At 46.6% G+C, this 141430-nt stretch overlaps 7 protein-coding genes, 1 non-coding gene and 4 pseudogenes across 11 annotated transcripts; 5 read left to right on the forward strand and 7 right to left on the reverse strand.

Moving 5' to 3' along the window:
• The first annotated feature begins 28640 nt into the window (after window positions 1-28640).
• Window positions 28641-31027, forward strand: LOC120703286 (annotated as a pseudogene).
• Window positions 31028-32758: 1731 nt separating this feature from the next.
• On the reverse strand, window positions 32759-42099 carry LOC120703287 (mannan endo-1,4-beta-mannosidase 6-like). 2 transcript variants are annotated; one of them, XR_005686860.1, is made up of 6 exons: window positions 41608-42099; window positions 40378-40575; window positions 34104-34226; window positions 33807-34018; window positions 33052-33732; window positions 32759-32832 (listed from the first exon to the last, which is right to left on the reverse strand). XR_005686860.1 is itself a non-coding variant. In XM_039987312.1 (5 exons), exons 1-5 carry the CDS (start codon window positions 42004-42006, stop codon window positions 33366-33368), a joined length of 1299 nt encoding a protein of 432 aa, XP_039843246.1. In that variant the 5' UTR covers window positions 42007-42099; the 3' UTR covers window positions 32834-33365. The 2 variants fall into 2 exon arrangements, 1 of the variants encoding a protein (XP_039843246.1); XM_039987312.1 differs by lacking the exon at window positions 32759-32832 and having other exon boundaries at window positions 32834-33732.
• A 1356-nt stretch (window positions 42100-43455) lies between these two features.
• Window positions 43456-47179, forward strand: LOC120703289 (putative BPI/LBP family protein At1g04970). The gene is made up of 6 exons (XM_039987313.1): window positions 43456-43881; window positions 44835-44974; window positions 45587-45935; window positions 46045-46293; window positions 46390-46515; window positions 46679-47179. Exons 1-6 carry the CDS (start codon window positions 43465-43467, stop codon window positions 46874-46876), a joined length of 1479 nt encoding a protein of 492 aa, XP_039843247.1. The 5' UTR covers window positions 43456-43464; the 3' UTR covers window positions 46877-47179.
• Window positions 47180-48328: 1149 nt separating this feature from the next.
• Window positions 48329-55179, forward strand: LOC120701939 (annotated as a pseudogene).
• Window positions 55180-65893: 10714 nt separating this feature from the next.
• On the reverse strand, window positions 65894-70556 carry LOC120703292 (protein HOMOLOG OF MAMMALIAN LYST-INTERACTING PROTEIN 5-like). The gene is made up of 7 exons (XM_039987317.1): window positions 70188-70556; window positions 69995-70095; window positions 68614-68723; window positions 68444-68519; window positions 68033-68170; window positions 67250-67321; window positions 65894-67141 (listed from the first exon to the last, which is right to left on the reverse strand). Exons 1-7 carry the CDS (start codon window positions 70279-70281, stop codon window positions 66305-66307), a joined length of 1428 nt encoding a protein of 475 aa, XP_039843251.1. The 5' UTR covers window positions 70282-70556; the 3' UTR covers window positions 65894-66304.
• On the reverse strand, window positions 68293-100609 carry LOC120703291 (trigger factor-like protein TIG, Chloroplastic). 2 transcript variants are annotated; one of them, XR_005686861.1, is made up of 14 exons: window positions 100229-100609; window positions 99967-100050; window positions 99383-99511; window positions 98908-98996; window positions 98572-98755; window positions 97867-97957; window positions 90724-90878; window positions 90499-90591; window positions 90221-90313; window positions 89986-90066; window positions 89762-89911; window positions 89552-89647; window positions 89089-89266; window positions 68293-68336 (listed from the first exon to the last, which is right to left on the reverse strand). XR_005686861.1 is itself a non-coding variant. In XM_039987316.1 (13 exons), the coding sequence occupies exons 1-13, from the start codon at window positions 100508-100510 to the stop codon at window positions 89189-89191; spliced, it is 1605 nt and encodes a 534-aa protein (XP_039843250.1). In that variant the 5' UTR covers window positions 100511-100609; the 3' UTR covers window positions 88866-89188. The 2 variants fall into 2 exon arrangements, 1 of the variants encoding a protein (XP_039843250.1); XM_039987316.1 differs by lacking the exon at window positions 68293-68336 and having other exon boundaries at window positions 88866-89266.
• Window positions 75268-79919, forward strand: LOC120703290 (65-kDa microtubule-associated protein 1-like). Its single transcript, XM_039987314.1, has 10 exons — window positions 75268-75482; window positions 76331-76391; window positions 76499-76702; window positions 77038-77295; window positions 77419-77634; window positions 77733-77888; window positions 77982-78293; window positions 78422-78509; window positions 78680-78828; window positions 79253-79919. The coding sequence occupies exons 2-10, from the start codon at window positions 76347-76349 to the stop codon at window positions 79598-79600; spliced, it is 1776 nt and encodes a 591-aa protein (XP_039843248.1). The 5' UTR covers window positions 75268-75482; window positions 76331-76346; the 3' UTR covers window positions 79601-79919.
• LOC120703293 (protein-tyrosine-phosphatase IBR5-like) lies at window positions 84460-88441 on the forward strand. 2 transcript variants are annotated; one of them, XR_005686862.1, is made up of 6 exons: window positions 84460-84983; window positions 86262-86337; window positions 86715-86814; window positions 86929-86986; window positions 87078-87184; window positions 87745-88441. XR_005686862.1 is itself a non-coding variant. In XM_039987318.1 (5 exons), exons 1-5 carry the CDS (start codon window positions 84741-84743, stop codon window positions 88056-88058), a joined length of 822 nt encoding a protein of 273 aa, XP_039843252.1. In that variant the 5' UTR covers window positions 84470-84740; the 3' UTR covers window positions 88059-88441. The 2 variants fall into 2 exon arrangements, 1 of the variants encoding a protein (XP_039843252.1); XM_039987318.1 differs by lacking the exon at window positions 86262-86337 and having other exon boundaries at window positions 84470-84983.
• A 14569-nt stretch (window positions 100610-115178) lies between the features above and the next one.
• Window positions 115179-116640, reverse strand: LOC120705085 (annotated as a pseudogene).
• A 1449-nt stretch (window positions 116641-118089) lies between these two features.
• Window positions 118090-121919, reverse strand: LOC120703294 (annotated as a pseudogene).
• Window positions 121920-131237: 9318 nt separating this feature from the next.
• On the reverse strand, window positions 131238-131310 carry TRNAK-CUU. Its single transcript has one exon. It is a non-coding gene; the product is annotated as a tRNA-Lys (tRNA).
• A 2197-nt stretch (window positions 131311-133507) lies between these two features.
• LOC120701940 (MAP7 domain-containing protein 2-like) lies at window positions 133508-139849 on the reverse strand. The gene is made up of 7 exons (XM_039985733.1): window positions 139522-139849; window positions 135205-135319; window positions 135002-135139; window positions 134704-134885; window positions 134483-134634; window positions 134160-134409; window positions 133508-134014 (listed from the first exon to the last, which is right to left on the reverse strand). The coding sequence occupies exons 1-7, from the start codon at window positions 139847-139849 to the stop codon at window positions 133968-133970; spliced, it is 1212 nt and encodes a 403-aa protein (XP_039841667.1). The 3' UTR covers window positions 133508-133967.
• Between the last annotated feature and the right edge of the window lie 1581 nt (window positions 139850-141430).

Genomic DNA, 141430 nt, shown 5'->3' on the forward strand with positions numbered 1-141430 from the left:
TGGCCATACAACCTGCTCAAGGGCATTTTGCACTGGATCAGGGGATTATCAGATACAAGGGCAAAATCTGGTTGGGACATGATGATCAGTTGCAACAAAATGTAATGAAAGCACTTCACTCCAGTCCCATTGGAGGTCATTCAGTCTCCCTGGTTACATACTACAGAATTAAAAAGCTGTTTAGTTGGCCTAGAATGCAACAAAACATTTAGTCCTTTGTAGCAGCTTGCTCCATCTGTCAACAGGCAAAAACTGAAAAGGTACCCTATCTTGGACTCCTTCAACCACTTGATGTTCCAGATCATGCTTGGCAAGTTGTTACGCTGGTTTTCATTGAAGGCCTGCCTGTTTCATCCTCTTATAACTGTATACTGGTGGTGGTGGATAAATTCTCAAAGTATTCCCATTTCATCAAGTTGGCTCACCCTTTTTCTGCCCTCAAGGTAGCCAAGCTGTACATGGATAACATTTATAAATTACATGGTTTGCCTCAAGCAATTGTCTCAGATCGAGATAGGATCTTTACTAGCATGCTGTGACAAGAATTATTCAATCTCACAGGAACTGAATTAGAATGAGCTCAGCATATCACCCTCAGAGTGATGGCCAAACAGAGAGGGTTAATCAGTGCGTTGAAGCTTATCTGCGCTGTTTTATTCAAGCTTGTCCTTCTAAGTGGTCTCAGTGGCTTGCTTTAGCTGAGTTTTGGTACAACACCAATTATCATTCTGCACTTAACAAATCCCCGTTTGTGGTGCTCTACGGCCATGAACCTCGGCATTTTGGCATTGAAGGAGTGGAGTCCTGTGTTATTCCAGATTTGGAGTCTTGGCTCAAGGAGAGAAAGCATGTTACACAGCTACTCCAGTGGCAGCTCGCTCGCGCTCAAAATAGGATGAAGCAACAAGCAGATAAGAAGAGGACAGAGAGATCCTTTATGGTGGGAGAAAAGGTCTGGCTTAAGTTACAACCCTATGTGCAGACATCTGTTACACCCAGAGCCAACCACAAGTTATCTTTTCGCTATTTCGGGCCTTATGAAGTGGAAAGCAAAATAGATGCTGTTGCCTATAAATTGAAGCTCCCTCCAACAAGTGCTGTGCATCCGGTTTTCCACGTCTCTCTACTCAAGAAGGTTGTTGGTATTCCTCCTCCAAATGTCTGTACTTTACCACCAGATAACTCCACAATGCAGGAGCCAGAATGTGTTTTGGATACCAGGTTCAAGACCAAAGGGCGCCGTGCGATATCTCAAGTGCTGGTCAAATGGAAGGGCTGGCACCACAACTAGCTACCTGGGAGGATGAAGATCGAGTTCCCCAACTGCGACCTGCGGCAGCGACTCACGGACAAGTCGCTTTTCAAGGAAGGAGGAATGTCATGAACAAGAAGATAGCTGTTGATGAGGAAGGAGCCACTACGCCAAGCTCTGGAAGGCCGGCTCGAGTCAAGAAGCCAAACGTTCGTGTTAGTGGGCTGGAGTGGGTTACCAAGTGAGTCTCAGCCCATGTAACGGGCAGCCGCACGGCATAGTGCCCGGCCTGTACTATATATTTCCTTCCGTGCCTTGGAGAACAAACCAATTAGGAACTCCCGGCTCTGACGGCGGCGAGCAGTAGCTCGAGAACTCCCGGCGAGAACCTTGTCCACCTATCTAAACGTGATCTCATTGATCGCGATATCCAGATACCTAAATCGAGTGTGACAGACTGCACCTCCCCACCCATCCTCGGTGTCATCCAATTGTGGAACGTCGTCACCCAGATCACCGCCGACGTCGCAAGCCTCGTTTCCGGCCGAGCCCATAGTCCTCGCCGCGCGCCGGTGAGCCCTCAAACAACCTCTCTTTTTATTTTTTTTCCACCTCGCCCTAATCTCACGTGCCCTTGAACGCCGGTCAGGAAAGCCCCCACGAGTATCAGAAGCCCACGTCCAGCACGTCACCGTGGAGAACAACAGTCCACACCGCCGCCCAACCCTGCCCGCCATCGCCCCTGCAGCCGCGCCTCCTCCCCTGCGCAAGCCCCCACTGTTGACAGCCAAAATTGGCACCTGCCGAGGCTGACCGGGCCGACCGGTCGGGCCGACCAGTCAGACCGGTCTGGTCTGTACAGTCCGAGTAGAATTAGGGTTTTTTAATGAGTCCTTATGTAATCCTACTTGTGAAGGGGTTCCCTGGCCTATAAATATAAAGGGTAAGGCCAATTGAGGTTATTCCCAATCGAATCAATACGAAAATCATATTACTTTTTATCTCTCAAACCCTAGTCTTTTCCAACCCTAGATTAGTTTCTTCCTTCGTCTCGACGGCGTTTGAAGACGTTTTGAGTGGCCTAGCGACCTCAGGACAACCCTACGTTCACGAGCTCCGATGGGGTCCCTCCCGAGCTCGCTGAACTAGGTCTTCGTGAAGCCCTGCCTGCACCGATCAGACCGGTCGGCGACACCGGTCAGACCGGTCCACCCAGAGCTTCGCTGTGTTGATCGTTTTGATGATCGTTCGTGCGTTCTAGCACAATCGAGTGTGTTTGGCGCGATTCTGTGTCAACATATTTTTTGGCAACTCCACTGGGGAACATATTAATCTGGTTTTAAAAATGATCTAATCTAGTTTCTCCAACAAAATGGGCTCCTCTGAAATCAGTGGAGCTAACATCATCAAGGCGACCATGGTGGAGCTCACCGAAGACGAGCGCTAGGCCTACCTCATCGCTGAAGAGCATTTGAAGGAGAACTTCCTTCAAGGATTCAAGAAGGAGCCAGGAGGCCTATTCAAGAGGGTTGGGGAGTTCGTGATGTCGTCCTTCAAGCTGAACAAAGATAAGATCGAGATACTCCCTAGTGACCCTTCTGACTTAGTTAAGCAATTCTCTCTCATGGTAGATTCGAAAATATCTGCTACACAAGTAGCCGCGGGAGAGACTTTTGCTGGGCTCAATGATGAGATTGCGGCGCTAAAAAAGGGCAAAAGTGTTGAGGGTGGCACTTATTTTCCAGAAGCGAATTCGGCTGGCACATCTGCTACCTAGGATCAGTTCTATGGGATGCCGCCGAACTCGTTCCCAGGGCAAACACCGCCGCCATCTACTGTCCACGCGCCATCTGTCCAACCGGTCTCGTCGACCGGTCAGACCGGTCCTATGACTGGTCAGACCGGTCTGACTGAGCAGTATTCGTCGCCCCCGGTACCGCACACTTCTATCCCTGGTTCGGCCGCCGCTAGCCGAACTGGTGAGATGGTGTTGCATATATGACCTCATGGTACCACAAAGCAGGGATCTGGACCTCGCCGAGGACCGATTCCTAATACTAACATGGCTTACACCGGTCCTAGCACACAACATGTTTCATCTTCTTTGCATCCATCGGCCGGTGGTACTTACCAGGCCGATTTCAAGAGGTTTAAAGAGGATTTGGCCTGTGTGCTCAAGTCTAAACTCGGGATTGATATGGGAGCTTCACGTTTATATCAAAAGCTGTATCCTCCTGAGTTCGATTTTTTTCGTATCCTGCTGGTTGGCGTATTCCCGAGTTCGTCAAATTTAATGGTGATGATTCTCGTACAACTTGGGAGCATGTTAGCCAATATATCTTGCAATTAGGAGAAGCGGGTCTTAATGATGCTTTGCGGGTTCGCTTGTTTTCTTTATCTTTGACCGGGACCGCTTTCTCTTGGTTTTCCTCGTTTGCGCCGGGTTCGATTTTGAATTGGAATCAATTAGAGCGCAAATTTCATGATCACTTCTTTTGTGGGGAAGCCGAAGTTAGATTGCTAGACTTGACATCGGTTAAACAAAACCGAGATGAATAGGTTTTAGATTATTTCCAAAGATTCAAAGCTTTGAAAAACCGATGCTTTAATTCATCTCTTTCAGAAAAATATTTGGCAGATTTGGCATTTAATGGCTTGCGTTCTTACTTGAAAGAAAAACTTGAAGGTTTTGATTTCATTACGGTTAATCATTTGCAAATGCGAGCTATTGGTATTGAATTTAAGTATAAAAATTGTAAAGATTCTTTTAAGCCTCATCGTTCTAACACGCATGTTGTTGAGAATGATTTCGACTGTTCGGACGATGAGGAAAAGGGAGTGTATGCCGCTGAATTTGTTTGGCCATCAAAGGACAAACCTTCTACATGTCCTTCGCTTAAGCCGATTCAAAAGAATCGGCAAAATGAGATGAAATTTACTTTCGATGTTTCCAAGTGTAATAGAATTTTTGATGAATTGCTTAAACATGGAAACATTCGTTTATCTCATGCTATACCGTCGCCGAAAGAATTAAAGAGGCATGCATATTGTAAGTGGCATAATTATTTCTCGCATGCTACTAATGATTGTAATATTTTCCGTCGACAGATCCAATCGGCTGTAGGTGAAAGACGATTGGTACTTTCTGAGATGTAAGTGGACAAGACTCCCTTCCCTGTTCATACTTTGGAACTGCACAATCCAAAGGTCCTCCTTCGGCCGAAGCAAGCCGAAGGGGCTCAAGGGAAGAATGTTGTGATTGGAGATCCGAGGCTGATGAATGCAAATGATAAAATTCCAGCCAGAGAAGTCGTTGCTGAGAAGACCTCTGATGGAAAGCCAACTTTGAGGATTTTTGTTAATGCTCCTAAGCACGGGGGGCAAGCAAGTTTATCCAGTCAGCCTGCTGTCCAGGCGCGACCGGTCAGAGCGGCGGCATCAACCGGTCAGATCGTGTCCAATGACCGGTCAGACTGGCCCAGGGAGCAGCCTCGAACCTTCAAGCCAAAGCGTCCGGAAGAGGGTACTTGGAAAACAAATGTGTCGAAGTTGCAGGGGAAGTGTACAAATCAGGGGTCTACGTTCGGACAGTTGCTGAACAAGTACACTAAGGCCGTTCAACAAGATCAGCCATTAAAAAAGAGACCTCACGCACCACCGCGTCGGGGCAATGCTTCGCCTCCACGGAGAGAATTCATCAGGTGCAGGGGTGATCATCTGCAGTTCCCTCCGCAAAAGGTATATGCTACTATGCCTTGGTCTCCATAGGCGTCAAATGCAGTTAATCCGGTGTGGGAACATGAGGGGATTTGGCTCCAGTGCTTTCCAATGCCATATCCACCACCATATCAGAGGGAAGAATGTCCTAGGATGCCAGTACACGACCGATTGGGGCCACACCAATCTGATCCAACTTAGCAGGCGCCACCAGTCAAACCGGTCCCATATGACCGGTCAGGCCGGTCTCAGTAGAGTCCAGCGCCTTCGCAACAAGGAGAAGAGGGAGCAGGAGGCAGAGAAGGTGAGGGATGAATATTTTAACAAGTACAGATCCATGATCCCTCAAGGCAAGGTGTGGCAGGTCAAGGCAGTTGACCAGCCAACAGAAGGACCAGTCAGACCGACCCCCGCGACCGGTCAGACCGGTATTCCCGACCGGTCAGAGTACCCTGAGCCACCGGTCAGACCGGTTGATCCCAGTGCAGAAAGCACAGCCGAATCAGCGGTGTCTGTTTTGGTTTCTCGTGTTGATGAAGTGGAACCAGCTCCTCTAGCAAAGAAAGATGAAGAACTGGTGGATTACGAGGCATCTTTGGAGCGCAACAATTTGGAAATTAATGTTGTGCATATGTCTTTGGATTACCTCATAATTCCCGAAGAGGAGGTAGCTTATCTTCAGTTTAGGCCTCGTGATGTTGTGTTCTAGAAGCCCATGGAATCGGATAACCACTTGAAGGCCCTCTATATGAGGGGACATGTTAATGGAAAGCTGATTTCTCGCATGTTAGTGGATGGTGGGGCCATTGTAAATCTTATGCCCTACTCATTGTACAACAAGCTTGGCGGGAAGGACGAGGAGCTGATCAAGACCAACATGACGGTTAGCGGCGTGGGTGGAGGTGATCCTATTAGTGCCAAAGGGGTTGCGTCCATGGAGTTGACCATTGGAAGCAAGACGTTCGCCACAGCCTTCTTCGTCTTGGAGGTGCAAGGTAACTTCAGTTTAATACTTGGGCGTGATTAGATTCATGCCAATCAATGTGTTCCGTCTACCTTGCATCAATTTCTTATTCAGTGGATCGGCGATGAGGTCGAGATAGTACCAGGTGATACTTCTTCCTTCATTGCTACCGCCGATTCCAACTTCATTGGCGTCAATGACAACATCAAGTGCTTATCGGGCTTGGATCTGTTCGATTATGAGCTTATCAGTTGCATCAAGGAGGGTTTCATTCCTGCTACTCTAAAGCTGATGAAAAATCGGCTAAATCATTTAATGCTGTAAAGATGAGTCCAGCAGATGACTCGGGTGCAACCGATCAGACCGGGTCCCACGACCGGTCAGACCGGTCCTCTTCGGATCGGCCACCAGAGCCGACCGGTCAGACTGGTCTAACGCAGAGTGGCTCCTGCAACGCATTGAGCACGGGCGCGTACGAACGATAAGTGTGACACTATTAAACAGTCAGAGGACATGCACAAGCTGGGCCAAGGTTTTACGTCGGCTGATCCTTTAGAAAAGATAGATCTAGGTGATGGTACTATTCCTAGGCCGACTTTTGTAAACAAAAATTTATCGGCTGAGTTTAAAGCCGATTTAATAAAGTTATTGAAAGAATATATCGATTGTTTTGCTTGGGAGTATTCTGAAATGCCGCGATTGAGTCGTGATCTTGTTGAGCATCGTTTACCAATCAAAGCCGATTTTAAGCCTTATAAGCTACCGGCTAGATGTTTCAATCCTAGTATTTATGACCGAATTAAAGAGGAGATTAATCAATTATTAGATGCTGGTTTTATTCGGTCTTGTCTTTATGCGGATTGGATCTCTAATATTGTGCCCGTTGAATAGAAAGATTCATGCAAGATTTGTGTTTGCTTTGATTTTAGAGATCTCAATAAAGCTACTCCCAAGGATGAATATCCTATGCCTATAGCTGATATGCTAATTAATGAAGCATCGGGACACCGTGTTATTAGTTTTCTTGATGGTAATGTGGGGTAAAATCAAATATTTATGGCCGAGGAAGATACGTCTAAAACGGCATTTGTATGTCCCGGATTTGTTGGTTTGTTTGAGTGAGTGGTTATGACTTTTGGTTTGAAGAATGCTAGTGCAACTTATCAAAGAGCTATGAATTTAATCTTCCATGATTTGCTTGGTGTCATCTTGGAAGTGTACATTGATGATATTGTTATTAAATCGGCCGGTTTGGATCATCATTTAGCCGATTTAAGACTTGCTCTTGAAAGGATGCGTCGGTATGGTTTGAAGATGAATCCACTCAAATGTGCTTTTGGAGTATCAGCTGGAAAGTTCCTTGGTTTCATTATTCATGAGAAGGGCATAGAGATTGATCCTAAAAGAATTGAGGCCATGAGGAAAGTTAAGGCTCCTACTTGCAAGGACTTGCAAAAGTTTCTGGGCAAGGTAAATTACTTGAGAAGATTTATTTTTAATTTGTCCAGAAAGATTGATGCTTTTACTCCTATTCTTCGGTTAAAGAATGAAACCGAATTTTCTTGGGGGCAAAACAGCAAGAGGCATTTGAGAAAATTAAATATTACTTGTCTTCGCTGCCGGTTCTTAAAGCACCTAGGAGAGGTGTTCCTTTTAAACTTTATATAGCAGCCGAAGATAAAGTTATTGGAGCTGTTTTGACTCAAGAGACCGAAGGAAAGGAGTATGTTGTTACCTACATAGGCCGATGACTTATTGATGCGAAAACAATGAATACTTTTATTGAAAAGTTATGCTTATCTTTATATCATGCTTGTACTAAATTGCGACATTATCTACTATCTAGTACTTGCATAGTATGTCAAACCGATGTGATAAAACATATGTTGCAAAAGACGATTTTGAATGGAAGAATCGGCAAGTGGGCATATGCTTTGATAGAGTATGATTTGGCTTGTGACCCTTTGAAATCTATGAAAGGCCAAACTGTAGCGGATTTTATTATTGAGCATCGGATTAATGATGAGCATGATTTAGAAATCGGCCATATTTTTTGCACACCATGAAAGCTTTATTTTGATGGATCGGTTTATGATGATGGGAGAGGAATTGGTGCTGTCCTTATATCTCCAAGTGGTGTTGTTTTTTTAGTTCTCAAACCGATTAGAAGAATATTGCACAAATAACCAAGTTGAGTATAAGGCATTACTATTTGGCTTGGATATTTTACAATCTATGGGCGTGAAGCATGTTGAGGTTTTCGGTGATTCGCTTCTCATTGTGCAGAAAGTATCTAAGGTATGCCAATGTTATAATGGTTCATTAAATGCATATCTTGATAAATACCTCGACATTATTTTTTCTTTTGATGAATTTGTTATAAGACATTTGCCAAGAGAAGAAAATGGACAGGCTAACGCTCTGGCTCAGCAAGCATCTGGTAATAGTGTTGGAAGATGAAAATTCAATATTAGAAAATCGATGCGGATCAAAGCCGAGCTACAAGTTCTGGACGAACTGGTTCGACCAGTTGACGCGACTGGTCTGACCGCCCAGACCGGTCTGACCGCTCCAGAGACCGGTCTGACCGCCTAGTCTACAGAAAATACCATTCGGTCGTAAAGCGGGCCGAAGATTAGGATTGGAGAGTTCCTATAATCTCCTATCTTAAAGATTCTAGTCGTGGTGCAGAGAGAAATATTCGACGTGAAGCATTCAAATATATTTTAATTGATGATGAGTTTTATCATCGAACCGCCGAAGATTTGCTTCTTAAATGTTTGGACTCGGATCAGGCCAAGGTTGCTATGGGAGAAGTTTATGAATGCATCTGTGGTACTCATCAATCGGCTCCTAAAATGAAGTTGTTGCTTAGAAGAGCCGGTTTTTATTGGCCTTCCATGATTTCGGATTGCTTTAAGTAGTATAAAGGGTGCGAAGAGTGTCAACGGTTTGGAGATTTACAATTGGTACCCGCTGCATCATTGCATCCTATCATTAAACCATGGCCGTTCCGAGGTTGGGGGTTCGATTTTATTGGACAAATTAATCGTACATCTTCAAAGGGGCATCGTTTCAAGTTGATTGCTACGGATTATTTTACTAAGTGGACCGAAGCAGTTCCTTTGAAAAATATGACACATAGAGAGGTGATTGAGTTTATAACTGAGCATATTATTCATAGATTCGGTATTCCTCAAACTTTGACCACGGATCAAGGTTCTTCATTCATATCGAAGGAGGTACGCGTATTTATCGAATCTTACAAGATCAAGTTGCTCAATTCATCTCCATATTATGCTCAGGCCAATGGGCAGGCCGAGTCAAGTAATAAGATTTTGATCAAGCTTATTAAGAAAAAAATAGAAGAAAATCCTAAGAGGTGGCATGAAGTGTTATCCGAAGTATTGTGGGCTCATCGTATATCTCGTCATGGTGCTACTAAGGTTACTCCTTTTGAGCTTGTGTATGGTCAAGAGGTCATTTTACCCGTTGAGGTAAATCTGGACGCTTATAGATTGGCTAAGCAAAATGATATTTCTGCCGTTGATTATTATAATTCAATGATGGATAATATTGATGAGGTGACCGACAAGCAGATGAAGGCTTTAAAAGAGATTGAAACGGACAAGCTTCGGGTTGCTAGAGCTAACAATAAGAAGGTAAAAGATAAATCTTTTTAGGTTGGAGACCTAGTTTGGAAGACAATATTACCTCTTGGGATGAAAAGCAATAAGTTTGGTAAGTGGTCGCCAAGTTGAGAAGGTCCATATAGAGTTGTTAAAGTTATCTTCGAGAATTCTTACATGATGGAGACGCTGCAAGGAGATCGACTACCTAGAGCTATCCATGGGAAGTATTTGAAGAAATTCTACCCCAGATGTGGCAAGATGCGTGAAGAAAAGATGGCTGATTCATGAAAATCGTCCTCAATAGTATTTTTTAGGCCATAGTATTGCATAGAATACTTTTGTTTTTGTATATTAGCTTGTAAACTCACTAAAAAGTAGGGGCATATGTTGACAGCCAAAATTGGCACCTGCCGAGGCCGACCGATCTGACCGGTCAGACTGGTCTGGTCTGTACAGTCTGAGTAGAATTAGGATTTTTGTAATGAGTCCTTATGTAATCCTGCTCATGAAGGGGTACGTCTTCCCCGGCCTATAAATATAAAGGCTAAGGCCGATTGAGGTTATTCCTAATTGAATCAGTACAAAAATTGCATTACTGTTTATCTCTCAAACCCTAGCCTTTTCCAACCCTAGATTGCTTTCTTCCTTCGTCTCGATGGCGTTTGAAGATGTTCTGAGTGGCCTGCCGACCTCAGAACAACGGTCAGACGGGTCCCTCCCGACCTTGCTGATCTAGGTCTTCGTGAAGCCCTGCCTGCACCGATCAGACTGGTCGGCGACACCGGTCAGACCGGTCCGCCCAGAGCTTCGCTGTGTTGATCGTTTTGATGATCGTTCATGCGTTCTAGCACAATCGAGTGTGTTTGGCGCGATTTTGTATCAACACCCATGATGCCCAGCACCGCCGCTCATGAATCTCCTCGGAACAGAACCGCCGCCTCTCCTTTCCAGCTTCGATTCTCGACGCCACGATCCATCTCCACCATAGGGAGAAAATCGCAAAAATGGGACTCGAAACAATGTGTTTCGCAAATTTGTCAATCCAAACACCGACTTCGTAAAAACGGGACTCCAAACGTGAGACGCTTGATTATACTGCCATTTGGGGTACTTTCCCTCTTTTCTTTTTTCTTTTCATGTATTTGGGAGGGTAAAATGACCTTGTTACCCTTCCTCACTTGTGCATGGATTTAGAAAGCCGAGCTTTCAGGGGCAGTCGCCGCCACCGCCGTCGCCGGGGCAAGCACTGCCGACGCCCCTGCCTAGCAGGATTGCTACCGCCCTGGTTGGCCCGCCGCCGCCCCTGGCAGGCAGACAGGCAGGCGGCTGCTGCTGCCGTGGGCGTGCAGCAGGCCGCCGGGATGAGCACCGCCGACCCTGGCTGGCAGGCAGGCTGCTGCCGCTGCCGTGGGATGCGCAAATGGGCTGCAGAAGTATACTAGCGTAAACACTTGCCCCAAATAAAATAATAATTGATTTTCTTAGCATTGTCCTCATGCGGATCGAGTCCCTCCTCGCAGGCTGTTCGGCAGCCATGGCGTGGACGCCGGATGGGCATGGTTGACCAGCGATTAGCATGGGCCAGGAGAAGTAGACGTGGGTACTTGACATGGGTACCTTCAGACACCTGGAGAAGGACATCAGCGGAGATGCGCTCCAGGGGCAACAACTCTGGCAGCCCTGTCGACCTCGCAAGTGTGGACTTCTCATGCGCGGCCAGGGAGCCGGCGCCTTTGGCCATTGCGGGCGTGGGCAGAGCAGCGCCGCCCTCGGCCATGACGGGCGTGGAGTCGTGGACAGCCCTCGGCCATGACGGGCGTGGAGTCGTGGACAGTATGCCGGCGCCTTCGGCCACGGAGAGCGCGGGCAAGGCAGCACCGCCCTCGGCAATGGCGGGCGCGTTCACTCTGCCACCGCCCTCGGCCACGGTGGGCGCAGGCAGGGCAGCGCCGCCCTCGGCCATGGCTAGAAGAGCGGTGTCCGGCGTGGCTAGGAGAGCGGCGTCCGGCGGCGGGGCCCTAGGTTAGGACTCACGAGCGCAGCAAAGAGGAAACGGGATCGGAATGATGGGAGTAGGATGGATCAGAATAGATATGTAATCCATGCATGAGGGCAAAAGAGACATTTCATATTCCAAATACATGGAAAAGAAAAAGACAAATGATGAAAAATATCTCAAATGGCAGTATAATCAAGTGTCTCACGTTTGGAGTCACGTTTTTACGAAGTCGATGTTTGAAATAGCAAATTTGCGAAGTGCAGTGTTTCGAGTCCCATTTTTGCAATTTTCTCCACCATGGGTAATAGGTAAAACGGAACTCCCTCATCGTCCTCTTTTTTTCCCCCAAAATTTCAAATTCTCTCATGCTCTAAATCACCGGCAATTTGATCCGCAGCGAACTTGAATCCGGCAGCCATGGTGGGAGCTCGAGTTTTACAATCTGATCCCTGAAATCTTCAGTTAATCACAAGTAGGTCCCAACAGCCTTGTTCCTTCCATAGCTTTACGGTTTTAACTCCGTTTTCAGCGTTTCTTGCATTTTCGTGACCGTAGCTTCGAGCCCTATCCTTTAGTGTGTTCTTGTAATGCTTTTCTTCTGTTTAGTGCTATGTTCTTAGTAGTGCTTGTTTGCTTGTTTTCTTGTATGTTTGTGCCCGATACTTGTTGCGAGTAGAAAGTAACACAGTTCGAGAGCTGTGAAGACGAAGAGATGCAAGAACAAGAGTTGAAGACTCTGAACAGTTATTATCTGGATTTAAGGCAAGTATATTTCTTAATCATTCTTGATCCCAATAACATTTAATTAAGCTTGCATGCATTAATATTGTGGGGGACTCCCTATATGACCATGTTGCTTATCCTTATCCTTGATTAGCCGGGTTTTCTTTATAAAAGTCTTTTGGGTAGTATGCTTAGCCGCTGAACAATGGTTATGGGTGGGTTCTACAATACTTTTGAGACATGAGACTTCTATATACATAATCTTGGAAACGATATCATATTTTGGTCACTTGATTAAAATCAACCATGGAGAACCACCCGGGAAAACAGCGCAACCACAAGAACTACATGGCTCTGGTCTTGGCTGATTAATTAGATTTCTCCAGCTTGATAGTAGCTGACCGAAAGGCGCAAGGGGGACTAGGTTTAAGAGGGGTACCCGGCCTGCCAAAGGGGTTGGTACGCCTATGGGGTACGCTCGCTTTGGGAGAGGGTGCACTCGCCTAGCGGCTGAAACCTCAGCGGGCTACTACTGGTTAGAGAGTCTTTGTAAAGGCCTCGTAGTGAATCCCTGTAACTCACCAAAGGAAGTGTTCAAGAGCCTTGCAAACCCGGGCACAAAGGGAAACACGACTTGTGGGTAAAGTGTGCAACCTCTGCAGAGTGAAAGCTGAAATATCAGCCGTGCTCACGGTCAAGAGCGGCTCGGACCCTCACATGTCTACTTAATTGGAATCTATACTTAAATTGAGATATTTAATGTTCCAAGCTTGATTTATTACTCAGTTATACTTCTTTTTATAAATGTGGGATGGTTTCATATATTATTTAGTAAATAGGATGTTAATGCTCAACTGATATTTAAAATGCTTACCGCTTTATTCGGCCAACCTTTATCCTTGTATAAGTCTTGCATGTTATTTATTTTACTAATATACTTGCTGAGTACGATATGTGGTCACCCTTGCTATAACCACACTGCTCAGAGAAGAGAAAGTTGCAATGAAGTTGAAGATGTTGCTGAGTTCTAGGCGTACGCAACCCCCGGTCGATTGCTTGTGAAGTGTGGAGCCATCGTTTCCAAGATAAACTATGTATCTCTGATAGGCTTTTATTCGTTGTAACTCTCTTTTATGTGACATTGTTTCTCATTATTCCATTATGACGTCACTATATGTATGAAACTTGATCCTGTCATACATATAGTTATGCATTCGGTTTTTTTTTAAAAACCGGGTGTGACATCTAACTAGCCCGTGTGGAGCACGGGTTAATATAGACTAGTTATGCAAATAATGGTTATAAGGTTGAAAGGGAATTACACATTTGGCTCACTCCTCCTGAAACCCTAATCAGACTCCCTAAAAAATTGTGAACAACGCTCCATCCCTTCTAGATAGCTTCGGCTCATGGCTCTTCTTCCGCCTTCCGGTGATCCCGACTCTCAAGTGCTGCTTCCACCGTGCTTTGCAGGAACTACGCACTTAAATGAGGCCTCCTACTGTTGACATGAAAATGTGTATGAGTTGTGACATGAAAAGACATTTAACTGAAAATTCAAGCTCTCGGCAAGATTCATATCTTCATAGTTGACAACATTTCCATTTGAAGTTATTTAGGTTCCTAAATAATCATCAAAAATTTCAGAAATAAAATTTAGATTAGATGGAATGATAAGGAAGCATCGTATTGTGGGGGAGGTTATGCGTTTAAATCCTATAAAATGTGCGCATGCATATTTGTACGAGAAAACGTGACTTGTGATGCATGATCCATGCATAAATTCCTAGACAGATAATGATTTTTTAGTCATTTTGGCTAAATGTATATGAACGAAAATGGCCTCATCATTTCGTTCAAGAAAAAAATAAAATCGCCTCATCATCTTCAACAAAAAAAATTCTCACGGGTGTGAAACTGTCATGGACCATGAAGAACTAAATGCAGATGATTCTACCGTTGGCACGTTGCATTGTGATTGTGACACGGTTTGCTTTCATGGGTATGACAGCTGGTGCAGGACGAGGAAGGAGACAAGAAATCGAGGTCGACCCCATGGGAAAAAAAGACCCTCATTTTAGAGGCATCCTTCTTTGCATTGTAGCTTGCATAGGACTATAGCAACAACTGAAAACAACCCATTGGCGCGCGAATGAAACCAACAACTTCAAGATGGTATATCCTTATAACAACTCTATTGTATATAGCACTGTAGAGATGCAATCCAAAAGTGCAGAAAATAATGATTTTTTTTAGATTACAGAGCACAACTCAGACACCCATAATATACGCACACTCACACCCCTATGAACGTATGTACGCAAACTCTACTCTTATGAGTATCTTCATAGATTGAACCGGCAAATCCTCGAGATTGATGAAGTCACCACTGGCGCCTCGCTATTGACAGAACGTTGCCTACCACTGAAAGCATAACGTCGTTAATTAAATTCAAGAATATTCACTCCCACGGGGAGTCGAACCCAGGACCTGAGATACTACCGAGGCTCTTATAACCACTAGACTACAGGTCCTTTCGCTTGCAGAAAACAATGTTATATGTACAAAATATAGGTATATAAGAAGGAACACATCGTTTTCACAAGGAAAAGTATCCGAGCATTGCTTTTCACAAGGAAAACAAAGTTAGGACCTAGAGCACTGATTCACATATAGGCATGCAAAACATTTCCCAGTTGTGCAGATCTGCTCAATTCATACTAGGACGCGTTGATCTTAGACAGGTTGTACAGTAACAGTACTACAGAATGTTCATACAGGAAGGTCAAGATACCTTTCGTTGGTCCCTTCATGCTAATGAGTCTTTTTCCATGCGCTCCTTGTATAAACATTTGATTAACAATAGGATAAGAATCACAAAGAAGATCTGGCGTGCCAAGTTACCTTTAAGGATTAATGTCTTTATGTGGTATTTGAGAAAGGGGTAGTGCTTACAAAGGATAATTTAGCTAGAAGAAATTGGAAGGGTAGCAAAACATGTAGTTTTTGTCACTCTGTAGAGACTATCCAACATCTTTCTTTCCGAATGTGCTTATATGCTAGATTCATGTGGCGAGCAGTACGCATGCATTGTTTTTGGAATTGCACCACCTCTCAACTTTGAGAACTTGTTTTATCAATGGTTAGGAGAGCAAATTCCAAACTTATACTTATTGACAGGGGCAGCGGCTTTTTACTGGGAAATTTGGCTCGCAAGGAATGAAGTTGTTTTTTATGAATGCCAACCAAAAACTTTTATGCAGGTTCTTTTCGGGGGAACGTATTGGCTTCGGCAATAGGTGCAATTACAGCTTAACGATGTTATTGAGAAGATGATGATCCAGGCATGTAAGTCACTGGAGATATCGGCTCTTTTTTTTTCCTCCCATGGTTGGCCATTTAGTTTACGGATCGGTTTGTGATACTTTACTTATTTTTTTTCAACCTGGTTCATTAGTAGTGTTGATCTACTGCTTGTAAGAATGTTTGGACTGATTTCCTCTTGGCAAGGTGATGAAGCCAGAACTCTTTTCGTTATTAAAAAAAAAGAACCGGTAAAGATGCACCTTGCACTGCTGCATGATGGTCCTTCTTATAATTAAACCTACATGATGGATTGCTGCTCTTATTGCCTTTAATTCTTAAGTGGTCAATTTCATCTAGTGCAAAATGAGAAAAATAATCATAGTAATAGAAAAGAAACGTAGAAGCAAAATAGAGGAGTGGAAAACACATGGATTATATTTTTAGGTGTATAAATTATGGAAGTAGATAATAATCAAATTCCACTATTGTAATCACGGACTAAGTTTTTCATCATTTAAGCGGTCAGAGATGCAAGGAATGTGCTTTGAATATCCCCTCCCCATCTCTTTCTCATCCATTCATCTTCTAGCTCTCTCTAATCACAACGAGGATGCTCTTCCTAAGCTCTGCTGAATCCTCGGTCCTCAAAACAGGGGGCGAAGCTAGGCGACAAGATGACTAGGGTCACTCTCCTTGTATTACACTATGCGTCACTCTCTCCTGTGGGACCGAAGCCGGCGACCAGAGGGGGGGTGAATGGGAGCCGATCAAAATTTCTTCGAAATTCGAATCGTCGGCCTATGTCCCAACATCGCCCAAGCCCTCAAGCGTTCTGACCAAAGTTTGGAGTAGCTATTGAAAAGCTAAACCAACACAACAGCCCTCGAACGAGCGAGTGAAAACCCAAAGCAATTCGGAAGCGATTCGAGAATATCAGCCAACCTGATCAGCCTGGACCGGTCTGACCGGTCGGGGCTGTGCAAAAGAGAGCAGACCGGTCTGACCGGTCTTGCCTACCGGTCTGACCGGTGGCACCCAGAAAACCCCCGAAAACTTAAATTCAAACGGTGAATCTTGATCAAACGACCACGAAAAGCGGTGAAACTTGGGGGATTGCTTCGCCCCTACCCCGTGATCATATCCCCAAAAGATCTCGGCCTAAATATCAACGAATCTAGAGAATTATGGGGAAGATCAAAAGGGATTGGGGTTTTCTCAAAAACTCGAAAACTTCAATTCTGAAGAGCTCATGATTCCAGAGGGATTGGCACGAAGCTAGAAGCATAGGAATCACTCCAAAGAACCCTACGAACCGTCGCAATCAAGTGCATCAAAACCAAAACGAAAATCCATCACAAAAAGCACAAGAGGGACAGAATTGGATTGATTCAAAAGCCCAGAGGGCACAAGGAGGATGGGGCCTCCTTTCCCAATCACATCCAATACAAAGTCTCACAAATCCATGGACAAATCTACTCTAAAGAGAGAAACAGGGGGAGGAGAACACAGGGGCGGCGGCCTGGAGAAACAGAGAGTCCACGAACAGATTACAAAAGCCGCTATTAACCTAACACAAGTGAAGGGGTATTTATACCCGCGGGACCGGTCAGACCGGTTGGTTAGACCGGTCAGACCGGTGCCAGGGACCGGTCAGACCGGTTGGCCTGCAGCACCCCCTGTACACGATCTCATCCGACGGCCGAGGTTCTTTCTTCGAAACGAAGTCTTCTCCGCGATGCCGCCGTCTTGATGAAGATCCAGTCCGCGGTTTTGGAGGGTCCGCGAAACCCGGGTAGGTGGCCGGTTTTGAGAAAGCCGCCAAAACCTCACGCGCGGGAAGATTCCCGCCTCCACGCCGTGGCCCTAGACGCCGTTCCCGCCTCGGCCTTCTGACAGCCCTAGACGCCATCCGACGCCCGTCACCTCCTCGCCCGCAGCGAGGCCCTAGACGCCGTCGACGCCCGTCGCCTCCGTCAGTCCCGAGACCGACGCCCGTGCCTCCACGACTTGGCGTCTTCAACCGTCGTCCGCCTCCTTGGTTTTGTGGCGCAAATCAAGAAACCCGCCTTCCATCGCCGCTTGCGCCCTCGATCCAGGAGTGGACGCCACAGCTGCCGCCCGGTCCGAGCTCCGGTCCCGGCTGCCCTTCATCGCCGTCCACCGCACGGTCCATCGGCCACAGCACCTCCACGGCAGCTCCCCGTCAACACTCGACGCCCGTGTACCTGCAATCCAAAGACCAAGCGCACGATCACACCGCACGGTTGACAATTCACTCATCACAAGCAGGATAAAGTACTCAACATTCCTCAATCTCCCCCTTGATGAGTGCATTGTCAACACACCACCTGAAACCAGAGAAGTGATAAGAAGAGAAGCAAGAAAGTGAAGAACTCAAGCAAGTGACACAAAGCTCAGAAAGGCAAGAACAGTCACTTAATCAAGCACAGATCGATCCCCTAAGACAAGGGCCACGGCTCAACGCAATCGATCAAAAGCCAAAACATGACTCCTCAAAGACAGAGATAACGCTCGACGCAGTCATGCAAGAAGCAGAGGGAAAACGAGAAAACCAGGAGCCAAAACCAAAGCAAAAACTCCCCAAGCAAATTTTTTCCCTCTCACAAGTGCAACTCTCCCAAAATGATGCACTCACAAAGCTCTGTGCTCAACAAGTTTTTCAAAAATCAAACAAGTCTCCCCCTTGTTCGATCACTTCTCTCAAAATTCTCCCCCTTGTTGGCACATGCACACATGAAGGCTACAAAGACCTAGAGCTCCCCCTGAAGCTGAGACTCCCCCTGAACAGATGCTATGCAATGAATGCAATGCAGGAGGTGTAAGTGAAAGCATTCAGGGATACAAAGATATGAGCAACATCTAGTCTCAAGCATGTGTGCATCCATAAACAAGACCTGCATCTAGCTCAACAGGGTATATCAAATCAGTCTAGAGCTAGGCAAGTTCAGTTTAGGAGAAATAAAAGCATCACCCATGATCTACCACTAACAAGTAGGGAATGGAAAGCAGTGCTAATCATACTCATACAGGTGATCCAAACTCAGCCAAGAACAAGTTGTTAACATTCATTTTTTCAATCAATTTTATAGCAATCAATTCTTAATGCCAGGGGTTGAAAGCTTGTCAAGCTTTACTTAGCAACGAGGCCAAGCCTATGTCAAAGACAATCAGAAGCTTAAAGCACTCATTTCAGTCATGCACAGCCTTGCCCGGGTTCTCACAAGTGCAAAGTGAGCCGTCCCGAAAGCTCGATCAGTGCGACAAGCAATCCCACCTGGATCTTTTCAATCCATTTCATGAGCAGTCCAAGCAATTTTTATCAGATTTAGATCATTTCAAGTATGAATTGCTGAACGAAAAGGCACACTAGTATGAATAAGATAGCAAAGCACATCAACACGCCCTAACATGCTAGTAGCCAAGACAGGGTGATCATGTTTTCAGATTTTCAAATCAAAATAGCTTAACTCAGATGATGTCATATACACAGTGGAGCAAGCTATACATGATCAAATTTAACAACTCACACTAGCAGGCACTAGAAGATCATAGCAATGTATACAAGAATGCTAGTGCAAGTGAGATAATGCAAAATGCAAACATGTACAATGCATATGCACAAGCAACTACCAAACCTAGAAAAACAAAGAGAAGCAAAACAAAGACCTACCAAGCTAACCAAAACAAAAGTCAGCGATCAAAAGGGGTAACAAACCCCAAACTCCCCTCGCAAGCGAGCAAAAGTGTCCTGCTCAAGCGGTTTGGTGAGAATATCTGCGGTTTGCCTATCTGAAGGGACATGGATCAAGTCTATGTGTCCTCTCTCATGATTGTCTCGCAGGAAATGGAATCGGATGTCTATGTGCTTGGTTCTGGAGTGTAGGACAGGGTTCTTTGCAATGCTAATGGCTGATATGTTGTCTACAAAGATGGGAACCCTACCGAAACTCAAGCCATAATCCTGCAAGGTTTGCTTCATCCAAAGTATCTAGGAGCAGCAGCTAGCAGCGGCAACATACTCGGCTTCTGTGCAAGAAAGCGCTACGCTAGCCTGCTTGCGAGAGGACCAAGACACCAAAGATGTACCGAGAAATTGACAAGTGCCGGATGTCGACTTGCGATCCAACCGACACCCACCGAAATCGGCATCGGAAAATCCCACCAAAACCAGAGAAGAATCCGCAGAATACCAAAGACCAAATTCAGGGGTGAATTTCAGATACCTGAAGATGCGTTTCACCACCTGCCTGTGGGAGGTGCGCGGAGAAGCCTGGTAGCGCGCACAAAGACAGACGCCGAACTGGATGTCCGGTCGCGTCGTCGTCAGGTACAGGAGTGAGCCGATCATGCTCCTGTACTCTTTCTGGTCCACCGCCTCGCCGTCCAAGTCCTCATCAAGCGCCGTAGATGTGCTGATCGGAGTCGGCTGAGGAGACAAGTCACTCATGTGGAACTTCCGCAGCAAATCTCTAGTGTACTTGGCTTGATGGACAAAAGTGCCCTGAGGAGTTTGCTTGATCTGCAGCCCGAGGAAGAACTGTAGCTCACCCATCATGCTCATCTCGAACTCCCTGGACATCTGCTCAGAAAACTTGGAGACAAGAGCGTGAGAAGAGCCACCAAAGATAATATCATCCACGTATATCTGAACTAAGAGAAAATCAGTGCCAGATCACATGAGGAACAAAGTTTTATCCACACATCCCATTTTAAAGCCCTGAGCCAGCAAAAAGGTTTTCAATCTATCATACCAAGCTCTAGTCGCATGTTTCAAACCGTAAAGAGCTTTCTGAAGTTTATAAACACGGTTTGGAAACTTGAGATTTTCGAAACTAGGGGGTTGCTTCACATAAACCTCTTCTTCGATAAAACCATTCAAGAAGGCAGATTTCACATCCATTTGGAAAACTTTAAAACCCTTGGAAGCAGCAAATGCAAGAAAGATTCGAATAGCTTCCAAACGAGCAACAGGGGCAAAAGTCTCCTCAAAATCAATACCCTCTTTTTGGCAAAACCCCTGGGCCACAAGACGAGCCTTGTTTCGAACAACCAAACCATCCTCACCCTGCTTGTTTTTGAAAACCCACTTCGTTCCGATGGGATTACAAGCAGGTGGAGGCTCGACTAAAACCCAAACATGGTTTCTTTCAAAATTTTCAAGTTCCTCATGCATGGCATTGACCCAATTAGAATCAGAAAGAGCGTGTCCAATATCTTTGGGCTCAAAAGAGGCAACAAACGCTGAATGAGCAAAGCCAGCGATACTTGTTACCTTGGACCTGGTGACTCGCTCGTTGAGATCACATAGCATCTGTTGAGGTGGATGGCGACGCTGAATGTGTCGCGGTGCTTCCCGTGTCGAAGTCGCCTCCTCCTCAACCAAAGCTGGTGTCTCCTCAGGTGCAGCTGGTGTAGCCTGAGTCACCTCCTCGAACAGCCCCCGGGAAATAGACGTAGTCGGGTCGGGGCCGTCGTCATCGTCCGAGCTCGTAGCAGAGATAGCTGGGTCCACAGCACGCGTGGTAGCCTCAGCCTCGCCATCTGCAGCTTCTTCCTCCTCATCTTCAAAGATGGAGGTGCCGAGCTCATCATCTCCTGCAACTTCAAAGACAAGAATTGCACGGTGCAGTCTCGTCGAAAGTGACTTCACAAGTCTCTCTGACGATGTTAGTATCAATAATCAGCACACGGTATGCTCTAGAGTGAGAAGCATAACCGAGAAAAATCCCGTCAGACGAGCGAGACTCAAACTTATCAAGATTTCCATCTTTCAGCACAAAGCACCGGCAACCGAAAACTCTGAGATGGTCAACACGGGGCTGGCGTCCAAACCACAACTCATAAGAAGTCCTGTGCATGAAAGCACGCAAAAAAATGCGGTTGGACACGTAACAAGCAGTGTTAACCGCCTCAGCCCAGTATTTGCGAGGAGTCCTATGCTCATCGAGCATCGTCCTCGCCATCTCAACCAGCGTCCGATTCTTCCGCTCTACAACTCCATTCTGCTGTGGAGTGTAGGGAGAAGAATACTGGTGTTCAAGCCCTTAATCACTGCAAAAGACATCAAAACGAGCGTTTTAGAATTCTGTGCCATTGTCAGAGCGGATCGCTCGCATGGCCTGGGGTAGCTCATTTTTCAATCTCAAGATCAAGTCTCGAACAAACTCGAAAGCCTCATCCTTGGTTCTCATGAAAAAGACCCAAGAATAGCGAGAAAAGTCGTCCACAATCACAAGCACGTACCACTTCCCACCAACAGACATCACCCTGGAAGGACCAACAGTGTCCATGTGTAGCAACTCTCCAGGATGAGAAGTCATCACCTGATTAACAGGCGGATGAGAAGCGGCAATCATTTTCCCGTGGCGACACGGATGGCAAACAAGATTCTTCTCAAACTTCAATTTGGGCAATCCTCGGATCGGGCCAAGTGAGCTCAGTCTCGACAACAAATCGAAGCTCAAATGTCCTAGTCTCCTATGCCACCTCCACAAATCAGAAGAAGAACCAGCCATCAAGCAATGAGAAGGGCCAAAAGGAGTTCCAGAGAAGTCAACCAAGAAAACTCGATCGCGAGGTGTAATCCGGCAAACCAAATCTCCCCTGGAATCCAAAACACGCGAACAGCCCTCCTTGAAGCGAACCTCAAACCCCTCATCAAGAAGTTGCGAAATAGAGAGCAAATTAAAACCAAGATTCGAAACCAAAGCAACTTCTCTCAGGGTAAAGCGATCAGAAACTCGAACAGCGCCAAGTCCACGTACCTTTCCTCTTCCATTATCCCCGAACACAATGTACTCCTTTGAGCGCATCGGGGTGAGGCTGGAGAACCATTTGTCATTTCCGGTCATGTGGCGCGAACAACCGGAGTCCATGATCCACCTGTTCTCCAAGCCTCCGACCTGCACATCAGTAGTGAGACAAAGGGTGAGCAAATGTCTCAACACTGGGGTTAGCAAAGTGAGAAGCAAACCAGTGTCGAGCCATTTGCTCTACAGAAGGGTTAGCAAAACCAGACAAAGCATATCCCCCGTCCCGTCTACCGCGTGACTGACGAACACCACCGCGAGGAAAGCGTGGAGCCTCAAAACCTCCTCCAAAGCCTCGGTCTCGTGGTCCATAGCCGTACTGAAAACGACCAGGAGCACGGCCGGCAAAGCGACCACCTGCTGGAGCACGGTAACCACCACCGTCTCCCTGACCTCCACCTACACGGCGCGCCCTAGCATCTCGCCTATCACCACGCCGAGAAGGATCATGCACCCGAGCAGAGTACATGTCCGTGTTCGGACTCTCCTGCTCTCTCCTCACAGCCCGTTTCCTCCTGAAGCAAAACTCCTCCAGGTGACCTTCCCTGTCACAGAACTCGCAGTGGTACCTCACCTCAAGTTTGGGAGGAGGAGGCCTAGCCTGCGGACGGGGAGGAGCAGCCCTCTTCTTCTGGGCAACCTGGGCTGTGGCAGCAGGGAGCGTGTCGAGGGAGTTCCTCAGCTCATTGGGCTTTGGAACCCAAACCTGCTTCTGCGGAGGTGCTTTTGGTGGTTCTTTAAGCACACCATCCACGGGGTCAACAAGCGAAGGCTGCGTGCTCGTGCTAGCAGTGTTTCCAGCAGCCTTGCCAATCTTACCGTACAACTTGTCAAAGTCTGACTTTGTGTACGTGTAACCGACCCCAAAGCCATCACCACGCTTGAACTGCTTAATCATCATGCCCAAATGCGGCTCACTGCTAGAGACCCAACTCAGAATCGCCCTAAAATAGGTATTCTCATTCTCTAAGTTGGCTTTCTCTACCGCAAGACTATCTAAATCAGCAATCAAACCAGGGCAAACAGAGCAGTCAATAGGTGGGCTAGACTCTATGACCTTAGTCTTTCCAAAAGACTTGATCAAAGCGTTCTTCTCCTCTAGCTCCGACCTAAGCGTGGGACAAAGCTTACAAGCACCAAGCAAAACTGGCCTAGACTTCATCTCCTCTAGCTCGCACACAACAGTAGCAAACTTAGACTGCAACGAAGCTAGATCAGACTTAAAGATAGGACACTCCTCGCATTCAAGCACATCGCTAACAAAAGGAGCATCCTTAACCAGTTCTAGTTCATGCTTGGCCTTAGCGAGCTCATGAGATACGTCAGCAAGCGAAGTCTTAGCAACATCTAAGTTCGCAACGTTCTCATCATGCTTGGCACGGAGAGCAACAAGATCGTTCATGTGAGATATGCAGCCAGCGCACTCATCCTCACTAGACTTCTCCCTAGCACAAGCCAGCTCAGCCCTAAGCTTTCTACGCTCTCTAGCTGCTTCTTTAAGCAGCCTTTTCTGGTTGTCGAGAGCGGCGTACAACTCCCTAACCTCTGTATCAAGCAGGTCGATCGTGGAGTTTACCTCTGAATCGCTCTCGGATCCAGGAGAAGAGCCGGAGTGCGTTGGTGTAGCATGTCCACCCGAAGACGCACGAGCACCATCGGCTTCGCCCGCCATGGTGCAGAAGCTCTTGCGTCGACCGGCCGCCAAGCAAAGGCCGATGAAGCCGGTGGCTTCCTTGTCCCGCTTCTTCTTCTTCTTGTCATCATCGTCGGAGGTCGGTGAAGAAGAGCGTTCGGTGTCGGAGCTCTTGTCGAGGTCGCTGAGCTGCACCAGGAAGGCCTTCTCCCGCTTCTTGGCCTTGTACTGGAAGCGCTTCTTGAGTGACTCCTTGTCGAAGCGTCCTCCCCGGTCACGACTATGGTGCTTGTGGCGCCGACGCTCCTTGTTGGAGCCTCCCTCGTCGCGGTCGTGGTGGCGGTAGTAGTCGAAGGAGTTGTTCTGGCCACCGCCGGACTTCTTGGGGCAATCGGCGATGAAGTGGTTCAGATCGCCGCAGTTGTAGCACCCGGGGTTCTTCTTCCTCTGCCTGTTGTGGTAGACGCGCTGGAACTTGCTGATGAGAAGGCACAAGTCGTCGTCGCCCAACGTCTCCAGCTGCTCATCTGAAACAGAAGGCAAAGAGGCAAGAGAAAAGCCAAGAGCAGAGTTAGCGTTAGAGCTCGATCCACCTGGGCCAGTCACAAGAGCGACGCTCTTGGAAGGAGGGGCACCATTGAGCTTGGCTCGTGTCTGGTTATCCACCTCCGCGGCCTTGAGCTTGCTGAAAAGCTCGTTCACGGTCAGAGTCTCATAGCCTGCAGACTCAATGATCGTGTTCACCTTGAGATCCCACACAGAGCGGTCAAGTGCGTAGAGCAACTTGAGAGCCTTCTCGTGCTCTGTGTACTCAAGAGCACCAGCAGATCTGTTCGCATTGACCTTGTTCACAATCGACTGAAAACGATTGAACATCAGGTCAATGCTCTCACCCGGCTCCTGTGTGAAGTTCTCGTACTCACGCCGGTGAGTCTCGAACAGTCTGGCCTTCACCTGAGGTGTACCCTCGTGGTAGTTCTCAAGGCACGTCCAAATCTTGTGGGCTTCCTGAAAACCCTGGACGCGTGAGAACTCCGCACGAGAAACGCCAGCGAACAAGGCATTGACGGCCTTGGCGTTAGCCTCGTGCTGGGTCACCTGAAGAGGCGTGGTCCGAACAGCCAGCACCTCGTAAAGCTGGTTCTTGGTAATCTCCCAGACCACGGCTCCTATGCTCTGCAGGAAGGCTCTCATGCGAACCTTCCAGTAGGCATAATCCTCGCCGGAAAACACCGGGATCTTACCAAGACTCGTCATGGTCGCCGAGTGGTTTTCGAACCGGTTAAGGTATTGAAAACCTCAACCGAGCTCTGATACCAATTGTGGGACCGAAGCCGGCGACCAGAGGGGGGGTGAATGGGAGCCGATCAAAATTTCTTCGAAATTCGAATCGTCGGCCTATGTCCCAACATCGCCCAAGCCCTCAAGCGTTCTGACCAAAGTTTGGAGTAGCTATTGAAAAGCTAAACCAACACAACAGCCCTCGAACGAGCGAGTGAAAACCCAAAGCAATTCGGAAGCGATTCGAGAATATCAGCCAACCTGATCAGCCTGACCGGTGCACTGGACCGGTATGACCGGTGCACTGGACCAGTCTGACCGGTCGGGGCTGTGCAAAAGAGAGCAGACCGGTCTGACCGGTCTGACCGGTGGCACCCAGAAAACCCCCGAAAACTTAGATTCAAACGGTGAATCTTGATCAAACGACCACGAAAAGCGGTGAAACTTGGGGGATTGCTTCGCCCCTACCCCGTGATCATATCCCCAAAAGATCTCGGTCTAAATATCAACGAATCTAGAGAATTATGGGGAAGATCAAAAGGGATTGGGGTTTTCTCAAAAACTCGAAAACTTCAATTCTGAAGAGCTCATGATTCCAGAGGGATTGGCACGAAGCTAGAAGCACAGGAATCACTCCAAAGAACCCTACGAACCGTCGCAATCAAGTGCATCAAAACCAAAACGAAAATCCATCACAAAAAGCACAAGAGGGACAGAATTGGATTGATTCAAAAGCCCAGAGGGCACAAGGAGGATGAGGCCTCCTTTCCCAATCACATCCAATACAAAGTCTCACAAATCCATGGACAAATCTACTCTAAAGAGAGAAACAGGGGGAGGAGAACACAGGGGCGGCGGCCTGGAGAAACAGAGAGTCCACGAACAGATTACAAAAGCCGCTATTAACCTAACACAAGTGAAGGGGTATTTATACCCGCGGGACCGGTCAGACCGGTACGCTGGACCGGTCAGACCGGTTGGTTAGACCGGTCAGACCGGTGCCAGGGACCGGTCAGACCGGTTGGCCTGCAGCACCCCCTGTACACGATCTCATCCGACGGCCGAGGGTCTTTCTTCGAAACGAAGTATTCTCCGCGATGCCGCCGTCTTGATGAAGATCCAGTCCGCGGTTTTGGAGGGTCCGCGAAACCCGGGTAGGTGGCCTGTTTTGAGAAAACCGCCAAAACCTCACGCGCGGGAAGATTCCCGCCTCCACGCCGTGGCCCTAGACGCCGTTCCCGCCTCGGCCTTCTGACAGCCCTAGACGCCGTCCGACGCCCGTCACCTCCTCGCCCGCAGCGAGACCCTAGACGCCGTCGACGCCCGTCGCCTCCGTCAGTCCCGAGACCGACGCCCGTTCCTCCACGACTTGGCGTCTTCAACCGCCGTCCGCCTCCTTAGTTTTGTGGCGCAAACCAAGAAATCCGCCTTCCATCGCCGCTTGCGCCCTCGATCCAGGAGTGGACGCCACAGCTGCCGCCCGGTCCGAGCTCCGGTCCCGGCTGCCCTTCACCGCCGTCCACCGCACGGTCCATCGGCCACAGCACCTCCACGGCAGCTCCCCGTCGACACTCAACGCCCGTGTACCTGCAATCCAAAGATCAAGCGCACGATCACACCGCACGGTTGACAATTTACTCATCACAAGCAGGATAGAGTACTCAACATTCCTCATCTCCTTACACGATTGCATCATTAACAGCTATAAATCATTGAAAATACCAAATTTCCATCCTGGCCTCAATAAATTTCCGCACAAAAAATTTCCGCATGATTCTTCTCTTCCAAATGATAAGATAGAAAACCTAATTCTCTCAACACTGCTGTAGGCTGGCAGGCTGCTAGCTACACACCGCGGATTGACACCTTAAAACTGTTTGCAAAAATGAATTGAGACCCACAACACATCGAAAGTGGTGGCTTCTATATATTGGCTTCCCTACATATAGACCTTCCCCTAACTCCCAAGAAAAGCCATTTTGACAAACCTTTTGCACATGTGCTTCATCATCTCAAATCTTTTTGACTGGAGGCGCCATCTTTTTAAAAAAAAATAATGCAAAGACACAGCTGTTTCATTCATTGTTTTTCATAATATTTCCCTGTTTTACTATAAATAAAATAATTGTGGCAACTAAAACTACCCAAAAACTTATTCTAAGAACATCCTATTTCTCCCCCATAGGATATGGGGATCCAATTTAATTTGTGATGAACTTAAAAAGATCTCTCTACCACGTGTGACACGAGTAACATGACATCATGGACGTGCCTCGAGAAAGGGAAGTCGCAGGTCACAATGAATTCCTTCTCGTATGCCAACAGTAGACGACAAAAATTGATGAAAACGTACAATGATCTTTATAGGTGATGCAAGACTATTCTACACCGAGAACCACAGCCCAACAGTACTGAAAAGCGATAGTTCAATTCATTGGAAAACAAAAAATATATATTTGCTGTATTTGTGTAGGCAATTTTATTTCAGCCGTAAAACAAAATATATAGTGGAAGGTTTCTTCTATTTAGAATGTGAGACTTGAATGTATATTATGAATTGCATTTATCATTCAAACTATTCTATGCCACCATATTTGTCTGTATCAAATGAACGAAATAGTAGTCTTAGTACATGAATTTAAGATTATTTAATGGAACAAGTCAAAAGTAATATGCTGGAACTCCAGTACGATTAAAAATGTTACTGAATACTCTTTTAACTTTGCAATACTGAGGACCTTTTTACTTCTTGAAGTACAGGAATTACTTAGGACTCCGGCTAATTTAAAACCGAGCATATTCAAATAAAAAATGCAAACTTTATAAAAAAATTATTTAAAAATGAAAGGAGGCAAGGTTGTTTTTTATTAAAAGTATACTATTTATTATCATCCGCCTTAATTAATGGGCTATCTACAATAATGAAACAGTAAATTTTAATGTTCGACTAAGTAAGACTAGTTTCAATGGGAGTTTTGCATGGCACATTTACTTAGATTTGAAAATTAGGTAACTGTGCCATGAGAGTTTTATAGGGATGAAACTCCTCTCATATATGATGAAACTCTTCCTTATTTCTCCTCATAAATACCTTGTCAAATCAGCAAAAAATGGTGATATGGCATAGATAATGCTTGTAAAATTCTCCATAAAACTTTCACTGAGACTGCTCTAAGTTCTAACTCTGATATAGTGGTAAGAAAATAACAAAACGATAATGCATGAGGTGGTTGAGTAGAATCTAACTTGGACTGTAGTAACAAGACGGGGACGGGGTAGCAAGTACAAGATGTCATCTATCGCGCCATTTCCGTCGTCCCAATGCAAGTCTGTGGCGACGCCATGCGCATTGCGGCGATGGATGGCACCGTGCTGTGCGCCGCCAACCACGTGCCCCTGACGCCCATCAGCTTCCTTGAGCGCGCCGCTCTCGTCTACCCCGACCGCCCGGCCATCGTCGCAGCATCCGGTCGTCTCTCCGGCGCGCCGCCGCGCACTTGGCGCGAAACTCGGGCGCGCTGCACCCGCCTCGCCGGAGCTCTCGCCGGACTCGGCGTCGCGCGCCACGACGTGGTAATTTAGAGACAGTAAACTGGTTTTCTTATCATCCACGAGCAGCTAGTAGCTGTAGTTCTGTAATAGTCAGTAATCTTTTTTTTTTGAAAGAATAGTCAGTAATCTTAGCCATTTCTTGCTCTCTTAGAAGGGTGACTTAGTAAGATTTTTTTTTCCCGTAGTAATATGCGTTATGCAGAGGCTGCTGCGTCAAGAATCAAACTTGGCATCAAGACTAAGAAATTTAGTGATTCAGATTTGGAGCATCTGTCACGTTTGGTAAGGTACTAGCATCATAAGCCGGCTATGGACAACTTCCTTTTGTTTTGCAGGTCGCCGTGTTGGCGCAAAATATTCCTGCGATGTACGAGCTCCACTTCGGCATCCCCATGGCCGGCGCCGTCATCTGCGCGCTCAACTCGCGCCTTGACGCCACCATGGCGTCGGTCCTGCTGCAGCACTCGGAGCCCAAGGTCATCTTCGTCGACTACGCTCTGCTCGACGTCGCAAAAGAAGCTCTCAGCCTCGTGAGTAAGGCCGCCGGAGCTCGGCCGCCCCATGTGGTGCTTATCAAAGAGCTTCTCGACAAATCGCCGTCACCTAACGATCCCCAAGCGAACGAGAGAACATCGGTTTAAGCCTATCATCACTACGACGAGTATGAGGCGCTCATCAGCAATGGCGGGTCGCCGGACTTCAGAATCCGGCGGCCGGCCGACGAGAACGAGCCGATAGCCCTCAACTACACGTCAGGGCGCTTACCTGAACAGCGTCGCGACCGTGCTCATGAACGAGATGGTGGGCGCGCCGGTCTACCTGTGGACCGTGCCGATGTTCCACTGCAACGGCTGGTGCCTCGTGTGGGGCGTCGCGGCCAAGGCCGGAACCAACGTCTGCCTCCGCAAGGTCACCGCCGCCGCCATCTTCGACAGCATCGCACGGCATGGAGTGACGCACATGGGCGGCGCGCCGACGGTGCTGAGCATGATCGTTAACGCCGCCGCGGAGGAGCGGAAGCCGCTGCCCAGCGGGAGGCCGCCGGTCACGGTCAAGGCCGGCGGGGCGCCGCCGCTGCCACAGGTGCTGCTGCGGATGGAGGCGCTTGGGTTCCTCGTCATCCACGGGTACGGCCTGACGGAGACGTACGGCCCGGCCACGGTCTGCGCGTGGAAGCCCGAGTGGGACGCGCTGCCGCCGGAGCAGCGGGCGAGCGTCAGGTCCCGGCAGGGGCTCCACCACCTGGGGCTGGTGGTGGACGTGAAGGACCCCGCGACGATGCGGAGCGTGCCGGCGGACGGGCGCGCCGTGGGGGAGGTGATGCTCCGCGGCAACACGGTGATGAGCGGGTACTACAAGGACGCGGCGGCGACGGCGGAGGCCCTGGCCGGCGGGTGGCTCCGGTCGGGCGACCTGGCGGTCCGGCACGGCGACGGGTACGTGAAGATCGTGGACCGGTGCAAGGACACCATCATCTCCGGCGGGGAGAACATCAGCACGATCGAGGTGGCGGCGGCGCTGTTCGCGCACCCCGCCGTGGCAGAGGCGGCGGTGGTCGGGCGGCCGGATGAGTACTGGGGCGAGACGCCGTGCGCGTTCGTGAAGCTCCGGGACGGCGGCGGCGCCGGGGGGAGCGTGGGTGCGGAGGAGGTGATCGCCTTCTGCCGGGCGCGGCTGCCACGCTACATGGCGCCGCGAACGGTGGTGTTCGTCGCGGAGCTGCCCAAGACGGCGACGGGGAAGGTGCAGAAGGTCGCGCTGCGGGAGAGGGCCAGGGCCATGGGCAGCATCTCCGGCTCCATTTCCAGGCAACAGCTAGGAGCTGGATCAGAATCAGAGTCAGGAAGAGGAACAAGGAGCCAGCTCTGATTGTAGGAATCACTGATGCTTTCCCAGTAACGAATTCAACTAAGACTCTGGGTGCATTTTTATGTGCGTTGAATGAACTTGTCAATGATATGCTTTGACATGCATGTGTTGGGATCGTGGCGTCGTAAGTGGCGAAAGGATTGTTAATTAGTATTACTACTCAGCGCTCCAAAATCAACACATGACAAACCTGTAATAATTTCATCCAGAACTTTTGTAGTTTGTCTAGTGTGTTTATTTCTAGACTACTATTAAAAGTACAATTGAAAGGATGCCGTGCAAATCAATTGACTAATATACCTGGTCGCTTGCATGATCAATTTTGCAATCAGCAAACAATTCAAGATCCCTGCACGAGGAGTTGTTTTGGACATGTGCAGCAAGGTAGTGACAAGCACAAAATTAATATAATTCACTGAACAGTTAATTAATTACATGCATGTGCTTTGAGATTGCTGCAACTAGTTCTCAAAAGATCAGGTTTGCTTGAATATGCGTGCTTACTTGCTGGCTCTCGTACGTTGACCTAATTAAACACGCCTCCCCAGCTGTCGGTGTCCCGACCCGGGGGCCCGAATCCCAACTAGTAAATGCTGCGTGTTTCCTCGTCCCAGATGGTGATGCAAGAGGCAATCACAGTAACGCACGGTTTTATCCTGGTTCCGGCCGCGGTGCCGTACGTCCAGCAAATGGGGTGTGCGAGGGCACTGTATTATCTTGCACCCGGGGTGCTTGTAGTAGGGGTTACAAGCGAGGCGAGAGAGGGAGAGAAGCTCCCAAGTCTCTGCTAGAAGTGGAGTCGGTTGGGATGAGTGCTCAGTAGTGCTGAGAGTTCTCTGAGGAGAAATCAGAGAACTCGATTCCAACCCGGCCTAAGGAAGCCCACCTCCTCCTTTTATAGTCACAAGGAAGGGCGGTGCACATGAGTGGGGGTATGGAAGTCGTCGTTTTCCCTTAAATCGCGGGGTACAGTGGTCGAACACTGTAGGAAGTGTACTGTGGGAAGGCGGCGCGCGTCGCTGTCGTCCTGGATTTCGTCCTTGGTCCCGCGGAGATGGCGCCGGTCGTCCTGCAGTATCCCGGCGGTAGTAATGGCGTGGGACGGTCCCGGACCCCCTGGTCGGAGTGCGGGCGCGCACACTAGAAGGTCCGGGAGCGCGTGGAAGTCCCGGACCCCACAAGGGGGAAGTCCGGGGTCTCGCCCGTGCGTGCTGAGTGCCCCTCTCGGAAGGACACGTGACATCGTCGGACCCCTTCCCCAGCGGGAGATGGGTCCGGATGGTGGGTGTCGGCAGAACAGTAACGGGGGCGGCGCCAACTTGTCTTGTGCCGCGTTGAATGCCCCACAGTGTTGCTACAGCGACCGGGGTGGCTGAGCGGTGACCGGGGTCAGCGAATGGGGCGCCGGTCACATCCGCTGCGGGTGTGGCAGTCTGACGCCGCCCGTCCTTTGAGCCGTGGTGGAGTGGCTGGCCTTTAATGCCTTCGTACGGCGATCGGCTGGGCGGCGGGGCCGTTTGTCCCTTGTGCCGAGAGATGGCCTCGAGCGAGGCGGAGATTGGCCACCCGCTCGAGGGTATATCCGCTACCCTCGAGCGAGGCGGAGATTGGCCGCCCGCTCGAGGGTAGATCCGCTACCCTCGAGCGAGGCGGAGATTGCCCAGCGGGTCTGAGAGGGACCCTCGAGCGAGGCGGAGGTCGTCCCGCGGGTTTGAGGGGGATGCGAATGGGCCGCATGCTGGGCTTCTTTGAGTCCTTCCCTTTCCTCTGAAGGAGAAGTAGGCCGTGGGCCTTCGTGGGCTCAGTCGTCTTATCAGGAGTTTGTGTTTTTAAAAGTGATCTTAGTACCCCAATTAGGGTGTCCCTAATTGTGGCACCCGACACCAGCACTAACATGCAAACACGTGAATACATTGGCTTGTTCCCAGAGTGCAGAAGGCATGAACATGAAGCCACCGAGTCTACTGAAGTAGACATGTCTTGCACATGAAAGGAGGCGATGGAGAAACTATGCCAGGAACTCTAGGCTTCAGGTAGGTTTGCATTTCATTTCAACCCTCTACAGACAGTAAATCTAGTTCGTAAAATAGCAGCATTATAAGATGAGACACAAGTGTTACTTGTAACATCGATAGTTCGATACGGTTTCTAAAACCTAAGTTTGACTACAAGTTTTGCTAGAATATACTTACTAGTATGACTACAAGTTCAGAAACTAATTCCACTACCTGTATAATATAAGTTTGCTATCAAAACTACATAAACACCTAATGAAAAAGTAAAATGTATATACCTCTTTTGGCCATAGCTGACCAACACCAACCATATGCTGGAAAATCAAGAACCTGACTGGGCCACCACAGATCAAAACTTCAGCCACCGGAAAATATGAACATGTTTGCTGTCAAAAGTGGATTCTTCACTAGCAGTCTAGCTCTTAGCTATAATAACAAGATGTTCACTATAAAGATCTCTGTTCACGTTTGCCTCAGCAATGCCATCTTCAAGATTGACTCAAGAAATCCCGCTTGTGTTTGACAAAGTGGGGCGCTTCAATATCGACAGTAGATAAATCCCTAGGGCAGTAATGAACATTTCCAGCCAGGGTCATCCTCTTTTTCCATATAATCTTTGCAGTCGGCATGACTGCTCCTTTATCAACTTATATGTTGAGGGACGATCACGTGCCACCATGGAGAAGCCATCGTTGTACATCTGACTCCCTTCAACCATCAATTGCCAAATAAGAGCACCACCTCCTGCCTGCAGCTTTTTTGCTGAATTGTATATTTTATCATAAACAAGTTTTAGAACAGTGTCTCCATTGACTGTGCTGTTCACTTCTGGATGCTGGAGGTACCCTACTTCTGAAAACAGGACAGGCTTTCTCAAGATGTATTCACTGTCATTCAAGTGCGAATCAACCCAGTTAGAAAGGTACATGACTTTTTCTTCCAAGCTTGCTTTCGGTAGCCTGTAAAATGATGCATCAATAACATGGCAGAATGTGCAATTAGATCCAGTAAGAAAAATGGGAGTGATACAGACCAGCTATCAGGATAAGCATGAACTGAGGCAAAATCAATATCTTTGACAGCTGAGTTCTGTATGAAGTCTGAGCAGAGTGAAGCTGCCCAGTCTCCAGGATTGACACCCAGCCTCTCAGATCTGCCAGGGCCATAAAATCCTTCAATACCAACTGTGACAAGATGCTTCGTGTCCAAACTCTTAACATATGCTGCCATTTCTTCTATCCAAGCCTGCAAATAAACTCCAGAATTAGCCGATAAGGATTTCATCTTTCCACTTTATTTAAAAGGAAGGGTTCTTCAAATAGTATGTTACCTGAATATGAGGACCAGATGAATTAGACACGCACCTAGGCTCATTTATGAGTTCCCAAGCAAATATAGCAGGTTCATCACAGTATTTGATTCCACTATAAGAATTTCTTCTTGTTAATATCACCTGCCAATAACACAATCATATTTGTGTGATGAAATCATGAAAAAAAAATTATATAAATAATGAAATAGCTAAAATATCTCCAAAGGCAGACTGGCAGTTTTCTTGAATAGTGGCAGCAGCAATGAAGTGAAAAGGTATATATTCATTGTAATTTCCCAAATTATATGCACGAGGGTACAGAAAAAGGCTGATTAAAACAAGAGTTAGCCTAAACAGTTATGTTTTTTAGAAAAAATGATCAAACATGTACAGTATGGACGTCTCATAGCACAGGTCTTGGACATTGGACAATCAAGTTGACTCTGATGGCTAGATCTAGATGTGTACGTGAGAGGGAATACAGAAGGTATCATGGCATATTTATTATATTACTGACATACGTTTAGTACCTTACTATTGAGTGAAGTGGACTGAGCAGTGAAATACATTTTCAATATATGCATTATGTAGACGCAAATGGAAGTATATATGTGCACCAACTATATGTGGTTCACTGCAATGATTGTTGCAACTTGCTATAAGCCAAGAACTGCCCATGCAAAAACACTAGTAATGCGGTGGGCTGGTGGTTGGTCAGCAAGTAATGGTACCACTACCAGCCAGTCGAGGTTCAAATCCCAGCTTGCACCCAAAAAAATAAAAAAATCCCCTTGCTGTGCCTCCCAACAAAATAGTAGGAAGGCTCTTGCCTGTGGTAACAGTGTGGTCATACCAGGGAGTAGTGGCAGTGGTGTCCGGCCTAGGTTACAAGGCGGTCCTATAGGGTGAGGATGGGGTTCAGAAGTTTTCCCGGCCGGTTTGGCTGGGTTTCTTCTCAGTGCAAAGCCGTGAAGATAGCCCAACTTAGGTTGGGCTGGGTTTTCACGGCTGGTTTGGTTGGGTTTCTTTAGTGTGGGCCACAACTTAGGTTCCACTAAACCAATGCTGAATGCTGAGAAAATCAGAAGCAGTACTTAATAAGCTTATGAGTTTGAGAATTGGAATATTAAGAAAATATTGTGTATTTTTTTAGCCAGAGCAAGATTACTTCTTATATGAAACACATTATTTGATATTAATTCCGTTGCTGGTTAACTCCGCCTATACTGACTGGAAGACTCTCTCTCCTGAGTCGTCTCAGCATAGCCGGTCCCAAACCCGGGTAAAGGAGGAGGGTTGCGTTAGGTTTTGACAAACCAGCATAAAAAGTAGCCACTAATGGATTTGAAACCCACAAAAAACTCGTTGGGGCGTAACCCTCTTAGCGACGCGCTACATCGAAACCTGGGTGTGGTGATAAATGGGCAAGGGCCGGGTCGCCATCCCCCAAAGGCGCATCGTATCGTGACCTGGGTACGATGATAAGTGAGCAAGGGTCGGGTCGTCACCTGAATGGCGCGCTACATCTACGCCCGGGTGTAGTGAAAAATGAGCAAGGGTCTTCGCACTTCCCTCGACGGGTGCGAAGGGTAAGGAAGCTAGCCGAGCCAACTAGGATTCGTATAGGTAGCTGGAACGTAGGATCCCTAACGGGTAAGTTGCGAGAGCTAGTTGATGCAGCAATTAGGAGGCGTGTAAATATTCTATGCGTTCAGGAGACTAAATGGAAGGGGCAGAAGGCGAAGGAGGTTGAGGATACTAGCTTCAAGCTTTGGTACACGGGAGCAACTCCGGGTAGGAATGGTGTCGGCATCTTGATTGATAAGAGCCTTAAGGATGGAGTCGTAGAGGTTAGAAGGCAAGGTGACCGGATTATCCTAATCCGGTTGATAGTTGGAGATTCGGTTTTGAATGTGATCAGTGCCTATGCCCCTCAGATAGGGCTTAGTGAGAGCACCAAGATGCAGTTCTGGGAAGATCTAGATAGCATGGTTAGTACCGTGCCTACTAGCGAGAAACTCTTCATAGGAGGAGATCTCAACGGTCATATGGTGCGACTAATGTAGGGTTCGAGCGAGTGCACGGAGGTTTTGGGTATGGTAGCAGGAGTCAAGAGGGGGAAGATGTGTTGAAATTCGCGTTAGCCTACGACTTGTTGATAGCGAATACCGTGTTTAAGAAGAGGGAATCACATCTTATGACGTTTCGTACACTCGAGCCAGATCGACTTTATCCTTGCTAGGAGGGAGGATAGACGTGATTGCTTAGATTGTAAGGTGATACCTGGGGAGTGTGTTGTCCCTCAACACAAGCTTGTGGTGGCGGACTTTCGTCTTCGGGTATGTGTCCACCGGGACAAACGTGCCAAGATTGCGAGAACAAAGTGGTGGAAGCTTAGAGGGGAAGCGGCACAAGCGTTTAAGGAAAGGATGCTAGGTGAGAGGCCTTGGGAAGAAGGAGAAGACGCAGATGACATATGGCTAAAGATGGCAACATGTGTTCGGAAGGTGGCCTCAGAGGTGTTTGGCGTGAGTAGGGGAGGCAAACAGGAGGGGAAAGACACCTGGTGGTGGAACGACGAGGTGCAAAGGGCTATTAAGGAGAAAGAGTATTTCAAGCGCCTCCACATTGACAAGAGTGCAGCCAACATCGAGGGCTATAAATTAGCGAAGAGGGTTGCAAAGCGAGCTGTGAGTGTAGCAAAGGGTAAGGCGTATGATGACCTGTATCAGCGGCTAGGCACGAAAGAAGGGGAGAAAACATTTATAGGATGGCTAGGATCCGCGAGCAGAAGACAAGGGACATCAACCAAATCAAATGCATTAAGGATGGGACAGATCGACTGCTAGTGAAGGATGAGGAGATCATGGATAGATGGAGAGAGTATTTCGACAAGTTTAATGGGGGAGAATGAGGGCCGTACCCTTGAGTTAGATGACTCTTTTGACGATACCAACAGACGTTTTGTGAGGAGAATTCAGGAGGTAGAGATCGGGGAGGCTTTGAAGAGGATGAAGGGAGGTAAAGCGATGGGCCCTGATGGTATCCCCATTGAGGTGTGGAGATGCCTAGGAGATAGAGCAATAGTATGGTTAACTAAGCTTTTTAATCTCATTTTTCGGTCAAACAAGATGCCGGAAGAATGGAGGAAAAGTATATTAGTATCTATCTTCAAAAACAAGGGCGATGTTCAAAGTTGTACTAACTACCGTGGGATTAAGCTGATGAGCCATACGATGAAGCTTTGGGAGAGGGTTATCGAGCATCGCCTAAGAAGAGTGACAAGTGTGACCCAAAACCAATTTGGATTATGCCTGGAAGGTTAATCATGGAGGCGATTTTCTTAATACGACAATTCATGGAGAGATATAGGGAGCAGAAGGACTTGCACATGATCTTCATTGACCTTGAGAAGACATATGACAAAGTACCGAGAAATATCATGTGGTGGGCTTTGGAGAAGCACAAAGTCCCAACTAAGTACATTACCCTCATTAAGTATATGTACAAGGATGCGACGACGTTTGTCCGGACATGTGATGGCAACACCACTGACTTTCCTATTAACATAGGCCTACACCAGAGGTCAGCATTGAGCCCTTATTTATTTGCTTTAGTGATGGATGAGGTCACAAGGGATATACAAGGTGAGATCCCTTGGTGTATGCTCTTTGCTGATGATGTGGTGCTAGTTGACGAGAGTAGGCCAGGGGTTAATAGGAAGTTAGAGCTGTAGAGACGCACGTTAGAGTCGAAAGGGTTCAGACTTAGTAGGACCAAGACCGAGTACATGATGTGCGATTTCAGCGCGACTAGGCATGAGGGGGGAGACGTTAGTCTAGATGGGCAAGTGGTGGTCCAGAAGGATACTTTTCGGTATTTAGGATCGGTGCTACAAAAGGATGGCGACATTGATGAAGATGTTAGGCATAAAATTTCAGCTGGCTGGTTGAAATGGCGGCAAGCTTCTGACATCCTTTGTGACAAGAGGGTGCCACAAAAGCTAAAAGACAAATTCTATAGGACAACAATTCGTCCGGCGATGTTATACGGTGCTGAATGTTGGCCTACAAAAAGGCGACATGTCCAGCAACTGAGTGTAGTAGAGATGCGGATGTTGCGGTGGTTTTGCGGGCACACAAGGAGGGATAGAATCCGGAACGAAGTTATTCGGGATAGAGTCGGGGTGGCATCAATTGAGGAGAAACTTACCCAGCATCGGTTGAGATGGTTTGGACATGTCCAACGGAGGCCTCCTGAGGCACCGGTGCGTAATGGGGTTCTTGAGCGGGTCGATAATGTAAAGAGGGGTAGAGGTAGACCTAAACTGACGTGGGATGAGTCGGTTAAGAGAGATCTTAAAAATTGGAATATCTCTAAAGAGATAGCTTTGGATAGGAGCGCTTGGAGACTAGCTATCAATGTGCCTGAACCTTGAACTTATTTCTTTCGGGTTTCATCTCTAGCCTACCCCAACTTGCTTGGGAAAAAAGGCTATGTTGTTGTTGTTATTGTTGTAATTCCGTTGCTGGTTAATATACAGTAGAATCATGACTTGCAGCAAAATCATTATCAAATAATAGTGTCATGTGCAGAAAGTATTGTTCACGACGTGAACAGTAATAGGGTCCAGATATTATGAAAGATTAGATTAGATTGGTTTGTTATTTCCTTAAATTTAGAGATTGGTTTCTTAAGGGTCAAGTCAGCCCATCTCTATATAAGGATGGGATTGTATTTCTTTTGAGGGAGAGAAAAAGCAAGAATTATCAAGAGAGATCCTCATCTAACTCCGGGCCTTGAGATTGGGCGCAGCCGCCGCCGGCATCCCCGATCTCAAGTGTCCGGTTCAGCATCCATTTGTCCCTCACAATTCCCCCAATTTACCTAGTTTTGCACGGTCCCTGATCAGGGACGTGACAATTGGTATCAGCTTGCTTCGGTTTCGATCATGGCTTCTGCTGCCGGTGATCCATCAACATCGGTGGAAGATTTGTGCGCCAACATGCTAGAAGATTGTGCAAAGATCAAAGCCTTGCTCCTGAAGTTGAAGGAGAGCTTGCGGCGAGACAAGGCGGCAACACGGCTTCAAGAAGCAGCACATGGATTCTTGGCCAGGCGACAAGCACGGGCAGCGCTGGCATTGCCACTTTCCGCCGCGGCGGCACAGCAGCAGCTTCAAGACGCCGTCTCCGTGGATCAGCTTGCTTGTCATGAGGCCCTAGTTGTTGCTGATCCAGCCCCTGCTCGAATCCGTAGCCGGTTGAGACCCGCGCTGCCGCAGTTGCCGGTTCGTACCCCACATGGCGTCTCCATGGTTTGTCTCGCTTTTCCCGCAGGGGCAGATCAACTTCAACTCCTCGGCATGCATCTGCATGGCAAGACCAAGAAATCAGGGTCTCCGAGACATGCTGCCACGCCTCAGCGCTGGCCACCGAGGGCATGCATGCGCTTGGAACCGTGGCCTCCACCTGATCATCACAGCTCGAGGGCGAGCTGTCTTCGAAGGAGGGAAGAGATGTCATGTGCATAAAGTACTGTTCACGACGTGAACAGTAATAGGGTCCAGATATTAGGAAAGATTAGATTAGATTGGTTTGTTATTTCCTTAAATTTAGAGATTGGTTTCTTAAAGGTCAAGTCAGCTCATCTCTATATAAGGATGGGATTGTATTTCTTTTGAGGGAGAGAAAAAGCAAGAATTATCAGGAGAGATCCTCATCTAACTCCGGGCCTTGAGATTGGGCGCAACCGCCGTCGGCGTGCCCGATCTCAAGTGTCCAGTTCAGCGTCCATTTGTCCCTCACAATTCCCCCAATTTACCTAGTTTTGCACGGTCCCTGATCAGGGACGTGACAAATAGAAACTACGACTTATTGCAAGAACTGTAAGCCCGAAAAATATCAGCTTAATGATGAAACTTTTTTGCATATGCCCATTAACCAAGCCTCTATCTCTATCTTTTGATTCGTTGGTCCGTCAATTGGAGCCCTAATCGGAATCTGGGTGACCATATGTTAAGGGTCCAAAACCGTTTAGGGTTAGCGTTTGGCGAGTAAAATAGAAAAAGACCGAAGTCCTCATCTAACACGTACTATGTTATTAATATAGTAAGTGTCAGTTGAGGACTTCAGTCTTTTCCTATATATTATATGCTAATCAATATATTTATATGACTTCCCACAGCAAAGCACGGGCATATTTGCTAGTAAATCGAAAAGAATGCAGTGAATATAGAACTAATCATATGTGCCCAACCAAAAAAAATATATATTTCAGACATGATGGTTACCTTTACATACTCCTTGTAGTAACGTCTAATAGTTGGGTGAGAGAAAAAGGAATCTGTAGAATTCATCACATTAGCACCAGCTGCTTGTGCCCACTGAACATATTGAGCCTTCCCTCCAAAGTTATCAAGGTTATTGACAAGGCATAGAATCAATCTAATATGATTTCTTCGGGCCTCATATATCACATAATCCAGCATCTACAATGAACAGAATTACAGTTTAATAATCAAATGAAGATAGCCCAGAAATAGGCTTCTTTGAAGCAGCTTGCTGAGTGGTTCAGAGTGGTTTTTAGAAGTGCATTCCTCCAAAAATAGAAAAGTCTTTAATTCAGAGATACCTAAACCCACTCAAAAAGAACTACAAACATTTGTGAAAGGGCGCACATTAAATCTTCAAAATATAGGTAAGGAATTACAGCTAGCCAGGATGTTAAGAAAAAAAGGATACACTTTAATTAAATCTCTAAAGTTCAGCTCAGTTGTTTTTTTCTTTTTCTTTCCTTTTTTCTTTGGAAATCTAGTTTATATGACTTTAGGCAACGAAATATACTTCAAGATCCTAAATATACGATACTTTACCCCATGATACAAGCATTTGAAACTCTAACTCGTTCTTATTCAAGGAAATATAAACTGGCCGTTTCTTCAAAGTTAATATTGGAAAAATTGCCACTTATTGCAGCATTTCCATCCGTGCAAAAGATGTTAAACTGGCATGTCACACTCACACATATTGGGCACTTTTCTTCAAAGTTGTAGAAGTTCTTCTCATTGCAACGAATGGTACCAATACAACTCATACTGTTTCCGTAAACAAGACAATCCAATGGATTTAACAATTAACTGGTTTGTAAGTTACTGTTCCACAATAGCTGCCCTAGATTGAATTTGAGAGACATGTTCCAAAAATAAAAGGTCATTCCAGTCGGCCTATGTGTCTCCTGATCATGACACCAAAGAATTCCAGCAAGTCACAGCGTTGTCATGCTACCTTAAGCCCATTGAGTGGCAACATCCACATGCTTACGCATGTTTGTTAGCTGCATTTCTAGTCCTACCACACGGCATGCTTTTGGCGCATTGAATCAATCACCACAGGACGTTCGTTAGTTAGATTCAGACAGCGGAATCAATTCTAGTAGAATAGCAGTCAACAGTGAATAGCGCCGTCTCGATAGCCTTTTTTTTAGTGGAGCGAGAAGGAGATGAAGAGAGGGCAATCCGGACCTGGAAGACGGGCTCGCTGAACCGGCCGGGGGAGATCTGGAGCGCGCCGGGCCCGCCGTCGCTGAAGGCCCACGTGCGGCAGACCGTGAGCCCCATGCGCCGGCCGCGGCGCAGCATCTCGGCGGCCAGCGCGGGCGACCGAGCCGAAAGGAGCCAGTAGGAGTTCCAGCCGTTGACGTAGAGCGGCGCGCCGGTGCCGGCGTCGACGAAGTGGGTGCCAACACGGCCCGCGAAGGACATCCGCGGCTGCAGCCACGGCACGGGGAGCTTGAACCCGCTGGGGCCGCCGCCGCCGCCGGGGGGCCCGCGGCCCGCGGGGAGCCAGTTGAAGTACGCGAGGGCCAGGAGGAGGAGGACGCCCAGGAGGCTGTAGAGCCGCGTCCCCCTCCCCCGCCGCATTGCTCCGCCGCCGCGTGGTTTGGGCCTTTGGGGCTTGGCGTTTGCGGCCGTCTCGGGCGCGGCGCCGGCAGCGCAGGTGAGAAAGAAGAAGCGAGTTGTAGCTGAGGACCTGAGGTGTTCGGGGCATCCGAGGCGTCGGTGACGTGGGGCATCCGAGGCTGCAACGGCGTCGTAGCCGTTAGACGGTGCGCGGACGACCCGGATCGATCCGCACGCAGCCTGCAGCTGCAGGGGTCCCGACGCCCCGCCATTCACATTCTGTCCAAGGAAAGAATTCTAAAAATTATTCCATATACTCCCTGAGTCCTAAATTATAAGTTGTTTTAGATTTTCTAGATACATCAATTTTTACTACGCATCTAATGATTCAGATCTATTTTCTATATATTGATTTTGTAGACGCACCTAGACATAATATAGATATATCGATTTTGCTATGCACCTAGACAATATATAGATTTAAATGTATAGCAAAATTGATGCATCTAGAGAAATCAAAACAACTATAATAATTTAGAAAGGAGGGAGTACTAGTCCATTCTGTTTGAGCCCCCATGAGGGTACTTTTGCTAAGCTGGGGATACTCCTATAAAATTTCTGGTTCAGTTTTATTGTGCATTCAATTCAATCATCTTACAAATAAGTTTCTCTGGAAAATTAGAGTCACTTGCAAAATCATTTGGCTAGCTGATTGGACTAAGTCAAAACATAGAGTGGCCTTAGAGTATTGATAAAAAACACGTTTTTTCTGATATTGATGTTAGGTATAAGGTGATAGGTACTTAGCATGACTTAAAACCCTAGTATACCACCACCTGCATGTCAAACTTGAAGCAAGGGACATGTAACTCACTTATCCACTCCTAGCCTCGATATTGGAGTATGTATTCGGGTGGGGGGGGGGGGGGGGAGGCTTGTTGGAGTATTTGGCCTACATATATGATTGGTCAATCTCATGGGAACTTGTTTAGCCTTGCAAGCTTCATTTCCGTCGTCATCTGAAAGCGGAAGAAACGTGCAAGCCTCGCTAAGCACACTTGCAGCTTCTGTATTTGTTAGCTTTTGTAGTTCCAAATCGAACTCTATAGGTTTTCAGAAAAGTTACACACTCATCATTGCCAATCTAAGATATTACAAGTAGTATAAGTAGCTGTGATCCTCGCTCTGATGATTCCAGCAAACACGTTACGATTAAACAAACACATTTTATCATGTAGGAGGCTAGCTCGTGTTGCAACAGCAAATACGAATTTTTTTTATCAAAACATAAAAGAACAATAAAATTTGTGAATTTACAATGCACAGTACACGTTGTTGAAACGTACAAATACAATACTTAATAACCTTAAACAAATCATAACAGGAAGTTAGAAAATACAGGAAGTCGTCGCCTCGGCTCAATCAGTTTCTACGGTGCCAGCCTTCCGCCCCCCCCCCCCCCCCCCCACCCACCCACCAATGGCTCAACTCTATCCCCATCCCCTCCTTCTCCTCCTCTTCCTCCTCGCCGCCGCCGGGGTGTCCGCCGGCGGCTCGGATGGGGCGCACGTCTCCGCGGTGGTCGCGGAGAAGGGCCTGGCGTTCGCCAAGGATGTGCTGATCGGGGAGGCGGTGCGGTCGCTGACCCCGCTGCGCCTTCCCGGGGTGGAGAAGGCCTTGCGCGTGCCCTTCCTCGGCGGCGTCCGCGTCGCCGCCTCCAACATCACGCTCTTCCACCTCGACGTCGGGGGCAACTCCACTGTCCACCCCGGAGGCTCGGGCCTCGTCGTCGTCGCCTCCGGCATCACTGCCAACATCAGTATGCACTGGAGCTATCGCTACGACTCGTGGTTGTTGCCGATAGAGATCTCCGACAGCGGCACCGCCTCGATCCTGGTAATTGAGGAGGTTATGGTGCCTTGGTTGCTGCTGATTGTGCTAGATGTTCGTGCGCATTGTTCTAGATTTGGTCTTGTGTAGTCGTATACTCGTAGAGAGCTGAGTTCGTAGAGTTAATTTTTGTGAAAATTATCTCCTGATGAAGTTTCCTTTTTAACCAGTTCTAGCTGTGGTTTTATGAACGGCTCAAGACTGCAACTGACAGAATTTTGGGCTTTAGTAGGAGGGCAGTTGTCTTCTTAAATTCTATAGGTCAGTGCCTTAATGGAGAAATATGCAGAACTTTTTGTCAGTTAAAGTTAATGTACATTGGATAGGAATGGCGTCGTCTGGTTTCCATGCTTCTATAGTTCTATCAAATCAGGGTGCTAGCCTTCTTCCATGGACCTTATTTAGTATCCATATTTTAAGTTGCTATAGTTCCCCGTATTTCTGACAAGAATACTATTTCGATTAGGCATCAACACAAATGGTAAATGACATGTCATAGTCAAGTCAGAATGGTGGATCATGCTGCAAATCATCTAGTTTTTTATTTGGTACTAACTGAAAACCCATAATTACTTGTCGGTTCTGGTCTATTTATGGTCATTTCAGTCTTTATTTTTCCAGCTAAATGGCATTTTTTCTAGCTAAGTGCTGCTTAGTGCGTATCTGTTGTTGAGTTTGTAGGTTGGGTGTTGTTTTTGTTACTCTTTCCTATTTAATGAGATGAGGCAGCTCTCCTCCATATTTTAGGGGAAAATTGGCACTTGTTTGACAGTTTAATCCTCCATAGAGAAAAGAAATCTAATTCTTTTGTGTTCAAGCATTCACATGCTGTTAAAATTAACTCCTGATGGATAATTTTCTTAATTGAGGATTTTAGGATTCTTTGTTCTACCTTTGAGTTTGATGGGTTTTTTTCCCGCTTACTGAAAGGAAGAAATTAACCTTCTATTACTTCTAAGGTTCAAGGAATGGAAGTCGGGATAACAATGGTAATAAAGAACAGCAATGGGAGCTTGGCTCTATCTGTTTTGCATTGTGGTTGCTATGTGAAGGACTTAGTGATATCCCTGGATGGTGGTGCATCTTGGTTTTATCAAGGGTATGTTGCACTGCTAATTTTATAATATGTTGAGATGAAATCATATTAGCATCACATTTGATGTTTCATAACTTTAGTGTTCTGAAGGTGATCTCTCGTTTGGTGGAGAATATTATACTTAAGTTTTGCTGCAATACTTGGTTGTTTTGGTGGTTTTACAAACATTCAATTGAGATCTTGATCACCCATATTTTATGCACCTCTTGTCATGTGGTACAAAGCAAATTACATATATGTCATGTCTCGAACTCCTGGACAAAAATTATGCTGTTTTTCTTGTGCATTTGCATTGATTTCAATATACTGTAAATTAAGAAGGGGTGGCATATTAATCAAACCAAGGATAATATATCAAGTAAAGATAATCTCTTCTACTGAGGGTTATGTTTAGTTTTGAGCCCTTTCCTTTGATGCTGACAATTAAAAGTTATGTGCAAAGAGATGATATAAGTATGCTACTTATTTGTATTGTGAACTATGATGTGTTCGCATGCTTGTATATATTCATGTAAAACATATATATTTTGCCAGAGTTCTTTGGATTTTAGATAATGGATGCATCAAGAAGCAAAAGTTCAGACTTACTAAGTTTCATTGCCTACTTGTCTGAAGGTTTATAAATGCTTTTGAAGATCATATTAAAGCTGCAGTTGAGAAGGCAATACCTGAAAATATTATTGAAGGGGCTGGGAAACTGGACTCATTTCTGCAAGGTCTTCCTAGAACTGTTAGTCTGGATGACGTTGCTGCCTTGAACATGACTTTTGTTAATGATCCGCACTATGGCAATTCTTCGATTGAGTTTGATATCAATGGGTTGATTACTTCAGCAGTTGCTAAGACAACCAATAATCTGCAGAAGCATCCACACCTTTCTTTATCGTGTGGTGGTGCATCCAAAATGCTTTCGCTTTCACTTGATGAAGATGTATTTAATTCGGCATTAGATGTTTATTTTAAGGTAAGAGCAACATTGTATATAGGATACCATGTTTCTTGTAGAATGTCTTTCTTTGCACTCTACAATTATTTGTTGCCTGGCTTTTACATGAACATCTTTTTGACTTCAGGCAGGTTCAATGCATTGGGTTGTTGACAAAGTCCCTGACCAATCTCTACTGAACACAGCTAGTTGGAAATTTATCATTCCTCGCTTATACTGGAATTACCCAAATGATGATATGCTGCTAAATATTTCGATGGCCTCATCCCCAGTGATAAAGATTACATCTGAAAAAATTGGGGCTACCATTAACGCAGACATGATAATTGATGTTATAGATGGCAAGCAGACAGTTCCAGTTGCATGCATCTCAGTGGTAAGAGCCATCAAATGCTAAAATCATTTTCCTAACTTACTTCCTAATTATATAGTTTTGTACCTTCCAATGGAATTACATCATATTTCCTTGCAGGTTGTAAGTGCTTCAGGCGTCGTGGAGACATCGGGAAATAAAGTTTATGGTAGAGTTGGATTAGATGATTTCTCCCTCGCGTTGAAGTGGAGCAAAATTGGTAACATCTATATGTCTTTGATCCAGGTAGCCAATCTCAGCAACTTTGTGCACTTTTCTCTTGTTGATTTTGCTTTTTTTAGCGTTAGGGTTATTCTAGGCATTTGTAAAATGTTGTTATCAAAGAATGATTTGTTCTAATCATTTTTGGTTTTGTGAATTGGATCATAACAAAGTTATACTTTTTTAGGGTGTGATTCGTGTTTTCTTGAATACGGTGTGCATGCCCTATTTGAACTCACGGCTGGGGAATGGGTTTGTCCTGCCCGTGGTCCACGGTTTCACACTTCAAGACGTCTATATTCTAACTTCTGCTGAGCGGTTGACGCTTTGTTCTGATGTCATCTTCACCAATGCAAGCAGCTTGGCGAGTTTAGCATTTTTGTGATACGGGGACGTGCGTGCACCTTCTGTCTGGGCTGCAAGGCAGGCCTCGGGCATTTCAGGGTTGAAAGTACAACACTTGCACATATGTGTACATTATTGTACATTTGATCTCTTTATCAAAATTATTAACATTCATTTGTACTAATTCATGAATGGTGCAGATTATCGTACACAATCAATTTTACATAGAACTATAGAGTACGAGACCACCATTTTTATTTTTATTTTTGCTCTTTCACTCCATGACGAACTGGGTATTGATTGTCCGGATTCCGATTGAAATTCGGATTGATTTATTCAGGTCTATTAGGATTCTAATTGATTTGTTCGGATTCCAATTGACGGACTAAGGTCAATGCTTGCTTTAGAAATAGTAGAGATAGAGATAGTCTAACCTTTCTCAGAATTACCAAAAACTCAAAAGCCTTCTCAGAATTACCCAAAACTCAAAAGTCTTTTATGACTTTGAAAGGAGAGATAACTCAAAAGCCTTCTCAGAATTACCCAAAACTCAAATGTCTTTTATGACTTTGAAAGGAGAGATAAGACGAGCAACTGTATATAAATTCTTTAAAACCATATTATCAAAAAAAAACTTTGAAACCAGGAATAAAGGAACCTTGGAGGAAAAACAAGAGGAATCCTTTTTTTAGATCAGTTTACGGTTGGGTTTTTTGATATGTGCCATTACAATTTTTCAACTTTTGAGATATGCCATTACAATTTACCTATTTTGAAATTTGCCATTACAATTATTCATTTCTTTGAACTGTGTCATTTAATAGGTCTTCGATGCTCTTGGACCCACTCGCAGACCCGCGTATTTTCGTACAACCCAAAATACCCCTGCCACTTCTCTCCCTTCAACTCACTGACGTGTGGGGCCCACACGTTAGCTTCTCCTTCAACCTCCTCTCCACCATGCGCTGTGCACCTCCCCCCTCCCCACCCCAACCCGCTCCACGCCGGGAGAGCCCCTTCCCCGTCTGGCCTTGCACGGGCACGCTGCCGTCGCGCCCTCGTGCGGGGAGCAGAGGCCGCTGGCGCCGGCGACGGGGAGGGGGGGGGGGTTGAAGTTGAGCAGTGTGTGGTGGAGAGGACGTTGGAGGAGGTAGGAGGTTGGAGGAGAAGCTGACGTGTGGGCCCCACATGTCAGTGAGTTGAAGAAGAGTCATACAAAAATACGCAGGTTTGCGAGTGGACACAAATACATCGAAGACGTATAAAATAGAACGGTTAAAAAAATAAAGAATTATAATGATAATTTTCAAAATAGATGAACTGTAATGACATATCTTAGAAGTTTGAAAAAATTGTAATGACACCTGTAAAAAAAACACTTTACGGTTAACCTGACGCTCAGCGCCTCACCGCAACTACTAGTAGAAAGTAGAAACACGTGTTCACCCAAAAGAAAAAAAGAAGAAGAAACACGTGAGAGGCTGAGCGTCACCCGCACCAAGCAAGCATTCGAAATTCCCCGCCTCAGCTCCGGAACCTTCCCAAACCCCTCCTCCCTCCCCGCTCTCGACTCCTTCACCTAGGGTTTCGCTCGCACCTCCGCCTTCCCCCCCGCCGCGGGCGCGCGATGGGGGTCGGGCGGAAGCGGCGGCGCGGGGGCGGGGAGCTGGGCCGGGTGGCGGAGATCGTGATGGTGCTGGCGGGCGCCGGGAAGGCACGGGGCGGGCGGGTCCCGACGGCGGCGGAGCGCGCGCTCGCCGTCGAGGCCCGGGGAGCGCTCGCCGCCGCGGTGGCGGGGGAGGTGGAGCTCCGACCCAGGGAGCTCTTCACGACCGAGGCGGTTCGCGCGCTCGTCGAGGACCTCGGGCTCACCCGGGCCAGGGACCCCGCCGGGGCGGGGTTCCGCCCGCGCAAGGCCTCCATCGCCCACAGGGTCCTCCTCACCAAGCGCAAGGTTTGGCGCTGACGCCTCGTCTCTGATCATTTTTTTTATTCAGTGCTCACTCTATTCCCCTGCAGCACCGTGTGTATCCTTGATGTGGGTAGTTACCCTCAGCTTATGCATAGCCTATATGATGAGATGGATGAGTAAATGTGCGGCCACGCCACCAGGCCGAGACTTATGTGCATGGGCAATACACGGGGCCTTGATTGATTCAGTTATTTAGCTTCGCCCTTGTGCCGTATCTGATACGATGCTAGGAGTTGCAATAACAGTTAGTTTTTATTATCGGCATATAACAATGTCACATACTGATAAGTATAGTATACGGTGTCGTCTTGATGCCCATGTGTGATATGCAGGGCCTTGAATCTGTGATATACTAAAACTGAAACGTTTTCTTTTTCATTTATTATGCATTGTATGCTAAACCAAGAGATGAGCATGCCATATGTTGCAATTCATTGGCTGAAGGCTAGATATAGTATTTTGAATCAATATGTTATACTATGACTGTGCACCTTATGAGCATGTATACTACAAAATGAACCTTCTACAAAAAGGGATACGTGCATCGCATGACAAAAAGGGATAATGGGAAGAATGGATATTTTTTTATTGACTTGCTAGTATTTTTGAGTTTTCTTTTTTGTTCCATTTGATTCCCTTATTTGTTATGATAGAGCTTTAAGTAAGGAACTGTATTCTTGCACTGCTGTGGTTCAAACATGCTAATGTGTCACATACACTGTAATCTAGTTGAATTGTACCGCCACCAGCTCAGATCATCAAAATAAGTTTTATGCATCTTTATTGATCTTTTATTCCATTTCCTTTTCTTTGCCATAAGTAGATGGAAGAAGGGAAGGAAGGTCTCGTCCCTTCAACTACTGTGCCTAAAATTACAGCCTCAAGTGCAAAAAATGGATTCAAGCATGGAGCTTCTAAGGTCGCCACTGGATCACCCAGGAATCTGTCAACCCCAGTGACATCCCCAGTTATCTTGAAGCAGCACTTGCTAAATGGAACAGTAACAGGAGCATCTTCTATAAAATCACCTAACATTCATTCAGCTGTTTGCCTGTTTCGCTGCCTCCTGTTGGCTCAGCAGATGTCAAAATGGAAATTGTTAAGGGTTCAAATTTCACACAAAATGGAGGTACTGACAAGCTTTTATATCCCACCGCTATCCATGCTATAACAAATCTGTCCTTAAGACCATCCCTGCTAAATGTTTATCTATGAGATGGCTTTAGGCCCAGATCTACTTCCAATTTGGTAAAATGACTAATTGTGAATGAGTTTTATGTTTAAGGCGGAATTCATTCATAGAAACAAAATGTAAAATCCTGACAGACTACAAATTAATAAAATAAAGATAAAGGCAAGATGGTTTTGACAGTGAATTTATTTCTTTCTCTTTGTTTATTAGTTTGAAGTTTGAACTTGAAGGAGAAGGTTGGGAGAACATATGTATAATATATTCTCAGATGTTTGAACATTGTGTGTTGGTTTGGTGCTCCGAAACAAAAAAAATGAATACAATCACATAGCTCGTGTTTGCCTGTTTGGCACTTGATATGTCCCCACAAAAATATGGCCATGCAAAAAATAAATATGTTTCTTTGGAAGCTGCTATTCTTCTCCTAGGAATAGTTACAAACACTGGTATGTACACTTTTTTATTGTACACCATGACATGCATCTCATGTATCTGTAGACTGTATGTTTTGTAATATATAAAAATAAATTAGAAAATGCGCATGCGATGTTAGAACCAGTGGCTTCTGTGTTGCATGCAAGTATCTGACACTTTTAGTCTTAAACATAATGAGCACAGATAGTAGAAGTAACGTGCTCCTTGGACTGCAATATATTTACCCATATTTATTGGCCTAATGAGATATTATATCCTGCTTGCATGGTTGGCTATTTAGAATCCATGCAGTAACAGCTATGTTTTTGACAATGCATGCCTGCTAATCTTCGAATGCTGCACAACATTCATATTAGTTTGATTACAGTACCATTGTTATTTACTTAGAAAAAAAGCAAGCAATTGTGTGATCTCTGGCCCATTCTCCGAATAGGAGGGATGTTAAAACAGATAAGTGGAGGAAGATATATTTTCTTTTGCGAAAAAATATTCACACATAGGCATTCCTGTACATTTAATTTTGAATGCGATGTATTCTTTGAATCTTCTGTACAGTGATACAAAGTTTTGGTAGTTTGGATAGGCTAGATACTCAACAAGAGCCACAAACTAAGAGAATGAAAAAGATAGTAATAAAATAAATTTATTACTAATAGTAGTCAAAGTTTGAATATTCTGTATCTGAAAATACTCTCTCTATGTTACCTGTAGGTGCAGAAACTATTGAACAGTCAAATAAATCAGGTCATCACACTGTTAATAATTCCAAAAGAAGTTCCTTACAGAGTTCCAGTCAAGCAGAGAAATCTGTGGATGAAAAGAGACCTGCTATTTACCCTGTGACAGGAAGTGTTGGTATAGGATCTCAAGCTCCAAAGGGAGAGATCTCTGTTCAGAAGCAAACAATCTTCTCCAATCACAAGGCAATAGCCAAAAACGTTGAACAGATTCTACACCAACCTGCTAATCACTCTAGCTGGTGTGTGCCTTCAACTGAGTATATGAATACTAGACTGGACTGCCAGGTATGTAAACTTCCTATCACCAATATGGGAAGTTTGCTTGTTTGCGATGCCTGTGAGAGGGGCACCCACGTAAAATGCCTTCAGTATTATGGGAAACAAAGTCTGCCAAAACCTGAGTGGTATTGTCCAACATGTGTGTTACATAGTAAGGGCAAACCCCTCCCTCCAAAATATGGCAAGGTTACAAGAGCTATTGTTTTTCCAAAGACTTGGTGCACAGCCTTCGCAGATAGCAGCAGAAAACCCAACTGAAAAGGATGGCAGTAGTAATAAAAATGTAGCAGCAAATGGAACTGTTATCAATCAAAACACCTGCAAAGTTGGCAGCACTGTGTGCAAGAGTGGTACATTGGCTTTAGATGCTACTGGTTCTAAATCACCATCTGGTGCTGAGCATCAAAAAGACGCTAAACATGATGAAACTTCATCTGTAGAAAAGGAAGGGAATGGCCTACCTTGTGATGGCATACATACAGAAACTGCAACATTCTGCAACGAAGTACGGAGTAATGGAGCATTAACATATGGTTCTGGCAGTCTTTCTGGGAGGTCTCATATGCATATCGAGAGCAGTTCTGCGAGTCCAGTGAATTATTCCACCCTGCAGGCTACAGAAATTTCGGGCATAAAGCATTCGTTCCATTCTTCCTTTGTTTCTTCTGTAGAGAATTCTGAGAGCAGAGCACCAACTGATGAATTATGCCAAGAAGTCACTAACAATAATCGGGTGACTTTAAATGGACATCTTTGTTCTGAGCCTGAAATTATAGGCGATCGTAATGGATATGTTTGTTCCAGCACAGCTAGTAATGTTGATTGGGTTGGTGATGGCCTCAAATCTATTGACAACAAGACTTACTATAACTCTTGTAATATTGATGGCATAATATACAATCTTCACGATCATATTTTGATTGCCTTTGAAGGTGTCAAGTCCGGTCCATGCAAGCTGCAGGTATATTTCCTTTCTTAGTGCTCCTTAATTACATTGCATATTGCATGCCATGGTTGAAAGGTCTCTGTCCCCTCTGAGTGTGTGGTAATGTATTCTCTCTAAAACATGGTCAAGTTAATCGTTTTACCTTTTCTTACAGTCACTGTGGGAAGAGCATGACTCTGGTTCTAAACTGGCTCTGGTTAATCCCTATTTCTTTGGCTCAGACATTCCAGGATCTATAAGCAAACCATGTATTGATGAAGAGGCTGAGGTGAGCCAACAAACTATTGTGATGAAAGTGCAAACCATGATTGGAATGTTACTTTGGATAAGATGAGTATTATGGAATCTTACATGTGTCAATACTTCTTTTAGATGACATAAGCAACTATATAATAGTGTATGATTATGCAATTATTAAATCAACAAGAAACCAATCAAAGTAGAGAGATTTTATTCTTAATACTATGAAAATCTTCTGCCTGTTATCGAGATGTGAGATTTCTCATACTTGTCTTGTGGCAGTATATATTTATAAGCTTCGCATGCACAAGGATAGTTCCTATCATTGTAGTTTGATAAATGCTAATAACCTTCTTGATTTGCTTATTGCTGTTGTCTTCTTGCAGGTATATGGTTCAAACAATGATAGAATTTTATTAGTTTCTGCTATTTGTGGCCCTTGTGAAGTACTACATGTTGTCAAGTTTAGAGAAGAGACCAAGAGAAGATGTCAGTTAGATAGTTCGGTGTGTAGGTTGCATCCGATTTTCTTCTGCAGGTCTGTTTCGCATCCTTTAATATTTTCTATTACCGTATTTAGTCAACAATTGTATTTATTTGCAAAACTCGTTGCCCAACCCCTAACCCCTAGTGTCGCTTAAGAGTCCATGGCTACCATGCAATGCAGTCAACCTGCACATCAACAGGACGAAGGCTTCACTAAGCTTTTATTGGCATTTTGATGTCAGAGATTGTGCATTGGTGCTCTTGGGGCTACTATTGGCCAATGCCATCAGCCCAGCACCAATATCATTACCATCTTGTTGCTAACTTTGATGGCTCCTTGCCGAGGACATTACCATTACCATTGCTAGCATTGCCATTTTGCGTGTTCCTTAATATGGAGTTTACTTTTGGTGTCTCATTGGTGTTACCTTCGATACACTAGTATATTCCCTCAGTTCCAAAAAACAAGTCATTCTAGGATTCAAAATTTGTCACAAAGAACTAATCACTTTACACTATTTATGTGCATGTGCCTGCAACAATCAATTAGTGCTAAATATGGCTAATAGATAGGGGCAAATAAGGTCATTTCACCTCCTTATTAATCTATCATAAAATTGCTAGAATTACTTTTTGGGACGGAAGGAGTCATCACATATGCTTCAGTAGCTTCTGCTATCAGAAAAAGAAACTAACCGCTATGCTGCAATGCTCCTAGGGATGTTGCTTCTGAATTATTTGTTTTATTAAAAGAAACTAATCACTATGCTACAACAATCCAAGGATCGTTGCTGTGGTTATTATTTTTTATTTGGCCTTAATTGCTTAGTCCGATTGACTCCATTAGCTGTTCCTTCGCTATGAGTGGGAGGCCAGTGGCATTTATTCATCAGTTTAAGTACAGAAGATGTCTACCTCAGAAGCTCTTAATCCTGCACTGTTGTTTTTGCCTCAGTCTAAACTAGTCTTTTTTTCCCACAAAAGTTTTGGTCCATTAATTTTAAAGTACAAGTTACTTCAATAATTCGTTACTACATGTACAATTCCAAACTTTTATTTTGATGTTCAATATGTTTAGTTTTAATATTTACCATGAGAAAGCATTGCAAATTTTGTTTGGCTCACATGGAATTTATATGCTTTTAATGCAAAGGTTCTTCAAGCACCCCCCCCCCCCCCCAAAAAAAAACACACACACACACACACAAAAACTCCCAACTTGTGGTAGTAATATTCGTTACAAAAGTTCACAGTAGTACAATTAACTACCATAGTTGATTGACATTATTTTTCAGGTGGAACTATGATGATTCCACAAGCTGTTTCTATAAAGATTATAATGTTGACGATTAGATGGGTTCCTGGCAGTCTTTTATGTGAAGAGTTATTCTCCTAATGTCAAATGGAGGGAGAAGCTGAAATCAGGTTTTTGATGCATCGCCTTGATCTGAAACTTGAGCTCCCGGGATAATCAGACATCAGATTTTCTGTTCATGCAACCCTAATTCTTTGACCCCAGCTCCATGCTACGTTGCATACCACAATTGATAAGAGGTTGCCACTTCTTTTTGGCAGATTAAGTTTGGAAGAAGTGTGGAAAGACGGAAGAGGCTGTTGGACCCAGTTATTCTGTATTTTATCAATCCGTAGATGTTCCTTATGTACCATATGTTATTTTCCTCCCCTCTGTAATTAGGTTGCGTTATGTAGGTTTGTATAAGTTCTCAGGTTGCCTGGTATAGCTATATAGTATAGGGTAAGTAGTTTATGAAAAACGCTTGACGCTAGCTAGCAGCACTCTTCGACGAAGAGGTCGGGAATAAGTCGGGCTGGCAGAGGGCGGAAGCGCAAGCTAGCTTCTTAGGCTGTTTCGCTGCCGTCTCTGGTTGTCTATTGTTTATGTAATATCGAATTTTGTTTCTCTTGCTAGGATGGTCCAACTCACGGCTGTAATCCTATAGACTCTATCCTAGAGCGTTCGCTTGAAGCATGTTGTCTGTAACCAACTTTTTTACCTTAATCATAAAGATGCGCAAATCTTTTGCGTATTCAATAAAAAAAAAGAAAAACGCTGGCGGGTGTCTGGACGGAGGAGAGTTTTACTTGTGGTCGCCTGCATTCACCTGTTCCCATGTGCACCGAATCAAATTGGCTGTATAACATGTCGGGCGGATGAAATTTTGCCGGCCACTTCCGATTTCTAAGCCTGAGGGCTGAACGAATCGGATCCTCCACGTCATCCTTCTCGACTGTACTCTGCAGTCATTGCATCTCCGCCGTCCGTTGTGATCCTAGGGCGACATCACCACTACCAGTCGAATTGACGGTTAAAGGTAGCAGCCGCAGCTAAGGGCAAGTAGTTTGGTATCGTCTAATAGAAAGTCTCATGCATGACACGTTAATTTTGAGACGACTTATTAGACAACTTATACAATAAATTATCTTATAGATTATCTCATAGAAACTCTTTAATTCCTTAATTTGTGTAAATAAAAAAGGAATATTGTAAGTTGCATGGCAACTAAAGCTTATACAATTGTGGTCTAGTTGTTTCATAGTCCTAAAATTTAGCTTATGAGGTGGTTGTCTCACGAAACAACAACCTCATTCTCTCACATCGCTCTCTCTCCTCCACATCACCAAAAATCTTACGTGGCATTGTATGAGACGAGCTATGAAACCACTTACATGTAGCAATGTACTTGCCCTAAGCCTGGGCATTCGGTCAGACCGAACTGAATCAATCGGTTCTTCAGTTTTTTTTCCAAATTTTGGTTAGCAAGAAACAGGACATTCAAAAAATTTTGAGACCGCGCTATTCGGTTTCGGGTATTTGTTCAGTCTCGGTTTTTAACCGAACGGACCGAACATCATACAAATTCAAACCTAAAAAATCACAAAATCGATGAACAACAGAACAAAAATCATAAGAAAATCCATCCTTGTAAACCGAATTGGGTTTGGAGCTGATTTATATGTGTAGGTTCTTCAGTACTAGGCTGGGCTTGAATTTTTTAGTGGACCGCTTTCATAAATCTCAGCCTATTCGGTTTATTTGGGTAACCGAGGTCTGAAACCGAATTACCTGACTAGATTTCGGTTACCTTGAACTTGAGACCCAATTAAAAGCATCTCCAATAGTTTTTAGTATTTTCTCCTCAAATCTTGTTGTTTGCCAATGTAGCAGAAGTGTCCAAATTAAACCGGCTTAAGTGCGCTAACTATCATCTTAATGGTTAATTAAGTTACCACGTACTTAAAACGGTGTAATCCGGTCGTCTGACAGGTTAAGGATTGAAAAACACTGGAAGTCTCGCATGAAGATGAGCACAGATGATTACAAGCAGACAACAGTTCTCAAAGTTAATTTACAAAGCAGAGCTTTACAAAATGAGTTTTAAACAAATTATCAGAGTTCAACATGCGGCGGAATTTAAATAGAAGTTTAGTTTGAAAACAATGATAACTACGAAAGCATGAGGATGTCACATCGAGCTCACCGGTGTGAATCCTGGTTAGCTCCAACCAGCAACAAATACCTGAAAACATGATAACAACAAACCCTGAGTATACTAATACTCAGCAAGACTTACCCGACTATGGGTATACTTAGCCCATTATCTAGACATGCAAAACTTTTTGGCTCTGGAGTTTATTTGCTGAAAAGCTACTAAAAATTGGATCCTTACTTTCAATATTTTAGCTCAATTTAAGTTTATCAGGTACCAACTAGATTTGCCTGAACATCTAGAGCACGCATGGTTGATCGCATTATCTTTTCAGAAAACCATAGACATCTCATATGCTCACCTTTCCTTTCTTATCTCAAACCTTTACTACGATGTGACAAAGTGACCAAGGTTCTCTTAACCGAGAGAGACGGCGAATCGATCCGATTTAACCTTGCAAGGTGGACCTAATTCACACGACACGTGCAGCCACGCCGGACCACATATGTCAACTGTTCCCATCATTACCCCGACATCTGAACTAGGCCTACCAAAACCCGGGTGAATGAGCCCCTCACAGCGAACTCCCAGAGAACCCGAAGGCGACATACATTCCATCACCCGCCATCATCCCACTCCTGGAGTAGCAGGTCGCAGTTCAAAGTATCATTGCAAATCAGGTAATTAGCTTACCAGTTTTGACTACCTCCTACTTCCGGCATGTGGTTAGTACTGTTCAAACTCGGTCAACACTGCCAACAACGGTACGGTCCTCAATAGACATAGGCGGAGCCTTACTTTCCATCCATTCCATATCCATAACCAAAATCATCTCTGCCTGGTCTCTATTTCTCTTTCCTCATTGATTCATTCTCAAGTACTTTGCCAGAAGTAACAAGGACCTATAACTCACGAGTGACTGGAATCACTCGACTTCTACCGAGTCCTAATTAAGCATTGCAATACTAACGACCTGCACACTAGTAGAGCGATGGAGGAAACCTAGTGATCATGCATCTAAGGTTCCAATCAACTCCTAGAAATGTAAATGCACAATATTTATATAGTAAACATTGAATACTAAAATTAGTGGTTATGCTCCGAGGCTTGCCTGGGATAACACTGAGTCAGTGTTAGTACTGTCAAGGTCTTAGGCCCTTCCGACCTTGGGTTGGGTCTTCGATTGCTTCAGCTGGTCCTTCTCTCTTCAGGATGCGTCCATCCAACACCGTCTTGTGGTTCGGTTCTGTCAGCACGTGCTCCACTTCCACGCGTTGTATATCTAGAGTACCTAAATGAGATGCACCAAGGCGGATGTTTGAATGCATGGAAGTGCAATAGATGATACAGTAAAAAGGGCAAGCAGGGCAGGCACAAAGTCACGCTTGCATGGGCACGAACCTGATGCAATACAATGCGATACGATTAAGAAGAAAAACATGACTGGACAATTATTTATCGAGTGGATACAACAACCAAGCTCAAAAGGCAACAGAGTTGGTGCTACAAAACAAGAGTTCATTCAATTTATTTTAGTCTGAAGTATTTCCTACCCAAAAAGCATTACTAGCTTGCTTAGAAAAGGCAAAGTAAAAATATAAAGCAAGAAAGAGCAATTAGGATAATTTATTTAACTAACAAGATATATCGAACCAAACGATATAAAAGTAACCTACATCTAGCCTTTAAAAGAGTTAACAAAACTTATGCGAGGTCAACATGAGTTACTGAGATTAAACCTATAGGAAAGAATTACCTAGCAACCATTATAACAGAAAAACTATGGCTAGCAACTAAACAAAAGCAGATACAAGACTTGCAGCCTTAACTTGTAACCAAAATTTACCAGCATGATGAGTTATTGATAAGGCATGCAACAATATTTTGCCAACATTTATTGACAACAGAAAAACATTTAATTTAGCCTTCACAAGACAACTGAACAAAAAAACATATTTACAAATACACACATAACTTTTGGATTTGAAATTTTTACAATAAACTAAGCATGCAAAGAGTAAGATACTGCATAAATTTCATGATTTTTGGACATCCAAAACTACAAATTATTAAATAAACAAGTGTAAACAAGCATTAACCATGATTAAATCAATACATCATAGAAACATTAACCAAACAGCAAGTTTAGTATTTTTCTTAAGTACTACATGCCAAAACAAAGCTAACCCAACTGGTTTTACATCTCTACGATTTTTCTACTATTTACTATGCATTTTCAAAGCTTGCAACCACTTAAACTAACATTTAAACTAGAGTAAAAACTATTTAGAAACTGAAGATCAACCAGTAAGGAAAGTTGTAGATCTTAGAACAAGGAATCCAACAAATTTAATTTGCATTTTTCTGATTTTTTAATGATTTATTATCGATTTTACAAATTCACTATTTTTGCAACTAAAAAGGAAACAAACTTTCACGAATAGACCCCTCAAAAGATTTGGGGAATCATAGAAATGCCCCTGGCTGGAGCCAGGAACAGAGGAGGCGGCGGTGGCCGTGTTTCCGGCAGCGGCGGTCGCCGGCGGCGAGGGGCCAGGGGCGGAGGAGCACAAGGAAGTGGAGAGGGACCTCAGGCGGCGTTCGGGTGGAGCCGGGGCGGACGGAGGCGGGACGGCCATAGAGATCTGCTCCAGGTGGCGGCGGCGGGTGGCGGCGGCGCCGCTCCGATGAGGGGAAGGCGGCAGGGCTTGACTGGTGAGGTTCGCCGCAGCTTGGTGAAGATCGTGGGAGGCTTGGTTTGGGTCGATTCGGCTCGGAGGAGGGGGTTCACCGTGCAGGGCTCGGCGGCGACGTCCGCGGTGACGGTGGGCGGCGTTCCGGCGTGCACAGCATGGGTCAGGAGGGGTGAGGTGGCGCGCAAGGTGGCGGGGGTGGGGGCGAGGCTAGAGAGGGGCTTGGCTAGGGTTGGGGACGACCGGGGATGGGTGCTCCGCGGCGGGGCGGCTCGGGCTCGACTCAGCTCGAGCTCGAGGTAGGAGAAGGGAGGGGGAAATGGACAGGGACGGCGCGGGGAGTGGATAAGAGCGGCGCGCGGAGGGCGAGGATCGCTGGCGCGCACGACACGTGGAGAAGGCTCGCCGATGGCCACAGTCGCCGGTTTGGGCGTCGCGGCGACACAGTGAAGAACAGGGAGGAACAGTTATCGATTTTGACCGATTTTGACTCGACTTTGACCGGTTGAAACTCAAAATTTCATATAAGAACTTGAAATTTGGCCAAAATAAAAGTTGTAGAGGAATAGAAAATCTACAACTTTTGTTTTGGGCAAAAGTTGATTCGAGACCCGGATCAGGGAGAAAAATGTAGGCGAACACGGCTAACTCGATGTTTACCACGCGAACTTGATTAATGCTAATGACAAGGTTAAACTCCTAATTAGCAAAATAAGCTCATTATTAGTGCTCTTTTTAACACTGGGGTGTTACAGCCAACTCCCCAAATAGGTATGGGCAGGCAAAAAAGAGTCCATCTCAAATAGTTTCCCATTTTTACTTCAAAAAATGAGAAGTTGTTCTAAAAATAAGAAGTTGTGGCCCCATAAGGATAATTCCACAGAAAAACGCCGCGGGGGAGGGGAGATCGAGAGGAAAGAAGTGGTGCTTATTTTTACACACAAGGAATGTCAATTTGTCAATTGTTAGAAGATGGAGAACTAGAATGGGGAACTATTGGAGAATATTTTTTCCTTTTTCTAAAAAAAAGGATGGGGAAGAGAGATAGGGAACTGTTGGAGATGCTCAACTAAAACTTTTAATTTCTATCACTTCGGTTTCGGTTTCGGTTTCAGGTATTTCCGTTCGGTTTCCGATCCTCGGTTAATTTTGCCTAGACGGAGCCGCAACACTTTCTGGCTGAACAAACGGCGTTCTTGTTGGGCCGAGGCCCAGCTCGGGCTGGGCACGAAAAATCGAGAACCGAGGACTGAACCGAAAAAACCAAAAACCAGAGCCGAACCGAACCGAAACCGAAAAGTTCGATTCCATTCCGAAGTAGTCGGTTCAGTTTGGTTTTTTGGTCGGTTAACCGAAGAACCGACCAGATCATACATTTAGCCCATGAAGCAATGAATCTGGCCCAAGGCCCAAAAGAAAACCCTAACATGAAGTGCCCCACCCGTCCCGTACCCCCACCCGACCAAGCGACAACCCGAGAGCCCGCCGCCCCGCCTGAGTGCCCGCCGCCCCGCCCACCCTGCCCTGACCCCCGAGATGGCGACCGGCTAGGCCCCGAGGCGGCGGCGGCACCCAGCTCCCCCTCCCCTGCGCGGCGACACCTACTTCCCCCTTCGCCAGCGCCCGGCCGCCGTCTCCTTCCCTTCCTCCCTGCCGCTCCTTCCCTTCCTCTCCTCTCGGTGCAGCGGCGACGGAACAACCGCGCTGCCGAGGTGGTGGCGGAGCGACGGCGCAGCGGCCGCTAGAGGGCGCGGCGGTCATGGATCAACGGCTTAGCGGCAGCGGAACGATGGTGCGCAGCCGCGGGTGGACGCGGCGGCGGCGGATCGACGGTGCGGCGGCTAGGGGAGGGCGCGGCGGCGGCAGATCGACGGCGCGACAGCCATGGGAGGGTGTGGCGGAGGCGGATCCATGGTGCGGCCGTGGGAGCGACGGAGCGTGTAGCAGCCCATCTCGCCGACGAAAGTTTTTCTTCTCTCATTCTTTTTTCGTTCTTTGTTTAGTAATAAATCTCGGTTAGTTCGGTTAGAACCGGAATCGAACGGGAATCGAACCGAACTAACCAAAACCGAATTTCCTCGGTTCCCATTCCTGAGAAGAACCCTCGCCGACGAAAGTTTTTCTTCTCTCATTCTTTTTTCGTTCTTTGTTTAGTAATAAATCTCGGTTAGTTCGGTTAGAACCGGAATCGAACGGGAATCGAACCGAACTAACCAAAACCGAATTTCCTCGGTTCCCATTCCTGAGAAGAACCGATCAGTTCCTATTTTTTAGGAACCGAATTTCTGTGGGAACCGAAGAACAGTTCGGTTCTAACCGAATGCCAAGGCCTAGGCCCAGCATCTCATATTCTTTTTCGAAAAATAAAAAAAGCTTTATGTCGGATAATCTTATTCCTAAGCTTGTTGGTTTGGTCCCTTTCAAACAAAGTGGAGTCATGGAAATTGGAAAAGATGGGAAACGTTGGCAGCCACTTCTGATCACTCACACGTCCTCCTAGAGCAGCACATGGCCTATGACGGGCTGACGGCTCACTTACTTTCTTATCGTTTTTTAATACAATTTTTACTGCAAATATATTTAATCTAATAATTTCTTTTAGATTAAATTTTAAGTCTCGTTTGAACTATGAAAAATCTTCTTTATTAAAATGAAATGTTCTCAAAATTTCTAAAATAAAAGGAAAAAGACTTTCCACTATCCTCAACTAAGAACAGGAAAGAAGAGAGCGAGCGTATCCTCTAAATTGATTATGCTCAAATCAGCCCTTCCTAGAGTTCCTCGGGTAATGTCTATCCCAATAAATACAAAACTTGGGGTGCCCATGCATAGTCTATTGTTTAGTTGGAGAGCGAAGTATGATGGAATGGTTCTATTCTTATTTTTTAGGATTGGAGGGATATGATAACAAAATTTTTGGATCCGTCATCCTCTGTTTGAGTCCCGCTTATTAGGTCATCTTCCTCGAGCTTCTACTTGCGCGCCTCACATCCCGCTGCCCGTCCTCGCCACCGGGGCAGGTTCCGGTCCATCGCGCCACTGCGATGCCATCTCTCGAGCCCTCCGCCCCAGTCGTCGCCCTACCGGGGGGGGGGGGGTCGCCCCATAGTCGCCGACCAGGACCTCCGCCCCAATGTCCGTCGTGCCGTCGATCCCCAGGTCTGCCGCCACTCCAGACCTCCGCCTCGGGTCCGTCTATCCATCGCGCCGTTGAGGTCCTCCGCCGGGGGTTCACCGTGCCACTGTCGCCCAAAGCCACCGCCTCCGGCCTCGGCGACTCAATCTGCAAGGGGGCCGGAGCGGAGCGCCCCTAAATGCAACCCGCCGATCCTCCTGTGGTAGAGCAGGTTTTGGGGTCGAACCGCTCCCTCGAAATGGCTGCCCCGCCAGACCCACGGGTAGCCAGGGGCCGACCCCATTCGCACTGCTACATGTATCGCCCAACAAATAATTAAACATTCAGCTGCACGTATCGCCCATCGTCACATGTTGCAGGCTAGCTGCTGCTGAGTGCTAATCTCCACATGTATCGCCCATCGTCTACACGTTGCAGACTAGCTGCTGCTAAGTGCTGATCTCTCATGTGCCAACAAAGCAGCCAACAAATAAAACGAGCTTTGCATCATATTTGTCCAAAGACTAAACAAGCAAGCAATAAAATAGAAAAAAATCTCTAGACATTGCTTTCACCTTCATACATGGATTTGTATATTTAATGATTAAACATAGAAGATGAACAAAATAAAAAATATCCAAAAAGAGATTGGAGCTGAATACTGAAAAGAGGTAGACAGTACAAACTTTATAAAGCTATACAAACTTTATAAAGCTACTCTCTTAGACATTCAAGGTCAGCATAGATTGCAGAATAAATTGAAGTACAGGGACAACATCTTGGTGGAAAGATTTGCTCAAACTGTTGGACTCTTACAAACAGAAGATGGCTCAAGTCTCTGTCAAGAATGGAAGCACGGTTGTATACTAGGGACCTGTTGGACCGCTGTGGAATGGAACTGGAATCTTCCCAGGAGCTCATACAAACTTCACTAGCAAGAACTGTTGATTGTTGACAATGCACATCTTGACATCTAGAAAATATCAAAATTAAATGTACCTCACCTGTAAGACCAGCCATACCTGCCAGAGAAACAATGATCAGTACTTAAGCAAATAACAAGCCATCATAAATCGCAATCAGCAATTCTGCGCAATGATCAGGATTTCATCTTTGTAACAGAAGAGAAAGCAGCGTGCAGATGTAAAAGAATAAAGTGACAAGGCTGAACACTGATAGATTACCTAATTGCAGTTTCATGTATTATCTTTGGGCATTATCAAGTCATTGATAGATGACATACTGAACTCTGTATTTTTACCTTCCGCCCTGAACCAATCCTGAGTGCAAATGAGTGCTTCTACTGTCTCAGGCAGTAAGCTGCTACGAAAATCATTGATTATTTTTTTACTAGTGCTGAAAGCTGATTCAGAAGCCACAGAAGATGCTGGAATGGCCAACAGATCCCTTGCTATACATGCAAGAGTGGGATACTTGACTGCATTACCCATCCACCACTTCAAGATGTCAAATTCTGAAGAACGCGGAACTGGGTTCTCCTCCAAATATCTATCCAGTTCTGTTGTCTTCTGTGACTGAAGATCATGACTAAGCTGCCTATCCCAAGCTGCCCATGGATCCGTCTTCATGGAAGGCATTTCATGATTGTTGGATCCCAAGTGGCCCATAGATGGAATTAAGCATAGAACAATATTCCTGAAGTAGTTTTCAGTAGAATTAAGCATAGAACTTTTATATCATCTGTGTCACAATGTAAAACATATTGTCATCAACGTCTTGGAAAACTAAATTCGGTCCAATTCAAGGCATGTATCTTTTAATTGAAGAGTGTACTAGTTCAGAAGATTAGCTGAGTCCACAACAGTTCACAACAGTTTGATTTCGATCTGAGTTCTGCATTGGTTGGGTAGGTGTTGAAATTTGGAATGTAATTAGTTCATTGTTTGTTAAGGTATTGAAATTTGGAAAGTCTAATTGTTTGTTTGTGTAACTAATAATGCTGTACTACTACAAATTAGAGCGCTTAATTAATCCAGCTCTGCAACCGTTGATCATTATTATACCTCGAGGAGGAGGTTGCGAGGGAACTGCTTGACGGAGAGCACGTCGGCGACGATGGTGTCGGGGCGGAGCTTGTGGAAGGGGATGGCGCGGACGACGGCCTCCGTGGACAGGATGGAGCTGCAGATGAGCAGCACGTCCGGCTGCTCCTCGCAGAGCGCGTCGACACTCGTGAAGAAGCAGATCCCGCGGCCGGCGCAGTAGTCGGAGTTGGCTTCTTCGGCTTCACCACGACCTTCTTCTCCGGCGCCTTGCGCTAGGTCCCGGCGGCGGCGGCCGCGGTCTTCTTCGGCTTGGCTGTGGCCGCGCTCTTCTTCGGCTTCGCGGCGGCCTTGGCCGGCTTGACCGCGATGGTCTTGGCGGCTGCGGACTTGGCTTGGGAGCCTCCTTCTTGGCTGCGTCGGAGTCGCGCCGGGAGGACGGAGGGAGCGGCGGTGCTGGGTCGACCCCATGGTCGATTGGGGTCGATTGGCATCACAACCCTAACGCCCTCTTTTGTTTAGGGGTGAACCGCTTCGGCCCATGGGCTCTGGAACGGGTCGGAGCGACTTCACGAGAGGGTCGAACCGATCCCCTTTCAGGTTGATCGGCGACCAAGCCGTCCACCCCTCGTGCGTTGTGCCGCACTGCCCAATCTCTGTATGTTGTGAGTGACGCTATCGAAGTGGGACAGCTCGGTTCGCCCAATTTTGCGGGATCGAGCCGGCCTGCATCTGGAGCGAATATTCACTCCTTATTAGAACGGCCCCATCCCCACGCTCACAAACCAAACATAGAATGGAACAGCTACGTTTCATTCCGCTCCTCAACCAAACACTACCTAACAAAAGCGCTGATGCTCTGCGGTTCCAGGCTAGAACGCTAAGCTAGCTGTTTCAGTGAGAGAGTCGCTTTACAGAAATCATAGCAACGGTGTAATATATTTATATAACTGGCAAAAAACAAGCAAACATCTGCAGACCAAGGTTATGCATTGCCACGAGAAGCATGCATACAGCATGCCCTCTGCTGCAAGCCTGCAACATTGCTTGTTCGGTAATGAACCTTACAAGATCAAACATTATCATCATCCAGCACGGATCCCAGGTCTCGGCAATCCTCTTTCGATGCTCAGACCAAAACGACAGTGGTAAAGGTTTATATTTCATGGTAACAGAAGATTTCCTCCCTTTGCCTTAGAATATAAGCATTTCTAGATTTGGTCAAAATCAAATCTGTCTAATTTTAACTATAAATAATAAATAATTTATAAAAAATTATAAGATAAAAATAATATTACTAGATTAGTTATGAAAGAAATTATTATAATATATAATTTTTTATATTTAAAATAATTCATTCATAAAAATATTGATGATTAAATTTAAACAAATTTGATTTTGACCAAACCTAGAAATACTTATATTTTAGGATAGTGGGAGTACATCTGTTGCCCAAGATCATTCTTCCTATGCAACACTGGGAATGGGAGAAAATTGTTTTCGAAGATAACTAGGAACAGAGTAATCTATTTAAGACCTCTAACATTTTCAAATAGATACAACATGGCGACGACCGCATGGCAAGCCACAATAGAGGAATACACGCACAGCATCAACCATCCATACCAAAAAAAAATATCAAAGAATACCTCAAGAATATGTAACTGGACACAATGGGTTACAAAGCCTTACCACAAAACTCCGATAACTAATAATTCAATTTTACAAGGTTTCCTTAAAATAGCATTATTGCTTCAAAAGCCCACACGGAACGGCTCCGTTATTATCTGCTAGATTTGTGTGCTTGCCCCCTGTATCTTGTATGTATGCAGCCTGGCAAACATCTCCATCTGGTGGTATACCAATCTTGTATATGTACAGAAGATGCTTTTGAGAAAGAGCACAGCAGCCAAAAAAGCTAATGAGTTTCAGCAGAAGGGTTTGTCAAAAGATCCAGTGCACGTTTAAGGTGATCCACGGCAACAGACACGTCGTCGAATGCAAGAGCGCCAACTGCAAATCTTGCTGACTTATGCGCCTCAGCAATCTTCTCGACTGCTGGCTGGTAACTGCTATCATACTTATATTGACTAGCTAGCGGCGCAGCTGGAGGAGTAACTTGGGGTGTAGAGTCTGCAGTAGAGTGGTAATGTGTGGGAGCGGAGGGATTCGACGCGGGAGTCTGTGCTGTAGCTGCAGGACCATCACTTGCAGGATAGAATGAAGATTGATGTGTCGGGACAGAAGGCGACGTGCTGTCTTGGAAACTTGGATATGACTGAAAATTAGGGTAGTTGTATGGGGCAGCTGGAGCTTCAGTGGAGTAGTAGTTTTGCGAGGTGTGCTGAGGTTCAATTGTGTAGGGTGGGGGTTGGTATGTCTGAGGATAGGCCGAAACATCTGGTTTATCATTGCTATGAGGATTGTAGCTACCATTGGAAGGATAGTCTGTCCTGGTGTAAGGGGGTGGGGAAAAATTAGATGGTGGTTTGTGGACCTCATTGGTAGGGTAGTCTGGGCTCGTGTAGTGGGGAGATGAATGGTTGGGGGGTGGCTTGTGGAAATCAGAAGGGTACTCTGTTGCTTGGTATGAGGGAGAGGAATAAGATTGAGATGGAGAAGGATGCTGGGAATGTGAGGGTGGTGGGGGTGAATAGGGTGACTGGGTAGAGGGATTATCATTGAACTCTGTACTTTGTCGATGCACAATATTTCCTGGCTGCACAGTGGAAAAGCTATCCCGCCTACTAAATTCCTGTGCAGACAAAGATAAATCAAGATAATTATACTTTGTTCAAATAAACCATCTAACCAAGCAAAAGATAATGTGAGTTGCAATTACTAAAAAAAGGTTGGAAATAACCTTGTCTACAGGTGGAGATGGTGCTTCAGTCCCATGCTGCATACTGTTGAAGGACTGGTTTCGCCCCATATCCTGATAATGGGAACAAACAATACAAATGATTGAGAACATGAGTTTCAAACCTGCACAAAATATGGAAGCATAGCTGGTATCTACTGTCCAGTTCAAGGTATTTTAAAGCTTAAAGAACATGCTAAAGCATTAAAGAAAGGTTAGAGAAATCCTACCTGACTGTAAGTTATAACTTAAGTTCTATAAACAAAGAAAAAGATTCTTCCTGCTGTGGGTTCATTTGAAACTGGAAGCATAGAAGTAAAGGAACTCTCCAGAATCTACAGTTGATCATCAATTCAGAATTTTGGCAAAATATATTTTTGGAAATGAGATGTACGTCGGATGGATAATTAACATCTATGATGTGAGGGACATTGTTCTTAAGACGGTAAGGCATCCTTTGGCACCATGGGTGCGCCTTATCGCCTAGGTGGCACCTAGGCAACAAGGTGTAACTAGGCCCTTTGTGGCACCTTGGGTATGCCTTGTCGCCTAGGCAACACCTTAAGAACAGTGGTGAGGGACTGATAAATAGACGTGATCTAACATGCTAAATTTTAGAAACTTTAAACAAGGAGACTAGTATTGGTGTTAGCACCATGGAAGAAAATTGAACTCCTATGATAGAAAAAAAAAGGAGGCAATTTCACACTAATAAGAATGAGAAACATTGAAAGGTCATTATGAAACTACTGCTTGGGAGTTGTGAGTCAGGAATAGGATAATTACCTGCGAAATTGTGGTGGTACTGAAAAGTGCTTCATCTTTATCCCCACCAGGAGGACCAGGTTCGGGCTTCCGTCCTTCTTTGATAGCTTTCCTTATGTCAGCAGCCTTCCAGATAGCATATTTCTGCTTCTGCTCAATCTACTCAAGGCACAATATAAATGTAAAATAAAACATGGATTCATACAGATATATTTGCTGAACCTTCAGCATAGGTCAAAAAGTTTATATAGTAATTTATAAAACATAAACTAACAGCCACTAAATACAACAACAACATAGCCTTTTTTCCCAAGCAAGTTGGGGTAGGCTAGAGATGAAACCCGAAAGAAATAAGTTCAAGGTTCAGGCACAATGTTATAACTCCAGTGACTCCAGTGGTAAATGTTATAGACAGTAACATAGTAAGCTTACATCAGGTTGAAGCTCGCCAAACTGGTTAAGAATCTCGAAGAAGATGCTTGCAGCATAGAAGGTTTTAGCAGTGTTTCTGCAAAATTAATTTGGCATGCATTAGTGAGATTCTGTAAACAGATGATACCATAATGATGGGAGCAAAATGAGAATTTTGCGAAGTTTGATACATGTCAGCTCGTCCAGCACGGTCCTGTTTATCTGCTTTAGCGAAGACATTTAATGCAAATCCCTCCACATGAAGGTGGTCGTCCGGTCCCAGAGTCAAGGTTTTCTTGTCCTGGAGGATAAGAGAACATATTTAGGAGTGGAAAATAATTCAGAGAACATATCTAGGGTGTGAATGAAATAATTCTGTAGTTATATAAACTCAGAAAGCTGTGTTTTATGGAGAGCATACAGAAGACAGACAATTAAATCAATATAAGTGATTTTAGTCTAAAAGCCCAGCATGTGTGACTAAGGCCACCACTTAATGAACAGAAACCTTATCAGAAACAAAGGTTGGGGCAACTGCTGAATTCACTGTTGCAATCATTTATAACAAAGAACACAAATTCCTAGGTCAACTAGTGTCTAGGCATAAACATCTTGGGACACAAAAACATAATTACAAACAACCAAAACCTACTTTAGAAGTACAAATATACTGGCCATATGCATGCCAATGCGACATTGAAGTTAGTGTTTCCCTCATCACACAGAAAAAGCTATCTAAATTGGTCGACAATATTTCCTCAAGGTATTATCGAGAGCATGAAAGAAACATGGGATATGATAATCTGTCCAACTTTACACCATCTGTTTGCTAGAACTCAGATGTTATTACGGGACTACATAGATTTTTCCTTTCAATTCATCAAATGCTAAGCGAAGCCATGCAGCTAAATTGGTTTGTATCCATATCCTTCTTGCAAGCAGTTGTCAAAATGGGACATAGCAGTTTCTACTCACAAACTAAACAAACTCAAAAAGAAAAACAATAAAACAAGATACATTCCAATCTCCAAACCACAAGAGATCATCTGGATCTAGTGGTGGCGTAATCGTAAATATGATCCCATAAGATAAACAATGAAGGGCATTTGTGGTTTAAAATTTTTGTTTAGCATTGCTGAGTGTTTGTAAAAAATTACTACTTCCGACTTTCTAAAAGAATTTGCACCGCGTGTGTGCTAGTTAGTCCATGGTTGCACCACATCACGTTAACACTATGGCGAGTAGTGGCTTCTCCGCAAATTGTTACACAACATGCTGCCAAGTGAAGCTCAGCAATTCTGCAATCGGCCCTGTCACCTAAACACTAGAAGTCATCGGGCATAAACTCCCACTTAAGTAGCACCCTCAATACATATATTGTTTTGGTTCAGCAATTCAAACAGAATCTATAAAGTCAGAGACGTTTTACTAACGCAGACATCATCCAAATAATACTTTTTCTAGCTGCTGCCACAAGTGTATTAATCAATAGATCTAAAACGAAAAATTAACCACTACAGCTCCTTAGTCCAACTGAACAACAGAAAAGGAGAGCCGGATTTAAGCACAGACCTTCTCGAGCTGGTTCATGAGGGAGATAAGGAGGGAGTTGGTGGTCTTGGTGCGCTCCTTCTGCGGGATCCTCAGCCCCTTCTCCATCCCGTAGAGCCGACCTGCCCAAACCCGCACCGAATCCAAATCGAGTCAAAAACCCTACCCAATCGGCTGCGATTTCGAAGGGACCGAGGGAGGAGCGCGCTCTCACAGTAGTAGGCGACGAGGGGCTCGTGCTTCTGCAGCTCGTCGGCGCGCTGCAGGTAGGGCAGCAGCCCCTTGGCGGGCTCCGCGTCGCTCCCCATCGAGGCGGGAGGTGCCGAGGCGCGGTCGCCCGCCCGGATGCCGAGGCGCCGATCGCCGGGGGTGGGATGGAGGCCGCGGCGGTGGCGACGGGCGGCGGGAGCTTGTGGATCGGGAGGCGGCGGATTGGTTTCGGTTTGATTTGGGTGAGGAGTCGTTGCAGGGCAGGGCAGGGCAGCTGCTTCGTCGGGAAGGAAACGGAGGGGGGAGCGGAGAAGTTTCCGATCGTGGGGGGCAATTTTCCTCTGAGGGACCTGGTGACAGCTCTCGGCCGTCCGATCCCACGATGAACGGTCCGCGCGAGACGGCGATAAAATAGAACCGCCCCCCCCCCCCCCCCCCCCCCCCCCCCCCCCCCCCCCCCCCCCACTGTTTGTTTATTTGTCCTGCAGCGTTTGAACCGCGGTGCGCCGATTGCATGTACACGTCATTGCCCCTCGGCGTTCGGATCTAATCTTTGAGAAATTCTTTACGCCAATCTCACGATCATTTTTAACACTTTGCAAGCTCGTAACGGCAAGTGTATTGCTACATGATAGCGGTTTTGTAATTTGTCTTATGCAATTTCACGTAAGATTTTTTGTGACGTCGGAGAAAGAGAATAAAGTAGTTATTTTGTGATACAACCATCTTATAAACTAAATTTAAAGACTATGGAACCATCCATCATCATGTACGAGATGTTATTATAATACTATTCGAAAGATTTATTTTTTTTCATTCCACAAACTATTGTGTCGGTTGCCTATTAATAAAATAATAAGCTGTCTAAAGATAAGATGTCACTATATGAGACTGTATTTAGACAGCTCCAATGTAAGTTTGAATTAATGTTCGGTACAAATGGCTGTAGCTGTGACTGCAGCTGTGAGCTTTGCGCTAGAGTAATTAAAAGATGGTAGCTATGCAGTTGCAGTCGTTCAGAACATTGTAAATTGATTGTATTTACCCTGGTGTCTTAATCAGCCCTGAGTCGTATTCAAGGTTCCAAATGCTTGTACCTTCTATTTATTCAATAATATATCATTTTAAATTTTCTAGATAAATAATTGTTATCCATCCGTTTCAAATTATAAGTCATTCTAGGAATCTTGGAGAGTCAAACCATCTCAAAGTTTGACCAAAATTATAGAGAAAAATATAAAGATTTATGATATCAAATAGGTGCACTATGAAAATATAGCTAACAAAGAATCTAATAATACTTAATTAGTATCATAAATGTTATTATCTTGTCATATAAATTTGGTCAAACTTGAAAAACTTTGACTCTCCAAGATTCTTGGAATGACTTATAATTTGAAACGGAGGGAGTATTATACATCTAAATATATAATATGTCTAAATATATAGTATAAACTATGCATTTAAAAACTAAAACAAGTTTAACTTTAAAAGGAAAGAATAAAATATAAGATGGGGATTGACTTGACTCGGTCTTTTAAGATCACACTTTGACATTCAAATTTTCAAATACATCCAGAGCACCAAATTTGAAGCAAAGACTTTTTAAATGGATAAATTAAATAAATAAATATTACGAAGTATGAATCTTAATGCATGACCTTTTTCCTTAGTGACGTGAAGATATTGTCCCACTACTCGGCAGCAAGTCACGTAAAATAAAATTGTAACCGGTAGGTCTCAACTTGTCACGCGAGCGCTTGGGGGGATTCTTAAAAATCAACTGATGTCTTACAGTCAATTTTTCCAAAAGAGTGAAAAAAAAATGATGACTAGTACTAGGTTTGTAAAACTAAAAATGAGTGAGAAAAATAAGGATCTTAGATTATGGGCTGGGCGCCCGATCGGTGGGCGAGAGGATCACGTGGGCCGCTTCAGTTTAGGCCGGCCCGTTAAGTTCTGTTTGGCGGGGCGTCACAATCGTTGTGTTTTGGCGTCGGCCTACGAGAGAGGATGGACATGGACACATGGTCCCGGACTCACTGCTGACTTTGCTGAGTGGTGAGCGGTGACAGTGACCGATTCGGCATGACGACGATGGACAGACGATTACTGTCGATGTCATGCTGTAATAATAAGTCAGGTAATAATTGTAACCTTTACGCCTCATCTCCGCTTTTCCTGACGACCCACACCACCTCCCTTTCACTTTCCCCGGATCGTCCTCTCCTGTGGGCTGTGGCAGTGGCGGTGGCGGTGGCGGTGGCAGCGCCGCCGTACTCCCGCGGAAACCAAACCCTTGGCCGAAGCAAAGCCGCACCCGCCAGCAGCTCGGCCGAATCCAGAGCGCGCGTGGACGGCAGCGTTGCAGGCGACCGGTTGACAATGACAACACACGCAAGGGCGACGTGCGGCGGCAGGCGGTCGCTGCCAAGCGAAAAGGCAGCTCAGCTCGGCACGTCGGCACCGGACTCTACTACTCTAGCAGAGCTAGAGCCGAAACCGAGGCGGCAAAGGACGCGCGCCGTGCGCGGAGTCGGGCCAGCAGCTGGCGGCCGGCTCTCCCCTGTTCCTGCCACTGCCGCCGCGGGCGAGCCGCGACGCTGGCACGGGCACGCACGATTGGAGTGGAGCGGGGCTTTGGGTCGGGCCGTCCGGCAGGGCGGGGCGAGAAGCCTGCGGCAGCACGTGGACGGGCATGTGCGCCTCCGCCCCCTTCCTCCCCCGCGGGCCCCGCCACGCGCTCCCCGCTCTCGTCGAGTCGTCGTCCTCCCGTTCGTTCCTTCCCCACGAGCCGCGCGCAAGAGGACAAAAGCGGGGCCCGGGGTACCCCTCCGCCGCCGCTCACGCGCACCACCACCACCACCACCACCACCACCTGTCCACACAACACATCCTTCTCTTTCGTCTCTCCCGTTTCCACGCTGGCCCGCCGGCCGGGGAACAGGGCGGTGAAATTGTAAAAGCGCCAGTCGGGGTCGAGCCCTCTCGCCGCCGGCGCTGCGCGGCTCGGGACGGGACGGGACGGGACGGCGACACCTGCGCCGTTCCCACGCTGCTCCGATGCGCCGCCTAGACCTTCGCAGCACTGCCCGGCGGTGATCCCCTTTTCGATCCACGGCTAGGCACCCGGCTGCGCGATTAAAGAACAAAGTGCACGCACAAGATAGAAGAAAAGCCTACCGCCGATCTGAATCTGATCACCCGGCCCGGATTCTTTTTACCTACGCGAGCAGCACCGTGACGACAGCTGTTCTCCTCCTCCTTTTCAAATATTTTGCCCGGCGCTCCCCTCTCCAGTGCTCCCCGTTCGAGAGAAAAATGCGTGGCTCTTCCTCTTTCCGCACCAAGGATGTCTGCTCTTGTTTCTCCGAGCTCAGGCGCTCAGCTGACCGCGGCGTGTTCTCGGAGACCTCGGCCAGGAGCCCTGGACATTGCATCATTGCGTTGCGTGCACTGAGGGAAAAAAAGGTGATGAAAATTGTTGGAGAATGATTGTGTTCTGAGTGCTTACTATAATCCTACGATCATTTGTAGCTACATGCTACAATTTGGCTTTTTTTCACGCTGCCGGCGACCGAAAACACACCTACTTCGTGTAGCTGATGCCACTACGTGCTGGTAAGAGTGCCACCGTAGGCAGGTAAGATGGATGGGCCGGTTGAGAAAGCTCGAGAAGAAAGGAACATGACTGCTGCAAGAAAAAAAAAGATAGAAATATTAAGTACAACTTTCCAATCGGTAGATTACCATCCTACTAGTTCATAGTCATGCATTGAGGACAACTTTATTAGCCATATCAAACCATCCACAATTAGCCCACATGTTTCTCCTTTCCTCCTCCTAACAACTGTGGTGTCCCTTCACAGCTCTTCTGCCGCATCACCACACACCTTTTTTTAGGACGTGACGGTGCCTCCTTGTATGGGAGAAGATGTCCTAAGCTCCTTGCATGTCCCAGTTGCGCCTCCACTGCTGCTGGTTTCATGGGAGGGAGCACAAAACAGCACAAAAGACCCATCCTTGCCAAACATGAACAACGAAGGCTCAATGCCTTGACCTCGCTTCTGGCTAGACGGGAGAGATATGGTCCGGGTGCGTGTTGACAATTGACAAATTCCATTTGTCGAAGCAGAGATTAAAATATTTCTGATCACAAGAAGAACATGATACATGACTCGATATGCTATAGGGAAAGCGATCACGAAATACATGCTCCACGTGGAAAAGGAAAGGCCATAATTTAAGATGAGTAGAGTCAGAGTTACTTACAAAACGTAGTTATAATTTATAAAGTAAAACTCTCCATTTTTCATCAACATTTAGGTACTTTATATTAAAAGTATGTCTAGCCGGTAAAATATCCATATCTATGTTCGTAATGATCTCATACAGTATTGCTTTTGAACATACAAATAATATGTATAATTTTTTAAAATAACAATCAACGTTTAATCTTTAGATATTTTACAGAAATAAATTACTCTTACCATCATAAATTATAGTTTGAAAATAACCTAAATTATTTAAAACGGAGGAAGGGAATGTGAGTTGCACGTACATTCTTGAACACAAGCTATACTTGTACTGAGCAATTAGTCGAGCCAGTGCCCTTGAAAAATGAGCAAAGGATGGCTTGACCAACCTGACCAAATCACCAAGGACACGGGGGGCACTGGTGCAGGCTGGCTGGGCAGCTACAAAAATGTCAAAAATCTTCCAATCTCCTAACCTCGGAAACCCAAAATAAACTTAAAAATCGCATGAAAACACCGAAGGATAGCAAACCCAGAACGCAAGGAGACAGATTTGACCGGTCAACGCCCCACCACAAAACCGTAATTAACAGGGCCCGAGGGCACCAAACACAAAATTAACGCGCAGAATTTCCTCAACTTACAATCCCTGGTCATATGTGGGCCCAGAGTATATATTCCAAGTCCCCGTACCTTTTTTCACCGACACCCGCGGTAATTCCTCGGGCCGATCTGCACCGTCCGATCCCCCCGACCGGTCTCATCCAGCGGCCCCGCCGCGCGCGCAGCTGCCCTACCCGCCCCAATTAATTGGGCTACCCCCGAGGTGAGGCAGCAGCAGACCAGTACTGCCTGCCCTCCACTCCAGTCCCAGCTCATCAGCTCGGCTCTCACAGCCCAGACCCTCCTCGCCGCTGCTCGCGCTCCCGGCGGTGGCGCCCGGCGAGCAGCTCCGACCACGCATCCCGTGGAGTGGACCGCGGAGCCAGGCAGGGCGCCTGCATTCCGCTCAGCGGCCTCCTCCTTCTCCTACGCGTGATCTGGTAAGAGCGCCTGGCTGCTTCCTCACCCCCCCCCCCCCCTCTGTTTTCCGTAGGGGAATTCGCTCTGGGGGGTCGCTGGTGGATGGGATCTGGCTAGTTGGGCAGCAGGAATGCTGTGGTGCGAGCCGGGGGTTTCTCCGGTTGGTGTGGGCTCTGGGGGTTTTGCTGGGCGTTAGGAGGCGGATTTGGTACTTGTACTTGATAGTGCGGGGGATCTGCTTCCGATTGGGTTCTGGCGTTAGGATTTGATCTGGTAAAGGAAAGGTGAGAGCGACATGCTCAGATCGCGATCTTTCGGGTGCCCTCTTGCTTGGTCAAATGTGGTCAAACACTTGCAGTTTTGGGAGGGCACGCGTTTTTTGTGTGGGATTTTAGCGGGATTTAGGAGAGTTGTTTGCTGGGTTTAAGGTGTTTCTTAGATGTATAAACCCCACCTAAAGTTTAGGTTTCTAAAATTATTTAATACCAGCAATGATTGGGGGTGGGTGGATGGGGGGATTAGTGTAGTAGGATCATTAGCAGTGTGTTTAGTGTATAGGGTCATTAGCCGTGTGTTTAATTGTATTTGTGCTGCTAATTTGGGGATAAGTTAGTTAACGAGGCCTAGGGAGCATGAATGCCAGCCTCGTTGTCTTGCGACGCGTAACAGATTTAATGCCTACTTTAGACCGACATGTTTGTTGGGGCACTCTGATTTGATGAAGTGTCGTGCTTGCGCCGTCAAGTTTGCAGGTGCACTTCGTGTTAGACTTATAGTAGTAAGTTTGCAAGTGCACTTCGTGTTAGACTAGTACTTCTAGTTGGTAAGCTGTAGTTTCCAGAAGTAATGTTGCCTCCTTACATTACAGGTTTCTCTAGTCAGTGATGGCCGGCGACATTACATGCGGATCCTTGCTGCAAAAATTGCAGGTATATTCTTGTACTTTTTTTTCTTTTGCAAACCGCAGCAATTCTGTAGTACTTTTCTTGTCTCAACCAGTGCAACTGATGCTAGCTTGCTTCTGTGCCAACTGTAGTTGATATGGGATGAAGTTGGTGAGAGCGAGGAGGACCGCGATAAGGTCCTATATCAGCTGGATCAGGAGTGCCTCGATGTTTACAAGAGGAAAGTTGACCAAGCCACTAACTCTAGGGATCTCCTGATCCAAGCACTGGATGATTCAAAGATAGAGCTTGCCAGACTTCTTTCTGCCCTTGGAGAAAAAGCTATTGCAAGAACCGTAAGTGATAATAATTTTTATACTGGCATGTATCTCTATGCATGATGCAATGTATTCATGGCATACCCTACCTACTTAATGGAACTAGGTTCCTTCGTATTTAGCTTTTTTGTACATAGTTGCCTACTTATAAACTTTCTCGTCAAATTATATGCTGCATAGGAAGCTGGTACCTACTTATGATATTTATCTGAATTCACCTCATGCATTACATTCTTTGCCTGGTGAATCTCTTGTGTGGAAAATTTAGTGTTCTAGCTCTGTCAGAACTCAGAAGTCACACGAAGCTTTTCTTTATTACTGGCTGTACAATTGATAATACTCAATCCATGCAGCCTGAGAAGACTACCGGAACAATCAAGCAGCAGCTAGCTGCTATAGCGCCAACACTTGAGCAGTTGACTAAACAGAAAAATGAAAGAAAAAGAGAGTTTGTTAATGTACAATCACAAATTGATCAAATATGTGGTGAAATTGCTGGCACCATAGAGGTGGGTGAGCAGGTGGCAACACCCCAAGTCAATGAGGACGACTTGACACTTGAAAGGCTTGAAGATTTTCGGTCTCAGCTCCAGGAACTTGAGAAAGAGAAGGTACTTTTCTATCTTTTGCCTTTCTTGTTGGTTTTGATGCTTCATAGTTCATACTTGGCCATTGCTTTATCATTAGTTACTCATTGATGACAATACTGTTTGCTCTTGAAATTTTGTTTGCAGAGCAATAGGTTGGAGAAGGTCCTTGAGTATGTAAGCATGGTGCATGATCTTTGTACTGTCTTGGGGATGGATTTTCTCAGCACAGTGACTGAAGTTCATCCCAGTTTAGATGACTCCATTGGCGATGACTCTAAAAGCATTAGTAATGATACATTGTCAAAACTTGACAAGACGGTAGCCACACTTAACGAAGATAAGAAGTTGCGTCTAAGCAAGGTAAAACCACATCTTCTAGTATTTTTAATGTGAATTGCATTATCTGCTTATGCCGTTATGCGCATGATCTCTCACCATGGGCTCACTTGCTTTCGCAGCTTCAAGAGCTCGCTGGTCAGCTCTATGATCTTTGGGATCTCATGGATGCCCCTAAGGAAGAAAGGCGCATGTTTGATCATGTCACCTGCAACAGATCAGCATCTGTGGATGAAGTCACTGCGCCTGGATCTCTTGCCCTAGATTTAATTGAACAAGTGGGTTTAATTAGTAAATCGTTTGGTACGATCACAGCCTGATATGAGTGGCTCCTTCTTCCCTATTTAACATTTATTTTCCCAATTGTTCAGGCTGAGGTTGAGGTTCAAAGGCTGGACCAGCTAAAATACAGCAAGATGAAAGAGATAGCTTTCAAGAAGCAAACTGAACTGGAAGATATATATGCTGGTGCTCATATAGTAATAGACACAGCCGCTGCCCATGAGAAAATACTGGCCCTGATTGAGGCAGGAAACATAGAACCATCAGAACTAATTGCGGATATGGATAGCCAGATAGCAAAAGCAAAGGAAGAAGCACTGAGTAGAAAAGACATACTCGATAAAGTTGAAAGATGGATGTCTGCATGTGAAGAAGAGAGCTGGCTTGAAGATTATAACAGGGTATGGTAATATTAGTTCTAGCAACTCAAAATTGCTACTGCTTTATCCTGTCATAACATTATGTGATAATACCAAACTACTCTGGCCATGGAATAGCTTCTCATCACAAAATAAAATATCTTCTGCAGGATGACAACAGGTATAACTCAAGCCGGGGTGCCCACCTGAATCTGAAACGTGCAGAAAAAGCTCGTATTCTTGTTAACAAGATCCCAGGTATCTTTTCAAATTATTACAATGGTTCAATATCCTTTGCTTTAGGCTTCAGCTGCTAATCAGTTTCTTCCTTGCAAGATTTATTTTATGTACATGGGCCTTATTGCCTAATCTGCTAGCTATACATTACGTTCAATTGATTGCTGATGTAGCGTCCTCTTTCATTCTAGCTCTTGTTGAAACTCTGGTGGCGAAGACCAGGGCATGGGAGGAGAATCGTGGCCTATCCTTTATGTATGATGGTGTACCTCTTCTAGCTATGCTGGATGAGTATGTTATGCTCAGACAGGAAAGGGAAGAAGAGAAGAAAAGAATGCGGGTAAGTGTGACATGCTCTTTAAATCTAGAAAGCAACTGGTTCCTGAATGCAGAATGTTCATTTATTGCCCATTTAATTCTGTTGTTTTTCTAATCTTATATTTAGTCCTACATAACTGTATTTTGCCATTTTCGCATTGATTCTTCAACTTGCCTTTTCGCCCCTACTATTCTATTCTTTGAATTTAATTCATTCTGTATGGTACATCTAATTCATATTTATGATATGGTAATCAAGATAAAAGACGAGCCTTTTTATAGGAAGATTAATTAATAGTTCATTGAAGCTTATAATCTATTTATTCATCTGGATAATATCTGCACTGTGTGATTCTTTACCTGCTTCTGGATCATGAACAAATTGATAGCAAAAGCACTATATTGATAACATTCCCTTTTGTCTATCTGGTGTTTCCTCATCTCAGGAACAAAAGCGATACATTGAGCAGCAACTCAACACTGATCATGAAGGGCCATTTGGATCACGAGTGAGCCCGAACCGACCTGCCAGTTCGAAGAAGGCCATTGGCCCAAAGTTGAACGGCAGTGTCTCAAATGGCACTCCTCCGAACAGAAGGCTATCAATCAGTGGTCAACAGAACGGCGGTGGCCACGGTGTCAGGTCTGGAGGGAAGGATAGCAAGAAAGACACGGCGAAGATAGCATCTCCGGGGAACAACAATGCAGCTGCAGCTGCCCCTGCGCCTGCTGCAGCCAAGGAAGAGACCGCCTCCTACATTTCTGGCACTGATCCGGTTCCGAGCACACCGTGATCATTAACCTAGCATCGTATATTAGATATAACTTATAAGGGAATCGTTTTCTGATGTTCTTCCATTGTTTTGTGGTAATATATTGTAATGCCTTAGTAGAGAAGAGTAATTATGACGACGCTCCTTTCAGCTGTTTGCCCAGGATTGTTCACACTCTGGTGTAACCAGTGTTCTTGTTTTGGTTAGTTCGCTCGATAGCGCTATTTAGACTATCAGATGGTGTAGTATAGTCTTTTACCGAGATGTATTGTTATTAACCAGTGTGCTAGACGTATAATCTGTTGAAACATTTTTGCTGTGCCCTTCTTCAAGTTCTGTACCCCCTGTGAGCACAACATGCTTCGCATGTTCGCTCTGGTTCAAATGGCGCATTTCGTTTCTGTTGGCACTCTATTTTAGCATTTGGGATGGCAGTATGGCACCGAACTGAGATGCGTGCCCATGCACTGAAGTGATAACTTCCACATGAAGCTGTTTTTCTTGTGATTTTTCTATTGATTTGAAGATTTCTCGTGCTCGTGGACGATATTTGGAGCTTCGAAGAGAATTTGCCTATCTTTAGGCCTGGTTGGATTATCTAGGATTAAACTTTAGGTAATTAAACTTTAGGTGACTAAACTTTAATCTATGCATGTTTGGATCCATGGATTAAGCTTTAGGCAGAACACATATAGAAATATAAAATATCATGTCTGCTCTTGGATTATGCTGCTGTCAGGGGTGAAGCTACATTGTAAGTAGTGGGTGCCGATGAACCCACGAAAATAAGCAAAACTAGTGATTATGTCTAATTTTTCATTGTGTATGCACCCTCACAGCTCAACTCCATACACCTACAAGACGAGTGCACCCCCTTCTATTTGCTTTAGCTTCGCCACTGGCTGCTATCGTGTCTGCTTGTGCATAGTGAGTGGTAGCTTCGGTCTTTTCAAAGTTGGTTGGTTTAGTTCAAATTAGATAGCTTTTGAGAACTAATGGACTAAAGTTGAGTTAGGGTGAAGCCTAAAATTTAGTCTATAGATTCAATCAGAGCCTTATTTTGGGCAGGGGTCATCTCACACTTGCCTCTCTTGAGGCAGATGCACCGGCCAATATCTAGCCCTCGGCATCCATATAACCCAATTTGAAAGGTCTTTTTGTGTAGGTGAAGATTTTATGCAATGACATGGGAAAGACATTGCACACGAATATGGGATCGACTGTACAGTTTTTATATTCTTTTCATGATCCATATACTTCAAACTCATACAAAGGTTACAGTAGTTTCCTCGAAACATTCTCACAGTGCAGTTCGTTTCACATATTACTCCCTCTATTTTAAATTGCAGATCATTTTGACAAATTCAGATCCAAATATATAAATTTTGTTATGCGTCTAAATAAATCCTATGTCTACATATATTAAAAAAATTATATTTTTAGATTTGCTAAAACAATATACAATTTGAAATCGAGGGAGCACCAAGCAGTAAGAATGGTCTTTAGCTGCCACATACATAACTATTGGCCTATTGCATTGCATTGGTGGGTATATACAAGAATCATTCGCAAGGTGAGGATTGAAAAGAACTCAATAAAAACTTCTCAAGTTCAAAGCCGGACCCAGTCTGAGTCTGGTAACCACAACGAGCTATGAATCAAAACCAAACTTAAGTGATGCAGGCGATTAGAGGCTGATCAATTGGCCGATCACCTGTTTAGCACTACGATCGAAGTGGCATTATCCATTTGTAGTTTCCTTTTGCTAGTGCTGACGTGCTGTGAGTGGATATGTGTGCAAAAGGGCAGGTTGCTTAGATCTTGCTGCAAAATTAATACAGCAAAATCTTGATGTCATCCTGTTTTTTCAACGGCAGCGCTTAGCTTATATAAAAGGAACCAGTAACACACACATTTGTGTACACATTGATAGAAGCACATACATTTGTGTACATATTAATTGTCGCAAGGCAAATTGCCCTACCCCCACCCCCACCCTGGAATTACTCCTAGCTCCGCCACTGCTCCTTTGGGCCATACTCCCTCCATACTAGAAAAGAAAGTCGTTTTGAATAAAGTTTGAATCAAACATTAAAAATATAAATCATAAGTAATTTTTAAGTTGTTGAGTTTCAAAATATAAAAACCATATTTATCTTAAAAATACTTTCATAAAAATATAAATATATCACTCCGCGATACATATTTTTTTTATAAAAATAAGAAATCAAAGTTAAATTTTGGAGACCATGTTGCTGTTCAAAACGACTTTCTTTTCGAGTATGAAGGGAGTACTATCGTGACTAGGTGTATATAACATTGGCCCTGTTTGGTTTGTGCTATGCTAGGATTTGTATCAACTTTAACTACTAATTAGAGGTATTAAATTAAGTCAGTTTTCAAAACCAACTTCAGAATCCCTGCGCTAGGAACCCTAAAGAATCTAATGAGACCTTTGACCGCGTGATTAGAGGATGTTTACCGTAGCATCACTGTAGCAAATCATCAATTAATTACCGTCATTAGATTCGTCACGAAAAGTTACACCCATCCTAAAAAGGTTTTGCAAATAGACTTCATTTAGTAGTCCATGCATGCGAGATTCTTTTTTCGGGAATCATGTGCTAGATCAACCAAACAAGGTGTAAGGATCACCGGGGTGTCCGACCCTAGAGGGGGAGGGGGTGAATAGGGTCGCTAATCGCTTTCTATCCTAAGGCTCAATCTATTTGCATAAGATAAACCTAATACGTCCTACACATGCTAGTTATGACTAAGATTTATCTATGCTACTCTCTACTTACCTCTAAAAGACTTGCAACCTATAGCCAATCCTAATCAAACTAACTAGGAAAGTAAATGCACGCAAGATAGAGTAAATGCGGAAACGTAATATGGTAAGTAAAGAGGTAAGGGAGAGAATATGCAAACTCCCGTGAAGACACCAAGACACACGATTTAACATGGTTCGGTTAGGACACCAAGTCCCTCCCTACGTCCACGGCCACTTGTCCAACACGAACAAGTGTGATGCCAAGTCTCTTCGCTTGATCACCGTCTTGCGTTCGCCGCCGAGGCTCCCGGCAAGCAAAGGCTAAGTGACCCCAAGTCACCAAGACAAGGCCACCGCCACCGTCTCACTCGAAGCGTCACCAACGGCACCGTCTTCACTATTGGAGCTTCTCACCAAGAGGGGTCTCCTTTCCCGCACAAAGTGTCGTTGCCTCTCCACACCAAGTCGGAGGGTCACACGACGAGTACACAAGATGCTTGCCGCAGCAAGACTTTCACTCAAGCTAGTTCTCTCAAGAACTAAGGCTAATCAAGCACTAAGCACTCTCACAAGTGTGCTTAAGCCTATATGATGTACAATGAAGCTCTAAGATGGTTGGAGATGATCTTTTACTCTTTTATGCTTCCATAGTCTCCAGCAACCTCAAATGACCCGGGCTTGGCGGTATATATAACCCACACACCCCAAAAGAGCCGTTGGGAAAGGCTGACAAAATTCCTTAACGCCGGTTAAACCGACGATCCAGTTTTGTCAACACCGGTTCAACCGGTGAGTGTACTTTCCCTTCTTCTAGCCGTTACAGTCTTCCAACGGCTACTTGATCAATCGATCGACGCTCTTGAAATCACCGTCGGTTTAACCGGTGAGTGCAAGCTCAGAAACCCCCCGAAAAATGGAGTCTCTGGACAACTGCACCGACGCTCACTTTGCCTTGATCGTCGGTTTAACCGGTGCCTGTAGAACTCCTGCTGTTTCTTCGGCCTCCAAGTCCATTACACCGGTGAGTGTAAAACACCCAACATCGGTTAATCCGGTGCCAAGTTCATTTGCACCGATGAGTGCAATTTGCTCATCATCGGTTTAACCGGTGATAGCAAATTGTCTTCGTCTTGATCTTTTCGACTTGGATTTCTTCACGATCTCTTCAATTCTTGTCCCTTGGAACCACCGTAGGGGCGGCCCTTCGGGCCTAGCTATGTCTATCTTCTCTTTGTCATCACTTGAACCTAAAAACCTGAGAATGATCATCTTAACAATCATATTAGTCCAAGTTGTTGTGTGCATCATCAATCGCCAAAACATTATATTGAAATATGGCATGAGAGGCCATTTTCGCTACACAAGGCCATTATTGAGTTATACTATACTTTTAAGATCTTAAAATCTCATAATACTTAGGGCAGTCCCAACCCAGAATCTACCATGAAGTCTAAGTATATTTATAGTCCTCTATTTATAGCTTTTTTTTTGCTGATGTGGCATCCTAATTATTGAAGAGAGAAGGAAAAAAACAAGACTTGATTTCTAGATAAGACATCAAGTCTACGCGCCCTTCAATGCCCAAGAAACCAAGAAGACTTGTGTTGTGGAGGCGCCGTGGAGTCTATGGATCTTGTGATGGAAGAAAAACAATAAATAATTTTATGTATAGAAACTACTATTATACACGTTGCATTGGGAAATATAGTTTCTTGTGATGGAGTCTTTGAGGTTTAAGACTCTACGAGTGGAGTCTGCATTGAGATTGCCCTTATATATTACACTAATGGTGTCGATTTTAGCCTAGAATTGGTTACAAGAGAGGATGAATTAACCACTTTTGTGTCCAATAGTTGGGGGGATTTTAAGGGCAGAGTCATAGTGGTGGTAGGTATCTCCAACTCGAATTTTGAAGTAGCTTTCTTTCAAAATAAAAAATTTGAAGTAGCAAACTTTTTTTCTATAAAATTCTAACAGTGCATACCATAGCTTTGCGAAAATCATTTACTAGACAGGATCGGCCGACTTCCCGTCCGGGCAAAAACGTCAGCCTCTCCACACTCCACGGCTTTCTTCTCCAAGCCCATCTTCTCCACGGGCTCCGTGCTTTGACCCGCCTCCTGCGTGTGCGTGCGTCACGTCACGTCTCCCTCTCCTCCCTTCCACCGCCCGCGCCCGTGGGCGCGGCCCCCAACCGATCCGATCTGTCTCGACTCCATTAAAAAAAATCCCAATCTCCCTCCCTCTCATTTCTCTCATCATCTGAAAATAAAAGAAAATTCCGCCCCTTTCTTCCATCTCCGCTCCTCCGAGCGGGACAAGCTCCCGATTCGATCGGCCGCGTTTCCGTTCTTCTCTGATTCGCGGCGGGGGCGGGGGGCGAGAGAGATGAGGAAGCGTGAGCGCGAGAACCCGTGCGGGATCTGCGGGCACTACCACAAGTACGAGGAGGGGGAGGTGTGCGGCGTCTGCGGCCACCGCCCGCCCGCGGCGCCGGCGGCGGCGGGGGCGAGGCAGCTGGACTCCGCGTTCCCGTCGGAGATCCTCAAGGAGTTCCTCTTCCTCGGCAGCTACGACAACGCCTCCCGCTCCGAGCTCCTCAAGACCATCGGGGTCTCGCACATCCTCAATGTATGCTCCGCGCCGCTCCCTTCCCGTTACGTGCATGGATTGGGGGGTGCCTTCCTTATTCTTCTTGTTTTTTTTAATGAAGTCTTGCTTGATCCGGTGAGGATTGGTTTACGGGCATGGTTAGTGCTAGGGTTTGCTTGATGCTGAGTTGAGTCGTATGTATGCGAGACCTTTTTTTTTGCGCTGCTTGATGTTTTGTAAGCAGATCGATTGAAGGCGGTAGTTAGTATAGGATTCATTAGTATGCGTGGGAAGAAATGTGGAAAGATCGTTCTAGGTGTGTGCTAGTTTTTTTGAGAATGGGCGGATGCCTGGTTTAACTATGTTTAACTAGTAAGTCACCTTCTTGTTGCTGGGGGAGGTTAGAGGGCTTTTGCGGTAGGAATTGGATTGGGCAAGGCGTGGATGGTGGATTGCGTGACTGCAGACAAATGATTCTAGTGCAGCTGCAGTATGATACAAGATCATAACAGTTGTAACCATACCAGGAGGTTGAAACTGAGAGTGAACAAATGATTCGAAGAAAAGAAGATGCTTGAGCAGACACGGAAAATTTTTATTGAATGGTTACTGACCAAATTAAATGCGACAAAGCCTACCACTTAAATTATACTAACTGTAACTAAGTATGCTTAGAAACTACTTATTCTCTAAAAACTAGCGATCTTCAGAAATAGACATAGTGTTATGATGGCCCAGCATCTGCTGAACTCTATAGACGGAGATTACATATTTGGTATCTATAGTTACAACTCCAACATAGGTAATGAAGCACGCAGAATAGTACTCTCGCCTCATTTGGCTGTCTCCACAATTAGTCGTCCATCGAGTACTCTTTGTTGGCAGCTCTTAATAAATCTCTACATTTCCATTGAAATCAACCTTTGGTTGAAGGAAACCTAAGATGGTGCAATGTAACTATCTCATCAATTTCAATGATGTTGCAGAGTTGCACTTAATTCCCAGTTGCATTTCAGCGTTTGCATTTATACCCTTATAGATACTATACCATTTTAGTATTGTTTTGTAGCATATCTGGAGTTAAGTCTTTTTTGGGGGTGTGCAATTTGGACCTGATTATAAACGGATTTGGAGTTGTTGGTCCATTTTCTGTGTAGATAAGATGCAGTATTCACGCTGCCGATTTTGAACAAAACAAGAGCGATTGCAAAATACTGCTCTCTGCTAAATAACCCTCGATACATTGCAATGTAACTCATTAGGTGGAAAAAGTGAATCTATATTTGAACTAACAAAAATCTAACTGATGGGAACCAGGTTCTTGCAAATCATTTAGAAACAAGGGAAAAACAACTGGAAGATGTCATGATAGAAGCTATCCCTTCACCTCCTGGTATGGTTGCAATTGCACAATTTCATCCTTTATAATAGGTCAAAAGTAGAATTAACTTATTCATTGGAAACAAAGTAGAAGTGGCCTAATGAATTTTGGTGTGCATAATTTATCACCATTCACCAACTCATGGAACTTTTGCTCCAAAGTTCTCTACTCAATGCCAGATTTGCATTTAGTGTTCAAAAGAACATTTGGATGTTTCTCTTCCGGCAGGGAGCTTGCTGTTGCAAGTGATGGTGACAACTAGGCGCAGAGTGGCCGGCTAACTAATATCTAATCTCTTACTTATGCTTTATTGTTTTGACATTTCATATGAAGCATCTTGCTTGTTATATCTGAACGTGCAGTGACCTTTTATGCCCCCTTACCTGCAGACTGTACCATTATGCCAAAACCTGTACCGGAATTCATTCACTTATCACTGCCTTCAAGAGGACAAAACTCTGCAGTTTGATGATGCAATCCAGTTTCTAGGTATACATGCTACTCTCTCACTCTCTCACTGCCTGTTGAGATCATAGGACATAGGTTAATCTGTTTCTCAGTAAGACAATTCACAACTAATGGATACATTTGTTTGGATTTCAGAACAATGTGAGAGGGAGAAAGCACGTGTCCTTGTGCATTGCATGTCAGGGAAAAGTAGGTGTGTACATATAGATAAATTTTCATTGGGAGCTATAAACTTTCATACCAGTGGCACTGATTTGACTAATTTTATCAAAACACTTAACCAGATCGGCAGCATTTGTTATAGCCTTCTTGATGAAATCAAGGGGGTGGAGACTGGCACAATCTTTTCAGTGGGTGAAAGAACGGAGACCACAAGTACAACTATCTGATGGTAATTTCATAACTTGTGCATGCCTTTTCTGATATCTTTGTTCTCAGAAACTTCTGAAAGGAAAAAAACAGAGAAATTGATATGCGCGCTGGGTCTGTACTTACAGTTAGCTACATGCCTGCATGAATGTGTTTGTGAATTATAGAGTAAGATCAGGCCACCTCTCACATGCACACCTGTAGGTATATCAATGCAGTACATGACATAACCATTTTTTTGGAACATAGAGTTTATCTTTTGAGTTTGATTTGACATTATTGCTATTAGTGCACTGGATGACAAAGTGGGGTTTCTACCCTGACTGGAAATATCAATTTATGGTAGCATAAAACATTTTTATGGTAAATTATAAATGTGGTGAAGTTATTGTTCTTATCTAGTATTCTTTTTGGCAACCAGTGAATTGTTGAACTAGTACCTGGGAACTTAGTACTTCAGCTAATACAAATTCTTCCATTTTAAATTTGGATATTCTACTTCTACATACTAATATACCATGCCATTCTAACAATGGTGCATTTATCATGAGCTAACAGACGTGATGAACTTGCTTTCCACAGGGGCACAGCAGCAGTTGATTGAGTACGAAACGAAGCTTTTTGGTTCCAATGTCAGCATACCTGCTCCATCTTTTACTCCAGCAGATTCTTTTCCTTCTCTTGGATTTGGTTTTCCTAAACCAGCAGGTGAAATCCAAGTGCCTACCTTTAACCAGCAGGCTCCAGCATCCATCTTTGAGCGTGTCAGCCCAAACAACTTCCCTAGTAATTTCACATTCGGAGCTGAAAGAACCAATGAAGCGAAGCTTCCAGATAGCAATAGTTTCGGTGTGATGAACTCGTCTGGTGGCGATAGCATGATGGACAGCTCCTAAAATTGTTTTGCTTGTGCCAGTGACATTTGATACGGCAGGCTCCAGCATCCACCTTTGAGCTGTCAGCCCAAACAACTACCACAGTAATTTCACACTCGGAGCTGAAAGACCTAATGAAGTGAAACTTCCAGATAGCAGTAGTTTCGGTGTGATAAACTTGTCTGGTGGGGATAGCATGATGGACAGCTCCTAGAATTGTTTTGCTTGTGCCAGTGGCATTGATACATGAAAGGAATGAATCGATTGCAAATTTAATCTGGTTTCTCGGGATGTTTTTGACTTCTGAGAAGGAAATGCATTTTTGTAAAAGGATGTTATGATATATGCCAGCACTCGGACGGTACTGTGCGTTTTAACAAACATGCATCTGCTTTTTTGTGGTACTTTTCAAGTGTAATTCACGCAAATTTTTTACTTTGGAAAGTTTGAATAGAAAGTTAGGCTCGGAAAACATACTTCAAAATCTACACCCAAATGGTAATCAACCACGGGAGATTCCGAGTACATAATATTGTAGCATCCAGTATGATTTCAGTAAAAGGCTGCAAACTGCCCTGAGAAACCTTTGAAATAAACACACGGATTCATGTTCGGGAACTGTTGGTAATGTTGTTTGTATTGAACTTCGTACTTTATCCTGACGAGAAGGAACATAGCTCATGTGATCTGCAAGCCGTGCGTCCAGTTTAAGTCACTGTCCTGCAGTCTGCACCAAAGAAATTACATGGTGTCAACGGAGAACGGGAGAAGCCATGGCGCACAGTCCAGCGCATCACGTCCTGGCCCAAGGGAGCGGCACAGTGGAGCTGAAGTAGAACTCATGATTCATTTTATTTGTAACAATGATCTGTTGGATTACAGCCTCGTAAAGAATGAATATAGCGCGAACTCGTATTCTACTTACAAAATATATAAATATAGAGCGAACTCGCATTCTACTTACAAAATATATACTTCCTTCTTATGCTATATATGAAACAAATCTCATCTCATGAGTGGGAAAAAACCCTTCAATTTGTTGGGGTTGGGTTGGTTGGCAAGGACCAAGGTAACTCAGCAAAATTTGCCCACCTGCTGCACCAGCCATCTCTTTCACAATAGTCTGAACTCTGAACCCTGGAACATTAGACTCATCTTCTGACGTACTCGATCGTGCAGTTCTCCTTGAGCCATTCAAGCACCTTCGCTGCCTCTAGAACATCCTGGACCTGCATTGTTGAGTTCCACATAGAAAACATACAGGTGAGGATGTCCATTTTCTATTCATGGAAAAAAATAACGTTGGACACATAATTCCCTATTTCATAGACTTATGCTTCACTTGTAGTTAACATCCATGAGGTGTATAACCACAGACCAGTGTGTATATGCTTTAGTGGATGAAAAGCTGTCAAAATAATACCCAGATAATTCACGTTGCAGTTGGAAGAATATCAAGACTGCAGTTTAGTGAAGGATTTCATCCATAATACCAGAATCTACCAATTAAATACCTGCTGCTTGATGTTGTCCTCATCATAGTCTTGATTATACTGTTTAAACTCTGCCACAGAGTTTTCAACTTCCTTGATGAGCTGTTCAGTTGAGTACTGCATGATGGTTTATCGAGATTAGCATAAATGATATTGCAACCAAAGGTGCAAGTTGGGAGGTTGATGATTATCACCCGAACCAAAAACATAAAACCCAGGAATTATTATTACCTGCAAATTTTCGGACTTGAAAATGTCACCAACAGCCAGCATTTGTTTAATGATTCTAGTAATGTTCTCCTCCTCATCTTCTAGGTACGCCTGAACTGACCTCTGGCTCGATAGGGATGCTAGCTGGTCTTTATCTAGCTTCCTTTCTGCCTGTAGAAATTGATAACTGTACATTTAGAAAGGAACAGTTAGACGTTATGATTGTCAGGCTGTTAGTTTAGTACCTGAAGCTGCAGAAGTTTGGCTCCATAAAGTTGTTGGCCTTGTTCTTGAAACAAGGCACGTGGAATATCAACTTCAACCAACTAAGCAAATCAAGAGGAAATTAGGACAAACTTCTAGGACCTTAGACGGGAGGTGCAAAAAAGCTAAATAATTGAACAAAGCATATCATGTGAATGATCATCCATCAGCACCAAAGTTCGAGAATTGAAAGGCTGTTTCAGAAGTAAGCATCACCTTTCCCAGCTGATCAAGGATTGCGTTATCTGTTGCTTGTTCTATAGCTGTTTTCTCCACTTCTTTACATCTTTCCAATATGCGTTCTCGAACCTGCAATACGCAGGAGGGCTCATCACCAAGACAACAGAGATAATAAACCAATGACTATAAGCTGTTTACAGTTCACAGATAATATTTGAATAGATACACTAGGATCAAATTGCATCAACTTCCAAAAAAGGAGACAAGTTGATTTCAAACCAAGTAGTAAGTAATTACACCAACAGAATACAAACCTCAGCTATGGTATTGCATCCTGGAAGGAGCTTTCCAGCAAGCCAATCATCCATTTCTGGCAGTTCTCTACAGAAGAGCTCTTTACAGACAACCTATACAATACAGTGGGTAACAGCTATATTGATTAGAACTGAGGGTATTATACAAGCACAACGTGATGTGATCAGTGACAATAATTGAACTACAAGAATCTTTAAGTATGCTCTTTTAGAAGTAACACTCACAGTGAATTGTGCACGAACACCTCGTAGGCTTTCTTGCTCAAATGACTCTGGGAACTGAATAGGAAACGATCTAGTCTCACCAGGACGAATCCCAATTAACGAACCAAGAAATCCAGGAACAAGGTTATTATTTTCCTCAGTGTCCAAGTGGAAACCTGGAAATCGTAGTATGTATGTAATATCACACTGTGATTTCAAACATCAATAAATGCAAAACAATCTCTCAGTTAGCATACTAACTGTTACACAAAGAAAGCTACGAGGACAAATTAATAGTCAGTCACATTACTACACAAGTTAAAGGGAAACAAAATTAACGAGAGACAACAAGTATGGCATGACAGCATTACTTTTAGGCAAGATAGTCTTAATATGCAGCATTCGAATGTCACTCATTTATTTAGGGGTAAGTCTTAAAGCTGAAGTTATGAAAATTGTTGGTGTATATGTGAGCCCATGTATAGAATCTATATATCCCACCCTTCTAGGGTTTGGAGGAATACAAGCCATTATTCTCTCCACCATGGTATCATTAGCCTAAGGTTAGGGATCTCTCTCTCCTCCCTCCTCCCCTCCCAGCCGCCGCCGCCGCCGGCCGCTGGCGCCTCCTCCCTCCTCCTCCTTCCCCCCTTCCCTCCTCCTCCCCAGCGCCGAGCGCCGCCTCTGCCTGGGCTGCCGCCGCCCCTGCTGCAGCTCGATCCGGCAGGGGCCGCGCGCGCCGGGGTGCAGGGGCCACGGGGGCCTCTGGCGCCGCCACCAGGGCCCTGCAGGCGCCGTGCCGGCCCTACAGGCGCCGCTGCCGCCCCTGCAGCACGACCCGGCCACCGCCGCGGGCGCTGGGGGCACGGGGCCTGCGCAGGGTCCCCTGCAGCCGGACTCCGATCCCGTCGCCGCCGCTGCCGCCGCTGCGGCCCACCGCGCCGCGGTCGCTGCGGGCAAGCAGGCCGCCGTCGCCGCCGATCCCGCGTGGTCTGGCCTCGGGATGCCCCCCGCAGATGCACCGCTCGCCGCCGCCGCTCTCCGTGGGCAGTAGGCCGACGCCGCTCTCCGTGGGCAGTAGGCCGACGCCGCTCTCGCCGCGGCCCTCCTCGCCGCCAAGTCGGAGGCTTCGGCAGCCCAGGAGCGGGTCCGCGTGGCGGCCCTCGCGTGGGAGCGCGAGCGCGCCACGGCCGACGCCCTCGCTATCCGGGTCACCAAGGCGGAGCACTTCCTCCGCGTCTCAGCCAGCCAGCTGCCTGTCGTCTATGATACGCGGATACTTCGCAAAACTCACGTACCGGTATCGGATACCCGTACTCCACGGATACTCCCGGATACGTATCCCGTAAGTATCGGACTATTTAGGTATTTTCAAATAATAAAAATAAATCGGATACTCATGGGATACCTGTGGATACCTGTCCGATACCTTCAAACCCTAACAACACCACTCAATCGCTTCGTATAAAGGTCCTCCATTCAGCTGTGCCACCCTCTCATCCCCACTCGCGCAGCCGCAGGCCCGCAGCAGCCTCGCACGGCTCCCTTGCTGTCACCGCCGCTCGGCCACCCGCCCACGCCTCCTCCTACTCCTTCCCCGCTGCTCATCGCCCCCTTGCCGTCACCGCCGCCCGGCCACCTGCCCGTGCCTCCTCCTGCTCCTTCCCCATCGCTCGTTGCTCCCTTGCCGTCACCTCCGCCCGCCCACCCGTCCGTGCCTCCTACTGCTCCAGCAGCTGCGCGGCCTGTCCAGACAGAGGCCCGCACATCTGTTAAAGCACTATTTAGGGTGGTGCTGTGCTGCTGGAGCTCGCCGCTGGCGGGCCGCCACGGCCGCCGGAGCGCGCCTCTGGACGGCCCGCACGGCCGCTAGAGAGGGAGAGGATGAGCCGCGGCCTCCGGAGAGGGAGAGGAGCCGCGGTCGCCGGAGTTGGCCGCTACACAGAGAAAGAGAGAGAGAGTGCTGGAGGTTGGGGAAGAAGATGACTCCATTCGTGGAACAGACGAACAGGTAAGATAAGGTTGGTTTTTTTCATTTGTCCCTTCCCTTTTCTAATAATTATAGAACATATGAATATATGAGTTTATGACGCATTATAGTCCCTGAAACTTCTATTTTCTCACATTCTAGTTCCTGAAACTTTTATTTATTTTTATTTTTTATATATATTGGAGTATCCCCGTATCCTTATTTTTGGAAAAATGGCGTATCGGAGTATCCCCGTATCACGTACCGGTATCCGTATCCGCGTATCCGGGCAACATAGCCTGTCGTCCCCGAGCACGACGCCTCCTCCTCCCACCAGGCCCCGCCCGCTGGATCTGGACTCCAGTACGACCCGACCGACCCCATTGTCGCCCAGCTCCACCTCCAGGCCGCCGGCGTCCAGAACATCCGGGCCCTGGTCACCGTCCTCCTCGACCCCACGTCCTCCTACGGATGCTGGCGGGACCAGGTTCTGCTCGCCCTCCGCCAGGGGCGAAGCTAGCTAAAAATTGACCATGGTGCACTGCTTAAGGGACACGTGAAATTTTATAAAAATACATGGTGAATTTGAATTTGGTTAGTGGTAGTATTTTCTTTACCCTGGTGCAAGTGCACCATGGTAGGTGAACGTAGCTTCGCCCCTGCCCTCCGCCGCTACGCCCTCGATGACTACGTCCTCGTCGACTCGCCGATCGAGACGCAGGACGTGGTGTGGCTGCGCCTCGACAGCATCGCCCTGTCCTGGATCTTCGGGACCATCTCCCTAGATCTTCAGGACCTCGTCAGGACCCACGGCGGCACCGCGCGACAGGCCTGGGTGGCGCTCGAGGGGCAGTTCCTCGGCAACGCCGAGTTCCGCGCCCTCCAGCTCGACGCCACCTTCCGCACCTTCGAGCAGGGGGACCTCTCCGTTGGTGAGTTCTGCCGGAGGATGAAGGGCATGACCGATGCTCTTCACGACCTCGGGTGTCCGGTGTCCGATCGGGTCTTGGTGCTCAATGTCCTGCGGGGCCTGAGCAGCACCTACGACCACCTGAAGACCTGGATCACCCGCCAGAGGCCCTTCCCCTCCTTCCTGCAGGTCCGGGACGACCTCGCCCTCGAGGAGATCACCAGGGGTCTCGCGCCCGGATCCTCCTCGCCCACCCCCACCGCGCTCCTCGCTGCTCCTCCGCCGCTCCTGCCACCTCGCTCCTTGGTGCTGCTCCCGCCGGGCAGACCGGTGGTGGTGGTATTGGTGGCCCTGCTCCTGGGGGTACCGGTACCGGTGGGGGCCGTCGGGGCGTGCCGATTGCGGCTCCGGCTCCCACTCCTGCCCCTGGAGGTACGCCCTGGCCATCCTTCAGCAACCCATAGTCAGGGCGCATCTCGATGTGGCCGTTCCAAGGTCCGGGAGGGGGGCCTCGTCCTCAGCTCCAACCGGCGGCCATGTTCACCGGTGCTGCTCCCTCTTTGCGCCGTCCTGGACCCCGCCCGCTTAGCCCAGCCAGCAGCCGACCTGGCCTGGGGGGTGGGACCAGGCCGCTCTGGCGCAGTCTTTCAGCACCATGGGATTGACGCCGTCGGTCAGCATTGAGTGGATCGCCGACTCGGGTGCCTCCTTCCACACCACTCCTGATGCCGGTATCCTCTCTTCCGTCCGAACCCCACACCCCTCTTGTCCTTCTTCCATCATGATTGGTGATGGATCTTGCCTTCCTGTCACCGCCGTGGGTTCAGCTCCTCGTCTTCCTAATGTTCTTGTTGCTCCTCAGATGGTTCACAACCTTCTTTCCATTCGCCAGTTTACTGCTGACAACTCCTGTTCTATCGAATTTGACTCTTCTGGTCTTACTGTGAAGGATTCGGCTTCCCGGCGTTCGCTCCTCCGATGTGACAGCCCGGGGCCCTTTACACTCTTCGACTTACTGCTTCTGCTGCTCCGCCTTCGGCTTCTTCCTCTTCGTCTGCTGCTTTTGCCGTGACGCCTTCTTCCACCACCTGGCACCGCCGGCTTGGACACCTCGGCCGCGACGTTTTGGTTCAGCTCAGTCGTAGTACCGATGTTCCATGTACTAGGGCTCATGCTGAGCACCTTTGTCATGCGTGCCAGTTAGGTCGTCATGTTAGACTTCCTTTTTCTTCTTCTTCTTCGCATGCTTTTGATCTTATTCACTGTGACCTGTGGACATCTCCTGTACTCAGCATGTCTGGTTATAAATATTATCTGGTCGTGGTGGATGATTTCTCTCATTACTCTTAGACTTTTTCTTTGCGTGCCAAGTCTGAGACCTTCCCCACCCTCCTCCACTTATTTGCCTGGGTGTCCACTCAGTTCGGCCTCACCGTTAAGGCCGTCCAGTGCGACAATGGGCGTGAGTTCGATAACTCCACCTCCCGTTCCTTCTTCCTCTCTCGGGGTGTTCAGCTGCGTATGTCTTGTCCGTATACCTCTCCTCAGAACGGCAAGGCTGAGCGGATGATTCGCACGACGAACGACGTCGTGCGCACCCTTCTGATCCAGGCCTCTCTGCCCTTGCGCTTCTGGGCTGAGAGCCTCCACACCGCCACCTACTTGCTTAACCGTCTTCCGTCCACTGCTTCTCCTGCTCCCACTCCACACCACGCTCTTTTTGGAACCCCTCCTCGCTACGACCACATTCGGGTCTTCGGGTGTGCGTGTTCCCCTAACACCTCCGCCACCGCTTCTCACAAGCTGCCGCCCCGCTCGACTCGTTGTGTGTTCCTTGGGTACTCCCCTGACCATAAGAGGTACCGATGCTTTGACCTCACCTCTCGTCGCGTTCTGATCTCCCGACACGCCGTCTTTGACGAGTCGGATTTCCCCTACTCCTCCACACCTTCTCCTGACCCCGAGTTGAATTCACTGTTTTCGACTGACCCAGTGGTTCAGCCACCGTTATCTGTCTGTCATTTCCCTGCAGGTTTTCCCGGTACACCGGCACCGCTTCCGGTGATCCCTGTTGCGCCGAGCACGACCCCTGTGCCCGCGGTCGCGCCACGCGCGGCCCCTGGACCTCCGGTCGTGCCGCGCGCGGACCCGGCGTCTCCTACTGCGCCAGGCGCGGCCCTGGTGCCTTTCCCTGCACCTGCGCGGTACGCTCAGCCGGTGCAGGTGTACCGGCATCGTTCGGTGCCGACACCGGCGCCGCCTCCTGCTCCGGAGGCTCCTGCGACGCCTATTGGAGCCGCCGCCGCCGCCGACTCCACCGGCTCCCTCTAGCCGAGCCGGCGGTGTACCACCCGCCAGTCGTCCATCGGGATCCTCGGCATATCCATCCCATTGTGAATCGGCGAACGGCGTCTCAGGCCGCGACTCTCTCCGCCACCGAGGGAGAGCCGCGGATCTCTCCGGTACCCTCCTCTGTCCGCGACGCCTTGGCGGATCCTCACTGGCGTCGCGCAATGGAAGAGGAGTACGCGGCTCTTCTTGCCAACCAGATGTGGGACCTCGAGCCGCGTCGGTCTGGTTGCAATGTGACTGGCAAGTGGATCTGGACGCATAAGCGTTGGGCTGATGGCACACTGGAGCGCTACAAGGCTCGCTGGGTTCTCCGGGGGTTCACTCAGCGGCCTGGTGTGGACTATGATGAGACCTTCACCTAGTGGTGAAGCCTGCTACTGTGCGCACGGTCCTCTCGCTTGCGCTCTCGCGCTCTTGGCCTGTGCACCAGCTGGACGTGAATGCATTTCTTCACGGCACTCTGTCAGAGACTATCTACTGCTCTCAGCAGCGGGATTTGTGGACTCGAGTCGTCCGGATATGTTCTGCCGGCTCAACAAATCTTTCTATGGTCTGAAGCAGGTTCCTCGGACTTGGTACTCTCGGTTCGCCACGTTCTTGCTGACATTGGGGTTCACCGAGGTCAAGTCTGACACGTCTCTCTTTATCTACCGCCTTGGGGCTGAGACTGCATATCTGCTGCTCTATGTCGATGACATTGTGCTCACTGCCTCCAGTCAGCAGTTGCTTCAGTGTGTCATCTCCTCTCTGCAGCAGGAGTTTGCTATGAAGGATCTGGATCAGCTCCACCACTTCTTGGGCGTCACTGTTGAGTCTCGCCCGTCTGGTCTTCTCCTTCACCAGCGGCAGTACACACTTGATATTCTGGAGCGGGCTGGGATGACTGATTGTAAGCCCTGCTCCACTCCTGTCGACACTCAGGCGAATCTGTCTGCTGATCTGGGTGATCCGGTGGCTGATCCTACTGCCTACCGGGGTCTGGCCGGTGCTTTGCAGTACCTCACCTTCACCAGGCCAGACCTCACCTACGCTGTTCAGCAGGTCTGTCTCCATATGCATGATCCCCGTGAGTCACACCTTGCTGCGCTGAAGCGTCTCCTCCGCTACGTCCGTGGCACTGTTGACCTCGACCTGGTGCTTCACCACTCGTCCTCTGCTGAGCTGGTGGTCTACACCGATGCTGACTGGGCTGGCTTCCCGGACACTCGTCGCTCCACTTCCGGTTACGCCGTCTTTCTGGGCGGCAACCTGGTCTCCTGGTCGTCCAAGCGGCAGCCGGTTGTCTCCCGCTCCAGTGCTGAGGCGGAGTACCGGGCTGTCGCTAACGGCGTAGCGGAGGCGTCCTGGCTACGACAGCTCTTGGCGGAGCTCCACAGTCCGCTCGCCAAGAGCACGCTCGTCTACTGCGACAATGTCAGCGCCGTGTATCTCTCCACCAACCCCGTCCAGCATCAGCGGACGAGGCATGTGGAGATCGACCTACACTTCGTGCGCGACAGAGTCGCCATCGGCGATGTTCGGGTACTCCATGTCCCGACTACCTCCTAGTTTGCTGACATTTCACCAAGGGGCTGCCCTCCTCGACCTTCTCGGAGTTTCGCTCCAGCCTCAACGTAGCCGGTGGCTAGTTGTGGCTGCGGGAGGATATTTGCTCTTTGTACTCTCTTCTTGTCCAGTCTTGAACACCGCTGTGCCGGTAGTTCAGACTGCGGGGGGTGTTGGCTTTCTTGTTGTCCAGTCTTGAACACCGCTGCGCCGGTAGTTCAAACTGCGGGGGGTGTTGGTGTATATGTGAGCCTATGTATAAAGGCCCATCTAGATGCCTATGTATATGATCTATATATCCCACCCTTCTAGGATTTAGAGGAATACAAACCATTATTCTCTTCATCAAAAATAACATGGAAGTCAGATGTGTGAAAAATTGGCATACCTGTACTCTCAGCAGACGAAATTTTTTCACCTTTAGATCCATCACTGTTAATACTTTCTGCAAATATATCTAGTACCACCAGATCAACAATCTATATATATCCAGAAAATGTATGCTGTTAGATAACCATGACAGTACAGTCAATTAAGCATTCCAACTTTGTTGAAGCAAGTAGTTTTTCAAACTAAAACATCTGAAGGGCAAGGGGTGAACCCCTCCCCTCCTCGACTCTACAGCTGAACAAATGGATTTATGCCAGAAAGGAGTACGAATCCAATATAGACCAAAAACCAAAGGAAATTTAATATTTCTAGAAATAATTGATTGGTGAAATGCCAGGAGGGTGCTGTATCTGTTTGGTACAGGCAGAACAACCAGGGCTCACATTTCCATTGAGAGCTAGGCAGTCACAGGTCTACCAGTCCTCAACTGTATTGCCTATACTGGCAGGTGTTGCAAGTATTTAACACGAATTTTAATGGAATATAACAATAGAAACCTTATGGGATAAAAAAAGCAAGAGATAAACACACAGAAACGGAAATAAAACTGTAGCTGGCTGAAACTGCCTCATGCCTAGTTTCAAGCAAGTCGTGTGGGCTTGGGATTCGCTTCGAGAAGAAAATAAGATGTCTAATTACTTATAACTAACTGATACTAAAGTTGTCATTAGTTTATTTCACACTAGAGTAACTACTGGGTTACCTGGAGGCCTCTGTCAGCCACTATTCTAAGTAAGCCCAGTGCTTTATGACGACGCTGGAGCTCTTTTTCTGCTGCCTTTTCTGCATCAACAGCTTCATCTATTTCAACGATGACTTTGAGGTTCTTATATTTGTCTTCTGATAACCATCGGACTTCAGGGGCAACATCCACAGCAACATCATACCTGATCACATTAACAAAAAAGATATGACCTCAAAAGCACATGGCAATGTATTACCATAGAACTAATTTCTTGGAAACAGTCATTTTTCTCTAAACAAGCTTTAAAAATGAAATAAGTAGGACATCTAGATGACAGTACAGAGTACAGTCTACCTAAACACATCATTGAGTGTGAAAGAACTTCTCATATCATCAAACTGAGTCAGAATGCGAACAGAATCTTCTAATGCCTTGTTCTCTACCTAAAACCAATACAAGAAAGACATTAGCTGGATACATGTAGGAGGAAGAACATAGCACACGTTATCTCTCAATAGCAAGGAAGGAAAAATCATGGTTCAGCAAGAGATTTAGATTGCTGAAGACATCCAGAGGTGTCTGGAGAACAGAAAAAGTAGCATAACGAATTTCTGACTAAATATTAAGTAGTGTTGTCAGCAGATGAACTTGTCATTTTGTCTGTTCAGTGTACATGATGTCATTTTGTCTGTTTAGCACAAATCCATCATATGTGTGATGATACAACAAAAATATAGGTTTTTGCTTGTCATGAGTGTTTCGAAACCAAGAGTTCATCATGATACATATCAGAGTAGTGCTTCCCAAAAATAGGACTTTAAGTTCATACGGAGGATAATGCTTGAGGAAGTGTATGCTTTAGGATAGCTTCAATTGTGGCGTCCTGTACATGTTGTGGTCCTACATAGTTTATAAGAAGGTTCTCTGGAATGATCTTCCCAGGCCGAAATCCAGGAACCTGATAAGAAGCAAAAACAGGGACATCAGAACAGAGTGTAGAATATACAATATCACACAGAAGTGACAGACATCATCCTTCTTCATTGGAGAAACAATGCAGGTATATCTCTCCCCCACTTTATAATGCTGTTTTTTTTTTGAGTTGACCATTTCCAATTCGAAAGTGCTCCGTACATGGATAAAAGTATAAAACCAGGCTGAATTGAACATCTGACCGCAAACCCACAAAAATAAAAGACTATATGTCAGTGTACTAAGTAGCGCGTCAAGCATGACCACCCAAATTCAGACATGACTGCAGAACGCCAGAACCTGTACCTGTTACCTTTGACGTAAGTACGTAACGCCTAACACCTTACTGAGCGTTGTAAACTTTGTGACACAATCAACCTTGTGGGCAATGATGTATTCCGAAATCTGATTCGGGTGTAAGCGTTTGCAGAGGAATGGTACCTTGAAGCGCTTTGCGTACTCCTGCAGCGTTAATTGGTAACACTCCTGAATGATCGAGGTAGGCACCTCCACGCTGAACTTAACCTGCGAAGAATCACACAGGCGGACGTAAAAAATCAAAGCACAAACTTTCCTCTGTTACTCAAACTACCCCAGCAGGCCCCGTAGCGCCAAACTGCGAGACAAGCAAACTAAGCTCGAACTGGCCCTCCGATTCACACAAGCGATCGCAATTGAAAGGGCAATGAAGGCGGGGGCTCACACTGGACCCAGGCTGCGGCGTCTCGGTGACGCGGACGGAGTCGCCGCCCCCAGCCGCGGCCTCGCGGGGCTCCACGGCGGCCGAGGCGACGGGGAGCCACCGCCGTCGGCGCCGCGAGGTGGAGGCGGAGGAGGACGTGGAGAGGGAGCGGGAGGTGGAGGCGAGCGAGGGGCTGGCCCACGAGACGGAGACTGATACCGCCGGAGGGGGTGAGAAGGGGCCGTGGGGGCGCGCGGCGGAGGCGGCTGCGGCCGCGGCCGCGGCGGTGGTGGCGAGCTGCATGGCCGCGGCTCGGAGTGGAGTGGAGAGTTGAGTGAAGCAGCTCTCGCGTGTCAGGTGTGGTGTCTGGTGTGTGTGGGAGGAGACGAGGCGGCGAGGGGATCAGGAGTTGGGAGGAAGATAAGCCGATCTCTTCCTTTTAGGCCGTGTTCGGTTTGCATAAGTTATGAATTAGCAGATGATTAAAAATCAGTGACTTATAAGTCAGGATTATTTAATTGTAGGTGACTTATAAGCTCACTAAAGATCCTGTTTTACTCCACCTTCCCTCCTTCTATTATGATTTTAAGTGTGGGTCCCACATAGAAAAGGGAATATGGAGTGACTTATAAGTTTTAAGCATAAGTCCCATGACTTAATACGATCCAACTTCTCCGACTTCATGAGGCGAAGTCACAAAGAAGAACAGTGTTCTGAGTCTGGATGAACAGTGCTCCCTATCGTGATTCAACTTAATACGATCCAACTTCTCTGGCTTAATACAGAACACTGTAGCAGACGGCTCAAAAGTCACGGGAACAGTGTTCCTTGACTTGCCTTCAGCAAGTCAGGGAATCCCGATTGGACTTAATAAGTTAGTACTGTTTGACAAAATAAGTTATTTTTTGCACTTTTCATTTTATAAGTAAGTGACTTATTCGGAACCAAATAGGGCCTTAGCCATGTTTAGTTTTCAAAAAAAATTCTACATTACGCATGACATCGAATCTTTGGACATATGCATGGACTATTAAATGTAGTTAAAAAAATAACTAATTATACAGTTTAACTGTAAACGATGAGACGAATCTTTTAAATCTCATTAGGTCATGAATCTCATTAGATTATAATTAGACATTAATTACCAAACAAAAATAAAATGCTACAGTACCAAAATCCAAAAAATTTCGCGAACTTAATTGGAAGACACCGGCTCCAAAAAAAAATACATTCTCGTGAGTCAGGGCATCCCATTCTTCGTTCGGTTCGATTCCACAATTTCTGAAAAAATTTGGTTCTAAAAAAATAGAAATAGATCTGTTTGAAGAAATTCTAGAACTGTGTGTTTCGGTTCTGGTTATTTCGATTCGGTTTCGATTCTAACCGAACTAACCGAATTTTTTACCAAAAGCTAGCATAACAATAAAAGCATACATATTCTATAGCAAATTTAAACAATACCTCTATTTTAGAGAATAATAATTGATAAGGGAATAATAACGATATAGTAAAAAAATACATAGCAATTGAAGTAGATACATCATATATAAACTACAATATTCTTATAAAATGTAAGGTTTATGTAATTCGGTTCTTTCAGTTAATTCAATTACTCGAGAGTAGGAATCAACCTTTTTTTTGTTATTTTGATTTCATGATTTCTGAACCCAAATAAAGAATCAATTTTTCAGTTTCGGTTATTTTGTTCGGTTTTCAATTCTTGGTTAATTATGCCCACCTGACTCGCGAGAGTCAACGGCTAGGATCCTTTCTCGTGGCGGCATTTAATGTTAGTGATTTCCACGAAATATATTATGTCATTTGGTCCCTAAGATTGTTTTCATTCGGTGCATTGAGAATTGCTATGGCGATCAAGTGCCCAGTAGCACCTGTTATGTGCAGTTTTGACATTAACACGTTATGTGCAGTTTTGACAGAAACATCTATTTGATATCCCATTGCCTATATACAGGATGAAAGTAGAAACAAAAAAAATTCTATACCGATCGAAACCGTATATCATATATACCGTAATTCACAGAAAAAATGAAATTAGAAGAAAATACAGTAAAATTTGGCAAATTCGGGAATAGATGGAGAGTTCCCCGACCGAATCTTCGGTTACCGTATTTTACTAGGCCCTTGAAGCTGCTGTGCGTATGCCAATACTGTTTCTGCGGTTGGTCGGACGCATGCCAACTCACGGGCGACGCCCGGGCCCACAAGCACGTGAATTAATATATCGCCTCCTCGGCTTCTCCCCTAGCGATTCTCTCTCTCCCCGTCCCTTTCCCTCTGTCTTCTCTCTCTTTTTCTTTACTCTAGATCTCGACAGGCCGAGCCTCCACCCGGCGAGCGGCGCGGTGGGGTGGCGGCATGGAGGCGCGGCGCGGCAGCGGGCTCCGCGCCCTTGGGGAGCAGCGCGGCGGAGAGGCGCGGCACAGAAGCGGGGAGCGGCACGGCGGCTGCGGCGGGCTTCCAGATGAGGCGTGGCGGCGGCTACGAGAACCTTGCCCCGGGCGCTCGCCCCTGGCGGCGGCCGCGAGCTCCGCTGAGTATTTTTTGTTTTTGATTTTTTATGCAGATTTTTTTAAAAAACTTTTTTTCCCAAATTTGCTTTTAAGTTTAGATTTGGATGTAAATGTTTTTCTTCAAATTTTTTCCAATTATTCTCAAACTTTTCTGTTTAAAAGTTTTTCTCATCAATTTTTTTTTCTCTCTCTTCAAAATATTTTTCTTAAAAATTTTCCCAAACTTCTTTTAATTTAGATTTGGATGCAAAACTTCTTCTTCAAATTTTTTTGAATTATTCTGAAATTTTTCTGATTCAAACTTTTTCTCATCAAATTTTTTCCTTTTCTCTCTTCAAAATATTTTTCTTGAAAATTTTCTATAAATTTTTTTTATCACAAAACGACAAAAAATACTAATACTAAAAAGGGGCAAAAAAATTTGGTCGGAAATCGATCCTACGGAACCTTTCGTACGGTCGCCCGTAAATTAGAATACCCTCGCTCGTATGCAACCTCCAAGCGGTCTGGCTTGCCTTTTATAGCACAACTGCCGGATTCAGATCACCTGCAGTCGTGGACTTCGATTGCAGCCGGCAGTCAACTCATCTGGGCCGTCCCACTGCGATCTAACAGCAGCGCGTCAAAACTCCTCTCACAGGCTGCGCAGTAGGCAATCAGAGAGGCCCATCTAAGCCCACAGTACGAACTCGCCTATTCCCCTTCACCATCCATCGACCATCGTCTTTCTCGTCTCCTCGATGCAGATTGAGCTCTTCTCAGGCTTCTTCGCCCCGGGGGCAAGCTGAACTGCTGCTGCCCACGTTCCCCGCCTGGGATTGGCAGTGGCCAGGGCCGGTCCTGAGATTTTCGGGGCCCGGGGCGAACTTAAAATTCGGGGGCTCTTACACTAAGATTGACAATATTATTATCTATATATATAATAAAGTATTTATTAGTAAACACTAAAGATGCATATTGTTATCGTTTATGTTAATTTTTGGCAATACCGTGATCATTTGTGTTAATATTAGCGGTCATCTGGATTTTTTAAGTGCTTCTATTATTTTAATCTTGTTGGTGTCTCTTTTGGTGATTTTAGAACTCATCCCCCACTATCTGCTCACTTTCTACTAATCTAATGCATCTTTTCTAGATAATTTCACCGTGCTTATTTTTTTAAAAAATATTTAGTAATAAAAATCTAGTGCAAAGCTACAAAGTTAATCAAGTCAATAAAATATTTATATCACCCATTACAACTCTCGTATCCCGGTATCTTCGACCTATAAGGCCGGTCTCAATGGGAGTGTCATGAAGAGTTTGATGACATTAAATATTATTAATTTTGCTGACATAGCAAGGAAAGAAAAGGATAGAATTTCATGAGATGTGAGGAGAGTTTCATCACCATGAAACTCATCTGACACAATTACCTAGTTCACAGTTTAAGTATCCGCGCCCATAAAACTTCCACTAAGATTGGCCTGACCAATCTCTAACCAATGTCCAATCGACTGGCCGCCTTAGCACGCTAGCAGATTTTTAGGTGGATTAGCTAGCACTAGCAGGCTGCTAATGGGTGCAGAGGTCAATAAACAAGGGGGAGTGAGAGAGAGAGATTCATTTTGATGTGGAATCTCGCACTCGCAGTGTTCGTGTGCTCGTTCGATTGATGTTGTAGTATTGTGTACTTGTATCATACGTATACAGGAGTACATGCATATAGGAGGGGCCCCTCGGTCTCGGGGGCCCGGGGCGGCCGCCCCTCTCGCCCCCCCCGGGCCGGGGCTGGCGGTGGCGGTGGCGGAGCTTGGCCGTAAGGCTGCACCCTATCTCCTCACGCCCCGGCTGCATCATCTATAGTTCTGAATTCCATGCCAACTTTAAGTAACAAACTAGGCAGCAACCCCTCCCTACAAGCAATAGGCAGGTGATAATTTGAACAACTATAATCTATTTGATCTCATGGGGAAGAAGCAGCAACAATGTCATTACACACCTATTTTCTTCCATCTCAGATGTGCAGATTTCGTTTTGTTGAAAGTAAATAGAAGTTTCACTCAACCAGTTCCAACACAATCTAATGAGGGACGAGCAAAGAGACTCAATTAGAACACCACCATTGCAATATGAACACACAGGAAGAGAAAGGAGTGCCGATTACATACCTCTTCTTCTATCAGGATGAACGACCACTGGCAGAATTTTCGAAAAAAAAACAACCACGAGCACCAGGGGATCGCTACCTCACGGCTCGCCCTCGGCACCAGAGGGTTGCCATCTCGCGGCTCGCTGTAGCGCCAAAAGGATGAGCTCCCGTGCCAAAACAGCAACCATTGGCGCCAAAAAGCCGAGCAGATCGTCGTTCATTGGCGAAGGCTGTAGTTTTATTGGGCTACAGCCCAGCACGCGGCCCGCGAGAGGAGTTTTGACGCGCTGCTGTTGAATCGCAGCCGGAGGGCGCAGATGAGTCGACTGCCGTCTGCAATCGAAGACCGCGACTGCAGGCGATCTGAATCCCAACACCTGCGCCCTTTTCTGTAACGACGTGGTGGGATTAAACTTTTGTCTAATTCATGTTTGGGGATTGCTCACCGCACCTGCCACGCGGTGAGGGGATTAAACTTGAGAGTTGGACACGTTGCCTGTTTGTCTATGTGCGTGTGACGGCGTGAGCACCTCCGTGCCTATGCGTGCTGCTGTGCGGGTCAGCAGGTGGGCTGCACAGCGTGCCTCTGCTCGGCTGCGGTGGGCCGTATGGTCTTGTAGGCCAGGAACATGCATGATGAAGCTACATAAAAGGTAGATTTAACCTCTTTATCATTTCTTTTACTTTTATATCATATTTTATTTTTTTTCTCAATAATTCTCCCCTTTTCTTTATTCAAGTAGTTTATAACAGTTGTAACGTGTGAGAACTAATGCCTTGTCATGTGAACTTTATTGTGATGTTAATTTATTTACTTATTTTTAAACTATGGTCCTATTTGCATCTATATTATATACGGTTGTAACTATTGTGTTGATTCAAACTTTTGAAGTGGTTATGCGATTTCTTATTCCCGTTTTTAAGTATCAATTCCCGACCGCTGTCAACATGCTTCCGATCGATTTGTACCGTTACCGATATCCCGCATAACCGATTTTGTTTTCCCAACCAATTTTCCTGTTTCCGTTTCCATTTTCGAATAAAAATATAAAAATGAAAATGGTTAGAGTCTTTTCCCGACCGATCATGATGGTTTTCATCCCTATCTATATATATGTCTCACCCCGGGTCATTTGAGATTGCTGGAGCCCAGATAAGCTACACACACAATGAAGAACACCTCCAAGCCATCATAGTGCTAATTGATTAAATCCTTAGGCCTTAGCACATCTTTGAGAGTGTTAGTGCTAGGTTAGCTCTTGTGAGAGTGAGAGAGTAAGGTGTTGATGCCTTGTGTACTAGTTCTAGAGTGAACCAAACTTGTATCTCGGTGAGACGGCCTCTTGGAGTCTGGGAGACTCATCGGCAAGTATGAAATGCGGAAACACAAAGGAGCAGGTTAGGGAAATGCAAACTCTGTACGCCGATTTTTTTCCTTGGCATCGGTGGGCTAAAGCCCCCCTAGTTCACATTGGAGCTCCACCAAGGTACGCTCCCGGTCACCAAGTCTCTTCCAGTCAAGAGCTGGCTTGGTCTCGCCACTAAGGCTCACCCACATAGATGAAGACCATGCCACAAAGGCAATGCCCACCACCTCTTGCACTGATCATCTTGACACCGTCTTCAGAACGAAGCATCCCACCAAGGAGGGGCCTTCTGATCCTCCGCACATAGACGTCGTCAGCGCTCCACACCAAGTCGAAGGGTCGATGACTTGCAAGTGAGCCACCAAGACTGTGGTTCACTAAAGAACCAAACACAAGTCAACAACACCTTGCTCGCTCACTCTCTCTAGGTCTAACCTAATACCAACACTCTTGAAGCATGTGCTATGATGAGTGTCGGTTTTATTTAGTGCTGAAGATTTTGTTCCTCTCACTCTTCTGCTGCTTGAAATGCTCTCTTGGTAATCAAACTACGCTTGCACTGACACCTTCTTCAGTAGTGTCGAATCATCGGTGCTGATGGAACCTTTGCCCATAACCTGTGCAAGTCACCAGACCAATTGGGAATTGCAATGACACTTATCTTCAGTGTTGGTTCATTCGGCGCTACTGAGTTTATTTGCACTTGGTCACCGTAGCAATTCTGAGTTACACTGAGGCATTCATATTTGACACCGTCGATTATCCAAGGCCCTGATTCAAGCTGATCTCATCCAAATCGACACTTTAAGTTCGTCCTTTGTTTTCTGCTTTGCTAGGGCTTATGCTTCACTCATGGGACCTAAGATTATGTTATCACTCAATCACCAAAATCACAATAATGATCTTAATAGGGCTATATTCCTTACAACATCTCTCAGCATCCAGGATGTGCTTCGATCCTTCAGGGATGAATTCCACATCTGGATTTTAGCGGGGACCAAGGAGCTAAAACTCCACAGCCAGGGAAGGGTCGACGGGTTCACTGTTACTCTCTCCATCCTGAAATGTAAAATACTGGAGAGTTCAATATTTGTACCCGAATATAAGGCATTCTAGGAGTTTTTGACAAGTATTAAAGAAAATCAGTTAATTCTCCATGGCTCTTAGTTGAATACTTACCTTTTATTCCTTCCCTCGCTGCTTAATCTTAGAAACAATTTTAATTACAGCCGGTAAACTAAGAGCTCCGAGAGGGCACATGCATCTTTTATTCTCTTTTTTAATTTATTCTAAAATTGCTACGCTTGCCAAAGGTTCCTAAACAGAGCGGTCAAGGCTCTCCGGCGGCACCCCACAGGTCCTGGGTTCGAATCCCGGCTGGGACGAAGTTTCTTCGGCAGGTTAAAAAATCCCATTCGCTGTCCTCGCCGTGAGGCATGGCCCTCTCGGGCATGGGCCAGGGTTCGGGGGGTTTCTTGACCGGATAAGCCGGTTGGCTTCCTCTTAATGAAAAACGGTGGGGTCCGTTTCAACCTCCGGTCACGTATTTTTTTTAAATTGCTATGCGTTCTATTGTAGGACAAAGGGAGTAGTTTCATGTAATAGTCTGTTTTTTTACCAGCACCCCACCTGTGGTCCTAGGTGGTGTGGTGTTTTTATCGGACCTTCCATCTTTTTTTAATACAAAGATATATAGCTCTCCTATGTGCTCGAGGGAAAAAAATATATCTATAGGACGTGACCGTTATTAGTGGCTTATAGATATACAGATTTGTCACGATCTTGTGATGCAGGCATATCTGGTCTGTCTACATTATTTAACCAGTTTATAGTCAGTAGGCCAATAATTAATGTGTACATATCATCCTTTGCTGGCCATATCCCACCTAGATATGCAACGCGGGTATAGGCATATAGCACAATTTCACACCAATATATATCCATATTCCTAATAAAGGCTCCACATTAATTATGACGATTTGTGAATCCTCTATATGAGAATACTATAAATGGAATGAAGTTATTTGTACAACAGGAAACTACTAGCTTGGGAAGCAATTAATTTCATGCCAACTCATAGCTAAACCATGGTTGGACTCACATCTATCCCCAGCAAAAGTTTGAAAACCATGGTTTCCTCCATCTAGCGTTGCATATAAATCTTGCACCAGCGTTGTGTTCTCAGCATAACAATTCCGCTGCCTCTCATTCCCAAGCCAAGCCCAGAGAGAGAAATGGAGGGAGCCCCCTCATCGGGTCCTCACTACCACTACTCCCTAACTCCAAGTGATAGTTCAGAGGATAGTAAGAGAACAATGAGTCCAAATCTTATGATCCCAAATCTTGGTTACGACGACCAACAGGAAGTGGATTCTGGTAGGGTTGTGTTTCCTGTGGGAGAAGATGGAACCTCTGATAGTGAAAGAACTGTTAGTTTGGGGGGAATTTCATGTGATGGACATGGTGATGTCATGGAGGTAGATTCAGGATATCGCAATCCAGGAGATCCAGATACAAGATCCAACGCAGTGGTCAGTATGTTACTAGTTCTCATTTTTTTTAAAGTAATACTGTCGCTGTCCCCTTGAATTTTGTTTTAGTCTTTTTACTTCAAACTCTATGTATATATGTTTTCTTTAGTTTCTGCAGAAAAATGAAAAAAACACATGGATGAAAACTGACAAGGGCAAATCAGTTGACCCTGGTAATCGCCAGCAAGTTATAATAAAAGGGAAAAGAGGCCTTTTAAAGATGATGCTACCAGTGAACAAGATACTCAGGGGCACTACTGGTGATGGCAAGATTCCGCTGACAGACACAAAGGTGCCAGAGATAATCTCATGTTATTGTAATAATTAGGTGCCACGCTTACATATTGGCTGTTCATGAGATAGCTTGAATCATGCATGACTAGACTTTCTTTCATAGTGAATATTGGCTGTCCATTTGCTTTAATTTATTTAGGTTTATTTTTATCAAGTGATTTAGACACCTTGTCTGCACATTTCATTTCTCCATTGATGAATTATCCAATCTTACTTTGACCATAAGTTGATTTTTTGTAAATAGATGGTGGTATCTCGACCCCGGGTGCAAAAGCTAAGGGAGCACGTACCTCTCCCCCAGTGGCTGAAGGATTACAAATCGGATGTTGCCGACTCAGATGGGTGGCAGCTTGAGCAAGTATTTCGAGCAGATTCTTATGGGAGGAAAGACAAGGTCAGTATGCTATTACTGTTGTTGTGTGTTAAAAAAAAGCTAATCATGTTCCAGTTCCCTTTAACTTTATATTACTAGATGGTAATTTTTCAATGCTTGCATGACACAGTAAGTTACATAAGAAGCATAGTTATTGCATATTTCAGAGAGTTCGATTTACATGATGGAGTTAGTGTCATATTCAACGATGTAGTTTGTTCATTTACCTTAGGTCGACAAATAATAATAATAATGTATAATCCACCTTATTTCAGCAGTTATTTCTTTGTGTAGTTAGTTCCATTTATTATTTTTTTGCTAGTAATTAAATTTATGGTTACAGCCACACTGACTGTCATCATAATTTCACTTAGTTTAATACCCTTGATGAAGAAATATATTGCAGAGGAGGTTGTCAGACCATTTCTGCTAATTTAGAGAATATGGCTAATAGCCATGATGCTTTTTGCCCTGTGTGATAAAATTGTCCTGCACTCTACTCATACATAGCCAATGTACGAGATATCATACAGGATTGATAAATTGGTATAAGTATTAATAAAAATAGTTGTATGAAATTGTTGTAGTACATTAAAGGGCCATGGTTTTCTATGTCAAATAAAACATATTTTCTGATGATTTCTTTGACCTTGCATTCCTTGATTGCTCATCCATGTGACCATGTCCAGTAACTAGTATGCTCAATTTAATTAAATGCTTAATGACATGCCTTGCAAGGCCTGCTACTCTACACGATCTTAAGCTGCTGCAGTGTAGAATTAATTTTCTGAAGTTATTCTTCAAACCTGGTTGGCATTATTCGTGTAACTAAATGTTAATTTTGTTTTAATGCTTCGTTTATTTTATTATATACATTGAACTGGGTATACTTTAATGCCTTAAGGGCTTCATGATTGACGCGTTGCATATGATTTTCCTTAGGACCCATGATTGCAAAGCAGCCTCTTTCAGAGGTCATAACTCATAATCATAGATTTGATACCACTTTTGTATTAATTGGCTAATTGCATAGTCTGTTCCTCTTTCCAGTACTACACTCACAGGGATTATGACTACACCTTCCGCTCCACAGTTGAAGTTAAAAACTTTCTTAACACCGGAGAAGTTAAAGGCAAAGGACTTCTGCAGAAGGTGCTTATGCGCATTATAAACCTTTCTAAACCATTTAACTAGATAAGTATATTTATATCGTTATATATCATGTATTATGTAATTACTTCACGACAGTTTCATATTCTCATATTTATGTTGTCGATCTCTTATTGATGCAGAAATCAAGTGATCCTGGTGGACAGAGTTCTGGTAATTTCGAATCCTTGGCTCCATTAACTGCACCAAAAAATGTTAATTACGATTTGATTTGTTTGAACATTGTGCCCATGTCCCAAATGATACCAAACCATTTTGTATGCGTAGTATGTGTTTGTGGGGGTGGTGTGGGTTGGGGGGGGGGGGGGGCTACTATGTAACTATCTCGTTCATCGAATGTTTAGATATGATACAATAATCTTGTATACGACAGTAGTAATAAAGTCAATGAAGACATTTTTTTGTAAAAGTTTACAAGGCACCGTTGAGTTAATTGGACTTGTTTATAGCAGAAAGATGTCACTGAATCTTCCTACAACATTGCAGGTTCTAGGCATTCAACGAAAAGAAGGATGGTACTGCCTACAAGTGATGCTATTAGAAATCTGCAAGGTTTGTTTTCAGACTATTAATCCTTGATGATTGAAAACCTCGTTATAAACTTGTTTTCCACCAGTGTTCGATCATGTATCTCAGATAAAATTGTAGGTGTCCACTAAGAAGAACGCCTACTTGAAATTACCCTTTGGCATCATGTATTGAATATTTTTGTGAGAAGCATCCAACCTTTGACACACATACCCTAGTATTAAGACAAAACAGATAGGGGGGAAACAATGATCAAGATGATAGTCCCAGAATATCCACAGACATAGCCTTCTTGGCAATATTCCTTGTGCCGCAAAAGGAAAGATACAGAAGCAAAAGGTGGTGTAAAACACCACATAAAATGTTTTTAACTAGATATTTGATAGAAGTTTTATGTCTGCAATTTCATGTTTAGTTGGTAAAACAAAAATTCATAACACTATTGTAACTATTTTTATTATTTGCTAAGAATAATTTACTTCTGACTTGTATTCCATTACAACAAAAGCACTTTTAGAAGTAATTCAGTCATCTTTAGTACAAATATCAGAGAGTCTCCTAATGAGCAAGTTTATGAAATTTATTGTACTATTTCTCTTACTGAATTCATTTATATACAACATATGCAGGTTATGGCTGGTCCACTAGTGGAGACATGGCCCCAATTTCAAGGAACTTTCCAGATGGATTTGTGTAATCTGATCCAGAAGAGATGCATCGATCAATAACTTGTTCAAACAAGGCACCATAGTTGAACTACGTATGTCAGCTGTGTGAGCTAATGCAACTGCATCAATAACTAGTTCTATATGTCTCCTTTTTGGACAATCTTACTTTTGCCATGTGCGATTTTATGATGAAATGTAATACAATTCAAGCTGTTATGTTTTTAATGATGGATATGTTTTGTTCTTGTTATGATGTATGGTAACTAGCTAGCTAATCTTGGTTGCTTTTTGGTGGAAGTAGCATCAATTGGATGTTCATCTGTATAAGATTGACATATATAAGTTTTTGACATATATAAGTTTGAACTTGAAGATCTGGTCACTTATTTTAGCGGTATACATCTACAAAAATGTGAAGGGAAAGAACTAATAAGCAAGAACATGCAACATATATTGGCTTCATATTTAAACAGTTATTTAACTAGCTAGCTCCTTCTAGAATGCTGATAAACCTGCTAAAGAAAAATAAATACAAGTGATGATCAGAGATGTAGTCATGTGGGCAGATGCTATGCCAATTCAAGTTGATGTTGGGAGGGTATGGGGAATTATATGCACTTATCCACATCCGTACTCAAGATTCAATTGCCCATTCTATGCCCTCCCTAAATTTATCCACATCCAATTACCCATACCCATTGGATAACAGACCCATACCCATTTCACCAGATGTGGATTGGGGGAATGGGTAAGGGTACCCAACGGCAACGTGGCATTGCCAATGAATCTGGGAATGCACCCATCGCTAGTAGGGTGAAAGCGTATGCAAGGAGCACGAAGTGGAGCTAGCTGTTTGTCTTGAGGTTCAAACCTCTTGAAGGATAAAACCGCTACGTCCTTCGGCTGTGAGTCATTCAATGGTAGGAGTGTTACACTACATACGGTGACCGGAGATGGTCTTCTCTTCTAAGTTCACGCAGTTCCCCAAGTTATTAGGAGATAAGACCAACATAGACTTAAAACTTCCTTCCGGCCTTCCGGGCCGTACCAGCTCTTAAGGTACGGGGCAAGTTGCATGCATGCATGTGTGGTATATTAGGAGGTGATGAGAAATAAATGGGATTGTCTAGCAGTCTAGGTGCGGCTAGGGATGAGGTGAAAAGTCACTTCTGCCCTCATCCCTCTGGTCTTCCTCTGTCAAAATAAAAAGACGACCTAGCGCCGTGGTCCTCTCCTCTCTTCCCGACGAGCCACCCTGTTCGATATGGGTGGTGTGTTGTTGGTCGCTATGCAGGCCATCACGCTGGCTGCCGGGGGTTAATTTGCTTAGCATGCAATCCTCTTGTTGCACCCGGAGAAGTGATCATGAGGTTGGCACTGTCCTACGTAGCAATGCTAGGGAGAATTTGTTGGCGTTTCTTATGTCTCATGAAAATTTATATTAATTCTACAAGCACACATAAGATTATTATTGTGTGTCATTAGGGAGTATTCCAAGGCATTGTTATTTTCTTCTGGAAAGCACTTTGATTAAAGTGTATAAAAGGCTGTGGATCTGTACAGCATGGATGAAGATTGAGTTTTGGAGGCTCGCCAGAAGGCGAGACAACATGAGCATTCACTACTTGCTGCTGTTAATTGTACGGCGGAAGAGATTATCAAGGCAGTGGGGCATGTGGCTGCGATTCGCAAGACGGTTATTATTACTTAGTTGAGTGGTTCGGCTAATAAGCTTTGTTGTAGTATAGTAGGTATGATATGTAATTATGTATGGATACATATATGGTTGCTAATATTATCTTTCACCATTAACTAGAATCCCCCTACACTACTGAAAAAACGAGCATTCGTCCAACACATTATTAGTACCGGTCGCATTTTCGGCCGGTACTAACATGCGGCGTTAGTACCGGTCATAAAGCACAATGCCATCGGATCTCATTTAGTACGATTTGTAGCCTCAGCCGGTACTAAATGGCGGCATGGAGACCCGTGATAAAGCCATTTAGTACCGGCTGGTAGCTTTGACCAATACTAAATAACATTATCATTATTTAGTACCGGCCGGAGATTCTGACCGGTACTAAATCTCTCTGCCACCGTTCTTAAATATCCACCACCATTCACGCCACATCTTATCTATATCTCCATTCTCCTGCTAAGTCCTCTCTCTCTCTCTCCCTCTCTCTCTTCGGCGGTGGTCGGGCATGACGGCTCGGGCTGGGCGGCGGGGAGCGAATGGCTGGCGCCGGTGGTGGCGCAACTTCAAGCGCTGGCTGGCGGAGGCCACCGGTGTGGGCCTTGAGCAGCGACCAAGCATGACGGCTCGGGCCGGGCAGTGTGATGCGGACAGCCGGCCCCGGCGGAGGCACAACCTCGAGCACAGGCCCCGGCAGCAGGGGCCTCGACCGGCGGCCCCGACGGAGTCGCGGCCTTGAGCACAGGCCCTGGCGGCGGCGCTGCCTCGAGCGCAGGCTAGCGGGGGCCACCAGCGGGCGCCTCGACTGGTGGCCGGCAGGGCCCTCCCCTCCCTCTCCTGGCACCGCCCCCTCCCCTCCAGATCCGGCGAGGGTAGAGGTCTAGAGGGGTGGCGAGGCCGGTGGTGGTGGTAGGCGAGCTAGGACGGCGGTGCGGGGCGGCGGCCGGTGCTGGCAGCGGGCGTGGTGGTGGTGGTGGCGGCGACGAGTGCTTTTTTAATTTCTTATTCATTTTTTCTTTTCCATGAGTCAACATAGCACATGACAAATTCTTTGTCGGCAGTTGTTTGCCGTGTGCAACACACAACAAACTCTTTGCCGTGTGCCTCTGTCATATGGCAAACAACTTGAATCCTGTAGTGATCGGGGAGGAAGAAGGTGACTAGATTTTTTTTTGATATTTTTAGGGGCGGGGGAGGGGGCGAGCCGCCCCCTAAAAGTGCATTTATAGAGGCGGCTCACCCCCTCAGCCACCTCTGAAAAGGGCTCCATTTTCAGATGAACCGCCCCTACAAAGTTATTTTTTAGGGGTGGCTCACCCCCATCCGCCCCTGAAAATGCCGCCCCTTTTAGGGGGCGGCTGAGGGGGTGAGCCGCCCTGTGTAATGGATTGGATTTTCAGGGGCGGCTCGGTTGCTACAACACCGGCGCCTTATTTTTTTTAGAACGGGTGATATTTTGGTCTGCCCTTAAAAAAGTCGGGGTATTGATACAAATAATTTTTTAGTAGTGTTAGACGCTTAGGGCATAGGTAATGAACTAAGCCATGTGTGGATCGAAACGGCACTTAATACTCAAATGATTCGAGCTGTCTTTTAAAGAAAAGATTAGTTAGGGACCCAACAAGTAACAAGTGACATTTCCTTCAACTATTATTATCTGGCCTACCGCCTACATCATTTCAGCAGGCGTTGGCCTGGAATCCAACTTTACTATGGCTAGTGTCGTACAGCACCTCGAAGTTGCGCTGATTCACGTTGCCAAGGACACCAACGCTGCCGTCGTCTCCTCCAGAGTCCTCGAAAGCGAGGCAGCCCTCCACCAGGATCCAGTGGGGGCACGTCGAGGTTAATCGTGGCACCTCCACTGAACGTCAGCGCAATCTTGGGCACGGCGACGTTCTTGTGTCCGGTCAAGTTGTCGCAAGTGTCGAGGTGACCGTTCGGAACCAGCGGGTACGCCGCCATGGCCTCCCGGAACGCCGCCCGCAGCGCCCTGTACGCGGTCGACGGGAGCGCCGTGACGACCTTGCCGGTGTCTATGATCATGCCTCCCGCGAACGCCGACTGCCGGAGGCCGACAAGCTGTTTCCCTCCGACGGCGATGCCGGTCATGGTCACCACGTAGAACGGGGCCTGCAGTGGGCTGGTGCCCAGCGGCGTGAACGCGAACCCCGTCGTGTTCCTCCGCACGCCGAGGGCGAGGAACCCGGACCTGCTGTTCACCGCCGGGAGGCAGTAGGAGAAGGCGCCCCGGTACTGGGAAGACGACGCCTGCGACACGAGGGACATCGGCAAGCGGCCGAGCGCGAGCAGGCCGTCGTACTTGCCCGACGGGCGCTCGTCGTCGGCGCAGCCGAAGAGGAAGCTGCTGACGGCGTCCACGGGCGTTAGCATCAGCTTGTCGCTGCTGTACACACCTCCCGTGACGGTTCCGTCCGCGTACAGGATGGCGAACCTGCACCGGTCGCCGTCGGTGCCGTTCGTACGTGCAGCCGTTGCCGTAGTCGGCGGCGGCGAGGTCCCTGCACGCGCCGGAGCTGTAGGGCACGGGACGGTACGTCGAGGATCGGCTCGGGTCGAACAAGGGGTCCATCTGCGGGGAGCACTCCCCGGCGTTGCACGGCGCGCACTGGACCCACGACACGTCGCTGCCGGTGTCCACAACGACGGTCTGCCGGACGGCGGGCGTGCCCAAGCCCACGGTGACGACGTACTCGAGCGAGTCCACGGCGTCGCCGATGTGGCTCGGGATCACCACCTTCTCGTCGTCTCGCGCGCTTGCCGCGCCCCGGGATGCGGCGGAGCATCTCCGGGAAGGATGGCCTGTCAGTAGATTGCCACGGCGCGCATGGACCGCGGCGGTGCACCAGTGGCACGGACACGGTACTACTGTGGCTCTGCTCCAGGTTCACTGAAAAATAGTACAATGTTATAGCACGGTTATTAATCTGAAGCTTTTGGATGAAATGATGCCAGCTAAAAAAAACGTTGAGTTCCCGTACCTCTTGCTGTGGAGCATACTGTTTCTGGCTCAAAAGAGCTGGCTGGCACTACTACAAAGCCGTCGTCGTCGTGGCCTGCATGAACCGTTGAGTAGCAGCAGCCCAAGAACAGGAACAAGAAGAGCATGGGAGAAGCCATGGGATGATTGGAAGGTGATGTGCACTTAATCTATGTATAGATACTGTTGGAAGCGTAGTACTAATTGGCATACTTTAATTATCTCAAAGGCAAATTGGCATATTTTAATTACGAAGTTAATTCTCTAAATACTAGCTAAGGCAGAGGAAAAGGGTGAAGACACAGAGAAGCAGTATTAAATACTCCCTTAAACTGGATTAAAATATATTGTGTTATTGCAATCAAATTACTCCAATTCATCCTTATTTCAATAGACATAATTTATGTGTAGATGAACTTACATTAAGATTATTTGTCACATCGAAACGATATATATTAGTATGCTTGATTGCCATAAGTATTATTTGAAATAATGCTTAGTTTCTATTATCAAAGACATGCACAGATTGGTTGTTTGCCACAGAGATTTGGGCCAGGCAAAAAGTATGTTACAGCGGATCTGTTCTTTCCAAAAATTTGCGCTGTCTATTTAGCTATTAGGAAATGGCGTGTTAGTTGTCACCCTCGTATATATTGAGGAGATGTCGATACTGATGAAAGATAAATTTAACAAGTACTGGACATTTGTGCATGGTCTATTGGCAGTTGCTGGTTGTTTTAGATCCTAGGTTCAAACTTTACTTGCTGAAAACTTCTTTCACATCTAAGGTAGACAAAGTTCGAAACTTGCTGTACCAACTAGTGCTTGACTATCAGAAAGCTGCAGAAGATGTCGCAACATCAGCCGGTGGCTGTTAGACTATATGGATCGACTAGGGTAGATCAAGAGGGTAGTTCTTTACTGACTTAGGAAAACAACATGTTCTTGAGTACAAGAACGTGAGAGAGAGAAGTAGAAAGGACGCAGACCAGACGCTGATATGAGCCGGCCTCGAGGTTGTTCGACATGGTGCAGGGGTCGGTGAGGCGGCGTGGAGGTGGTCAGTCGGAGTCGTGGACGAGGGATGCCGGAGTGGTGATGAGGCGGCGGGGTGGCGAGGTTGACGGCGCTTCCCGTCGCTTCAGCGCCCCCGCCGATCACAAGTTGTCTGTGGGTTTAGTGGACACGGTAAACTTTGGTATACATGCCTCCGGTCCCCACCCTTACTTTAATTTGGTGCTAAGCGACAGGGGCCGTCAATCATGAGTTGATTGAGCGCCCCTGATCAGGGCATGAGATTTGGGGTTGACCTAACCGTTGGGTGGGTCTGAGATCAAAGTAACATTCCCCCCCTTGATCGCTGGTTTGATTTTCCCAGGGCGCATCTAGTTTCTATTTTTTCATTTTAATTTAACTATGCCATGCATGTAGTTTCTTTCAAATAAAATTAACGCCATGGGTTTGTACCAACGACGAGAGCAGTCTGGTGGTTAAGCATGCCGTGTGGGCTGGAGACTCAGGTTTGTTTTGTGTAAAGTATCAAGCATTTCTGAGCGGAGGGAGCAAAAGAGATTTTATGTTGATGACAGTCATGAGTCTCAAAAGGATTACTTATTCCTCTTTGGGTGCATCATGCACTTTAGCAGGCATTAGCCCGGAAGCCGACTCTACTACTGCTGGTGTCGAACAGCACCTCAAACGTGCGCTGATTCACGTTGCCGAGGACTCCGGTGGTCCCGTCGAGGCCGGAATCCGCGAAAGCGAGGCAGCCATTCACCAGCACCCCGTTGGGGACGTCGAGGTTGATCGTGGCTCCTCCGCTGAACGTCAGGGCAATCTTGGGCACGACGACGTTCTTGTGCCCGGCCAGGTTGTAGCAGGTGTCGAGGTGGTCGTTCGGAACCATCGGGTACGCCGCCATGGCGCTCCTGAACGCCGCCCGCAGCGCCTGGTACGCCGTGGACTGGAGACCCGTGATGACGGAGCCGGAGTCCACGATCATGCCCCCATGGAACGCCGACGGCCGGAGGCTGAGCTTCTTGCCCCCGACGGTGATCCCGGCGAGCGTCACCGTGGCGAACGTCGGCTGCCCCGGGACCCCGCCCATCGGCGTGAACTGGAAGCCCGCCGGGCTCTTCCCGGCGCCGCCGAGCGCGAGGAACCCCGGCTTGCTGCTCACCGCCGGGAGGCAGTAGGAGACGGCGCCGCCGTACTGCGCGGCGAGGGACTCCGGCAGGCGGCCGAGCCCGAGGAGGCCGTCGTACAAGCCCTGCACCGCGCGCTTGTCGTGGCCGCACCCGAAGTAGAAGTTGTCGACGGCGACCCCGGGCGCAGCGTGAGCTTGTCCTTGCTGTACACCCCCGCCGTGCTGGTGCCATCCGCGTACGAGATGAGGAACCCGCACTGCTTCCCGGCCGCGCAGCCGCCGTTGGCGGCGTACGCGTCGGCGGCGAGCTTCCTGCACGGCGAGGAGCCGCAGGCGACGGCGCCGTACGTGGAGGAGCGGCTCGGGTCGAACAGGGGGTCCTTCTGCTGGGAGCACTCGCCGGGGCTGCACGGCTTGCACTGCAGCCACGACAGGTCGCTGCCGGTGTCGACGACGACGACCCGCGGCACCACCGGCGTGCCGAAGCTAACGGTGACGACGTACTCGAGCGACTTCACGGAGCTGCCGAGGTGGGTGGGGATGCTCGCTGCTTTCTCATCATCGCCATGTGGCGAGCCCATGCTCGCGAGGTGGTTCATGTGGGGGCGGCTGCGGCGGAGCGTGTCGGCGAAGGATGGCGGCTTGTCCGGAGAGATGGACGGCGCGCACGGACCGTGGCGATGCACCAGTGGAAGGGACACGGCGGAGTGGTTCTGCTGCGACATCACTGGAACACATGCCGCCATACGTATCATCAAATAGAAGGTTTCAATTTGTTTGAAGTTTCTAAAGGAAATAAGCAACAGATTGACAAAATTTGCATGCAGTTCCTGTACCTCTGTCCCCGGAGCAGACTGGCTCTGGCTCAAAAGAGCTGGTTGGCACAGTCACAAAGCTCCGGTCACCACTACCTCCATAAGCAAAGGAGTAGTAGCTGCACAAGAAAATGCCAAAGAGCAGAGAAGCCATGGGAGATGATGTGCAGTTGAGGAGTACACAGAAAGGAAAGGATGAACACTAACTTATAATCTGTTGTAAGCACAGTATTACATGGCATACTTTAATTAACAATGAGCTATTTGGTACACTTTAATTACATACTAATCTGTAAGGAACATGGCCCCATCTAGGCCATTTTTTTGTGATTTTGGTGACTGAGGGACAACGTAATCAATGAGACTAATAAGTTTGTGAGATCACATTTGTAGGAGTTTATAGGTCCCATGGATATAATTCAAAATGTCCAAACTACCATCAAGACGCAACGTCCAATCCATCGTCGAGATGCCATGTCCAATCCACCATCAAGATGTCGAGTCCAATCCATCATGGAGGTGCCAAAGTATAGTGAAAATCGAGACATCAGAATCTGCAGCACCGAATAAACCGACATTGCACCATCGGTGCATCCGATGGTTGTCGGAAGAATCGACGCCCAAGCATCGGTGCAAGTCTGAGCGCCAAATGCAATCAAGTGAGGAAATCTCAGTGGCACCGGTTGAACCGACGAGATCAAGTCAAGCATCGGTGCAATCAGCATACCATTGTCCAGAGACGATGTCAAGCGCGTAGGAGCCACGCCTTTAGCACTGGTTGAACCGATGGCGCATCGGAGCATCGCTTCGGTGCAATGACATCAGCAGAAGAGGGAGGTCCAACGGCTAGTTCAGATGCTGTGTGTGACCGGTTTAACCGACACCCAGTCATCGGTTAAACTGATGGTCCCGCAGACAGTGCGTCAGAAGCTCAACGGCTACTTTAGGTCTGTGAGTGACCGGCTGAACCGAACGCTGCCCCATGCAGAGGCATCGGCTCAACCGATGGTTTGCTGATTTTTAGCTATCTGTTGGAGCAACGGCTCCAAGACTTGGTGGCCTATATATACGCCTCACCCCGGCCATGTTGTTGTTGCTGGAGACTAGAGAGACATCATACACATTGAAGAACACCTCCAAGCCAACCCAAGTGCATATTGATCAAATCCTTAGGTTTAGCACTAGCTTTGTGAGTGTGAGTGCTAGATTAGCTCTTGAGTGAGTGAGTAAGCAAGATTAAGATCCTTATGCTGCGGTTCTTGAGTGAACCAGCCATTGTATCTCCGTACGCCGGCCCCTTGGAATCTGATAAGAAGCAAAAATAGGGACATCAGAACAGAATGTAGAATATACAATATCACACAGAAGTGACAGACATCGTCCTTCATTGAAGAAACAATGCAGGTATACCTCTCCCCCACTTTATAATGCTGTTTTCTTTGAGTTGACCATTTCCAATTTGAAAGTGCTTCGTACATAGATAAAACTAGGCTGAATTGAACATCTGACCGCAAACCCACAAAAATAAAAGACTATATGTCAGTGTACTAAGTAGTGCGTCAAGCATGACCACCCAAATGCAGACATGACTGCAGAACCTGTACCTGTTACTTTTGACGTAACGCCTAGGGGTGGTAACGTAGTGGCCTCTTCTTCGTCCAAAAAAATCAAAAAAAATTTATATGAAATTAGAGCACAACCCTTTTAAGGTCTCGCCTTTAAATTTTCTAGTTCAAAATCTCAAGCCCTTTACCACCTCTAGTAACGCCTAATGCCTTACTGAGCGTTGTAAACTTTGTGACAAAATCAACCTTGTGGGCAGTGATTATTCCGAAATCTGATTTGGGTGTAAGCGTTTGCAGTTTGCAGAGGAATGGTACCTTGAAACGCTTTGCGTACTCCTGCAGCGTTAATTGGTAACACTCCTGAATGATCGAGGTAGGCACCTCCACGCTGAACTTAACCTGCGAAGAATCACACAGGCGGACGTAAAAAATCAAGCACGAACTTTCCTCTGTTACTCAAACTACCCCAGCAGCCCCCATAGCGCCAAACTGCGAGACAAGCAAACTAAGCTCGAACTGGCCCTCCGATTCACGCGAGCGACCGCAATTGAAAGGGCAACGAAGGCGGGGGCTCACACTGGACCCAGGCTGCGGCGTCTCGGTGACGCGGACGGAGTCGCCGCCCCCAGCCGAGCCACCGCCGTCGCTGCCGCGAGGTGGAGGCGGAGGAGGACGTGGAGAGGGAGAGGGAGGTGGAGGCGAGCGAGGGGCTGGCCCACGAGACGGAGACTGATGCCGCCGGAGGGGGTGAGAAGGGGCCATGGGGGCGCGCGGCGGAGGCGGCTGCGGCCGCGGCGGTGGTGGCGAGTTCCATGGCCGCGGCTCGGAGCGGAGTGGAGTGAAGCAGCTCTCGCGCGTCAGTGGTGTGTGGGGGAGGAGACGAGGCGTGGGGATTAGAGTTGGGAGGAAGATAAGCATAAGCCGATCTCTTGGGTTTTATCGCTACCGGTTCCTGAGATGAAGGCGCCGGGCCCCACGAAAATACCAATTGTTGTGAGAGTCAACGGCTAGGATCCTTTCTCGTGGCGGCACTAGTGAACTCCTCGAAAATACCATGTAAAAAACACCACGAAATATGTGTAGGCCGTCATGAAAAAAACCTGAGCCAAATTGCTGATTTCATTTTCATGAGTGTTCACCCCATCATGAAATTAGTGCCATTTACATGAGAGCTAGTTCCACCATAAAAGTTATATCATTTTCATGAGTTCGTGCAACAAACACACACACACACAAAACATCTGATCTCATTCCAGCACCCCCATTCATTCAAGTATACTACTTCCATCCCATAAATCAAGTCATCCTAAAAATTCTAAAACAAATTAACAAGAAAGTAAAATAATTGTATTTACCCCTATATATTATCTATATTTGACACTAATTGATTATTGCATGCACATGCACTTTCTAAATAGAGTATGATGATTTATTTTTTGAGATAAATTTTGAATCCTAGAGTGACTTGGTTTTTGAGACGGAGGGAGTATGATATAAATATAATTAAAGTAGACGTCCATGTATGAACGAGTCTATCATATAAGTCCATAGATGCTAAACAACAAATCGAGGACCAAGCCAATGAGCGCGACCCCTACGTTACGTGATACCCCGCCCCCCCCCCCCCCCCCCCCCCCGCGGCCTGCAGAGCATCACAGAGCAAATTGCATGCATGCGGCGCTAAACTCAAGAAGGAACCATTTCTCTCTCCAAAGCAAATTGCATGCGTGCATGCATTGAAATTCCAAGAGGATACATTGTTTCATTTTCTTTGGTCGGTGATAACTTTGTCACTAAGCGTCTGTTTTCAAATCCGTTTGCACCGATAGATTCTTTACAATTCTATATACAAAACAAGACCCACTTTGCATATCTTTAGAATAATTTTATGTTCTTTGTCAATTTATATATAGCGGTATTAGCAACTTATGTAGATATTTTGTATCAATTTGTATAAATATAATACTATATGTCAACTACTATATCATAAGTTACCTTATGACTACATAACAACTTATAATCTCATTTCTACTTGCATAGTAGGATATTTATAGGAAATAAATATATCAACTTATGTAAAGAATTATGTGGCAAGTTGTGTTTGTACAGTATGACAATTTAGATACTGTAACTAGCATCAACTTATGGAGAGTCAATATGCCAACTTATCTGGACATCATGTACGTAACAACATGAGAGTAAAAATTATTTTTATAGCAATTTATACTCATAATTTATTAATATATTTACACGTAAGTTGCTACATGCTTAATATATAAGTAGCTACTATCGTTCAATATAAATTGTCAATATATAAAAAGTATTTAAAAATATATGCATCATAGGTCTTGTTTTATATATCTAATCATAAGAAACGTAATGGTGCAAACAGAATTGAAAACGGACATTTTATAAGAAAGTAATTATATTTTTTATAAAGGAAATAAAGAAAAGTGCGCGTGGGCCACGGCGGCCCACTTCTCACCTCGTGGGCTGCAGCAGGCCGCGAACAGGTCGCGCGCTCGGCGGGAGCGCGACGGGACGCGAGTTAGCTTTTACCTTCAAAAGTACATGTCGGCCGTCAAACGGCCGATAGGGCCTCCTATTCTATCGGCTCTCCATATGGGCCGATAGGACTCCAATCGCACTGAGCCCATCGTCTATGTCCAGATGCTGGCGTGGATATTCTTATAATAGCCCGTCCTTATAAGAGCCGACGGGCTATGTATATTCTTATAAAAGCTCGTCGGCTATCAGACGGCCGATAGAACCCGTATGGGCTAACAAGGGCGGATAGGCTACTACTTCTGCAATTTTTCTTTTTCGGCCTTTATTTCTACAATTTTCTATTGAAATAATATTATTTAAAAACTTCCTCTAGACATCCATTCATTTCGACAATTCCTATTGACTTAGACCTAATAATGATGTGGGACTAATGATATTGGAAAAATTATCTCCTTAGTTTGTCATATACATATGTAGAACATCAAAAAGGGGTCCATATGTGTCTTGGGAGACGTTTTTAGTGCGCAATTCTCCTGGATTCCAAAGTGGGCTTGGTCGAATTCGGTATTGTTGCTGGCCCTCAACTTGATTTGAACGTTATTGCTAGCCTTCTCCTCCATACCTCTCTCCAAACAATTTTTTGATCCTCTCCATTGTTTCCATGTACAACAATAATATCATTAGGTAGTATACCATTCTGACAATTACCAAACAGACATAGGAACTCACATGTTGATTTAGTTGATTTCGTATATTCATGTGAGGTGTATTATGTGTACCAAAGAAGTGATGTCCTCATTAGATGCTCCATAGTGGGCACGTCCCTAGTGATGGCCAGGTACCGAGGGGCTGTGTCACCCAGCTAAAGAAAGCAACGAGTAAAATCCGTGCAGATATTGTGCAGATATTGTCGGTGTTTTTTTTACCATCGGCTAGTGATTCTCGTGGATTGCGCGTTTAGGGCCGGATGGTGTACAAGATGGCACAAGGATTTATACTGGTTCGGGCCGTGTATCTTGCGCTGGTTTGTAGTAGGGGGTTACAAATGGGCGAGAAAGGGACCGGTGCCCCAAGTCTCCGCTGAGGTGTGTGAGAACTATGGTGGTCATCCGGTCGGGACGGTCGGGAGCTTGAGCTTGCACTGGCCCTGTCGTCCCCAGGCCAGAGAGGTTTCTGCATGTGTGGGTGTTGGAGTTGGAAAAAGAGCGTCCCCCCTGAGGGGGCCTGTTCTCCCCCCTTTATACGACCAAGGGGGAGAATAGAGTACAGTTGAGAGAGAGAGAGTGCGCTGCTCCAGTCGTTGTGGGCCCCGCTGGGCCCGCCTTTGCCGTCCTCCTCCCCCGCGACCGGGCTCGTCTCGTCGCGTGGTCTACGGAGCGGGGGTCGTGGCATTAACTCCGTCGAGGGGGAGCACGTCCCTACACTATGGTCTATCTTGTCATAGACCGTGAGCAGATGGGTGTGCTTTACTGTTCAGTGCGTTAAGGCACGTTTCGCCCTTTATGCCCATGCCTGGTGTCAGGTCCCGCACGGCGCGGGATGTGGTGGGCCCCTCCCCTCGGTCGGGCGCGTCGGCCTTCCTGAGCCTTAGGTTGGGCGAGGCGGAGCCCTCTCCCGTCGGTCGGGAGAGGTGGGCCCCTTGGCCCTAGGTCAGGTGAGGTGGAGCCCTCCCCCTATGTCAGGCGAGGCGGAGTCCTCCTTTGTTAGCCGGGCTGCTTATCTTGGCTTGTTTAACCTTGATTAAGCTGACTCCCTGCTAAGCCCTCGTTTATGGGTATCCCTAATATTGATACCTGACAGTAGCCCTCGAGCCCTTGGCGTGATCCAATGTGGATCTTGCAAGGGGTCCGTCTACTTCAGTTTTCTTGTTTTTTGGCCAAGACAAGTCGTAAGCTGGGTGCGAGCGAGCACATGCAGTGGGTGTAGGCCCTGAGCCTTTGGATGAATCAAGGATTTGCGCAGAGGGTTATTTTATCCAGGGCCAGGCACCTGGTGCTCGGTCGGGAACGGTCGGAGGAACGAGTCCATTCCGAACTTGGCTTCGGTGGGTGCGCACGAACGTATCCACTGGGTGTAGCCCCGAGCCTCTAGGCGAATCAGTTATTCATGCAGAGGGTTAGCTTTTAGCAGGCATCGCCGGATCGGGAGCGTTGAACCTGGGCATCCGCCGTCCAGTCCCGTCAAATGTCATCTACTGTGCCGGCCTAACCGTTGCGGAGCTCCTGGACTGGTCAAAGGCGCGTCCCTATGGGCCTATGGCTTCTCCTAAGCCCGCTCTGCACCTGACCCTTCGCTAGTCTCTGCTAGGCCGGCTCGGTCCGGGATGATGAATTTCCGGGTGACCGCTCCCACCTAAAAGTCACGGTCGATCCCATGTGTCCCACACACCACGTGACTCCTCCCCCATCTTTTTCCAGAGGCGCGTCCCCCTCCATTCCCTTCCCCTTCCTTCGCTCCCTCTCTCTCTCCATTCCCTTCCTTCTCTCGAGCCATGGCGCCCCCTTCCCCCTTTCCTTATGCTCCATGGCGAGTCGGCGGCGGGGCCGGGGCGGGAGGCGCGGCGGGGCCTGCGGGGCCGGCAGCGCGAGCGGCGGCGGGGCGCGGCGGGAGGCGCGGTGCGCCGGCAGGGGCGGTGGCGCTCGCCACCAGCGCCACCCCCTGCCCAGATCCAGTTTTTTTTGTTCTTTTTTGCATACAAATTTTTTTGATGTACTTTTTTTCTTCCATTTGATAAATTTCTCTCCTGTCAAAATTTTTCTTGTAATTTTTTTTATCTCACCAATTTGTTTCTTGAAATTTTTTCTACCCACCAATTTTTCACTTTGAAATTTTTTTGACTCATAAAAAATGTCTGAATTTATTTTTTTTAGAAAACGATAAAAAAATTTCTAAAAATGAAAAAAAACTGTCGAAAAATCGATCGTACGGGAGCCCTCCCGTACGCTTGACCGTAAATTAGCGGTACCGGCTCGGTCCGGTAAATGACAGGGCACTCGAGTGAGATTCGGCTGACGAGAGCCGATGCGGCACGGATTCCTGACCGGCAGGCGTCGCATTCGTCTCGGTGACGGTGCGTTGTATGCGGCGTGGCCCTGGCACATCTGGGCCCTGTCCGCCTTGTCTCGTCGCATGCTACTCCACGTTGCCCTGTTGCGTCGCACACTGCCCCACGCCACCCTCGTCTGGTAGGCATGGTGGTGGGCAGGTGAGGGCATTAACTGCCCGAGCGAGGTGATGGGTTGGCTTGGATGAAGCCACGTGGTCCGCCCGCATGGCTCTACACCAAGTCACACCTCCAAACTTGCTTAGCCATGGTCTCTGATTATTTTAGTCCTCTTAGAGCTTGCGTTTGTTCAGCTCGGACCGTCCGCCGGTCCTTTGCCGATTGCTGTTAGAGGATTGACCATGACCGGAGGAAGATGAGAAGGAGAGGTACGAACCCGTCAGCCGGTGGGAGTGCTGTAGCTGGTACCGCGTCCGCCGTTTGGTGGCGGGGCTCCAGCCCGTCGCCGGGCTCGGTCGGTGTGAGGCAGCGATAGCCGACGCAGCTCTCTTCCGCGGGGGCCAGGGTCATCGTTGCGATGCTTGCGACGACCCTTCCCCTTCTCCTTGTTTTGTTCAGGATCCGTGGGAGCTGTTTCCTTGCCGGCATCTTCTCCTCTAGATCCGTGGCCCTGGGGGAGATGGAGAGGGAGCTTCTTGGCTCCTTGGCTGATGGTGATGTTGCATTGAGGAAGATGGCGAGGCCCTGGCTTGTTGTGTGGTGCTTCTTCTGTGCATCCTCCTAGCCTTCCTCTCTACCTAGGGGCTGCTGAAGGTGGTGCGGTCGTCTTGGCTGTAAGAGGATCAACCACGACACAGTTGTCCGTGTCGGTCCTCCTTCCCAGGAAGGCACTCTTCCTCAGCTTCCAGCATTGACCGTGGTGGCGATGCTGAAGTAGTTTGTTCTTGAACACGGCCTTGGGTCAGCTACTGTCAGACCCGGGACAGTTCGACTGCTCAGACACATAATATTTTAGATTAGGAAGTAGCAGATGGATATGCCCTACCTCTATTGTATCTACCCGAATAAGAGTAAAACTAGTCGATGTATACGGAAACTAGCCGAACTACTCGGACTAGGGTCCAAATAGAACTCGACTAGGACTTTCCATGTAACCCTGTTCCCCCAGAGTATACAAGGGCGAACAGGGACCCCTCCAAAGAGGATGAGACACATCGAACTAAGGGAATAGAAACCACCACACAGGACGTAGGGTATTATACGCTCCGGCGGCCTGAACTTGTCTAAATCCTTGTGTTCCTTGCACCATCGCGTTCCGATCCCGGCGAGTCCCTACTCATAACCACTCTCCTCGGGATACCCCTCGGAGAACCCGACGGTAAAACACCGACAGCTGGCGCCCACCACGGGGCCTCTCGCCAACAATTGTCAGAAGAACTCGATGGCTCCTCTCGACGACAACTCTGTGCCTTCGGAAGGCACCGCCTTCTGCGTGGGCTCCTGGATCTTCATTGCCGATGGATCAGGCGGTTTCAAAAACCGTCCGACCGATCAAGTCACTCCGAAAATTCCAGAAGCCACGAGTCACCATGAATTCGACAACTTCATTGACCAACTCGAAGATGTCAGATTCTCAGCTCTCGACTACGAAACCCGAATTCGACGCAGTTAAATCCAAAACACTCTCCGAACTGGAAGAGGATTTGGACAAATTACTAGAAGATACCAGGAAAGAAACTCCCATAGATGGAAAGGTTTCATCTTCTAGCAGTATCCACTTCAATGAATCAAACCTTCGAAAGAAAAAGTCAAAATCCAGCTTCAAGAAAACAACTCGCAAAAAGAAGCCGTCAGAAGACATTTTTTCAAACATCGATAACATCAATGAAAAGATCGAACACTGCCTTCAGCTAGCAGAAGACACGTTCAATAACAAGACTTCTTACGAAGAATTCTACAACCCTTGGACTCTTAGCCCTGCAGAACTTGAACAGGATCAGGCATTCATCAAATACCTTGAAGCATTTGATGAACCAATCTCTGAAGATGAACTAGCCGAATGGTCAAACGACATCGATTTGACCATGGAAGGACCAACAAACCCAAACAAGCTTGAAACACTTTGGGAAAAATCCAAAGCAAAAAAGCTATAGGATGACTCACAAAACAAGACATCGGCTCAATTGGACCAGTACCTATCACAATCTCACCCTGCAGAAGACTCTGTTTCAATCAAAGACTACATGAGCCACTGGTGCAACGTCATTCAAACTCCAAATTCACCTACTCCACAAGAAAATCTTCGCAAGCCACAGCTATTTTCTCCGGAAGAACGTGACAATTTGGACAAGTACAATAAATTCATAAATGAACTCTCAGTTTGAATCAAAGGCGGATGGTCTCCAGTGGACACCATCCCATATGATGAGGATCTTCTGCGATACACTTTCGGATTATCTCCTCGAGTCAAGTCAAATGAAGAATTCTACCCGGACTCGGATCGAATCATGAAACAATCAGTTTCGGATAGGAAGATGGAATCCGACAAGGAGTCGACTTCTGCTGCCACTACAAAAAGAGAACTACAGTCCTCAAATGAGGAGATGAAATAATTCTCAGAATATGACAAACTACCATTCCAGCAAGGCCTTCCGTTCAAGGAAGACAACAACAAGTCGAAAATTCTCGGTCTCGATCGCAAAATTTTCATGGCCATACTTTCGGATCCTACAAGCCGAAAGGCCAAATCCACATCGCTGGAAGACTTAGACTACGATGAATTCCTTTCTAAAATGGAGGCGAGTGAAGCAGTAGCAGCTAGCTACGAAATCCCTCCACCGCCACCAGGAATCACGGTCACCGTCTGCCTGGACAACAACCCGAAGAAGATTCTCAAAACAGAGCACCATCAATAGCTTGGCGATTCGTTTGACTACTCCAGCAGCGACTTACACAATGTTATCAACATTGACCGCAATGCGAAAACAATCATCATCAACAAAGGAGAAGATCATGAAGAAGTTGAAGCTTACAGCCCAACATCTACTTATTGACTACACGACAACAACAGGTACAATTCGTGGAAGCGATGCAGCATCAAAGCAGTACCTCCTCCCCAACCAACAAAGCAGTCAAAGATCGATCCCACTCATCAAAAACTTCATTCAAGATGTTTTCTGCACCCCAAAGTGTAACACTCAAATTTCCAATGCATCATTCTTCACAAAGCACTCGGAGCACCTCCACCTTCTGCCGACAAGGACAAAAAGGATCAACACGAGCAAAATCTCTTTTGACAATCAAAGAAGAAGGAGCTAGTCGGATGGGTCCAACCACCTCAGGGCTAACCCCCGGTCTTACACCCAATAAAGGCTAGGATGGGTCCGCCTGAGGGAGGTTCCACCCCCGAACTATCAACAAAAACAAGATAAGAGTATGACAGCTACTCGATCGAGTCACCTCAGGGCTTACCCTCGGTCTTAAACCCAATAAAGGCTAGGATGGGTTCGCCCGAGTTCTGACTCAGTTTCCAAACTACTCGTGTTGGCAGAAGAGAAATACTCAAACCGAATCCCCTCAGGGCCAACCCCCGGTCTTACACCCAATAAAGGCTAGGATGGGTCCGCTCGAGCAAGATTCAAAAATAAAGAAGAAATCAAGTGCTTCAGAATCTGTTGGAGGAGTGTAGAAAGAAGAATTCGTCGTCAAAGACCCTAGAGACAAGATCTCTATCTTCTTCAGGAGTCGTTACTCCAATAGCTACTTCGAATACCAACCTTTCTTTGTTTACTCAAAGTAAAAGGCACGGCGAATTGAGTAGCTGGGGCTAAGAGACATGAGCTCCGCGGCCCTAGAGACAAGTTCTCTACCGTCTTCAGGAGTCGTTACTCTATCAGCTACTTCGAATATCAACCTTTCTTTGTTTACTCAAAGTAAAAGGCACGGCGAATCGAGTTGCTGGGGCTAAGAGACATGAGCTCCGCAGCCCTAGAGACAAGTTCTCTACCGTCTTCAGGAGTTGTTACTCCATCAGCTACATCGAATACCAATCTTTCTTTGTTCACTCAAAGTAAAAGGCATGACGAATCGAGTAGCTGGGGCTAAGAGACATGAGCTCCGCGGCCCTAGAGACAAGTTCTCTAATGTCTTCAGGAGTTGTTACTCCATCAGCTACATCAAATACCAATCTTTCTTTGTTCACTCAAGGTAAAAGGCACGGCGAATCGAGTAGCCGGGGCTAAGAGACATGATCTCCGCGGCCCTAGAGACAAGTTCTCTACCGTCTTCAGGAGTTGTTACTCCATCAGCTATATCGAATACCAACCTTTTTTTGTTTACTCAAGGTAAAAGGCACGGTGAATCGAGTAGCTGGGGCTAAGGGACATGAGCTCTGCGGCCCTAAGGAACAAGGTTCCCTATCTCCCAAGAGGATCTTCTCGTCCATGAGACGACTGTTGGGGGAATGGCCCAACCCATATTGTAAATGGGCCTCATGTGATGGCCTAAGGGCCAATTTGTAAATATTGTATTCATCAAGGGGCCGGAAGTAAATTGCCACCTCCTCCCCTCCTATATATATATAGCTGACCCAAGGGGTCAAAAGGGGGGCTCTCTTGGGGTGGAGCTCTTGACACTTGCTCTCATTTTAGTGTCCTCTCCTCTTTTACTGCTTGGATGAATCTTTCCACCAACAGTTTGGCGCCCACCGTGGGGCCCGAACCCACGACCACAAGGTTAAGAGCCTTGCGCTCTACCGACTGAGCTAGACGGGCTTGCACCGAAGCTCTATCCCTCTCCGTCGAGCGAAAAGGGGAGTCATCGGCGCATACCAAGTGAAGACGTTTGAAAGGTGTTCGAACTATTTTGCTGGCTCCGCGCCTATGTCGCCATGTTGAACTCCGATCTTCATTTAAAATGGGCTTCGTCACTTCTATGCTGCCTCCACCACGAACTCCGGACAAGAGGGGCTATAGGTGGGGCTAGGGGACCAGCACCTTCTGGCGAATAAGTCTTACCCGGTGCTCGTCGTTTCAGCTTCGATGACGACTTCAGACTTCACCCTCGTCGACAGAGTTCGGCTCGAGGGGCTCGCCGTCTACTTCGGCGACCACGACTTCGGCTTCGCCCTCGTCGACAGAGTTCGACCTAAGAGGCTCGCCATCTACTTTGGCAACCGCGACTTCGGCTTCGCCCTCGTCGACAGAGTTCAACCCGAGGGGCTCGCCGTCTACTTCGACGACCGCGACTTCGGCTTCGCCCTCGTCGACAGAGTTTGACCCGAGGGGCTCACCGTCTACTTCGGCGACCGCGACTTCGGCTTCACCCTCGTCGATAGATTTCGACCTGAGGGGCTCACCGTCTACTTCGGCGATCACGACTTCGGCTTCGCACTCGTCGACAGAGTTCGACCCGAGAGGCTCGCTGTCTACTTCGGCGACCGTGTCTTCGGCTTCACCCTCGTCGACAGAGTTCGACCTGAGGGGCTCACCGTCTACTTCGGCGACCGCGACTTCGGCTTCACCCTTGTTGACAGAGTTCGACCCGAGGGGCTCGCCGTCTACTTCGGCGACTGCGACTTCGGCTTCGCCCTCGTCGACAGAGTTCGACCCGAGAGGCTCGCTGTCTACTTCGGCGACCGCGACTTTGGCTTCGCCCTCGTCGACAGAGTTCGGCTCGAGGGGCTCGCCGTCTACTTCGGCGACTGCGACTTCGGCTTCGCCCTCATCGACAGAGTTCGACCTGAGGGGCTCACCGTCTACTTCGGCGACCACGACTTCGGCTTCGCTCTCGTCGACAGAGTTCGGCTCGAGGGGCTCGCCGTCTACTTCGGCGAGCGACGACTTTGGCCTTCACCTGCGTTGGCAGAGTTCGACCCCAGGGGCTCGCCTTCGACTTTCGCGACGGCGACTCCGGCCCGCCTTTCTACTTTGGCGACGACGAAGAGTGATCTGAAGAAGCAACGAGACACATCCGGCGCGAAGGGTGAGAGCGCCCGGGAACCAAGGCTCTGAAGTCATAGATGGATCTGGGCCACTCCTTGTAAATTCAGCTACTGTGCTTTGTTGTACCCATCAAATCAAAGTAGCTGAGGGGCTACTGTTGGGGGAATAGCCCAACCCATATTGTAAATGGGCCTCATGTGATGGCCCAAGGGCCTATTTATAAATATTATATCCATCAAGGGGCCGGAGGCAAATTGCCACCTCCTCCCCTCCTATATATATAGCAGAGCCAATGGGTCAAAAGGGGGGCTCTCTTGGAGTGGAGCTCTTGACACTTGCTCTCATTTTAGTGTCCTCTCCTCTTTTACTGCTTGGATGAATCTTTCCACCAACAACGACAACTTGTCGACTACTTCGGTACTCAACCTATGGAGGGACAAGCTCCCTATCTCCCAAGAGGATATTTCTCGTCCATGAGACGACAAATCCTCGACTACCACAGTAGTCGACTCAAAGATGAGACAAGATCTCTATTTCCCAAGAGGAATTATCCATCCATGAGGTAACAACTTGTCGACTTCTACTTTCCTAAAAGGAACTTCTCGTCCATGAGACGACAACCTGTCGACCACCACGGCACTCGGCCCAAGAAGAGACAAGATCTCAATCACCCAAGAGGAGTTATTCATCCACAAGATGACAACCAATGAAGAGACAAGATTTCCATCTCCCAAAGGAGTCATCATTCATCCACGAAGATAAAAGACCTATCGACTACTACGGTACTCATCCGGTCACGATTCAAGACATCTAAGAAGAACTATCCGTCCACGAGACGACAAAAGCCTCGACTACTACCGTACTCGAGCGTCAATGGGACAAGATCTCTATTTCCTAAAAGGAGCTATTCATCCACGAGATGGCAAACAAATTGACTACTATGATACTCGAAGACACAGCTCAAGGTAGCCAACGACAAGCTTCATAAAAAGGCAAACCAGTCGATCAGCCGATAACTCAAAAGAAAAAGTACTATACATCAAGATGTTGAAAGTACGACAGTGGACACACATCCACACAAGAGCCAAAAGAATATTACAAGAAAATGTTCAAGCCTCAGGCGCCGGCTCCAAACCGCTGATAACCATATCAGCAATGAGCTTCATCTCCATGACATATTCAGAGAACTTCTCCTCTGAACAGCCAACGGCCACCCCATCGCCGATAAGGGACAAGCTTGCAGAAGGAAGAAAGGATTTCACTAATCCTAAAGCATGAGCTAAGTAATCTCTAGACGTCTCGGAGAAGAAGCTACTAAGTCGCTGAGGGGCGTCACGAAGACGCTCCAGCAGACTCTTCTCACCAGCTTCTCCCTCCTCGACCATCCCAATGACTACTTGAGCTGCCGTCTCAAGATCAGCCAGCTGTTGGGCCTTCTGATCACGATCAGCTGCCAACTCCTTGATCTGCTTCATGTCTTTGACCATTTATTTGTCAGAGTCAGCTTTGATCTTAGTTAGCTTCTCCACAGCATCTGCGTGATGATACATAATATTGGTCAAATCAGTCACCAGTTCACCCTTTTTCAACAACAAGCTTTTAAGCTCTGTCAAAGCAAAGCAAACATGAGCTCAAAAAAGCTACCCGAAAAAGACAAGAATCAAGAAGGAAAAGAATACCCTTCTTCTCCTTGGCAAGGCCCTTTGCCTTTTCCTGCAGCTTGGAGGCCTTATCTTGAAGAGCAGAATTATCTTGCTCCAAAGCTTCGACTCGGGCCTCCAGAAGTCTAACCTTCTCTAACTGCTCCTGAGAAGACCTTTCAAGAGCAGCCATCTTCTCCAGCTGCTGCGCTTGGTCAGTAGACAGCTGAAGACCCTCTCCAGTCTGCTGAAGGAACTCGGCCCGTTCAGCGACTTGCTTAGCTAGATCCTGTCACGAAGGAACAATAAAGACAAAGTACTCGACAAATTAATACGAGTACTCGAGTATAAAAATTACTTACAGCAAGAATATAATGACAGCCCAGAATCTGTCGGGCCACAACAGTCAACCCTTCAACCGACCTCTCCACCTCTTGCCGCGGTGTCTCCTGCGAAGACAGTTCAACTTTCGAAGCAGCCGCAGGACTCCCGGGCCGATCCTCGGTTTGCTTATCTAAAAAACACAAAAACATCAGCGAAACACGCCAGAAAACTAGTCGATGGTCTCTCATAGATCACTCACCAGTGCCAACAAAATGAGACTTCTTGCCCGCCTTCTCAATCACCGGACTCTCTGTCGTTCGAATAGCAGAATCGTCCGGACGACCCCCAGCCTTTGACGGACTAGGGGGCAACTGGGCAATGGTGTTCAAGGAGTCGAAGACATCCTTCTCCGTATTATCAACTCCAAGAGCATCAGGATTGCTACAAAACAAAGGAAGTACTCGATACATCAGCACAAAAGCAAAGACGAGTAGCCCATCAACAGCTACACTTGCTGAGAAGATTGCTTCAACATGAATTTCTTCGGCTTGATAAACTTCGGGACGCCGCTCAGCCCCGAAGCACTCTGCCCCCTGGCAGAACCACTACCCCTAGACTCGCTCGGCGCAGCTTGAGTCGAGGCGGCCGGGTTCACAATAGAGCTCACTGCTCGTTTCTTTGAAGGAGAAGGGCGCCTATGAAGAAGAAAAGTCATCAAAAACAAATTGAAGGCTCCAGAAAAATGACAGTTAGAACTCACCTGTCACTGCTACCAGCAGAGGCGGCCGTCCGCTTTCGAGTCCTCGCTGACTCGATGGACGGCTCGTCCGCCGCTCCGTCCCGGACATCTGATGCCGTCCGACTAGCCGACGGACCTGCACAAGAACTAACACAAATCAATTAAGAATCCAACAGTTCAATCAAACCAAGATGCAAGACAAAAAGAAGTCAGATGCACACTTGAATCAGTATGCACCAGAGACGCATCTTCGGGCAGCAAAGGCCTACTCTGATAATTTTCGGGATTAATCTGCATGAAAGACACCAAATCAACTTGACTACTCGACAAAAGTACTCTATTTAAAACTATGGTCGACTACTCGAAGCGATACCTCCCGAGGATGCCTGCCTGCTCTAAACGCTCCAGAAAGACTGGCCTCCAAACTATATTATTCAGGAGCCCAGCCACCTGATCCTTCAACTCATCCTCAGAAATGTTGGCCCAAGTATATCGGGTGGGATCCTCCTCACCCGTATACTGAAAGGCAAGATGAACCCGCCATTGCAGAGGCTGAACCCTCCGAAGAGACCAATGCGCTACCACGGAAGCACCAGTAATCTGGTGATCCGCCTTCAACCTTTCAATTTCTTCGAGGAGAAAATTGACTTGATCTGCACTCCCGCCCTTGGATTTCCAACTCGGCTTCTTCACAGGGGGGCCAGGTGTACGAAGAGGAAGAGAAGAGGAAAGATTCCTAACATAGAACCACATCTCTTCCCAGTCGATGACCTTGTCACTCAACTCATAAGGGATGTATTTGGGCTTCTTCCCCTAGCGAAACTATAGCCCAGCTCCCCCAACTACATCTACTTTAGAATCATTAGGATGAGTCTTCAGATGGAAAAACTATTGGAAAAGATCGAAGTGGGGCTCAATCCCCAAGAAAGCTTCACAGAGGTGGACAAAGATCGAGATGTGAAGAATAGAATTAGGGGTCAAGTGATGCACTTGAACCCCCCAGTAATGAAGAAGACCCCAGAAAAAAAAATCAGAAATCGGAAAACCGAGGCCACGAAGAACATGAGGAAGAAAAACAATAGATTCATTTTCTTCCTCATGAGGAAAAAACTCCCCATCCGAACACCTCCAATGGATAACATTCTGGGGTTGAAAAAGATGCTCCTCGATCAGTCCAAACAAGTTGGAGTCGGAACACTTACTCGACTTCCAACTATGGGTTTTCGCATCTTCTCTGCCAGCCTCACCCGACTTCCCCCTTCCAGCAGATCTCTTGGGAGCCATGAGAACGAGGAGAAAATGATTCTTTCTCTTGCTTCACACTCGGGGGGCTAGCGGTGTCTAGTTTCTCGCGGCAGTAGGAGGCTAGAGCAGATGAGTTAGTGGCGGCAGAGCAAACTAAGTCTGGAAGCGTGCTAAACCTAGATTTACTCAGGTAGTTAAATAAGCACAGCTAGTGGCAGTTATGGTAAATAACAAGAAGCTCAAAGGTCGCACACCAGTTTCAGAGTTATTTCAGCCAGTAAATTCCGGGTTTCTCCCCAGAAAAAGTGGAACCAGCGCAAAGACAGAAAATCCCATTCATGGATTACATTCCAAATTGAGGAAAATACGCAGATCTGAGCAACTTAACCACTCGAAACTACTCGATCTGAACTACAAAGAAGACAGCTCAAGGGCTGATACAGAGATACAAATCTTGTTACTCCAAGAGGAGAGTAACCTAGGAACATTCAAGGAGGAAAAGGCTTGTTGGCAAGAAGTGATGCATGATCAGGAACATCACAAATCCTCTTCTTGCACTTGCTCTTCTCCCTGATATGTTTTACAACAAAAACAATGCCATCTCTCCAAAATCCATCGAGGGGGGAACCACTAAAACTTCCACCCGGAGAATGGCTCCAACAGACTCCAAAGACTTCTAACACGGCTTCCACCATCAGCCCACCAGGTACAAGAGAACCAGAATGGATAAGCCTAGAGAAGCAAGGCCGGCGGCCGCGAAGATAGCAAGTGTTTTTGCTGCTCACAAATACTCTTCTGGCACCTACCAAAATGAATCGACTGCTCTCATCAGGAGGTCGAGTACTCTCCAGTGAAGAACTCCACTTGGAACCCATAGCTACAACTGGAAGATTGAAGAAACAAGTACCTCAGATCCCATTTAAATAGAAGAAGCAACGGAGCCGCAGTACACCCCGTGACACCCGGGGACAAGGAAGGTCACGGGCGAAACAGAAAAGATTCCACTGCAGTACTCGCCCTGTAGAGTCACCTTTTCAGAAGATTCACAGCAGTACTGCTGACTTCAGAAAGATTGCAAAGGATTTGATACAATCTCCTGGACCCTTAACCACAAATCATAGATTTGAATTCAAGGCTCGAGGGCTACGGGATACGTGTCATAAATGGCAACTTTTTTTCGAAAATATTTCAAACTCCACACAAAAATCTGGAGGATCTAGAAGACTGAGTTGATCCCAGCCTGATTTGTCAAATCAAGCTAAGGCTCGGGGGGCTACTCCATATGGAGCGCGAGTACATCACACACTATATATCAAGATAAATTCGGGGCTTGAGCACCTCATAGCCTCGATGCAGCCGAAGAAGCACTCGGAAGACTACTCGAAGCGCTCGATGGACTCCGAAGATGGACAACCGGCTCCAGAAGCACTCGATGCCCTCGTTGACCAAATAATGAAGTCCAGGAGCTCTCAAAGCACTCTACGAACGTCCTCAGAAGCACTCGACGCCTGCAGGACTCGACTACAAAGAGCTCGGGGGCTTGTCAGACCCAGAACAACGGGACTGCTCACAAATGCAGAATATTCTAGAGGAGGGAGTAGCACATGGATATGCCCTACCTTTATTGTATCTACCCGAATAAGAGTAGAACTAGTCGATGTACAAGAAAACAAGCTGAACTCCTCGGACTAGGGTCCAAATAGAACTCGACTAGGACTTTCCATGTAACCCTATTCCCCCAGATTATATAAGGGCGAATAGGGACCCCTCCAAAGAGGACGAGATACATCGAACAACACCTAAGGGAATACAAACCACCACACAGGACATAGGGTATTACACCTGAACCTGTCTAAATCCTTGTGTTCCTTGCACCATCGCGTTCCGATCCCGGTGAGTCCCTACTCATAACCACTCTTCTTGGGATACCCCTCGGAGAACCCGACGGTAAAACACCGACAACTACCATGTAACAGTTTTCTACCTTGAATTGATGCCATTTTTCTTTTTATTTATCTGATGGTTTTTGCGGCTGTGCATCGGCCTCCTTGCGGGTTCACCTCCCAAGCTTCCACATGTAGGGAAGGACCGATTGGTTGGCATCCCGTCTTTTCTCCATCTTCCTCAAGCGTTTCATTCGCTCGAAATGGAGGGGTTGAGCCATGCCGTGCTTTCCCTCGTTGGGCGAAGCTCGGTGCTCATTGAGCTACATGCGGGTAAGTTCAAGTGAAGCCCCAGTTCCCATTTGCGGGGATCCCACATAGACCAACTGGTGGTCGACCTTAGATTCCTGGTGCCCAATCCATATAGTTACCAGATCTGTTCGACCAGACCTGGCGGCTTGTTGCCTTTCTTCGGGGAAGAACCATGGTTTGGGATCAAGCCAAGACTCGAACGCGGGTCGGGATGCCCTCGATGCTTGTGCGTCAGGGTACTGGCCACTAGCGGGCCCATCCGTTCCAGCCCCTCACTCTCATCGCTCGGCTTAGGGCGACTATCGAACCCATTGATGGACCAGTCTTCGAACCCGTTTCGCCTTATTGGGCCGTAGGGGCGTATACATCCCTGTATCCCAGTTGACTCCTTACCCGCTGGCCATGGCTCAGGGAGCCAGAGCGTCATCATGATGGTCGGGGTCGTGCACCAGCGGTGGTTCTGCCCGCATTTGGCATGGCGTCGTGGCTTCCTGATTTTCGCATCCGACGCTCGGTAGTGGCGATTCACCTTCCCTGTCAAGGTGTGTCATAAATAGGGAGGTGAAGCGTTCATACCTTAAATCGTGATCGCCGATCGTTGTGCGTCTCGTTGGAAACCGGCGAGGAGTGGATGAGTTACGCGGCGCAGGAATCAAGGGGTCGTGCGTGGTGAAACTGCGAGAGGCTTGGGTGGCTATAAGTCCCTCCTTCTCCTGTCGAGCGCCTCCTATCTGCGTGCGGCTCTTCCACCTTCATTCAAGTAGAGGGAGAAGGAAGAAAAGAACTTCCCCAAGCACCGTTTCCCGCTTTGATGTTCGGCGAAAAGCCACCTGTTGACGACGAGGCCTCCTGCACCTCACCGCGGGGGCCACCGCGGCTCCGTGGTGTCCTTCATCACCAGGGGTAAGTCTTGCCATCCTGCTCCCTGAGTTTGTCACCGGCATTACTGCGATTGACGTCGTGCCGCTCGTCCTTCTTGGCAGGGCCGCTATCATAGGATCCCCTGTCCCACGCTCCACAGGGGTAGTCGTGCGGGTGCCGCCTGGCTTGGGAAAAGCTGGGCCCTCCGAGGTGCCGGCGGCCGCGCCGGAGTCCCCTCTGTCGACGGACTCGGAGAGGGCCCACCGTGAGGAGATGGGCCGGTTAGTGCAGGAGGCGTCCTTGGCCCAAGACTGGTACACCGCTGCCACACAGGATATAGGATGCCTGCAATCCAACCTCGCCATGATGCGGGCGGCGCTTGAGACCGCAGAGGGTGAGACCGCCTCTGCCCGCACGGAGGCGAGGAACGCTCATGCCCGAGCTGCAGGTATGTTGCTGCTCTAAACCTCATCATGCTCCTTTTCTGTTCTTGCTTTCGCCGAGTGAGTGTGCTCCTGGTTTTAGGCCTCGAGAAGGAGCCGGTCGCGTCCCGTGGTGAGACGGAGCGGTTGTGCTTACATCTCAATGCCCTGGAGGACCACCATGATGCACTGTCCCAGGCCGTGCTCGACGCGGTTGTGGTCCTGGGGGCGAGGGGGACGTCGCTGCCCGAGCGTCTTTAGGGTCTTCATGGGCACGTGGAGTGTGCCATGGAGCCCGGGTTCCCAGAGGAAGCCACGCAACTGGAGCGGGAGGAGCTGGCGGATGACTTCACCGGGGCTGCTGTGGCAGAACTGCCAGAATTAATCCGGTTTGATTGCGCTAACCATCACTATTACTGCTAAAATGGTTATTATGCACTTCAAATGGAGAAATTTGACAGTCTGTCGGGTAAAATCCCGATAACACCATATTATTTCGGATCGAAACAACTTACCTCACTCTAAAGTGAGCCTAGAGATTACAATAACCATAAATTTTATAGCACCAACTTCAATAGTAAGTGTTATTATAAACTGATTTTGAGAATTTAAACAGGGTACCTCAGAAGTTTTAAAGTAGATAAGTTCTTCAGAGTTTATAAACAGCGGAAAGAAAATGATAATTAGCGTTGATATATGACATCATGATGAAGCCCGTACATGATGTCAATCTCACCAAGCATTCCAAGGTTACCTGAAAACAAGGTTAAAAGTAAGACTGAGTATACTAATACTCATCAAGACTAACCCGACTAAGGGTATATATCATCCCTTTAACTAGACATGCATGGTTTGTGAAGGCTCTGGGTTTATTTGCTGAAAAGCAATAAAGAGTAGATCCTTAATTTCAAGTTTTAGCTTTCAGATTCTATTTGGATTAACCAGTCTAGGTTTGCATTTATCTATACAAGCATGGCAAAGAAAATAATTGCATCCAACAAGATTGAGTATCTTTGTTACACTTCTTACTCTATGTGGCAAAGAGATTAAGCAGTCTCAATATCCGTGAGAGGCGGAACAGTTCGAACCGAATTTCAATCCTTGCAAGGTAAACCTAACACACACGCTTGGAGCACTGTTGAGTCACTCCCAAGTAACCGTTTGTTTCTCATTCCAGTTCATGGATCAGGGTCACTCTGCCCGAGTACAGCGAACCGCTCTTCTCAGCACTCGTAGTCGATTGCGCAACCTATCATAACTTTCAACATAATTAAAAATTCCTATCTCTAAGAGAGAGTGGGGTAAAGTCCACTTGCCGGGCCAATCAGTTACTAGGCTTGCCGCGTACCATGTTTACAGCATGTGGCTAGTACTTTCAAACGCTTAACCAACACTACCACACACTGCGGCCTTAGCAAATTTTATCAACACAGACGGATTACCACCATGAAACTAGTAACCCAATCCATCCATGGTTCTTATAGTGATTGCAGAAACTAAACAATCAACTCCTATAAAGCTCGC

This window comes from Panicum virgatum, chromosome 4K, assembly GCF_016808335.1.
Source record: "Panicum virgatum strain AP13 chromosome 4K, P.virgatum_v5, whole genome shotgun sequence".
Lineage (NCBI taxonomy): Eukaryota > Viridiplantae > Streptophyta > Magnoliopsida > Poales > Poaceae > Panicum > Panicum virgatum.

Coding starts and splice junctions, on each gene's coding strand:
- LOC120701940 (XM_039985733.1), bottom strand. CDS start 139,849: ATGGCGAGGTTGGATTGCAGGCATCCTATATCCTGTGTGGCAGCGGTG. Junction 135,320..139,521: donor GATGGCAAGACTTACCCCTG/GTGATGAAGGAC, acceptor GTTCTTGTGCAG/GTCCGTCGGCTAGTCGGACG. Junction 134,886..135,001: donor GGGCTGAGCGGCGTCCCGAA/GTTTATCAAGCC, acceptor TTTGTTTTGTAG/CAATCCTGATGCTCTTGGAG.
- LOC120703293 (XM_039987318.1), top strand. CDS start 84,741: ATGAGGAAGCGTGAGCGCGAGAACCCGTGCGGGATCTGCGGGCACTAC. Junction 84,984..86,714: donor GGGTCTCGCACATCCTCAAT/GTATGCTCCGCG, acceptor CCTTACCTGCAG/ACTGTACCATTATGCCAAAA. Junction 86,987..87,077: donor TGCATGTCAGGGAAAAGTAG/GTGTGTACATAT, acceptor ACACTTAACCAG/ATCGGCAGCATTTGTTATAG.
- LOC120703290 (XM_039987314.1), top strand. CDS start 76,347: ATGGCCGGCGACATTACATGCGGATCCTTGCTGCAAAAATTGCAG. Junction 77,635..77,732: donor AGAAGTTGCGTCTAAGCAAG/GTAAAACCACAT, acceptor TTGCTTTCGCAG/CTTCAAGAGCTCGCTGGTCA. Junction 78,829..79,252: donor AAGAGAAGAAAAGAATGCGG/GTAAGTGTGACA, acceptor TCCTCATCTCAG/GAACAAAAGCGATACATTGA.
- LOC120703289 (XM_039987313.1), top strand. CDS start 43,465: ATGGCTCAACTCTATCCCCATCCCCTCCTTCTCCTCCTCTTCCTCCTC. Junction 46,294..46,389: donor CAGTTGCATGCATCTCAGTG/GTAAGAGCCATC, acceptor ATTTCCTTGCAG/GTTGTAAGTGCTTCAGGCGT. Junction 46,516..46,678: donor TCTATATGTCTTTGATCCAG/GTAGCCAATCTC, acceptor ATACTTTTTTAG/GGTGTGATTCGTGTTTTCTT.
- LOC120703292 (XM_039987317.1), bottom strand. CDS start 70,281: ATGGGGAGCGACGCGGAGCCCGCCAAGGGGCTGCTGCCCTACCTGCAG. Junction 70,096..70,187: donor GCCCCTCGTCGCCTACTACT/GTGAGAGCGCGC, acceptor GGGTTTGGGCAG/GTCGGCTCTACGGGATGGAG. Junction 68,520..68,613: donor CGTGCTGGACGAGCTGACAT/GTATCAAACTTC, acceptor TTAATTTTGCAG/AAACACTGCTAAAACCTTCT.
- LOC120703287 (XM_039987312.1), bottom strand. CDS start 42,006: ATGCGGCGGGGGAGGGGGACGCGGCTCTACAGCCTCCTGGGCGTCCTC. Junction 34,227..40,377: donor ACTACAAGGAGTATGTAAAG/GTAACCATCATG, acceptor TGTTATTGGCAG/GTGATATTAACAAGAAGAAA. Junction 34,019..34,103: donor CATCTGGTCCTCATATTCAG/GTAACATACTAT, acceptor GTTTATTTGCAG/GCTTGGATAGAAGAAATGGC.
- LOC120703291 (XM_039987316.1), bottom strand. CDS start 100,510: ATGCAGCTCGCCACCACCGCCGCGGCCGCGGCCGCAGCCGCCTCCGCC. Junction 89,648..89,761: donor TCAAGTCCGAAAATTTGCAG/GTAATAATAATT, acceptor ACCATCATGCAG/TACTCAACTGAACAGCTCAT. Junction 89,267..89,551: donor AGGACAACATCAAGCAGCAG/GTATTTAATTGG, acceptor TCAACAATGCAG/GTCCAGGATGTTCTAGAGGC.